The 105,518-nt window shown below is 38.7% G+C and overlaps 10 protein-coding genes and 1 pseudogene across 15 annotated transcripts; 8 read left to right on the top strand and 3 right to left on the bottom strand.

The window, feature by feature from the left end:
• Nucleotides 1-19,384: 19,384 nt before the first annotated feature.
• On the top strand, nt 19,385-20,059 carry LOC126795437 (uncharacterized). Its single transcript, XM_050522278.1, has one exon. It carries the CDS (start codon nt 19,385-19,387, stop codon nt 20,057-20,059), a length of 675 nt encoding a protein of 224 aa, XP_050378235.1.
• A 2,009-nt stretch (nt 20,060-22,068) lies between these two features.
• On the top strand, nt 22,069-23,137 carry LOC126795436 (dehydration-responsive element-binding protein 1B-like). The gene is made up of 2 exons (XM_050522276.1): nt 22,069-22,165; nt 22,380-23,137. Exons 1-2 carry the CDS (start codon nt 22,069-22,071, stop codon nt 23,135-23,137), a joined length of 855 nt encoding a protein of 284 aa, XP_050378233.1.
• Nucleotides 23,138-24,609: 1,472 nt separating this feature from the next.
• Nucleotides 24,610-26,051, top strand: LOC126794606 (dehydration-responsive element-binding protein 1E-like). The gene has a single exon (XM_050521361.1). The coding sequence runs from the start codon at nt 25,113-25,115 to the stop codon at nt 25,842-25,844; it is 732 nt and encodes a 243-aa protein (XP_050377318.1). The 5' UTR covers nt 24,610-25,112; the 3' UTR covers nt 25,845-26,051.
• A 2,321-nt stretch (nt 26,052-28,372) lies between these two features.
• On the top strand, nt 28,373-30,334 carry LOC126794594 (cytochrome P450 703A2). The gene is made up of 2 exons (XM_050521349.1): nt 28,373-29,410; nt 29,626-30,334. Exons 1-2 carry the CDS (start codon nt 28,478-28,480, stop codon nt 30,262-30,264), a joined length of 1,572 nt encoding a protein of 523 aa, XP_050377306.1. The 5' UTR covers nt 28,373-28,477; the 3' UTR covers nt 30,265-30,334.
• A 241-nt stretch (nt 30,335-30,575) lies between these two features.
• Nucleotides 30,576-33,159, bottom strand: LOC126794592 (scarecrow-like protein 28). Its single transcript, XM_050521347.1, has one exon. The coding sequence runs from the start codon at nt 32,890-32,892 to the stop codon at nt 30,913-30,915; it is 1,980 nt and encodes a 659-aa protein (XP_050377304.1). The 5' UTR covers nt 32,893-33,159; the 3' UTR covers nt 30,576-30,912.
• Nucleotides 33,160-35,526: 2,367 nt separating this feature from the next.
• Nucleotides 35,527-40,351, bottom strand: LOC126794593 (plant UBX domain-containing protein 8). The gene is made up of 11 exons (XM_050521348.1): nt 40,148-40,351; nt 39,018-39,085; nt 38,333-38,906; nt 38,153-38,236; nt 37,942-38,057; nt 37,653-37,863; nt 37,367-37,567; nt 37,159-37,290; nt 36,213-36,356; nt 36,070-36,126; nt 35,527-35,913 (listed from the first exon to the last, which is right to left on the bottom strand). The coding sequence occupies exons 1-11, from the start codon at nt 40,229-40,231 to the stop codon at nt 35,806-35,808; spliced, it is 1,779 nt and encodes a 592-aa protein (XP_050377305.1). The 5' UTR covers nt 40,232-40,351; the 3' UTR covers nt 35,527-35,805.
• An 8,619-nt stretch (nt 40,352-48,970) lies between these two features.
• On the top strand, nt 48,971-52,941 carry LOC126794597 (uncharacterized). Its single transcript, XM_050521353.1, has 14 exons — nt 48,971-49,146; nt 49,230-49,277; nt 49,369-49,429; nt 49,704-49,736; nt 49,883-50,007; nt 50,155-50,289; nt 50,953-51,029; nt 51,122-51,381; nt 51,521-51,577; nt 51,666-51,834; nt 51,966-52,023; nt 52,100-52,185; nt 52,279-52,335; nt 52,689-52,941. The coding sequence occupies exons 1-14, from the start codon at nt 48,984-48,986 to the stop codon at nt 52,782-52,784; spliced, it is 1,425 nt and encodes a 474-aa protein (XP_050377310.1). The 5' UTR covers nt 48,971-48,983; the 3' UTR covers nt 52,785-52,941.
• A 5,483-nt stretch (nt 52,942-58,424) lies between these two features.
• On the top strand, nt 58,425-60,800 carry LOC126794596 (cytochrome P450 87A3). The gene is made up of 9 exons (XM_050521352.1): nt 58,425-58,710; nt 58,823-59,144; nt 59,231-59,383; nt 59,506-59,757; nt 59,851-59,940; nt 60,028-60,106; nt 60,193-60,299; nt 60,403-60,527; nt 60,606-60,800. The coding sequence occupies exons 1-9, from the start codon at nt 58,517-58,519 to the stop codon at nt 60,733-60,735; spliced, it is 1,452 nt and encodes a 483-aa protein (XP_050377309.1). The 5' UTR covers nt 58,425-58,516; the 3' UTR covers nt 60,736-60,800.
• Nucleotides 60,801-76,927: 16,127 nt separating this feature from the next.
• On the top strand, nt 76,928-80,516 carry LOC126796379 (cytochrome P450 87A3-like; annotated as a pseudogene).
• Nucleotides 80,517-80,532: 16 nt separating this feature from the next.
• LOC126796378 (protein HAPLESS 2) lies at nt 80,533-87,105 on the bottom strand. 5 transcript variants are annotated; one of them, XM_050523197.1, is made up of 19 exons: nt 86,920-87,105; nt 86,705-86,848; nt 86,540-86,628; nt 86,055-86,094; nt 85,862-85,919; nt 85,699-85,759; nt 85,368-85,446; nt 84,771-84,905; nt 84,199-84,393; nt 83,544-83,624; nt 83,352-83,452; nt 83,075-83,192; nt 82,483-82,515; nt 82,311-82,404; nt 82,142-82,230; nt 81,828-81,943; nt 81,398-81,498; nt 80,807-81,305; nt 80,533-80,687 (listed from the first exon to the last, which is right to left on the bottom strand). In XM_050523197.1, exons 1-18 carry the CDS (start codon nt 87,103-87,105, stop codon nt 80,920-80,922), a joined length of 2,106 nt encoding a protein of 701 aa, XP_050379154.1. In that variant the 3' UTR covers nt 80,533-80,687; nt 80,807-80,919. The 5 variants fall into 5 exon arrangements, with proteins under 5 accessions (XP_050379154.1, XP_050379152.1, XP_050379151.1 ...); XM_050523195.1 differs by lacking the exon at nt 86,920-87,105 and having other exon boundaries at nt 86,547-86,628; nt 86,705-86,743; XM_050523194.1 differs by lacking the exon at nt 86,920-87,105 and having other exon boundaries at nt 80,866-81,305; nt 86,547-86,628; nt 86,705-86,743.
• Nucleotides 87,106-87,558: 453 nt separating this feature from the next.
• Nucleotides 87,559-91,817, top strand: LOC126796376 (serine/threonine-protein kinase EDR1). 2 transcript variants are annotated; one of them, XM_050523192.1, is made up of 14 exons: nt 87,559-87,929; nt 88,556-88,949; nt 89,039-89,158; nt 89,247-89,739; nt 89,954-89,994; nt 90,074-90,142; nt 90,230-90,330; nt 90,497-90,575; nt 90,714-90,812; nt 90,894-90,962; nt 91,116-91,165; nt 91,260-91,341; nt 91,448-91,542; nt 91,624-91,817. In XM_050523192.1, exons 1-14 carry the CDS (start codon nt 87,637-87,639, stop codon nt 91,721-91,723), a joined length of 2,085 nt encoding a protein of 694 aa, XP_050379149.1. In that variant the 5' UTR covers nt 87,559-87,636; the 3' UTR covers nt 91,724-91,817. The 2 variants fall into 2 exon arrangements, with proteins under 2 accessions (XP_050379149.1, XP_050379148.1); XM_050523191.1 differs by having other exon boundaries at nt 91,621-91,817.
• Nucleotides 91,818-105,518: the final 13,701 nt, after the last annotated feature.

Here is a 105,518-nt window from a genome sequence, read left to right as displayed (position 1 = left end):
TTCATACAACGTGTGATTCTCGCACTTCATCTCCATAGGTTTGTTCGTTTTTGATTTTTTAAAATATTTTATCTATGAAGATTGTAGTATGATGTTTGTGTGGGATTATTGTTTTGTATTAAGAATTAAATTTTTCATATTGTTTTATTGGATTTTTGGATCTTTGCCGAATTGATGGTTTCCTATAATTAATGAGTTTGTATTTCTATTATTGTGTTCTAATCATCTTTCTCATACTTTTAGATAATTTTCAAATATGTGCATATGAATTTAGTACTTGGATGCATCCCTAAGATTGTGTTTCAGTGCTAGATTCACCAACCATATTAACACAAATCGAATCATGCCCTAAGTGGGTTCGGTTTGTGTTGATTAAAAATGGTAAAAATTCTGGAAATTTGCATGTGAAACCATGGTGGGTGACGCCATACATGAAACATGTCTCCAACAAAGATTTGGTGCTTAAATGTAATCTTGTTTGATTTCTACTCAAAGTGTTATTGAATTCGATTGCATGCAAATTTAGATTAGGCCATAAGTCAATCTAAATGTTAATTGAAATCTTGCATGATTAGATGATCCCCTAAGGCTCTAATTGTATTGGTGTCTAAAAAGTATGTAATTGGTTGAATTAGAATGCATGATAGGTTCGAACTTGTAATTATGTGGTGTAGTGGTGAATTTGGTTTAAGTTTATTAAAGAGAAGTCGATCATGTAAATAGTAATTTAGGTTTTATTTTAGTAGTTAATAATCAATCTCAAACCCCCTATTATTTGTTATTACTAAAAGTTTAGAGTTCGCTTCAATTCTCCGGACTAAACGATCTATGTTTATTCTATACTAACGATTATATTTTACATGGTTAATCATAGACGTTTTAATTAACGCTCTATCATTTTGGCGCCGTTGCCGGGGATTTGAGAAAATCTCAATTCTTTAAAGTGTTAATTTTGTATTATATTGTATATTTGTAAAAATAAATTCATGTGAACAGTACGGTGAACAGTAACATTCAGTAAAACAATTATAAGTATTTTTTTACATCAAAAAAAAGTAAATCTCTGTAATTTTTTTACTTTGTTTTGTAAAGTGTAAAAATGTAAAAATACTTGTAAATTGTAAAAAACAAATGGTAAAGTGTAAAATTAAAAAAAAAACAAAAATAAATAAATAAAATATCTTTGTAAAAATAAATTTTGTGTACAGTAAACAGTAAATAAAAAAAAAGAAAAACAATTAATAAATAAAATGTATGTGAATAGTAATATGTAACAGTAAAGTACGCACAGTAAAAAAATAAATTTTTTATTCTATATTTTTTGTGATAAATGCTTTGTTGTAGTATGCATATAGGATACTTGTTACACTTTGATAAATTTTTAAGGAAGCTAAAATGTTTATTTATGCTTAGTTTATTGTAAGTTATAAAGTGAACGGAATAGGTAAAGTCCATTTTGTTAATATTAGCCTTAACCTTACATTTATACCATACTAATGTCACTTGGGGTTGAGGGCGGCTTTTATTAACACTTTGCGAGCAGTCTAACACATAAATTTATTCCGAGCTGAGTAAGGGGCATGCTATTTTTATTACCCTAGTTCAAGGTTTACAAAATTAGATCTCAGAGGCCTATAGACTGATATACATCTCGGTGATGGAGTCGATAGTGGAAACATCCTTTCGAGGGTGTAGCCTCCGTGTTGTCTAACAAATGAGTCATGTTTTGCGACTATCTCTGAATCTAGCTATCCAGCCTTCTAAAATAAAAGAATGAGTTTGTGTCTAGACAACATACTTAGACCGCACGTCCACCTCGCTTTATAACTCAGAAAATAACTTTGTATAAATAGATGTATATAATTTCAAAAGAAAATGATATTCTAACTTTTAAGGTATATCAGATAAAACAAGACCTTTACCCGGGGCTGTTTCAGTCAATTGCACAGTTACCTCATCTGCTCCACGTATCTTAAATGTTAGGATTGTGTGTGAATAAAATCAATTAGACTTAGTAATACTTTACACTTTAGATTTCGTAACATTACAAAAAAAAAAGTAATAAAAATGATAAAAAAGAATTAAAAATATTAAAAAATTAAAAAATAAAAAATAATGAAGAATAAAATAAAATGTAAAAAAAATATAAAAAAATAATTAGAGGAAATAAGTTCCAAGTGGGTCAGAAAGTTCTGTTATTCCATTCGAGACTTATGTTGTTTCCAGGGAAACTTCGTTCGCATTGGGTTGGCCCATTTGTTGTTACTAACGTGTTTGTAAATGGTGCAGTTGAGATTCAAAGCGATACAACAAGGAAGACATACAAGGTGAATGAGCATCGACTTAAGCCCTACTATGCGTTATTTGAGGAGCACACGAATGATGAGACAATTGTGAGAGATGCACCTAAAGGAGAATGAACACGAGAGAGTCTAGGCTGAGAGACTATAAAATTCAAGCGCTGCATGGGAGGCAACACATTTCAACCGTATCTATAGAGGAGTCGTCTACGATAGTTTGAATTTTCTAATCCCTTCACTTTTATGGTTGAATTGTATATGTATTGATATGTGATCTTATTCTATGCTTGTGAATTACATTCTTACTATTGAGCTTACATTGAGGATAATATAATTTTCTAAGTGTGGGGTAGGTTTACAAGTCTGTTTTGTGTTTGTTTGTTTCTGTTTTTTTTTAAGTTAAAAAAATGTGTTTGTTTTATTTAAGTCAATTGAGTCTTAGGATGCCCCTAAAGTCTAGGATGATTATGTCTCTAAATACAAAGATGATGGTTTTGCATTCCATAAGAATTGGATTATATGTTTCATTGATAATGTGGATTTGGTATGAACATGTGAGATTTGGATTGATTGATTATGGCATACATTTTTTGTCAGTTTAAAATCCATAACAACCTGTGAGTTTTTGAGCATATATGTACTTTCTTCATGATATGTAATATGAAATTCTGTGGTTGTTCATGAACCTCACTATTCTTTGCATATTCAATAGCTATGTGTCATAGCTTTTAATGGACTCTAGAATTTACTAGAATTCACTTTTGTGATTGTTGAAACTTTTAAGTCATAAAATGCTCTGATTTTGAAAAGGATTTATGAATCATTTCTAGGAATACTGCCACTTTAGCCAAACAACCATGTATCCTTTTATGTGCCCTGTTTGAGACCCCTTAGTTGAATCCCATTTGATCCTACATTGAGCTTTTTCTTCATCACCTATGTTATCTTCATACTTAGTATAATTACATCTACCTTTTCCTATAGACTTGGCAGAATTCTTGTTGAGATGATATTGTAATGATGCATGAAATAAGTGTGGGGTGGAAGACATTTGAAAAAAGAATGAACAAGCTTTTAAGCAAGCATTGCCAAAAAAAAACAAGAAAAAAAAATGAATGATGAACTCGGCAAGGAAAGAAAAGAAAAAAATGTTATGTTGTCTTCCATTTGTAATTTGGAGTTGAGTTGTAATTGAATGTCTAAAAATTTTTACTTGACCTTTGTCCATGTTCACTTTGTGGTTAGAATGATAATTGTGCCCAACTTATTATATTTGGCCCCTGATGGTGTGTGATGTCATAAGGATGATGTTTACTCTGCTAAGTCTATAAGATTACCTTTGTGATTCTTTGATATTTCATGCCTTTAGCTAACCCTAAACATTTACGTTACCTAATGATCATAATGATTCTTAAAATTAGCAAATCTTGGTTTATGGAGATGATCACAAAAGTTGAGCATATGATTTTGATCCATTTGTGCACTTAGTTGTTAAATGAGATTTTCCTCTGTTATTCACAAAGTGTTTTCATTTGTTGAAATATGCAATTTATTTGATGCCTAATATCCTTTCTCTTGCATATACTTGTGTGTGAATAATAACTATGAATCTGAGTGAAAAGAAGAGAGTATGCCTTGTGAGGAAGATTAGATTGACTAAACATGTTAAATGCTTATTGTCTCGTATTTGACCTATTCATACTATGAAGCATGTTTATGAAACTTGGAATTTATGTGCTTACATTCAAATGCTTAAACTTGAAAGCTGTGTTTTGAGATTCTGAGGCAATCATTTAGGGGCAATAGTATCTTATTTAGTTTTGTGTTGCTAAGGGACTAGCAAAAGCTAAGTGTGAGGTAGTTGATAGGAGCACTTTGTGCGACATTCTTAACATGTTTTTACCTGAATTTGTACTTTGCTTAGCCCTTATTATTGTACTATTGGGTCATTGAGTCGTAGTAAGAGTCTTGAGCGGTATTGGATGTATTTTTTTGCTTACATGAGTTACAAACGCGTAATTGGTCTAGAGTCCTAGTTTGACTAGGAATCCTTGTTAGATTTTAAAACTAATTATCTCTTACTTATGATTTTATTTTCTTATTTTCAGATTAGATTGAAGAGATAATTAAAGAAAAAGAGATGGAGCCAAGTCATGTAACAATTAAATAGAAGATGATCATTAAAGGCATAAAACATGACATGATTTAGTGAATAAAACATGACATGATTTATGGAATAAAGCATGTCATAATTTAAGGAGATTAAAACATGACATTATTATAGGAAGAAAGAGGCAAGTTCAAACCCTCATTTTTTCCTCTATATATACATGGCTTCACCTCTCAAATAAGATCACTTCTCCTTTGCATTCAAGAGCCAAAACTCTACCAAAATATATCTCAAATATCCTTCACCAAAACACCAAGCCGTTCTCCCCCATATACAAATTCCATCTCCACCGAAATCACCATTGAAGATACACTTCAAAGGTTCCTACAACGTGTGATTCTCGCAATTCATCTCCATGAGTTTGTTCGTTTTTGATTTTTTACAATATTTTTTCTATGAAGATTGTAGTATGATGTTTGTGTGGGATTATTGTTTTGTATTAAGAATCAAAATTTTCAGATTGTTTTATTGGATTTTTGGATCTTTGCCAAATTGATGGTTTCCTATAATTAATGAGTTTGTATTTCTATTGTTGTGTTCTAATCATCTTTCTCATATTTTTACATAATTTTCAGATATGTGCATATGAATTTAGTGCTTGGATGCAGTCCCTAAGATTGTGTTTGAGTGTTAGATTCATCAACCATATTGACACAAATCGAATCATGCCCTAAGTGGGTTCGGTTTGTGTTGATTAAAAGTGGTAAAAATTCTGGAAATTTGCATGTGAAACCATGGTGGGTGACGCCATACATGAAACATGTCTCTAACAAAGATTTGGTGCTTAAATATAATCTTGTTTGATTTCTACTCAAAGTGTTATTAAATTCGATTGCATGCAAATTTAGATTAGGCCCTAAGTCAATCTAAATGTTAATTGAAATCTTGCATGATTAGATGATCCTCTGAGGCTCTAATTGTATTTGTGTCTAAAAAGTATGTAATTGGTCGAATTAGAATGCATGATAGGTTCGAACTTGTAATTATGTGGTGCAGTGGTGAATTTGGTTTAAGTTTATTAAAGAGAAGTCGATCATGTAAATAGTAATTTAGGTTTTATTTTAGTAGTTAATAATCAATCTCAAACCCTATATTATTTGTTAACACTAAGAGTTTAGAGTTCCCTTCAATTCCCCAGACTAAACTATCTTTGTTTATTCTATACTAATGATGATGTTTTATAGAGTTTATCATAGACGTTTTAATTAACGCTCTATCACTACCATATAGTCTTATCCTTATGATTAGGGATGACAACAAAGTTAATGATACGCTTATGCAACTTTCAATCATCATCAACAAAGTGTGCAGTTAAAACCATATAGTTGATATTTTGGATTGAAGTCCAAGTGTCTGTGGTTAAACTAACTCTCTGACCATAGACAACTAAAAAATTCTTCATACTTGTTTTTGCACTTTGATATAAGTCTCAAATGTCTCTAGTTACTGCCTACGGGAAGGTGGAGTAAACTGTTGCCGCAATGATTTTATAAGATCCATAAACTCTTTTTTTTCTCCACAAAGCTAAAAGGAAGCTCATCCCTAATAACCATCCTAGCTAAACACAGCCTAGCAACTTCAGGATCATACACATATGATTTCAAACAACCTTGCCCATTTTCAGGAAGAGAGATACCTATGTTTCTTATTGGAAGCATACATATGACACTAAACACTTGGTGCAAATGTTGAGCATGTGATACCTCATGGTTGAAGTCTCATTCCCCTTTGAGTGCACAAGGTAAGTAGTAGGGCAGTACTTACACTTGGCAACCGGCTTCTCCATCCTCAAGTCATCAGGATTGGTTAACTTGATAAAATGATCCCAAACAACACTTGCATTCTTTCTCTTCTTCATTTCAGTTATTGTCCTTGCGTCTCAATACTAGCATTGGCTTGTGCTTGGGTTGCTGAAGGTTGAGCAGCAGCAAGTGGAGGAAGAAGCCGAGGCACTTGGGTTGATGAAGGTGTGCTTGTTGGTGTCCCAGTTCCAGGTGTGCTACTCCCACAAGGAGTAGAATCAAATCCCTCAAAGTTGCTATCCATCCAGCAAATAAGAATTAAACAGAAACAATGTAGTGAGAAGAGATAAAAGAGATCATAATATGATTTATCATATCTATAATCAGAAACAAGAGCATGTAATGAGTAAATAGATGCATATGTTGTAGTGTTGCATTAACAAACATAGACAAAACTTGAGGACTAGTATAGGCGTATAGCTGAACCAACTAGTATGCAATCTAGATTACCTTATTGAACTGATGTAAAGCATTATGAGACTCCATCGGATAGTTTGAAATAAAGAAGCAATTATGATACAAACATCGAATTTTCATAGTTTGGGCACAAGAAGATTGATTCGTCAACACTATAACAGTTGAAATCAAATTTGAATCAAAACTATATATATAAACTGAGAACGCATAATTCATAAACCCAGAAGCAAACCCATAATTCAATCAATTCATAAACCCTAATTCGAAACAAAACTATATAAACCCATAAGCAAAGCTCTTAGGATCTAACAGAAGCAAACCCATAATTCATAAACCCTAACATTAAAATTCCCAAATCCAAACTAATACTCTCAACTTAAAGAGAACTAGTGAAAGAAATAGAATCAGAGATGGAGAATGATACCCTTAGGAAGTGGAATGGAGGCGGAGTAGAGGCATAGTTACCGGAAAGAGATTGAGTGGAGGCGGAGGGTCTCGCACAGTGAGATCGAGCGGCCGAGTGAGACTGAGAGAGTGAGAATGGGTTAAAATGAAACCTCAGTGTTAAATATCTATATATACTTTTGATTTTCTATTAAAATTATATTTTAGTTATTAAAAAAATTTGGTCGGTCGTTTTTTTTTTGGTCGGGCTGAAGCCCAAAACCATTTTCGAACATGTTATATTCGGTTTTAGTGCGGTTTTAGTCATTTTCCAGATTGTTTAATACGATTTGGTTAACCTGACCACTTTTTCAGTCCGGTTCGGCCGGTTTATCCATTTCAAATCGGTTAATGCTCAGTCCTAGCCGATTTGTACAATTCTATGCTTTCTTTTAAGATGAAGAAGCTAGCTTTCAATTCTCTGTGATCACTAGCTTGCTAATTAATTTTAAAGTGTTCCTGTGAGCATTATATGCTCGATTTTAGACAGAAAATGGAACGTAAAATAACAACTTAAGAGTTATGAGGACACCTAAACATCCATATTATGAGCTAGCTTGTTTGGAAATTTATTCGGCTATGATGCATTGACGCTTTATTTGTGCTGACCGATTGATGATGGGTCAGGTTTCTGTATATGCGTTGTGTCATTCGGGCCTAATGTTCTGGTCTGTGCATCTATCTGATCGATCTCCTGATTGCCTCGTCGTCCCTATCAGTTTTGCCACGAAATATCTCAACTAGTGTCAGCTGTAAGTTGTAAACAAAGGACTGCAGTCACTGCACACTCTTGAGGGAGGAGAGAGTCATGACTCATGATGTACTATGTACACGACCCTCGATCGGCAAGGATGAACTGGTCAAATACAACTACTGCACTATCCCAGGACAGTAAGAGCTAGCGGCGGTGATGGTGCCGGCCACGGTGGGTGGATATCTATATATAATATATCATGGAGTTGGCTCACGTACATTGCAATTGGTCGACCAAGACTTCACGTAAAATGAGATATTTGGATGAGCTTTTAGTCTTCAATTTTATTAATGTGAAAGCAATAAAACATAACCTGAACACCATGGACGTAGAGAAATAAGAGAATATATAGAGTAAACAGATATGACTCATATGAGATATCTGTATGGAAATGCGAAATTTTGCCAGTTAATAAAGCTGTTGCGCAATGTTTCTCGGCTAATTCATCATCAGTACTCCTGAATCATGAAGAACAACTTGTGCATCTTAATATGAAACAATAAAAATTCCACAATTTCTACCGAGTAATTATTGTTTGCAGCTTCAGCAATCTCTGTAACCTAGCTACCATCCGCAAAGAGTACAGGCATTTTAATGCAACCCCAAAGCAGTAATTAAAATATCATTTTCTACTTCTAGTCGATCAGAAAATGCATGTCCACAGAGTTAGGGAAGTTTTCCCTCAATTCCCTCAGATCGAGTAGCCTAGCAGCTGGTATTAATAATAGTTCAAGAGTCGGAGTGCCAATGTGCCTCCATGCGTCATTATTTACATACTTTTCAGTTCCCATATATATCTACGTACTAGCTCTATAAGAGCCTCTGCACGGGCGAGCAGATCAGCACGTGGTGTTCGAGCAGGAGGTAGGACCGGTGGGTTTGCTCGAGCAAACCCAGATTCGAGCTCGCACTGGCGACAATGGGTTTGCTTGCCTACCTGGCGGAGCCCACGGAACGTGGGTGATGTTACACACGTTCCTTTTTCTTTTGTTAAATGTGTGCAATGAATAAAAAAGTTTTTAAAAAGAAAAAGGATCAATGAATGAGTGACATGTGGCTTAACGGTGGGCAATCAAACTTCAACGGTTTAATAGATATGAGCCTTCTATTTGAATCAAAAATTTCGATTGAACGGTTAGAATTCATAGGCAACGGCTATTATTTGATCAGAACGGAAACAAACCCAAAAAATAGTAAACAAATCCCAAAATTTTCAAATCTCTCCAAAACTTTGCCTATAAATGCTACAATTTTAGATCAACTCACACCAATTTATGCACAACAAATTTCACATCTTCCTCCATCTCCTCTCTCATTTCGTTTAGTATTTTATTTCCAAAACAATGGGCTGGTTTCCTTTCGAAGATTTACAAATGTGCATCTCTTTTGTTCGTCATAGCGTTGATGAATACGACGGTAACAAACAAAAGAGAGACAAATTGCAAAAATGGGGCAAATGTTTGGTGGCGGTACGATAACGTGTAGCTAGCGGCACTTCGTTAATAGATGAAGTAAGTTTACATTGTTTTATCAAATATTATAATTTTTATTCGATATTATATATAATTAAATTATGTAATTTATATATATCTAATTTGTTTAAATATGTAGCATTGTTTACATTATTTGTTTTAATATATCAATTTGGTTACATTATTTGTTTTATCCAATTTATTTAAATTATGTAATTAAATATGTACCTAATATAAGTTTTTCATTATGAACGACAAGCTCAATTATGTTACTATAATGCCAAGAAGAAAAAGTTTACACACTTTGAATGTTGGGAAATGATTAAGGATCATTCATCTTTTGTTGCGGTGCTACCTACTACTCCATCTCCGTATGCAAGTAGTTACGATGCTACTCATTCCGCAACCGAATCATCTCCAACCATCAATTTGGATGAAGACCAAGTGAATGAGACTCCTTAAAGCAACACGACAGTTTCCTCGAGTCCGCCTAGACCAATGGGAACCAAGGTGACAAAGGAAGCTAGGCGTCAAAAGAAACAGGTAAGACTCCTATTGAGCAATGAGTTGAGGTTTTGCATACCATTGCAAGTGACCAAGCATCATGACACGCCAAGAGGCTAGTGTATAATGAAAGTGAGGTTAATTATTACGCGAAGTACATAGACATTAAAAAGTGGAAGGAAGCAAGGGCGGAAGAAGAGTTACAATTGAAGAAACAAGAGAATGACACAAGGATCATGACAATGGATTTGGAGGCTATGACCCCAATCTCGAAAAAGGTATTTTACCAAGAGAAAACTAGAAATCTTTAATGAAGGAGGAGCTAGTCAAGATCAACCTAGCGATGAAACATATTCGGATTGTTTTCACCCAAGTCACCCAAGCCGCGTCTTATTTCCATGATAGTTATAGTATTGTACTAAATTTAAATTTTATGTAATTTCAATTTTTCGAGAAATAAAAATATAATTTATTTATTAAGATGAAATTGAAATACACATTAAATTTAGACACACTTAAATTTAAACACATACTTAAATTAAAGAGCACTGACGTTGAATTGCTGTTACGTCGGGTTTTCGGCGGGGGAACTCCGGCGAACCGATGAAGCTCTCCGATTACCTGTAAACTACAAGCACACGACGTTACAGGATGAAGACCGGGTTGGCCGGCCTTCAACACTTTGATGCCTAACTCAGCAAAGATAGACTATAATATGTGTGGTAAGAGGCTTAGGAGGCTTACCTTGATGTAGAGAGGAGAGACGTATTTATAGATATAAATAGGGTGTAACTAGTGAACTTACCAAATTGCCCTTGTGGGCTAATAATACATGCAATGGGCTTTTGGCCCAATGATAGGAGCACTTTCTACTACGTTCTTAATATGTGTTTACCTCCATTTGTACTTTTGTTAATCCTTATTGTTGTAATATCGAGTCATTGAGTCATAATAGGAGTCTTGGACGGTTATGGATGTGTATTTGTGCTTAAACGAGTTTAAAACGAAGAATTGGTCTAGAGTCCTAGTTTGAGAAGGAATCCTTATAGGACTAGGAAACCTAGTTGGATTAGGAGTCTTCATCTTTCTACGTTTTGGTCGCATTGGCGATATCTTGAGAGTCATGTTTGCATTAGGAATCCTTGTTAGACTAGGAAACGTACCATTTTGGAAAGTCCTACTTGAACTCAAACTCTTATTACGAAACTTTTCTAAATGAACTTTCTTGTTCTAGTAAGTTTCCTTTTTGCAAATTAGAAACTTTCATAATCTAGTTGAGCTCATTTATTACATGTGTCTTTTTAAGATAACTATTGTCTAGATTAAGACATGATTTTCGAATGAATTATCTCTTACTTATGTTTTTCTTTTCTTATTTTCAGATTTGAAGAGATAATTCAAGGAATAAAGAAGATCAATGCCGAGCTACCATTCAGGATTTAAAGGGAATTAATTTCGAATTTTAAGAGATAATTCAAGGAGAAGAAGTTCTTGCCGTGCTATCTAATTCAGCCAAGGAGATAAGAGCTTGTTCTACAAGGAAAAGAACGGCAACCATTCGATCCAATTAAAGAGAAAAGATCATATCCGTGCATACATGGATCAGCCCATCAAAACCCTAGCAGCCCCTCCTCTCCTCCTTCCTCTATAAAAGGCACGGCCTCCCTTCATATTTGGCATCACCATTCTCTCACAAACACAGCCGAATTGCTGCCCAAATACATCCAGGAAATTCGAGCCAAAATCTTCATCCATCTCCATCTTTGTCGTGCCATCCTCTTGCCTCTTCCACCACCGAATACATCTTCCTCCTTCATTCAAGGTTCCTAATGTGTGATTCATCCATGGCTTGTAAATTTTCTTTTGGTTTTCTGCAAATTTCGAATTTATTGTATGAATCATTGGATGTTATTTTCGGTTTTATATATGAAGAGCATAAATTAAGACTTATTTGGTTTTATGTTTTGATTGTATAAACTCATGAAAGATGTATGAATCCGTGTGTAGCATCTATGGGCAGTAGGATTTCCGATTTTTATTTAGGTTTTATTTCAATTTATTCCTTGAATTTGTGCATCTAAATCAATGCTTGAGGAAGCCAATGCCATGGTTCTCCTAAGGTTGCGATTTCATTCATCAAAGTGTTCATTGATTGAATATGCGCTTCGTGTTTCAATTATTGATACTTGTGATAGTTCTAGGAATTTGCATGTTTAATCAAGATGAGTGACGCCATGCTTGCTTACATGTCTCCAATTCGACTTAATGTGCTTATGTGCTACTTTGTTGTTTAACTAGTATGCTTCATTATGTTGAACTCTTTTTAGCATATGTTTAGGATTGAACGCTTCGTTGATTCTAAATAATTAAGAAGTCTTAACGATTAGATGAACCGCTTCGGACTCTAATTAGAATTGGAATTGAAATGGACTTCGATATAATCGAAATAAGTCGCTGCCTATATGTTGTTCTATACGTGTGATACATGTTTCTTGAGTAGAATTCGTGTTTTGGTTATGTGATGAATGGTTGATCAATTGTATATAAGTAATTTAGGATTTACTTTAAGTTGTAGTTTTAGAATCCAAATCAAATCCCCCAATAACATGATAAGTGTTGAGGCCCTTTTGATTCCCCGGACTGAACGATCCCTGTTTATTCTATACTAACGATGATGTTTTTCAGGGTATTTTATAGACGTTCTAACAAAACGCTCTATCACCCAATCAAATCCTAAAGCGGCAAGCAATCACGATGTTTAGCCCATTAAAGGGCGTAGCGTTAACAAGTCCCCAAATTCCCGGTCAAGAGACTTTCTTCGGTGAAGATTTTATCAAATAAAACATCGAGAGTGTGAGCCCGAACGAGTGTCGGAGCACCAGCGGCTACGCTACCAGTCCCCAGTCCCCCAAGTCCCATGCAAGAGAGGGGCGGACCAGGCGTAAAGAAACATGCACAATGATGTGAGTATGGTCTGTGGGACATCTGATGGCGATGCATGATGAGCATAAAAGTGGTGCACGATGAGTATGCACGTGGTGCACGACGAGCATGCATAATATAATGAGCGTGCATAAGATGCATAATGTATAAGTCCTCCAGTCTCCGTATGATAGGGACGGACCGGTGAAAAGATGTCAGGCCCCGGAGAGACCAGACGAGGAAATAAGTACGGTTCCGGGAGAACTAAAATCGAGACAAGCGAATGTTATAATCCTGAGGAGCATGTGGCAGCGTATACGACGTGCTGACATATGGAAATACGTGATCCGAGGGATCATATGGCGATGCGTTCTATAGGTGTGGCGTGGTCCAGGTGACCATATGGCGATGTTTTCGATATGTGTGGTGTGGTCCAGGGGACCATATGGCGGTGTCTTCGATAGATGTGGCATGGTTCGGGGGACCATATGGTGATGTGTGCCATAGATGGTGGTGATCCGAGGGATTAGATGGCGATGTTGGTGACATATGGTTGCCTCTAAGTGCTAGAGTGCCTACGTACCCACGTATAGGGTCAAACCAGACATAATTCCTTTGAAGTCAAGTCAAGTCGGTGCAACCAGGGCAAGGCGAGTATGCGTGTAACACATGTGATCGTGTGGCAAGTGAAACATAAATTCCCCGGTATTCGGGTCATGGCAAAGCGGAGGCACAAGTCCCCCGGAGTCCAGAGTTGTAGAAACCAGGCCGGGTGTTGTGTAAGTGCGTCCCCGGATCCGGCCGAGGCGGTCGAAGGGGCCGGTGCGGCCGGGGCAAGATACGACCAGGGACGGTGTGGCCGGGGCTGTGCCGGGGAGTGTACCTATTTTAAGGAGACCTGACAACAATTTTGTTGAACCAAGGTATAAAATAGCAATTAATTCTCTATTTACCTGGAGATATGACCTGGAGAAGAAGTTTTCATATCTCCATCTTTGGCGTAATACCCAAGTTCAAATTTCTCGGGATCCAGGTCGGCCAATTCGTGGCCATGAAGAGTGATCTAGAACCTCAGGGCTAGGCACGTGGGTTAACTAGCACGCTCGGAGCGTCTATAGATCTGGAGTGACCTAGGTATGTTGGGGTCAGGTGTTGACCGCCAGGTCAGGTACTGACCGTATGGGACACCCATGGATCTGGTCGAGGACCTCCGCATTGAGCGCATGGGTTAACCAGGTGCGCGAGCATCATCAACCTGGAGAGTGGCCTAGGACTTGGAGAGTGACCAGGATCTCAATGTTAGACAAGGGTTAACTAACAAACGCAGTTAGGTACATGGGTTAACTAACATCGGAGATCCCTGGATCTGGAGAGTGACCTAGGATCTTGGGGCTAGGCTCGTGGGCTAACTAGCATGCTCAGAGCATCCATAGATCTAGAGATTGGCCTGGTTCAGCGATTTAATTCAATCCAGAGTATCATGATGAGTTCCCATAGTCCCCATACAAGGGATGTCACCCAGCGGTAGACACCAAGACCTGCCGGGACAAGTAGCTAGCCCGACCTGGGGTCTGGCCTCTAGTGCCAGGGACAAACGTGGGGCCTTTGAGGAGGCGAGGCGATGCTATTAAAAATATGTAAAAATATGTGTGCCATCTTACCCGCGGAGATAAAGGTCGGGGCAGATGCAACCGGGGCCGAGGCGAGTGCTGCCTGAGCCGGTGCGACCAGGGCAGAGCCGTGGGTTTTAGTACTCGTGGAGAGAGTGATCATCAAAAGAGAGTGAGTTAAACAAGCATATGTAAAAATATGAACAATAGGCTATTCAAGGGCATAAAGTGTACGCACGTAGATAAACATTGGGTGTAACCATTTAGATATTAGCCCGTAGGCGTTACCGTGTGGCGTGACATATGTGGATATGTGCAAGTGTAACACGCATGCTCAATAATAATGTAGAATATATGGCGTAATGGAAACGTATATGACGATAATGTGATAAAGAGTCAAGTGTAAAGGGAAGTGTACTGGAGAGGCATGAAGATGTCGTAGATAACATAAAGAGTGAATGCACGGGACTCCATGTCGGTCATTGAGCCCCGAAAAAACCCATTGCATATAAAAAAATGTCCCGATGGCAGTTGTATCTCACCGAGGAAATAGATAAGTGCCCGGACATATAGCTCCCCCATATAAGAAAGCGTCCCGGTGGCAGTTGTATCTCACCGGGGAAATATATAAATAAGAATAGTCCTTGGTTGTAGTTGTGCCTCACCGAGGGAAAATAAGAATGTGCCCGAAGGAGATAACATATTGAACGCAGTAGGCGGATGTTGAATAAGTCCATATAAGGAAACATCCCAGTGGTAGTTGTACCACACCTAGGAAATATATAAATGTGTGGACACATAGATCTCATTGCACATATAAGAAAGCGTCTTAGTGGTAGTTGTACCTCACCGGGGAAGTACATGTATGTCGGTAAGTGAAAAACGTACCCATAAAGCTTACACTTAATGTTGACATATGGAGCTATATCATGTATGTGGTGGCGCCTCGGAGTCATTGAAGTATAGCAACAACAAGTATATGTAGAATGTGTTCGTAGCACAACTACATTCATGTATGAAAGTAGCACGGGAGATCATGTATATATAGCACCGCCTGAGACATGTGGTAAGCTAGCAAATCTTATGCCTCATGCATACCTCAAGTTGTTTCATGGGTGCGGCCAAGTGATGACATTTGTAAGCTGACAGATGAGGCATACACTTGCCCCGGATGTTGGCATTGAGCTCCGGAATATTTAACAGGCACGGTTGTGGAGAGTAACTGGTAATCACAAAGTAGGGGTTGCCACACTAAATTGCTTACCCCTTTCGTAGACACATGGTGAGGTGGGTGTGGATATGTTACCCTCACCAAAGCGATTGAACTTTACAAGAGCGTCAACATATATGTGAGAACCAATGATAGGCGTCCAGAGTAATATGTGACACAAATTGTAGTGGAACATACGTGGTTGAGCCTCATTCAAACCCAGAACATTAGTGGAATTGTATATAAAAGGGAAAGAAGCTGACATACAGAAGTTGATCAACATAGGAGCCCCACTATGGGTGCCCAGATCATTTGGGACTTTCTTCAGCTGCCGGCAGTGGAGCTCTTGGTCATGGAACACTGGATTCTTCCTTCTCAGGCTTGTCTGCGGAGAATGAGCCATATGAGAATCTGAGTTGGTAACGGGCAAGTGGCCACCAAAACAAGGAGCAACTCCAGAAGCAGAGGTCCCCAGAGAAGTGAAACAGCATAATCGGAGAGGTTAGTATCTGGAAAGAATCAATAACTACAGAAATAGAAAAACTCCATAGGAGAAGGATGGCACCAATAACCATGTCGCCACTATCAGGCGGGTGACGATGAGCCGACCAGGTGATCATCTCAACAACCATCTTTTGAGGTACTCCTGCATCGCCGGGGGACTTATGCATCGCCGTGAGGCACTGATCGAACTAGCCGGACTGGAATAGCAACGAGGCCTCCCGCGCAAAGGCTCTGGCGGCGGACAAAACGACGTCGTTTGCTGGCGAGGAGGAGGGAGATGAGGAGGCCATTCGAATCGATCTATGAGGTTTTGTTCAGGGCCGGCCTTGGGCTAAAGCCACTAAAGCACTAGCTTTGGGCCCCCAATTTTAAGGGCCCCCAAAATTAATCAAATACACATAGTAAAAAAAAACTGGGTCGTGAAAGAAGGAGGTCACGTTCTTCTATCTTCAGGGCCGGCCTCGGGCTAAAGCCACTAAAGCACCAATTTTAAGGGCCTCAAAATTAATCATATACACACAGTAAAAAAAAAAACTGGGTCGTGAAAGAAGGAGGCCACGTTCTTCTCTCCTTTTCAATTTTCTGACTTTCTCTCCTCCTCTCTTTCTCTGATTCTCTCCTCTGTAAAAAAAAATTTCGTCACAGCTCCGGGACTTCTCGAAGATTCTCAACACCGCCGGCCCTTCGGCCAATCTCTCTCCAGTACATTACTAATCTCCCCTTTCAATTCTTTTCAATTTTGTATATGCTTTTGTTTGGAAAAAGTAGGAAGAAAGATTGGAAATCTGTGGTGTTTGGTAAGCTGAAGATGTATGTGTGTTTTTCGATACAGATCTGAGCTTAGATATTAGATTGATAGATTCCATCAGTGTTTGGATTTCTGGCTCATTTGGTTTTTTCCGAAGCAATCGTCCGGTGAATGGAAAAGAATTTGCCAATCTTTGATTCATATAGGATGTAGAAATGTCTAGAACTCTAAATGATTGAATGAATTGTAAGAAAAACGAATTTCCAGGAGATTATTGCGTGCTTGGCTTGATGAAACTTAGTTTTAATTGGTTGCTTTGTTTACATATTGTAGTTGTTAGTTATGGTAGCCTTTCCATGTTATTCATATTGCATCTCTTCTTTTGTATATCATATTGTGTTTTCTGGCCGTCAAGAAATTTATATTGTATGGGCTTCCTAGTTTTTGGAATGAAAAATATGGTGGCGAGGTCATGCTCATGATACAAATTGAACATTATTATCTGTTTTCTATGGTTTTATCAGATTATGACAACAATTTTGTTATATTTTGCAGGGTGCTATATGGCTCCAATCAGGAAGTATCCTTCTGGGGCTAAAAAAAGAAAAGAGATTCAGAGGAGGGAGGCGCTAAAGAAGGTTCAAGCAAAAACTATTCGACCTATAAGTAATTTTTTCAGTCAATTAATCAACAAGCACAAGCTTCTACATATGAGAATGAGAATGTTGAAGCAATTCAAGGTTTGAATGAGGAACAAGATTTAAACGAGGAACCAGATTTGAATGAGGAACCTGGTTTGAATGAGGAACCGGGTTTGAATGAAGAACCATGTTTAAATGAGGAACCAGTCCTTCATCAATCTGTTAATGATAGTGGTGGAGGGGAAGAACCAGATGTTCCGGTAAATGAGGACGACATGGTTGTTGTTGAAGAGGATCAACAAGATGCTGAATTTACTTTTCCATTTGATGTTGATGATCCTGGAAATTGGGGTGAGATTAAGCAAAATGTCATAGAATTTTTGGTCGAAAAGGGTCCTAAAAGAGAGAATGATTTCACATATCATGTTGATGACTTGGGGAGACATTTTAGTTCCTCACAATATTTTCGTATTTTTCCTAATGGCGAAAAGCGGAACAGGATGTGGCTTGTGTACTCGATTTCCTTGGACAAGGTGTTTTGCTTTTGTTGTAAATTGTTCAAGAAAAATCACAACAAGAGTATACTGGGTAAACTTGCAAATGAAGAATTGAATGATTGGAGGAATATCGGTCAAAGACTTGCTAGTCATGAAAAAAATGATCATCACATCAATTGCTTTACTAGTTGGGTCGAATTGGAAACAAGATTGAAAAAGCATGCCACAATTAATCAAGGTGTGGAAGAGCAAATAAAGAAGGAGAAAGAACATTGGCGGAAAGTACTATTGAGGATCCTTGCGATTGTGAAAAGACCTGCAGAAAAAAATTTGGCCTTTCGTGAGGATAATGAAAAATTGTATGAGGAGAGAAATGGAATTTTCTTACAAATGATTGAGATGATTGCTGAATTTGATCCGGTGATGCAAGAACATGTTCAACGTGTGTCAAAGAAGGAAACCCATTACCATTACTTGAGTCACAAGATCCAAAATGAAATTATTCAAGTACTAGCAAATGAGGTAAAGGCTTCCATCATTGCAATAATCAAAGAAGCTGTGTACTATTCTGTTATACTTGATTGCACTCCAGATGCGAGTCATGAGGAACAAATATCTCTTATCATCCGGTGTGTTGATGTTACATCAAGTCTGATTGTGGTAAGAGAGTTTTTTTTTTACAGTTTCTAAAAGTGGATGATACATCGGGGCTTGGATTGTTTAATGAGCTTAAGAATACATTGCACAATCATAAACTGAATATTGGTGATATACGAGGACAAGGATATGACAATGGTTCTAATATGAGGGGTAAACATAAAGGTGTGCAGAACAGGCTTCTTGAGGTAAATCCTAGAGCATTATATACCCCTTGTGGTTGTCATAGTTTGAATCTTGCTATTTCTGATATGGCTAATTGTGATGACAAAGCTGATTATTTTTTTGGAGTGGTGCAACAAATATACTCATTCTTCTCATCTTCTACAAAGCGATGGCAAGTGTTCAAGGACTATGTGCAGGGTCTTACTCTTAAGTCATTATCTAAAACACGATGGGAAAGTCATGTTAAAAGTGTGAAAGCATTTAGATTCCAAGCTCCCAAAATAAGAGATGCATTAGCTTACTTGGGGAAAATGGTGTTGATTCTAAAACAAAGTCTGATGCTCAATGCCTGGCGAAACATGAGATGAAGAATTTTGAGTTCTTATTTGGCATGGTTATTTGGTATGAACTGGTGAATGCTATTAATATTGTGAGTAAACTTCTTCAATCAGAGGACATGCACGTCGATGTTGTTCAGGAATTGGCAAAGCTTATTTCTTTTGTGCAGAACTATAGAGAAAATGGATTTGATAAGGCCTTGATCAAAGCTAAAAAATTGCAAGTGAGATGGGAATTGCAAGTGAGATGGGAATTGTAACTGAATTTCGTGAAAATAGACCAATTAAGAAGAAGCATTATGACGAAAGCGACATTGACAATGAAGAGGTGACACAAGCTGCTATTGAATCATTTAAGGTTGGTTACTTCTATTATATTATTGATCAAGCACTTTCTTCACTTCAAAGTACATTTGAACAGTTTAAGAAATATGAAGAAGATTTTGGGCTTTTATTCAAGTGGGAGAAGTTGAAGTCCACAGATGATGAAACATTGATGAACTTTTGTATGAATCTTGAAAAGTTGTTCAATTATGGTGATGAATCTAACATTATTGGGGCTGAACTATTTGAAGAGTTGAGCTATTTGAAAGGGTCTATACCAAAAGAAGCACGAAGAGCAATTGATGTGTTGAGCTACTTGAAGCAAATGGATGGTTGCTACCCAAATGCTTGGATTGCTTACAAACTTTTGTTAACCATACATGTTACAGTTGCATGTGCTGAGAGAAGCTTTTCGAAGTTAAAGTTGATCAAATCTTATCTTCGATCAACTATGTCTCAAGAAAGACTGAATGGTTTGGCTATGTTATCGATTGAAAAGGAGTTGGCGGAAAAGCTTGAGTCTTCGTGCTTAATTGACATTTTTGCTTCCAAGAATGCAAGAAGGGCAATTTTGAAGTAAAAGATACTGATATTTGTAACTTTTATATTTTTGTTTCAAACATGCTATCATTTTATTATTATTGAAAGTTGTATTGCTATGTTTTGTTGTTTCAAAATATTTATTGTTTCAAAAAAAAATTTTGACAAGGGGCCCCAATTTTTCTCGTCGCTTCGAGCCCCGGAAATCTCAAGGCCGGCCTTAGTTTTGTTTCACTTTCCGTTGGGTTTGGCCTAGTGCGTTGCAACTAAACATGGAGGACAAGCTCTGGGATGTAGCCACTGCCGAGATGAAGAGTGGCTCTGAGTGCCCAAAGTAATTATGGGTGTGAGTCGCAGTGGCGGGTGGGGGTTCTTCTGACGGTCGTCGGACGTCATCGAAGCCGGTGTTGGCTTGCTGGAGTTTGGTGAGTACGTCGGCTGCGGGAGAGGCACTATGATGCCTGCAAATCAGTGGTAGAGGAGAAAATAGATCATTCTCTCTCCGAAAACTCTTTAAATCAAACAACCCAGAAGACTTTGGAGATAGTGGGTGACTGGAGAAGAAATATTTTCAGTAGAATGGCTCGCAAAGAGCTATGAGGGCGTTCCCATGAGTACCCTCCTTCTAGCGCCAAATGTTACGTCGGATTTCCTGTGGGGGAACTTCGGCGAACTGATGAAGCTCTCCGATTACAACGGCGTTACAGGGTGAAGACTGGGTTGACCGGCCTTCAACGCTACAATGCCTAAGTCAACAAAGATAGACTAGGATATGTGTGAGTGGATTATAAGATAGGGGTGGGCATAAAAAGGGAAATCCCGATCCCGTCCCGAAATTCATAGGGACGGGACTGGACAGAGGTCCAAAAACGTTCGTCCCGTCCTGATCCCGTCCCGTTTCATAATAGTGGGATGGGACGTGGAACGAATAATTTATATCCCGCTTCGTCCCTTCATGTCCCACCTTTAATGAAAACTTAAAAATTCTTATATATTTGTATCAAAATAAAACTAATTTATGTTTTTAATAACTCCAAAATTATATCAACTCAAATAATAATGGTAAATTACAATAATTTGAATATAATATGCATTTTTTTTGTTAAAATTTCATTATTGAATGTTACTTTGTTAATGAAAAAGTAAAAATATAGGTTTTAATTTAACTTCATAAGAAAATAGGATTTGTCCCGTCCCGCCCCGATCTCATCCTGTCCTAACCGGGATTAATCCCGAGTGTGATACATTCTTAAAAACTCTCGTCCCGTCCTGATCCCGTCCCGATTCAAATGAGTGGGACGGGACGTGGGATGAGCCCCGTCCCGTCCCATCCCGTCCTGTGCCCACCCATAGTATAAGAGGCTTATGAGGGTTACCTTGATATGAAGAGGAGATGCGTATTTATAGAGATAAATAGAGTGTAACCATAAACTTACCAAACTACCTTTGTGGGCTAATAATATCTGCAATTGGCTTTTGGGCCAATCGGATTCTAAAACGACGAACAATCATGATGTTTAGCCTATTAAAATGTGTAGCGTTAACAATTGACATCCTAATGGAATACTCATTCTCACGCTTTGCCTATGAATTTTTTTATTTTATACGAGCTTCGCCTATGATATTGGAGAGTCAGCGAGTAACAATCAACAAAGAAAACTGACCAAAAACTTGAAGTGGTGAAACTAAAGTGGTTTTGCACTTCCTTTGTCATTTCAAGACACAAACTGAACTAGAATCGCATATGTTCATATATATTTACGAAAGGTTGAAAGCCAGAAATCGGAATAAGTTGTCACGATCAAACAATTAACAATGTGAGAAATAACTCGAGGGTTAATATGTATCTTCCTTTTTTTGGACAAGAAGGGCTGGGTTCATGTATCTACTTCAAGAAGCTGATCCGCCTATGGGTTCATGTTTAAGATAAAGGGATGAGGGAGACTGGAACGGTGGAGCCCGTGACGCACAATCCTGGAAGGGCAACCCATCCTAAAAACCCAAATATAACGAGCCCACCCTACGCTGTCTGTTCAGCGTCCACTGTGCATGCCTGCATGCCTGCATGGTATCCTCCAGGGACGACAGGGGATCTTAGCTAGCAGCGTCACACTTGCAAGTAGCAACCAGTCCCTTAACCTATCAGGTTTTATAATATCAGTCAAGCACATCTTAACGTCAGTGACAGTTTTATAAACCTGCCTCTTCCCGAAACGTCCAGGACGTCCTCGTCGGTTTAGGTTTCGTCTTATATATACCAACATATCACACTTGACTCTATACGTACTCTATCTACTTATCTAGCTCTACTCTCTCATTACTCAATAAGACTGATATGATCAGTAACTTGCATGCATAAGTGCATAACCAACTCTCAGACTCCAACCAGCAAGCCCTCCGCTCATCCTCCACCATCGACAAGCCCGAGATGACGGAGATGTCCTCGTTTTCAGACGCCAGCGTCACGGCTCGACGTGCGTGTTTACCTCGCTGCGACAAGGAGGAAGTCATATTGGCCGCGAGCGAGCCGAAGAGGCGTGCTGGGAGGCGAGCGTTGGAGGAGACTCGCCACCCGGTCTACCGCTGCGTGAGGTGGAGGAAGAAGAAGTGGGTGTGTGAGGTGAGGGTTCCTAATAAGAGGACCAGGATATGGCTCGGGACGTATCCCACGGCCGAGATGGCTGCTCGGGCACACGACGTTGCGGCATTGGCGCTTCGAGGAAAGAAGGCATGCCTCAACTTCGCAGATTCCGCGTGGCGCTTGCGAGTTCCTGATTCTGAAGACCAGCTTGACATTCGCAGGGCCGCCGCTGAAGCTGCTGAGACTTTCAGGCCTTCGGAATTTGGTGGCGTCTCCAGCAGTTGTGATGACGACAATAACGATGAGAAAAATAATGACAATGACAATAATAAGATTGAGAACGAGAAACTGGCGCTAGGCATGGATAATAAGAATGAGGGCTTCTACGAGGATGAAGAGGCCATGTACAACATGCCAGGGTTGCTGACTAGCATGGCGGAGGGTCTGCTAATCACCCCGCCTCTTCATTACTTGGACAATATGAACTGGGGAGTAGATGACCCGGAAACCGAGCCAAACTTCAGCATGTGGAGCTAGCTAGTACTCCATTTGAGTGGGTTTTTAATTAAGGTTGTGTAAAACTTGCAGTCACGAATGCCTAGGACAACACTACACTGTCATTTGTTTTACTGTTGCGTCTTTTTTATGGTCAAGAAATCCACTTTTATGGTCAGGAAATCCACTTTTTATGGGTTCTGCTGCTGCACGCATGCTATACATAGATTATTGGATGATTGATAGAGAGGCTGGTATTCGATGGGGGTGAGGTGTGTGGGAGGGGGTGTGTTTGGTGGATTAGGCTGCATAAAATTTCCCTCTTTTTATAGTCATGCCACTCATGCGCACGGGACAAAGGAATATCAGAAGTCGTCTGCAAACCACCAAAACATTAAGTCAACATAAAACACCGTACGTACTGTCTGAGCCGCCGTCAAGCATATCACTGAAAATGGAAATCAAAAGCCAGGAGGTGAATTTTCCAGTGCAGGTTGGGTTTCGATATACACAGATCAATCTAATGTTATCATTACATTAATTAATTAATTCATGGTTTAATTCGTTGCTGAGAAAGTTTCAAGGAGTTAAAATTCTATTCTCATTACCACTAGAAATCTATATCAATTTACATCGATCCAATGTGTGAATGCAACTTGGGAATCCCTTAATTTCTAGTTTCTAGCCTTGATATGGCGCAGGTCAGCATTCAGAGCAAAATTTGAATTTTTTTTTTTTTTTTTGAAACGAACAAAATTTGGTTTTTTACATGCAGATCGAAATTTCCACAATTCGGTCAAAAACCATAACTAAAAATCTAGTAGGAATATGAAAGACTGAACCTGAAGAACAACATATCAATTATGGTTATGAACCCTCGATACCCCAGCTGCTCCTCCGTCAACTGATTCGAGTCCAGGGAATCTCACCCAAAGTTATCACCAGAATAACTGCAATAGCAACCTGCGGTGAAAGACAGCCGAAGAAGACACTGGAAAAGTGGAAAGTACAAAGACATTGCAGGTATGCGCTCTGGCGATCCGATTTGTGATGAGGAACGGCCACGTCCTTCGGCTCTTCATTGGTGACTTAATCTTTGCCTTCTTTGGTGTGATGGAGGAATGGGATTAAGAGTACTTTGGGTCACACTATTCAATCAGGATTCAGGAATGGATTCCGTCACACAATTTCTTCCACCTCTTATTTATTTACGAGTTCTGTTAAACAACGACAATCGTGGCCCGTTGACCAACTGTACTGATATTGTCATAATTTAGTCACCTTACAGGTGTTAGATTTTAATTACAAAAGATTTTAGTACAATTAAGTATTATTCACTCACTCATAATTTCTATTTGATTTATTACTCACATTTAATAAGATCGTTCGTCTCTCTGACACAAGTAAATGAATGTGACCCCTAAAGTTTCTTCCAAAGTGAAGCCAATGATCCAATCTATTTCATAAGGTTCAACAATTAATAAAACCAGCTCCACATTTTGAATTACCTAATCCGATCACTTGTTACAGTGCGGTTTCGACTCTGTTTCGTAATAGTCCGGCAGCATCACACATTCACACTGTCTTCACACTCAAGTGACGCAAGTAAACATTTCTTAACCTTGAAATTAAAACGTGATATTTTCGGAAAAACACATCCTGACCCGCACTATCACTCGCCAGCTGTCCTGAATGTCCCCACCATCAGACCCTGAATCTTCCGAAGCTTGCCTCGTTTTACCGCCACCTGTCTTGAATGTCCCCACCATCAAACCATGAAACTTCCGAAACTTAGCCTCGTTAACCGCCACCTGTGATCCTCGCTAACACTCCGTGAGTCCGTGTGGTCGTCGTGTCCAGAAGCTAAAAGGTCCCCACAGCAAAATGTATATAAGCCCCTCCCCACTCGTCACTCTAGTTCCATAAGCCTATCCAGTTTTCCCCACAACAAATTCTACTCAGCAAACAGAACCAGTATACCAACACTCTCTGCTCTCACAGTTCTCACTAATCTCAGATGAGTAGCTTCGGTACGCAGTTCTCAGACTCGAACCAGAAAACCCCAGATTCATTCTCCTCCATAGACAAGCCCGACTCCTCCTCGTTTTCCGACGCCAGCGTCGCCACTCGCCGTTCATCTTACTCAGACCAAGAAGAAGTCATATTGGCCTCGAGCAGGCCTAAGAAGCGAGCCGGGAGGCGAGTGTTCAAGGAGACACGCCACCCGGTCTACCGAGGCGTGAGGCGGAGGAACAACAACAAGTGGGTGTGTGAGGTGAGGGAGCCCAACAAGAAGACCAGGATTTGGCTCGGGACGTACCCAACAGCCGAGATGGCCGCTCGGGCTCATGACGTCGCTGCATTGGCGCTTCGAGGGAAGCAGGCTTGCCTCAACTTCGCTGATTCCGTGTGGCGCTTGCCGGTTCCGGCTTCTATGGACCAGCTCGACATTCGCAGGGCTGCCGCGGAAGCCGCTGAGACATTTAGGCCTCAGGAGTTCGGAGGCGTCTCTAGCAGCTGCGACGATGACAACGAGAGAGAAAATGAGAATGGGAAAGTTGAGATAGAGAACGGAAGGGGGTCCTACGAGGACGAAGAGGCCATCTTCGACATGCCGAGGCTGCTTACGAGCATGGCAGAGGGACTACTGCTCTCTCCGCCTCGTCATTACTTGGACACTATGAACTACTGGGGAATCGATGAAGTTGAAAGCGAGCAGAACTTCAGCCTGTGGAGCTACTCCATTTGAGTGGGATGTATCTATGGTTCTGAAGCTAGTAGCTAGTCACTTGGACAACACAAATTGAAGTGGACGTCTATGGTTATTTTTCCGCATTCTATTTTCACTTTAGCCCGTCATCGATCTAGTAGGGTTCATTTCCAAAAAAAAAGATCTAGTAGGGTTGACAACGTGACATGTACATAACTTCTACATATAAATTAACTTGATTCTTTTCTTTTACTCGAGAATATTGACTTTGCTCTTGCCTTTTCTGGTAAACTATGATGACGTGGTTGCTTGAGGATGGAGGAATGTAGTGAGATATTTTGGTTTTAGATATTAATGGATTCGATTTTGCTCACCAACACCTTCTAGGTGGTGTATCACCACTCGATAGGATGCAGTGAGATATTAATGGTTTTAGATATTAATGTGTCTACAGGTGGGGTATGTTGTCGATGAGATTGACTTTTTTCGTTGCCATGTGTGTTTCTATTATGCGGAAGATTAGTGGGGAGTTTAACTTCATAGTTATTAACTTATTTATTTAGTTTCATTATATGTTAAGTTTTAGTATATTGTTTTAAAATTTGTTTTTGTAATGGCTATATTTGGCTTTGTTGCTGGTATTGGTTTTGTCTTCTAATTGTTATGTTTTTTTTTTAATAAATTTTCGTAAGAAATGAGTTTTGGAGATTATAAAGATACGCCTAAGCAACAAGACTATAACTAAACCATAGTTAACTAAATCATAGGGAGAAGATGCATGTGTAGACGTGTAGTTGGGTGACTTGGGTCATTCTTTTGGAGATGATAAAGATAAATCCGAACAGTAAAAGATTATGACGATGACTGGTGGTCGGGGGAGAGAAGGATGATGATAGAAGATGAAAAGAGTTTGGGAAGATGAAAAGAGTTTGAATTGAAAAATTAAAATATTAAAGTTGGGTTAACTATGGTTTAGCTATGGTTTTGTTGCATGCACGTATCAGCTTAGTATTGAGTGGAGTTACGTATCAGCTTAGTAATGAGTGGTGATAACTCCAGCTAGAAGGTGTTGGTGAATAATCATTAATAATATCTCTAGTCGGATTTTTACAAAATGAATCTAGATCGATCGAGTTTGCTTCAAGATGTCAGTGGAAATGAGCATATATGGGTATGCTGGCAGTGATCCTCATAACCTCTCATCATTTATCCCTATGCCACTCGATCAATTCTATTGCTCATTTGCTCTAGGTGTTTTTAGCTCCTTCCTATCATGTCGGCCTTGCAACTTGAGTTGATGATGAATTGCTTTTGAGTTTTGAATGCCCCTTAGCTATAAGAAGAGTTGAATTGTAAGCAATATTCTCTATCTTCCTCATAGACTTGGTTCGATCGCGTAGTTCATCTCAACAGAACTCACGATAGCAAAAGCCTGCAGGTGCATCCATGCAGGGGTTATGGACTTCTGGTAATTAGCAATCACGGTACTTTCGATGATGTGAGCAGTTGCGAATCCAAGAAATAAGTCTTGTCTAGGCTAATTGAGAGTTATTTTTTCAATAGCATTTGTAGTTAGGATGTTTTTTAATCAAAATGATATATCCTTTAAAATAACAAATTTAAAATCTAAGAATATGAATATATACAATAGTCATCACTAAACCTTAGAAAGAGAAAAAAAAAAAAGGAAGAAAATATATGATAGAAAGTAAGAAATACTAATAGATTAAGAGAAAAAAATATAACAAATGAAAAAGAGAAAAAAATAAAACAAAATAGAAAAAGCAGAGAGGAGAAAGAGTAATATAAATATAATAGCCTAAAAATTTTTATGTTGAAAGACTTGACCAACTGACTGACACACACATGATATAGGATGCACATATAATGATTAAACTATGATGCTAATTTTTGTCTAGGCTAAAGCCCATAAAGCTTACAGAATGGATCCGCCTGGCTGTGAGCCTATGATCATCTATATTAATAGATGGGCACACATACCAATTGTTTCTTCATCTCAAGTTTGAGGACCACTAGAAAGGTTCGATATAGTCGTAGCAGGACGTACTTATATATGCTTCGAGTTCTTTCAACCTAAAAACTAAATGCATGCATGATTACATATATAACCTAGTTTCTAGATAGCATTTTGGTCTAGCTATACGCACATGTATGAAGAACATAATTCAATTTAAGTTCTTGAACCAGTTGTACGAAAATTATATATCAGATGCACATCAGGGTGTAAATGAACCGACAATCACATAAAACTCCAACCATTCGTTGCAACTCATTTTCTACATATGGTACTGACTTTAACATTAGCACCGGCTAAACATAATTGAAACCCACAAAAGTATAATCAACATGGTAAATTGGTAGAAACACGTAACTATATAGACCTTCTTAAGAAAAAGAAAACTATTCAATTTAGTCCAACTTTCGACATCATCGTTTCTTTTCCGAGAACCTAATAATTAGTAAATTAAAGATCGAGGAACATTTGTAGTTACAAAGTAGTTATACATTTTGAACCAATATCACAAGCATGTAAAGAGCATGCATGCTGTAAGCTAAAATGTTGTTAAACAAGCTTTTTACTTGCCTGGAACTTTATATATAAATGATGAGCCAATAAATTCCTTTAACAAAGTATGTGAACAATTTTATAGATGGATTTCAATACCTCTCCGGTGTCAATTATTATTGCAGCCGCAATTGCTAGTATCATATACCAATTGGTGAAAAGGAGACTGGGGCGAAAAGCCGAGAAGGTCCTTCCTCCCGGACCGGCAAGATTGCCGGTATTGGGAAACCTACTTCAATTAGGCCATCTACCCCACCGAGACCTGGCCTCATTATGCAACAAGTATGGACCGTTGGTCTACTTACGACTTGGGAGCATTGATGCAATCACCACCAACGACCCCGACATCATTCGTGAAATACTTCTCCGGCAGGATGACATCTTTGCATCACGACCTCGAACTTTGGCCGCCGTGCACTTGGCCTATGGTTGCGGCGACGTTGCGCTTGCTCCATTAGGCCCGCAATGGAAGCGAATGAGGCGGATATGCATGGAGCACTTGCTAACGACGAAACGCCTCGAGTCTTTTGCCAAACATCGAGCCGACGAAGCCCAACACCTCGTACGAGGTGTTTGGACGATGGCTCAGGCGGGAAAGGCCGTGAACTTGAGGGAAGTGTTGGGTGGGTGGTCTATGAACAATGTGACTAGAATGCTGCTTGGGAAACAATATTTTGGGGTAGGATCGGCAGGCCCCCAAGAGGCCATGGAGTTCATGCACATAACGCATGAGTTGTTTTGGTTGTTGGGGTTGATATATTTGGGAGATTACTTGCCAATTTGGAGGTGGGTGGATCCTTATGGTTGTGAGAAGAAAATGAGGGAAGTGGAGAAAAGGGTAGATGATTTTCATAGCAAGATCCTTGAAGAACATAGGAGGGCAAAAGAGGGGAAGAGCAAAACATTTGTAGGAGAGGAAGATGGGGCAGAAATGGACTTTGTTGATGTTTTGTTGTCTTTACCCGGTGAGGATGGGAAAAAACATATGGATGATGTGGAAATCAAAGCTCTAATACAGGTAATCTTTGTCTTATTCCGACAAACTTACGTATATAATAGTATCAACCCATCATTAGTATTTATTTTAGAGTGCACTAAACTAAAATTAGAGTGTCGTTTTTTATAGAAAATTGTTGTATGCAAAATTGCATAAAAACCTTTCGTTTGCGTACTTTGTGTTGAAAATATTAAGTTGCCAATTTCTTAAAATTTTTCATCGTGTACGAGTCTCAGGATATGATAGCTGCAGCCACAGATACTTCTGCTGTGACCAACGAATGGGCGATGGCCGAGGTGATCAAGCATCCACTTGTCCTCCGTAAGATTCAAGAAGAGCTCGATACAGTCGTCGGTCAAGATAGAATGGTGAATGAATCAGACCTTCCCCACCTTAACTACCTACGCTGCGTTGTACGTGAAACCTTCCGCATGCATCCCGCCGGACCCTTCCTAATACCTCACGAGTCATTGCGTGCCACGTGGATAAATGGTTACTACATCCCCGCGAAGACACGTGTTTTCATAAACACGCATGGACTGGGCCGAAACACAAAGCTATGGGACAATGTTGAGGAGTTCAAACCGGAGCGACATTGGCTTGATGATGGGAGCCGGGTCGAGATAAGCCACGGAGCCGATTTCAAGATCCTCCCTTTTAGTGCCGGAAAGAGGAAGTGTCCCGGCGCTCCCCTTGGGGTGACTCTGGTTTTGTTGGCTTTGGGTCGGCTTTTCCATTGTTTTGATTGGATTCCACCGGAGGGTTTGAGGCCGGAAGATATTGATACCAAAGAGGTTTATGGTATGACAATGCCTAAGGTTCAGCCCTTGATGGCTGTTGCCAGGCCTCGCTTGGCAAATCATATGTATCATTGATCGGATACGAACAATTTCCGACGAACGTTGTGTGTGCTAACGAGCTCGATCATGATTTCAAATAAACCAAAAAAAATTTGTGATTCACTTGTAAAGATGGATGAATAGCTTTTTAGGTCATAACCAACCTGGCGCAACAAAAAACCCTGATTATTGAAAATATGTAACATCGGAAGTAATTCCACATTAGCCTTGCTGCAGTTAAATACTGGTGATATTAGCGCATTGTGATAGTCGTATATATACTTTTGTTGCATCAACCTGATGCATACATCCATCGATGATGACACCAATGTGAAATTTCTCATCAACCAACTTATTCTCCATTACAATAGAAGATCAAATACATCATCTAACATCGACTGGGTTCAGGACTACAAAGAACAAAGAATAAACACAAATTTCTGACTCAGAAGACTAGAATTGAAATCACTAACATCAACCTACTGTAGAAATCATACAAATAAATTGTTCTGACACTACTGGACTTTACTCACTGACAACCTCTTATCTGCAAGGAAAGAATGAAAGAATGATAATGACTCCCTAAAACCCTACAAAGAATTCTGTATCTCTTTTTTTCTGTATGCTGCAACTGGAATCGAAACTGTGTATGAAGAAATCAAAATCCACGGCGGCTATGGCTATTTAACTTGGTTGTGAGAACGAAGATGAGCTGCCTCCTGCAACATCAATTGGTGTCCAAGCTGAGACTGTGTACAAAGGCTGATCCATCCAACCTAGAGTAACCGCTGCTGCTCCTTCATTCCCTTGTCCTTGCTTCTTAACACTGTAATTCTCGGACTCGTACATCCTCAGCAGGAATTGACTTTGAAGAAACTCCCTGTCAGTGATCCCATTGCAGCGAAACCCGCCTTGCTCCATCAACATCCTCCACTTCTCAAACCCTTCATGCCTCTCCAGCCTGTCGCTTCCCTCACAAGCAACAATGTTGCGTATCTCACGTGCCACCGTGTCTTCTACTTTGATTCTAGCCGAGCTGTCCAAAGGAAGGATAGAACCAATCAAGTCGAAAATGGCCGAGTAGTACCTCAACGAATTGGAGACTCTTGCCTCCAGCCTAGGCTCATTGTGCTCGGCCTCCTGCTCCGCCATCAGGACTATCGTTGGGTTTGTGCTCCGAATCAGTCCCAGGAAGTCTCTGAACGCTCCTCCAGTGGTGTCATACAGTGTCTTGTGAAGCTGAAAAGCACAGTTTACAGCCACAATTTCTTGCTCCTTCACATGAAGCATCCAAAGCCTCACGTCTTCCAATCTGTCCACCACGGGGTGGAACTCGAAAGGCAAGTTCAGTGCCCCGGCAAATCCAGCCAGCCTATCCCCCGTCTCATTGAGCTCCTGCTTGGACTCTCCTACTCCGGTGATTCTAACATGGCTAGGAGGGTTAGTCCTAGAAGCTAAACTATGGAACAAACTAGGCCATTGCAGCCCCTGCTTGATGTCAAAGTCTATAATGTGGACCCTGTCTTTCCCTTCAAAAGCTCTCAGCAGAATCTCATTTGAAGTGAAATGGAGGAACTTTGGAATAGGACTAACCTGGTTCAGCAGCCTCAATGCAGTTCCAGACTCGTCATCACCCCGATCGAATTCACGGGGAGGACTAATCTGAAACACATGCGGCCAAAGCCTGGTCACTCTCAGAGCCAAAGCCTCAGTGTAATAGGCAGTGAGCCTGCTTATAGCTGAACCTTTCGGCGAAGCGAGCTCCCCCAATTTCGCTATGAAATGGTTAATCGCTGCAATGTTCTGCATCCCTATTGCTTCAATACAAGCATTAAGCAAGTTAAGAAGCTCAAACCCCTGGTGCTCTACTTCACTCTCCTCCTCATCCTCTGCTTCGACCCCTGCATCTCCATAAGGGTTATAACCATTTCCACTCCCAACACCTCCTTCTAGCTCTGGAACACTCTCATTCAGCCTCAAACCCAAGCCCTGGCTCCCTGATGAAGTACTCGAATCCCCGGACTCCTCCCCCACCGGTCCATGGCTAGTCTCGCCGTCCTTAAGGTCAGTGATCTCTGTCACAACAGACTGCAACCAAGGATTGTTCGGAAAAGTATACGGAAACTGAGGAGGGTCAATGCCTGTGACGGCTTGAACCGACATCGGCACATGAAAACCAGGCTGAAACCAGAAACCCCCACCACCCAATTCCCCTAAACTCAAACCATTCTCACCCCCTTCATCATCTTCACTGCTACACCTCTTCCTCTTCACTCTGTTTCTGCAAGACTCATCCTCATCCTCCTCCTCATCTCCAACCTCTGCAAACCTCTTCAACCCCCTCTTCTCCCAGAACTGATCCTTCTCCTCCGCCTCAATAGTCACCGCCGGCCGGCTCGTCGCCAGAGGAGGCAGCCGGATACTCTGCTTCAAGGAACGCGTGCCGGTCTTGGAATCAATAGATGGCTTCTCCGCTGCAAGACCAACAGGCCTAATCGGCTGCGAGCGAGATGAGTCCTTTCGAGGAAAGCTGCATGGTAAGTCGAGCCTCTGTGTGCTCATTGATGGTAGCTGGAAATGGCAAGCTTGTAACTGGGCTGCTGCTTCGATCCTCAATCTATGCCTCGGTGACAACAATGTTGAACTAGAGCACCCAGCCAACATTTCTCTCCTATCTGTTTACTTACGAACTAAGATTCACCCACCCAATGCTTTAGTTTTTCTTTCACTACTCCCTAGCTATCTCTGTTTGTTATTTTTGGTGTTTGGAAGAAAGAATTTTATGTAGTTTGAATGAATATGTGGGAGCAAACCAGAGAGATAGACTATGTGAGACTATTTGTGAGTGTGTGAAAGAATTGTTTGAGTGAAAATTAAATAGGAATCCGATGAGTGAGTAAATCAATCAAAAGGTGTCTGTGTATAACTTGTGTTCTGTGCTCCTATTATGTGTATATAACTATATATGTTTTTCTAATAACAGAGAGTATGCAAATCCCCAACCCCAGAAAAGAATGAAAGAATCAAAATCAAAATCAATCAGTCAAAGAATAAACAATGCCTAGAGCTAGATCATCGGATTCCGAAACGTTCAGAGAAAGAAGCTCATTGGGAAGAGCGGTGATTTTGATTTAGAGCAACAGAGTGGTAGGAAGTGGAGAAACATACATGGTCGAACTGGTGGAGGATTTGCAGACCCAGATTAACACTAATTGGATCCTCCATGATGAACACCACCATGGCTGTTACAGAAAGCAGGAGCAGAAGCCCAGCTAGTCCAGCTTTGGAATGAAGCACTTGTGAATGTGGATGTGAATAGCAACAAATTTAGGTGTGTATGTGATGGTGATGAAATGAAACACTAGCAGTGCCAAAAGAAACCACAAACCATGAAACCTCGAGGGTTTTATATACTAGAAAGGTATCTCTCTCTCTCTCTCTCTCTCTCTCTCTCTCTCTCTCTCTCTGGTTCTTAGTCTCCTTCTCTCCCTATGCTGCTGTCTCGATGATGATTTGTTTTCTTTTTATTTTTGGGTAACTTGGGTCAGTTGGTGATGGGAGGAAGTGAAAGGGAGTTGGGTTTTTGTCGCCGGGCGAGGGAGATCGGAGGGCGGAGAGAGGGGGAGGAAGTGACCGTTGGAGTGTGTCGGTGAAATATGACCGTTTGGGGGGGGGGGTGGGAGGAAGTTGTGTACGGAGAAAGAGAGGGGTTATAGTTTTTTCTTTGTTTCTTGGGGGCTGCTGAGAACCACGTAGGTCACACGTGCCTGCTGCCTCCTTTTCACTTGACCGTTCGGGTTTTGTTTCATCATTGGGACTTTTGGGTTTTGTTTAATGTTTAGGGCCTAATTAGGTAATGGTTAACTTCCTTAACTTCTTTCATGGGCCCTCTATGGCCTAGTTCATTTGGGGCACCACCAAATCCCTTTTTATTAGGGGTGGGCACGGGACGGGATGGGACGGGACGAAGCTCATCCCACGTCCCGTCCCACTCTTTTGGATCGGGACGGGACGAGGGTTTTTAAGAATGTATCTCACTCGGGATTAATCCCGGTTGGGACGGGACGGGACGGGACAAATCCCACCTTTGTATCAAAATGTGGGACGGGACGAAGCTCATCCCACGTCGCTTCATTTTGATACAAATATATAAGAATTTTTAAGTTTTCATTAAAGGTGGGACGGGACGGGACGAAACGGGATATAAATTATTCGTCTCACGTCTCATCCCACCATTATGAAACGGGACGGGATCGGGACGGGACAAACGTTTTTAGACCTCCGTCCCATCCCGTCCCTATGAATTTCGGGACGGAATCGGGATTGGATCGGGATTTCCGTTTTTAATGCCCACCCCTACACTTAATTGCATGATTGCGGTGGGAAAAGAGATGGAAACTAAATCTAAATCATATAGCCCAAATGGGATATTGGATACTCTCAGATGAAGTGAATGTACTAACATCACGAAGGTGAAAACCACGGTGAAAGCATGAGTAAAATAGTTATACCACAACTCGCAACAAGTCGGTTTGGCTTTTACCGCATCATATGATTAGCTTATTTGAAATCTAATATCATTCCTAAAATGCATAGAGAATTGGACAGGAATTATGGAATTGTACCCCCAGTCTTCTGATTTGATATGAAAAGTGAAAGGTGAAAGGAAAGGCTTAAAGTAAAACCAAATGACAGGGTATGGCATGCTCTGTTTCATTTCATGATAAAACGAAAAACGTATCAGGAAAACGAACTAGAACAACGATTAGATTCCCTTACAAGCAAAAAGTAAAACTCACCAGAGAATGTTTTGTGGCTCTTTAAGCTTTACTTTCTACTGTGTAGAAGATTATGAATGCAGCTTTAACAACAATGTAAAAAGAATGGAAGATGAACCAGGCTTTTGTGACTGTAAATTGACTAAATTGAATTCTACCCAAGCAACCTAACAGCTATTATGGATAGTTAAGAGCAAAAATAGGATCATACTGCCATTTCTTCGTAATCTACAGACAGTAACTGTTACACGGACAAAAGCTTGACAAGCTCCCAGTTCTGACCTTCATGCTAAGTAGATCAGTGACTGAAACTATGCATCCTCCTCTTCAACGATCATCATCTAGTTAGGTCTACTGTGGGGAGGGATACGGTCTAACAAACTTTGCTCCCAGACCCCAATTCAAGCTTCTATCAATTCCTAATTGCCAAAGCCAACTTATTCATTTAAAAGGTATCAAAAGTTATTTCAGCCATATAACAAATGATCCGTGCTTGGAAGCTCAGAATAATGGAAACGGAGTTGTGCACATGCAAACTGATTAACATTCTGTTTAAAATCTGAAAAACAGAGGCTTACACACGAATGATCAAAATCTGTCCAGGTATAAGCCCGACTATAGATCAATAGATACACAGTGATTATAAATATTCTGCCTTTCAAATCTGATTGTCCACGAAACCATGCATAAAATATTTCACTTAAACACAACCCTTAGCCAAACAAACATTAGTGTTTCATTGAACAATATATGTTGATATATTAAAATATTTCTATATTCTACATATTGGAGTCACCTGCTATATCAACTCCAAAAACAAAGCTTCTTGTTTGCTGGTTAGCCCGAGTTCATTTAGAGTCAAAGCACTCTCTCCATCACTGAAAGCACGCCTCGGGAAAGGCCTCACCTATTTGCAGCCAAAAAGGAAATAAAAAAATCAGCGTACATTTCTACCATTCTCAAGCTGTTTTGCTTCAATTTTTTATTTTGTATATATATGTAAGATTACAAATGCGTCCTACAAATGCTTGACATTATGAAATGCAGTGCAAACTTTACTTACCACTCTGTAAGACCCGGGTTTCACTCTTCTGCCAATATCTATGAAGTTGAAAAGAGACTGCAAGATAAACCACAACAAGATTTAGCAAGGACCAGTGCTAATTAACAGGTTGGAGTTAAGGATTTTCTTTGTAGCAATCTCACCTGCAGCTTATCGGTCTTCAGGAATCGACGACCATGGCGGCTGCCATCCGGCATTCTCACCAGAAGGGTTACAGCATTTACATCATCTGATGCTGGTTCTTGAGGGAGAGTAGCCTCCTTTGCGGCTAATTGTCTCTCCAATTCCTGCAGCGAGACCAAACAGAGGTTAAACAACTTCCAAAAAAAAAAATCACCCAGAAAGGAGTTGTGTTTTCCTGTCCGCTAAGAATGTTCCACTAGAATAAGAATGTGGAAAGAGCCCAAGTATCCCAATACAAATACAGGCATTAAAACTATACTGATAAGAATTACCAAAGACTATCTGAGCTGAAAAGCAAATCTGAATAATAGATCTCAAACATGGAAAGATATGAAATCTGTATCTAGCATACCACACAAGCAAATAAATCAAGTAGCTCCCAATTAACCCAGAATAATTCTCCATTGCTAGTTGTCTTGACGTTTTAGACCTATGTCTAACCAGTCTCTTGAAAAGAGGAATAGTGATTTCACTTGCAAAAGAGCAGTTACAATTTTAAATATATATTACTATGTGCTATATTTCCATCTGCTTTAGTGTTCAGCCTCCTGAGCTTAAAAACGACATGTAGAGGCCCACCATCGATGGCCTCCCACCATCTTGTTACCCAATGGCACCATACAAATTGCAGCAATGAGGCAAAAAACCAAAGTCTTCATTAGGATGTAATAATTTGATAGGTTGAGAAAATAATTAAATTACATGCCCCTGTTTCTATATAAGTTCTTTATTATAAAAATACTGCTAACCTATTAGAAAACAACAAGAGGACAAAACACCTGATTAATAATTACTGAGTACTGACTAATGAGCGATATTTGCACCAGACAGAGGGAAAAAGAGAAAGATTGCACAACTGGCTGCAGGTATCTTAATTTATGAACATATACAAGTGTATATCATTACCTGCTCCTCCTCAACTTTTCTCCGAGATTCTTCCTCTTTTTGTCTTTCTGCTTCCCGCCGAGCTTCAGCTTCCTCAATAGCCTTCAGTTCCTTTTCTCTGTCTGCTTGCAGTGATGCAAGATATTCATCATCCTGCATGCAAGAAGTTAGTAAAACCAATCACACCATGTCATGGTAAACTTTCAGGTATATTGCACAGCATTTAAACCTGTTGTTCCCGTATCATTCGCTGTGCCGTCAGAGAAGGTGAAGGGGGACGAGGTACTGGCAGGGGATATGAAACCGCTGGTCGCATGAACTGATGAGGAGCATATGGAATACGATATCCAGACCCCTCAGGGATTCCACCAAACATTGCAGCCTCAAGCATCACTGCTTCATCATGTTCTTGTGAAGACATGCCTCCCCACTACATTTATATCAAGATACACATTTAGCCCATGCAAAGATTTACCCAACAACAATTAAGATAACTAGTTCCTTAAATTAGATACCTCGTCAGAAGGGAAGGCCCCTCCATCATGGCTCGGGTGATTATCCATATCCTGCACTCCAGCACTAGAAGGTGCAACAGCTTCGCTAGGTCCAACTTCTTGGGAAGGCTCCACAGACCCAGGAGGCATATGCATGGACCTCTGCCTGACAAGAGGCTGTTCCTCCACATCTTCAATATCATCTCTGACAGAGGAGCTTCCGGCTTCCAAGCTAGATTCACTCAATGCACCCTAATCAGAAATTTCACAACTTATATGTATAAATCACTCAAGTAGGCTACACACATACCTTCCATTTGGTACAGCTACGTTACCCAGCTCTTCCTCAGCTGCCTTAGAAGCATCCATCTCTGCCGGTCTAACATTTCCCCCCAGCCCACGCAAAGCTGTTTCTTGCTCTGCTGTCTGGATTCAGATCATTGTATACAAATCGATATGGCCACTAATAAGAAAAAGTAAGGAAATAAAGCACACACACACACAAACTGAGAAAGACAGACCTTCAGTGACAATGAAACTACATGTGCAAGTTCAGGATCCTCTTGGTGAGACTGTCTTTGCTGAGGCCCAATATCATCAAACTCCTGCATCAAGATGAGAATAAATTCCAAGACAAACGCTTAGTACTGGAAACCAAGAGCAGTAGGTCCTCCCCAACTTTGTAGACTTTTGTCACATACATTTGGTACACCATATTGGTGATTTGAAAGGTTAGCCTCAACCTCCCTTTTTGAAGCCTCAATAGCAGCTCGAATCATTTGTTCTTCAATATCATTATTAGGATCATCAAATCGAGGAGCGCTGGGTGCAAAACTGTGAAGATGAGATCCATCACCCAAAGCGTTATCTCTTGGTCCGCTCCCTTGCCCTGCCTGAGCAGCTGGGGCAGCTGGAATATCATCATCGTTGTCATCAACAATCACCGTTCCACTGACACCTGGGCCGTATGCCTGCACTGTTTCAGTAACATCATCAATAGTAGGAGCATGGCCAGACTGACCAGATGAATAACCATCATCCTTGAATTCTATGGGAATTTCCCTCACTTCTCTCGGATGAGTAACAATTGGCGTAGGATTTGTCATATCGGTTCTACTATCAAAGACACTTCTACCAAAGTTCTCCAGATATGATAATGGATTGATGTCTCTAGCTGCAGCTAGAAGTGGTAGAGGATTTCTATGATAGCCAAGTAAATCTGGATCATCTACGTCCATGTAATCATCTTCATCAATGACAGGTGTCTCATGTGCGCTGGATATAAAAGAGAAATCGATACATCAACGTTAAGGGCCAGAGACAAGGTTCAAAAGGTGCTCATGAGTCAAACTAAACATTCCAGAAATAGAATATAAAATTGCATACACTGATGTGTTTCTATCTCCTTCATTGAAATATGCATCCACAGCTTCATTGAGATTGCCCCCATGCTCCTAATTGCAAACAAAGAAAAGTAATGAAAATTAAGTACAGAAATTACAGTGCACCAACACACGAATGTATCTATTTTCCTTTCTTTCGTTTCTCTTATTAAGTTGTATTTGAGGCTTGATCCTCTACAATAACACAACAGCCATTGTTCTCAAATATACAAGACTAAAGTCACTGAAATATGCCAACTAATCACTTGTATATTGGTATTAATTAAATAAAAAGCTTCCAGATGAAGCATATACATCAACATTGGTTAGTAGAAAGATTATATCAGAGGAACTAACATGGGTTTTCTTGCTCAAGCAAACCACCAAGAGGTGCAAATAAGAAGTTGGCCTGACTCAATAGCTACAAACAATAAGAAATATAAGTTGCACCTGGCAACATAGAAACAACATTAGGAATTGAGAGGGAATGGCATGCTCTAAGAGTTATCCCAGAGATGTTGGGACAGATAACCAAGTTGCTTCCTTTAGTGAAAGCAAACAAATGAGGACTCAGTTGCACAAACGGAAGAGCCAGCAAGTACTGCCTCAATTTTAACTCGACCGATACTTCATTCAAAAGGCAATCAAAGTGTACAACGCGTTTGTTTCAATTGAGGTAGTGTTGTCAATACTTGTCATCAAATACCAAGTGCTCAAATCTAAAGGAAATGCCCTAAAAAGTACTTACAAGTAAACCTACCTCTAATACCTATATTCTCTAGCACTGAAGCAAAAGAACAAGTCTTTATGCGCGCAACAGTAACCTCAAAGTCTCAAATATCCACACATAAAATCCTAAGCATCACAATTAGCCCCCTTTCTACTCTAAACTTCCAAAACTAATAGCCCGCAGCTTAAAGTTTCACACTTTCATAAACTCCACCACAGAATAGTACACCAACTCACATCAAATCGCAACCCAACTAGAAACCAACTCGACAATCCAGTAAAAAAAACCTCAGCAGATTAAACCCAGTAAATAATTATCATTACACAATGCGATTAAATCCTAAACGCAGAATTTAACAGAGTGAGATAAAATCAGACGGGGGTGACTTGAAGGAGTGTGTGTACATCGAGCTTTCGGGCGGCGGCGGCGGCGGTGGAGCCGGTGATGCCGATGAAGGTGTCGATTGCTTCCTGATTAGGCGTCGCCATGGAAATTGGAGAGCTTTAACAGCTGGAATGAGATTATCTCAGTGTTTGGTGATGTTCTTCTTCTCAGAGACGAAGGGGAGAAGAAGAAGTGCGAGTCTTTTTTTGTTGCGAGGAAAAGCATACCGAGCTTGGGTTTTATATAGCTAAGGGGTTGTAAGGGCGTGTTTGGGTCGAAAAGTGCTTTTGGGTGGAGAGAACCGTCTCTAATGTCCTACGCCTCTCTCGAAAAGGGTATGTATAGGCGCATGTGTTAACTTGTTGTCTAAGCAGCTACAAACACGGTGACATCATCACCTTTGAGTCATTTTTCTTTTTCTTTTTTTTTTGTTGGTGTGTGGGAATTTGTTAAGAAATTTGTAAGAAAAGAATTTCGTGGCCCCAATTATATGATGGGGAAAGACTTGAGTGACAACGATGTGTTACTTGTCTAACACCCCAAGAACTGCCGAGGAGCTCAGTGCTGCTGCGTTTGTTAAGCTGTGCCCATCAGTGTCACGTTTCGTGACTTTGGGCCATTGCTTTTGCACTTTGGTTTCCTGTCTTGGACGCTCAGGGGTTTAGGTATGTGTTTAGTGGGATTTGGGCAGAGTGCTAATAGCACCACCCGTAGAAAGTAAAATCTCTTTCTTATTTACAAGAACTATGTTTTCAAATTTGGTTGTACCAAAATTAAGAGGAGTGTATTCAATTTAGATTTTAATTGATTTTGTTTAACTCTTTATAATCCGTAGAGTCTTATTGATTTGCATAATCCATAGATTGTTTGAACTTCATGTTGAGTTTAGCAGATTTTGTTACATTGAATTAGAAAGATTTGATTGTATTTTATAAACTTTTCATATTTCTTTATGTTCTATTATCAGTACCAACTGAATTGATCATATAAAAATTGATGATGAGAACCATTATAAGACATAGTTGGAGGACCGGCATCATTGATGCATTGTGCATGTCTCTAATATGCAGTAAACCATATAGATCTGGATTGCACATATAGCCGTCCCTATAACAAATTTCAATCATCAACATTCCGATCAAAATTAGAGACCTTTGCATCATCACGAGGGAGGAACAAAATTTACTCAACAAGCAAATGTGATTTATGGTATTGTCAACTAGCAATGCCTGGTTATCAATAATATGAGACTATAACTCCATGTCAAACCAACATATCTGGCGACCATGAGATCAACAAAAAAATATAAAGCAACACTTTGTCAAAGCAAATTGGATTTGAAACAAATGTATATTAATTCAGCTTGAGTTCATTTCAAGAATAAAAGGACTGGCATAAGACCAATAGAAATGCAACATTGTCTGAATAAATTTTGACTTTTGAGAATCAATCGATTCCATTTGGCCCCAGTCCCTTGAGAATTTTTATTGGCCCTGAGCTAATCCGATTGTGGCTCTGCTAAGTCTGCTGACACAACTCTCATCAATGGGAAGCGTCTTCTATCATAATCAAAGTTACAATCAATATAAACGGCAGTAAAGGGAATCTGGAATTTTTGCCAGGGGAAGAAACATGAGATGGTATATATTGTGAGCTGTATATCAAAAGAAGCCATAATGATTAAGCATAAGAGTTAAAGAGCATGCATTAACGAATGGTCTAATACGTACCATTGAAAAGAAGCTTGATTTCTCTCAAGATCCTTGTAGCATTTGAGACATGCTAAAAGACATCAATAATCATAAACTGATTGCAACATTTTCTACAGTGTGGTGTCAATATAAATCCTGCAATACGATAACTTCCTTTCTCAATGAGTTCTTGAACATGCATGTTACAAGCTTGCCTCTACTAATTCTGTGAAAGATTCTTACTCTAGATTGCTGGTATGACAATAAACTATCATTATTTGCAAACACATACCCCTATCAAATATGGTTTCAAAAGCACATACTACTATCAAAATTATGAGTAAAGTTTGTGATCCTACAACTTCAGACATAGTGAAAGCATAGCCGATAGATATAGGCTTAATTGCGAGAAAAAAGGAAATGCCTCACTATCAAAATTTGAAGCTTTACAGCATGGAACAATTTACCCTAAAAAAATTAACAGCTAAACAAGTTAATAAGTAATAACCTATTTCTTAAACCATTGAACTGAATTAAACACATAACTATATGCACATTGGCAAAATCAGTGAAACAAATTGAGAAAAGAGTAAGCAAATGTACCTCCCACTCTTCCTGACTCTGAATACCCTCATATGTCACCAAGAAAGGCTTCATCTTCTCAAGTGCATCCCTGATAAAAGGTGGCTCTTCATTGATATCTTTAGGCCTCCTAAAAATAACAGACGTTTGAACGATTTAGATGAAATGGTGCCTCCAAAGTCCCAATTTATTTAAAATCCACAAACTAAACCTCAATACGCTAACAACAATCAAATTACTGAAAATAGACAAAGGATACCTCTTAATCAAACTACATTGACAGAAGGACATCAATTTCAACTACATTGAGATAGGGAGGTTAATAGAAGATTAACGAATACAGGAACTTCCCACAAATCTGTAATCACAAGAACTCAAATGTTAATTAATCCAAATTTCATACCACCCATGACTTAAATTCATAATACAAGTCATAAGGGAAGAGGACCCATCGAATTAGAGAGAAATATCATTTGGTAGGATGAAGTTGAATGTTCTACAGACAATGGGAGATCGAAAAACACAAACAAGACTTATCTGTGAAGTAGATTTTACCTAAAAACAACGGAATGAGATCCATGACGGTTGAAGACAAGTTGAAAATGACCGTAGATGGCCGGAAATTCCTTGGGTGGAAGAGAGGAGAGAAGTCGCAAAGGAAATGAAGCTGCAGTGTCGCCGTGTTTGTGAAATCAGACCACTTATCTTTTGATTTCTGATAGGCTTTGGTATTTATACCAAGCCCTTTGGAATCCCTTGAAATCAACCCTATGATAAATCATTCAAAATCGGTGGAGTTTCGAGTACCACCCGGTTTCATATGATTTTTATAAATCATGATTGAATACCTCAAGATTCTAAAGGAATTTTTAAAATCGTGATTGAATACCTGCGGATTTTTAAGAATTCTTGAAATACAACGCAATCCCACAAACTCTTGATTCAATACACCCCCCTAAGAGTGGAACTTGATTATTAGGGGCGGATCCAAGGCTATGGTTAGTAGGGCTCAAGCCCAACCAAGAATTTTGAGTAAAAAAAAAACTAGGTATATATTATTTTTTTTGGTAATTTTTTTTTGGTAATAGACAATTAAACACCAAAGTTTTCCCGTGTTTTAAACCTCTTGGCCTCTCAGTCTCTCTATTAACTGGTGCGCCATCTCCATCAATTTTAAAAGTCTCTCTCAGTCTCTTAGCATCATTAATTCTATTTCTCCGACTCCTCCATCTTTTTCTTTTATCTAGTAAAAACATATTGTAAGTATAATCAATAGATTATTTTCAATTTGGGAAGAACTATTAATTGAGTTTTCTTATTTGATCTGATTTTGTTCTAGTTTGTCTCTAATTTTGTTAGGTTTTTCTTCCTAGAGTCCCTAGGACAAAGGCAGACATGGAGTGACACGAATCAAACACTAGTGTATTGATTTTTGAGTTGTCACCGTTCAAATACTAAATTTGGAATTTGATTATACTTTTTTTCTGGTATGAACTCTAAGCTTTGTTTGATGATTATTGCTAAATTTTATTCATAATTTTATTGATTTACGATAGTCTAATTTTAGTCTTTTAGGTTTTATCACAATTAATTTGATATTGTTGTATTGGTATGGTTATTACTACTGTGTTTTCCTAGCTACTGTGTTTGCCTACATTTTGTTTGTCTACTTGTATGATTATGTTTTTTTTTTCTTGTATGAACTCTAATATATATATATATATATATATATATATATATATATATACAGTCCCTATCTAGAGTGAAGGTTCACTCTGAAATTTCAGAGTGAAGTTCCAATTTTGACACACTTTTCGGTCAAATTTTTTCAGTATAAGTGATTCAATATTTAGGTATGCTATTCAAGATCATCTCTACAAAATTTCATCTAATTTAACAATGATTTGAGCTTTCAAAATTGAGATTTACACGAACGGTTCACGTTGAACAGTTTTAATTCATTCATTGATTTAATCTAATTTCAATACCTTAACGATGTCCGAATTAGATGAAATTTTGTAGATATGATCTTGAATATGATACCTAAATATTGAATCACTTATACTGAAAAAATTTGACCGAAAAGTGTGACAAAATTGGAACTTCACTCTGAAATTTCAGAGTGAACCTTCACTCTGGATAATGACTATATATATATATATATATTTACTTGATAGAAAACTCAAATCTACCCGAACTTCAATTTCTGGATCCGCTACTGCTGATTATAGTCATTCGATTTTTTTTACAATATTTGACTAAAGAAAGTCCTCAAGTAATGAGACAATGTAGCAGTCCCCATCGTGATCATCACAACTAGTCAGATCAATTATGTCTCAAGTTTAATCATTGAAATAACTCCACATATTTTTGAGATAACTTAGTGTTTCTATATCTTTTAGACGGGTATGAGTTTTTTCCCTACACTAACCATACAAAACGTAAATTCTACTAACACCTCATGATCATATGAAGTAGCTGATCTATATGAAACGCTAGGGTATACGACAACGAGAAGAAGTACGATACCAAAATACGGAGGCTCTCAATTTTTGACCAATTTCAAATAAAACCAATTGGACCGCCACTTTTATAAATAAGGACACCCAATAAGATTTTCTCAAATAATAACACTACATTTCAAAAAAAAAAAAACTTAATTTTTAGACATTGAAAACCATTATATTTACTTAATGTCATTTGACCAAAAAGTCATCACTTATTCTATATCCTCCCTAGACTTGGTCTTCGGTGACTTCCGGCTAGCTCGGTGAGGTCTTCGATGACTTCCGGTTGACTCTAGCGAGGTCTCCGGTGATGTCTGTGTGACTCCGGTGAGATTTTCGGCTGTTGATACCCGAAAAATCATGCACTTGCCAAACATGTTTTCATTAGCAAGAAACCAACCATATTACACAATTTACATGAAATCTTATGATTTTATGGTCTTAACCATGAATCGTCAAGCAAACGGCCATTAATGCGGGCCTAAGCTGCATTCATGCATCATTGGGGCTCGTAATAGTGTGCATGGTGTGGAAGGTTACGAAAGCACATGAACACACCTTTATTGATTTTTCATCGTTGACAATTTCGGTCTTGTGAATCAGTGAAGGTATGGCGACAATAAGAGAATAAGACATCATCCTCCTTTTAGATATAAACATTGAAGCTAAGACCAAAGCCCAACATCATTCTCCTCTAAAAACAAACTCATACCATTTCTTCTAAGCTCTGTTCCAATTCGCATGCACTCTCAATCTGCTTTCCCCACATCTCTCAATACCTAGTATTCGCTTTCCTGCAACAATCACTTACCTAGCATAAAATGTTAAATTCCCCATGGCTATCACTTCATATGTGTCCCAACAAGCTCTCAAACTAGTCCAAAGTATTCACTCTCTTGGAATCATGAATCCCTAATTTCATATCTTCTTTCAATCTCCCCTTTCAGATCTCCTGATGTTCAGTTTAGTGTTATCACCACCCATCAACAACCACTACAACAAATCCTGATTTCCCAAATGAACCATCTTAAGCAAGCTTGAAGAACCACCCTAAGCAAAACCATCTTTCCTTATTTTTGGTGCATATATTAGGGGTAGATTGAAGAGAAATTTTTTTATCCAAAGGATTAGAAAGTTTTGCAATCACCCAACACCTCAATTGTGAGTCTATAAAAGGGAGAGTTTGGGGTTGGAATGATCATCCAATTCCATCAAGCAAAACCTAGCCTAAGTATTCATGCACTCATGCCTTCAAGCTATAAGCTTTCCTAGCCATTTCCCCTCAAGAACCTCACCCTGAAACCCATCTTTGCTTCTAGAAACCAACCTTTCAAAATTTGCCTAATTCTTTCACTGTCATGCGTTTTCAGCTCCCACGCCATGCTTATTCTACAAAGCTCCATTAGAATCTAAATCACGCACAAAATTAATTCAATTTTCTAAGCTATTGAGTTAATTTTGGCCTAGTTATCTCTTAAATCAAAAGAATCCCTCACACCGGCATACTCTGATGATGTTAGAAAAGATAATGTCACAAGCACCAAAAGATACTACCACTTGTAGTAAAAGCTACTACAATGAGATTTCTGGCAACATCCGACGAGTTTCCAAAAGCTACTACCAAAAGCTACTACCAAGCCAAATAAAAGTTAATATGATTGTCTACTAAAACTACTATCAATGAGAAACAAAGCTACTACCAAACAAAAAAAAGCTATTATCATTGCCATCAAAACCTACTACCAACGACAAACAAAACTTTCATCGTACAACGCTATAACTACTATCACCATTATCACGATCACTGTCAAACAAAGCTATTACTAATAGCAACAAAAGACACAATCATAAGCAACAAACGATATTGTAGTGGTTTTCTCAACAATGTACTAAAAAGATACTATCTCAATGTTTAAAGCTATTGTCAATGATTTAGAAATAAACTACTAGAGACCTAAATAAATACTATCATTGTTTGAAAAACATACCAACATAAACATAGAAAAATATTATCATTGAGTCAAAAAGCTACTAGCAAGCAGAATAAAAACTACTAGTTAGAAAAATAAGTTATTACTATACAAAGAAAAACTACTAATGAGCTGCATAAAAACTACTTTTACAGTTACACAAAGTTACTACTAACCCAAATTAAAGGTACTTTCACCTTCATAAAAAGCCACTACCCCAAATCTCCATCACCAACCTCCTTTCCCTTCTCCATTTCCTATCTTAATTCTCAAGCAAGATCTCAATTGAGCTACGTACTTGGCAATTATAGATTCCAACAACCAAGAATTCACAACCTCACCTTCATCATGCACGGCCTCCTCAACCTCACCTTCATCAACTCAACTCCCAAACTTGATCCAAGCGACGTCTCAACCTCCACGAGACGGCTCCATTGCCCGCCGCGTCAGCTCCGCCGTGTTCCTCAAATGCTATTGACTTGCGTTGGAGTCGTCGATAATCGCCGCGATTTTTTACGCACATAGTGCCATGGATTGGTGAATTAGCGCCGAATTCTTGTCCCCTGGCATGACTCCTCAACAACCTCAACGCCTTCGTGTGGTTCCCTCCGAGACATGGTAGAGTTGGTTGTCGGAGAAGTACTAGTAGATCTATGGCATTGGTCAGCGACACATGATTAGTTGTAGGATATGTAGCACTCAATGGAGGAGGGGGAGAAGAAGAGGTGGAGTTAGTTGACAGCACCGACGCCAACATGGTCGACGGTGATATTTGAAGAAATCTCTAACTCTATTATTTTGAGAGAGAGAGAGAGAGAGAGAGAGAGAGAGAGAGAGAGAGAGAGAGAGAGAGAGAGAGAGATTGGGGATTTGAGAGACGAATTTGGGATTAAAAAAACAACATAGGGTAGTTTGCTAGGAAGCACGGAAACGCGGGGCAAAGTGCGTTTCCCGCTTCTAAAGCGGAACCGCGACATAAACGCATTTCCAAAAAAAAAGTGTTTTAGAAACGTGAGTTTCCGATAAAATAAGAGTTTTTAATTTTTTTTTTCTAAAAAATGAAGGGCTAGACATATTTTCGTCGAGTTAAATGACTTATTTCAACATATTTTCGACCTCTCGTTGAGTCGCTGACCCTCACTCCCTCTTGTTGATACCTAGATCTCTCATTATATTTGTGTTATTTCGAATGTAGAACACTAAGTTATTTAAGAATTTGAGTTACTTACACTAAAATTTTGTTATTATATTTATTTTTGGTATAATTTATATATATTTATAATTATATATATATAATTTTTATTTCGACGTTTTTCAAAACATACCCGCTTCCTAAAAATTAAAAAAAAAAACGCATCCGTGTTTCCAAACGTTTCGCTTCCGCGTACCCGTACTTGATTCCATGCAGCCTAGGTAGTTTGAGTATACCATATTTGTCTGCTGATGTAAAAGTAGCTTTATGTGAACAAAATCAACAAATAAATTATGGTGTCCTTAAATGAGAGAGAGTAGTAGAAGATGTCTTTTTTTTTTTGTCAATTAGTAGAAGATGTCCTTAAACGATATTTTCTAGGGCTGGGACCAGTATGGTTCGGTTTGAGATTCGGTCGATACTGATAATTTATTCGATTTTAGTTTCGGTTCGGGATCGTAAATTTGAAACTTAATACCGAACCAAACCCGTACATATCGATTCGGGATGGGTTCGGTTCAGTAAAATTTTACACTTTTACATGTATTTCTATCTATTTATAACTATTAGCTAATGTAAATTAATATTTTAAGTCTTTAAAAGTACAATATAGACCTAAAAAACTAAAGAAAACATTAAAAATGCATAGATTTAATATATTTTATACATTCGGTACGAATTATACATATATCGAACTGTACTATTTATAAAATTTCGGTATTAAATTCGGTACAAAACGAAGAAATTTTACCGATTCGTCCCGACCCAACGGTATTCGGCACGGGATGGTCAGTTTCGGTACCAACTCCCACCCCTAATTTTCTTTTCCTATTTTTCACCTATAACCAAACGCCGTCGTTTCATTCTGTTTAAAAGTGCAACCTCACTACTGACCTCGCCACAGTAGAACAAAAATGGAGGAGCAGAGCCCCAAGAAGACGAAGCAGAAGCAAGCAAGGTTCTGCACATGGGTCACCGCATCAATCTTATTCAGACTCATCCTCATCTACTTCCCCCAAAATCTCAACCTCTCTTCCCGCCCTGAAGTCTCCACTCCCCTCACCAGCCTCCGCCGCCGTACCTCCCCCTCCCCTTCTCTCTCTAAAACTCCCAATCTCCCAATTCACCTTCTAACTCTCAATCTCTGTATTTCTTTTCAGTGGCCGAAGGATACTGGCTGAAGCAATCTTCCATGTCTCCCTACGCAGGTTCCTCATCTCACTTGTTCTTATTACTTCTCTTCCAATTTTGACTTGGAATTTTTTGTTTATTTTAATTTTAACTTGTGGTTTTTCGCAGGATCTATGTACCACGGATCTCCTCTCTTACTCTCTCTCCTCGGCCCACTCACACTCCAACGGTGATTTCCAAGCTCTCCAGCTTTTTCGTTTTCGCATTGCGAATGTTTGTGTGTGATTCGGTTAGGCTATGTGTTTTCAGTTAGTTGGACATGTTCTTTGGTTTTAAGAGGCTTATAATGCGTGCTTGCTTCGAATTGCTTCATTATTTTTGTTTACGGTTGGTCAGTGGCTGTTCAACGTCGAGTGTTATGAAAATTTGTGTGGAGTTTGATGTAATGATTGCTAGTTAAGTAAGTGTAGAAGTTTTAATGAATGCTGTTAACTGTGGTGCAGAATTGACGGGCAGCCGAGCCATCTTCTATGCAGGTATTAGGATTCACGAGCTTAATGTGATAAAGCTTCATGTCAAATGTGTCACAGATCTTTCTAGTGTCGCTTATTTTTTACTCGTTGTTTTATGTTTTTATCGGTATGTGGTGAGACGGTTGATACCTATACATTTTTGGATACAGTTTGGTTTTTGTGGCTGCAGATATATTGAATTCATTGCTTATTCGTGCTACTGGCCAGACTCTTCAGATTGCATATAGGAAGAGTTTGAAATCACTAGATGTTGATTTTATATCAGAAACCATGGGTAATTATCTCGTTTAAATAGCAAGATCCTTCTTCTAAGTGCTGTTACAAATAGGCAGTTTTTATTGCATGTAAATATTACCGACAAAGTGTTATACTGCTCTAGCTCTGTTCATTGGCTGATTGTTGGTCATGTTTTTTGTTTCAGAGATCCTACCTTCGGGAAATATTGCTGCTCTAATCTACTTGTGGAACCCTTTCACCATAGCTGCATGTGTGGGGTTGTCAACGTCTCCAATTGAGAATCTGGCCATTATGTTGGCCCTATATGGAGCATGTAAACGTAAGAACGTTTTAGGCTTGGTGATTAAAATGTTTCTCTGGAACTTTTTAGGTTCTTCCTCAAATTGAATATTAATACCTCCCCCCTGGAAAAATAAAGTACAAATAGTATACATTTGTTATATGTTGATATCCAGTTTACTTTTCTTGCTCTTGCCTTTCCACTATGCAACACACCTGCTTCTGTGTGCACAACTTCTTTTGCTTCTGTTCCTAATTTTCTGCTTTCTTCTGCAAAGTTTCTTGTTCATAACGAGTTTGTGCACTATCCGGCTGAAATTGAATCAAGTAATAGGCCTTTATAAATGCATATAAAACCTAGATTTTAGAAACTTCTGAAGGATTTATTTATTTAACACATTATCAGAGAAACAAATGAAGAGTTACATACTTGCCTTTATATTCTTGTTAGTTGTGAAAACAGAATTACTTATGTACAATTTCTTACTACAGAAGTAGAACTTTAAATTTTGGATTGCCTAAAGTTTAAGAGTGGAGATGCTTACTTAAGATAATGATGTCCAGATTCTGTATATATGCTGGACACGTTTCAACAATAACTCTAACATGGTATCTAAAAAAAAATTTTCTTTTGTTTAGATTGCCTGTGGACTTCGCCTGACTTCTGTTTGATGGTTGATGTTCTTCTTTTGATGGATTGCAGGATTGGTTCCCTTGGCTGCTTTTGGATGGGTCATGGCAACACACCTATCTCTTTACCCTATAATTCTCATTATTCCAGTATGTCATCTATTAAGTTCTATTTGTGTTAGTTTTCATGTAAATTATGTGTTTCAGCCACTTGTGCATATAGTAGCTCATTTCTATCACAGATTATTCTCTTATTAGGTAATGGTCCAGATACTCCTAGGAAATTGCTCTTGCTGAAAAGATATGGTAAAGTTGAAGAAAATTCCTCAAGTGATAGTTGCCAACAGGAGAAAGTCATTGATCGATCAAAACTACTCGATCTCTTTTCTTGGAGACATGTCATGCATTTCTTATTGTGGACTGTTCTGTGGTCAGTCTATGTGTTACTTCTGTGCAGCGTATCTGTTAAACAATATGGAGGTCTTTGGGAGATGTTTACAAGGTATCCCCCAGAAATTGAGTGTATTAAGAAAAATGTCAGTCTTTCCCTAGTGAGAGAGATTGGTCTTAATTATTAATTGTTATCTTATTTGTTGAATTATTATCAAATTTGTTTCTAAATTTGTGGCTGGATTTTGCAGCATGTACGGTTTCATTCTAACTGTACAGGATTTGTCTCCAAACATAGGTGTCTTATGGTAAGCACCTTCTTACCTGTATGGCAAGCAGATTGTTGGTTATACTATTGAGGGGTGTTAGTTTGATCAATCTTATATTATGATGCAGGTATTTCTTTGCGGAGGTCTTTGATTTTTTCAGAAATTTCTTCCTGATTGTTTTCCATATGAATATTCTCTTTATGATATTCCCATTGGCCATACGGCTGCACCACCGCCCCTGCTTTCTTTCTTTCGTGTACATAACAATCTCTTCAATGCTCAAGTCTTACCCATCTGTAAGTTCTCATTGTCTGCAGAATCTTGTACCTTAACCGGCGTTCAAACTTAAGTTGTGAATGTCTTTGTTATGAATATATGTTATCTAGGGAATCTGATTTTGCTCTTCCCTTGCCTATTATTATGTCAGGTTGGGGATTCAGCTCTGTACTTGGGTTTGTTGGGCTGGTTTGTTCATGAACTGTCAGGTAGGTTCCCCTTTTGTTGCCCCTTCTGTACATCTGACATGATTTGACATTTTAACATTCTAATTTTTATGTGCAGAAATGAAATTTTCGTTCTTCCTGTTCTGTGTTTATGTTGGGGTTTCCCTCTTTAGCCCTGTGATGCACAACCTATGGATATGGAGGGTATGGTTGCTCACTCAGAGTTTTTTTGTTGTTTCATTACGTTATTCTCATTATTAAGGTTCTTGTAGATAATGATTTTTTTTTAACATGCAGGGAACAGGAAATGCAAACTTCTACTTTGCGACTGCGATGGCTTATGCGTGTTTGCAGGTTTGTTCTTTCTCCATATAAACATAAGAGAATATGGTATCTGGAATAGGGCTTTCTATAGGGAAACGATCTACCTTCCATTCTCTGATAGTGGATTTTCCTGGAACTCTGAATGAATAGAGTAACAAATCATTAGAAAGAGTTTTGAAAAGTATTGATGTGAGGATTCCTAGCGTCTAATTTACGTTGCAAAATGTGATATCTTGGATTCTTGGTTGACCGATCAGTAATTACATCATATATTTATATAGTTTTGGGTGACAGTGTCACTGATTTGCCAGCGATGTCTCACTATTCATTTGTCATGATGTTGTCTTATTCCTCTGAATATGTCTGTTTTCTGAATCGTGCAGATTGTTTTGGTGGTTGAGAGTGTAAGTGCAATGCTCAATCACGATAGGAAGTTGAGAAAGCTATCAAGTGCAAAGCTTCAAGATGATTATGATTAATCGTTTTCTATAGCATGCAGTTTCTTTCCAATCATCCAACTTCTCAGTATATTCCTAGCAGCACAGACTTCCTTTTTAACTTCTGTCTGGTGATCATGAATCGGAAGGTCAATACCCTGTTCAGAACAAAATTCAATCAGTATCTGTGGGGGGGGGGGGGTGGTTTATTATTCTGTTTCCTCCTTTTGGTGGAAAGGTGGGGATTATAGAGGTTTTGTATGGCCGGGACAGAAAGAAAATGACCTGTCATTATGATACTTGAGATGTTAATAGTGCTCGGCTAATCTGGTTCTATCTTGTGTGGGAGTAGATGTCTTGATTAGAGAAAATTATGTGTCAATTCAAATATCAGAGAAAATTGCATGGACTACATATATATCAACTTGGTGTTTGGAGACGATGTCTATTCCATTTGAGACAAATGGGATACGTTATTTTCTGAAATGAATATACTTGGGAATCATTAGATTGAGGCGTATCTTTGTGCGCTTCATTGTATTCTAAAATCTTGTATTCTTCTGCAGATCTTGATTATATTTTCGTTGGCTGTAGAGAACAAAATCTCAATGAAATTAAGCTGGAGATTTTCTACAGCCTTTCAACTCAAATCTTAAACTTCGTTTCAAAATGGATCAAATGAGGTTGGCAAGAATGGCCACATCAGCCAGTTCTATCATCCTTGAATACAAAACTCATGTCTTTGTTGGATTGTAAGTTGACATATATCCAGATTTTAGCCACTAATAGTGGGGGGATTTCAGTTCATCACTGCCTAGGTCATGAATAGCTAACGCTCCACAATTTATGTTTTTTATTCTTATTATTATCGAAATTTCCACAACTCTTTTGATCCCCCAACAAGTCAACTCTTTGACCTTGGTTAGTGGGTCATGACATTTGAAAAGAAATGGCTCTTTCCAATTTTCTACTGCAAAACTAAGAATTAAACTAAGAAGCTGTTTATTGAAGCCTTTAGGCCACGATTATGATCTACAAACTTGATCGCAAGATTCATCTATCTTTATATTCACAAACAACTCTAGCCGTTCCCAGTGGCAGATCTAGGATCCCAGATCCGTCTAGACTAATTAGCGGTGAAAAAAAAAATTGAAATTCATCCATACATATTTTCTCTTTTTTCTTTAAGGTCCAATATCTAAAGGAATGCTTATGAGAGGATTTTTTTTTAAGAAACACTAATGGAAGTGTAAATAGATAAGGAAATATTTTAGATTTTGTGTTCAACTAATAGAAAGGAAAATAAAAGCAAATATTGGGAAATATATATTTCATCCAAAAAAGGAAGTGAAGTGCAGAAATTAGAAATGAAATTAGTTTGTAGTATTGTACCAAAGAATAAAGAATAAAAAATAAAGAAAAAAGGAAGAAGCAGATGAGAATAGCAAAACCACATGAAAATCTGCTTTCACGAGGGATCGAACATATGATTTCGCAGATGTCAAATAGACCAAATAGCCATCTGAACTGGCTGCTGTATTCTATCTCAAATAGTCTACACAATTTATTTGTACTTTCAACTTCGTCTCCGCTCCTGGCTGTCCCTTATGTGGAACATGTTCTACAGTTCTACTTTTGTTCTTAATGACTTGTGTTCTTGGTATATATAAATGTTTCTACTTTCTACTGGTCTGCAGTTTGGTCAAAATGAATCCAGTCTAATGTGTAAACTTAATAGGCTTAAGGTCAGGGTTAAGCAAAACCTGACATGAATCTTCTCAAGAAATATAAAAGTGATAAAACATGTGCCCGGCCTTCAGTAGCTGAATCAACAAACTATTGAATTCATGAATTTGATAGAAATTTATCAAGTTGATTGTTCTACAAGGCAACCTTTGTAATTTAAACCTTACCAGCCGGGTTGTCAATCATGTTCCCTAAGCTCATGAGTTTAGTTTAATTTAGCTACTCATAAGTCACGGCCACTTTTCCTCAGCTTGCTTACCTCGATGGTTTTATATCTTTACGCAATAATAAATTTTAGTGGAAATATAAGTGTACGTACGTAGCTAGGTTAATGTTCGGATTTTTTTATTGCAAGAAATCTAGTTTAAAGAACTACGGGACTCCAAAACATTGCAAGATATGAGATTCTATGAATTAAAGTGAGGTGATTACACATTGAGAGCATTTTATACATGCCAAGGGATGAGACAACATTCATGCAACGGGAACACAATATACACCAGGCCAGGGTTATTTTCCTGGTACTCGTTTGATAGGTCTGAGACAAAGAAGCTAGACTTACTTTGCTGATATGTTAAGACAAACATATTAGGCAGATGAATCAAGATCGAACTATGTAAAACATTTTCGATCTTCATTGATTTGTAAATTATTGGGACTGCTTAAGCAATCAATTAACTTCTGTATTTGAAGGGTGCAGTCTGCATCTAGTTTGTGAGTGGTGAGAAGTGATAAAGTGATCTTAGATTTACGTCTAAAAATAAATGATTATGGAAAAAATTGTTTAAACTCTTATAAACCTACGTGCATAATCTCCACAAGAAGAATAATAAGACATTTGATTACTTGGGTTTGAAGCCATGTTCGCAAAGACTGTAACTAATGTGGTCATTATGGATTAAATTAATCTTCTACACAGTATCTCACTCCCGGCTGTTAGACATGCAGGAGCTCCACAGAAAATATAAATTAATTAGTGGACAAAGTATATTTAGCTTTTATAATCACTTGTTAATTATGTAATATGTCGAAGTATAATCAAACCGAGGTGACAGAAGAAATTTTATATTACATTACACACACGAATGTATACAAGATTAATTAAGCACAATCATTCTTTTTTCTTCTTCTCTTTAAACTATTGTCAGATTTACTTTGAAAGACAAGACTATTTATGTTGACACAATGCTTTGGGATTAATCGCGCCATCGCGGTATCTCAAAGAAGTTTTAGGCTCAATTGATCACTAATCTACTAAGAGCCGGACAACTATAAGAAAGCAGCTCGTAGTGTTGTTTAATTACATTTCAGCAATTACAAGTAAAAACTCATCATTCGAACAAAGAATGTGAGGGTTTCACACATTCGCTTTAGGATTGTTTATTGAACCATCTGCCACAGTTCATCAAGATTCTTTTCTTAAACTATAAGTTCAACATATTAACCACACAACCTGTAGACTTAATTACTTATTGCATTTGGTATGTGTGTGTTGAAACAAAATTTTTATTTTTTTATTTTTTTTATTTTCCAACAGTGTGGCACGTCTGAAATTGAAGTACTAAAACTTGCATATACATTACATAGAAAGATAGAACTTTGAGGTAAAACTACCCTACATAATTGGGTGCTTGTAAGACTCGAGTCCTATCTCAAAAGGGGGCTCGTGGTCTTGGCATAATTTAGGGGACATGTTTGACTGATCATTACGACCAACCTCTGGTAACCGTAAGAGGCCGGCCGTTTAGCAATTGACTCATCCCTCATATTCTTGATGTTGCTTAATTGGTTACTCCCACTTACTCATAGTATATATATAAATATACTCCCAATGGCCAACATGCACACCTTCTTGCTCCTCAATACTCTCCTTCTCGAGTTACTCAAAACCTAAGCATCAATTACAAAACTATGTTTTTGACTGAAACATATTCAGAGACTCAGAGTACTTCCAAGTTTGAGATCATATGTAGACTTGTTAAGAAATATATTTTCCCTAAAATTCTTCAAGTTTGAAATGAAGCAGACGAACATTATGTTATTATGATCATGTCATATGAGAAAATGACCATTCATTATCTAATAGTCTTACACAATGACGAGCCCTAGCTATAGTTTACCAGCTCTAATTAACATTCATACGCTTGACCATTCTTAGTTGATCTTCTTCCTATTGCTAGTCAGAACAAAAACAATGTATTGCCAGCCTGTAATTATAAACCGACCAGATCAATCATCCTACATTGTCAAATTGAAAGACAATATTGAGGGCGGTATCACCTAATAATCTAATACAATTGAAATTTTGAAAGTAATGTTGGGAGATCTCAACAAATGGACCTTTCTGATTGGGTTCCTACCACCAGATCTTTGCCCTTGTAGAACAAGACAGGAGGCCATAGTTAAAACTTAAAAGCTCTTAAGAAAACATAAGCTGGTCTTGATCTTATAGATTTACCTATTATACTCTTTATTATAGAGCAGAAGTATGTTTATAACCTGTAAAGTATGAGACCTTTCAAGCCTGTGTACGTCATTGTTGATTTTTTTGTATCTTCAATCTTGTATAGCAATCTGAAAATTTGTATGTTAATTTAGAAGGTAGCAGAATATTGGATTCTAAAAAGTCAAAAGAAGAAGTACCAACCTGCAGATAAAGTTGGAGGATCTCCAAGCAGCTTATGTTTTCGGCCTTAAGCATGCTTTAGTTCCAGTTAATTATGATCTTCATTTCTAGATATTTTAATATATATATATATATAATATTTTATGACACAGTTGGGGTCGTCTAAGGTATCTTGATGTAAATCGCACCCTCTTTCTGAACATTTTCGGTCCGGTTATGAACTTGTGATGATAATTGGCATGAAAACATTACTCCTCTTCATGTTCAAGTTTCCCTCCTATAGAGACAGATAGATGAGACTAGACATTCTATAATGTAATTGCACATAATTGTGGATCATGATCCACAGTGACCTATATACCTACAATTGTGTTGGTAGTCGTTGCATTACCAATTAGTGCTTGGCTCAATGGGCGGAGTGGTGCTCTATGTTTTGAAATGGGTTAACTAGCTTAGCAATTAGCACACCTACTTCTTGAAATTTTCCGTTATGAAATGAGATTTCATACGAAAGCATATATGATAATTGTAAGCACCTGTAAAACACTCCATTTCAAATTTCCATTGATGTACGCAAATAAGCAGTAAGAACAAGTCCATTTCGGATCCTTTTGTTGTAAGTATTAAGATTGAGAGTTTGACATAACAGGGTTAGACTAAGTTTAACATCTAGCAAATATCTAGGAAAATATCTCATTCTAACAAAAATGAAACTGCATCACCTCATATAGATACTGTAGTATTTAACATAGATACTGATAAGATATCAGATGTTATAGTAAAAAACTAAAAACCCAATTAGATTCCTGACATTTTAAGTATTAAGGTCGGTTAGAGTTGGTTTCAGATGCCTAGCTAAGCTTAGTTAGACACATGCTTTGAACCTCTATCTAGTCAAAATCTAGGGAAGTGTTCTGTTCCTCCAAAATCTCCTTAAAAAGGGCCTGAATTCTGCCTTGTGCTTCTTCTTCTTCTTCTTCTTCGGCTTAAGTTTAACTCAAAACATTTGGAAGCATCCAGTAAGCTTCACAGTCATGCAAGGCTCTCTCTTTTAACACAATATTATAGATGCGTTGACAAAGGGAAATTAGTGTCCTCTAGACAGAATTATTCTAAGATATCATATTCTATCTCTATCTAATTATATATCATTTTGAGCGACCAACTTCACAAAACAAAGGAGAAGCTCAAAAATTTATACTACTTTCTGACAAGTTGAAAGTTCTGGCTTCTCTATTTAAGAAGATCTTCCATTGAATGGTGATCAGATACATGCCAGCACTTCCTTCTCACTCCTGTCTATTCTTACCACCTCTCCCCTCAGAACCCTTTCACGTTTATAGTAATCTAAAGTTGTTTCTGTTCAATATATTCTCTAAACTTGAACTCAAAGTTTGACAAGATGTGGGCTTTATGCATTGCAGCATTTGTTGTTATAAGCATTACTCATTGGGTTTATAGGTGGAGGTATCCCAAATGCAATGGCAAACTTCCACCAGGTTCCATGGGATGGCCACTTATTGGGGAGACTTTACAGTTTTTCACTCCCAACACCTCTTCTGATATTCCTCCCTTCATCAAGAAAAGGATGGAAAGGTAAAATTCCTATAATAATCTCCGATATCATAGTCCAACTTCAAGCATGTATTTCTTTTTAATCTTCTCAAGACTTGGTCTTAACATGTATAGTGCCTTTTCCAATTTACAGGTATGGGCCAATTTTCAGAACTAATTTGGTGGGAAGATCAGTAGTAGTGTCAACAGACCCGGATCTTAATTATTTTGTATTCCAACAAGAGGGTAAGTTGTTTCACAGCTCATATCCTTATACCTTCACAGAGATCTTTGGGAGGCAAAATGTGGGTAACTTGCATGGAGTCATGTACAAGTACCTCAAGAACATAGTGCTGCATCTCTTTGGCCCTGAAAGCCTTAAAAAGATGATCCCAGAAATCGAACAGTCAGCACTCAGACGATTACAACAATGGTCGTGTGAGGATACAATAGAATTGAAAGATGCATCTGCAAGTGTAAATTCCGGTTAACCTTTCTTCTTCTCATTGGAAATCCTCAAAATATCTTGCCGGAAGTCTAATAAATATGTTTTTCTTTGCAGCTAATATTTGATCTCACTGCAAAGAAACTTATCAGTTACGACTCAGAGAAGTGTTCGGAGAAGAATTTACGAACAAATTTCAATGCATTCATACAAGGATTGATTTCCTTCCCTGTGGATATCCCTGGAACAGCTTATCACAAATGTTTACAGGTGATCCTAAATCTGTTCCACCAGCATCATTCATAAATGCACAATGCTAATGAGTAGAAAAACTGAACTTTGATATCGAAAGCATTAATAATCTGAAGTGCTGACCTTCAACATTTTCTCAGGGTAGAAAAAATGCAATGAGAATGTTGGTAAACCTTCTACAGGAAAGACGAGAAAAGCCACGAAAGCAGCCTATAGATTTTTTCGATCATGTGCTTGAAGAACTCAAGAAAGAGGGATCGATCCTCACGGAAGAAATTTTTCTGGATTTAATGTTTGTGCTACTATTCGCGAGCTATGAAACAACTTCCCTAGCTTTAACATTAGCAGTCAAGTTCCTTTCGGACCATCCTGCAGTGTTACAGAAATTAACGGTCTGGACAAACTTTCAAAGTATTTCCATCCATACTAATTGCTATACCTTATCCTGGCCTGTTGTTAATACTTCTATCTCATGCCTACAACAGGAAGAGCATGAGATGATCTTAAAGCAAAGGGAAAATGCTGATTCTGAACTTACATGGAAAGAATACAAATCGATGACATTCACATGTCAGGTTAGTCTACACCTAGATTATCTGTGCTTAAAATGGAAAGTACAAAATCATTTCTTCAAATTAATCTGGTTCGAAGCTAACGTGCAGATCATCAACGAAACTGTTAGACTTGCAAACATAGTTCCAGTAGTCTTCCGCAAAGCATTAAGAGAGGTACAGTTCAAAGGTATGTACATATATCATAATATGCAGTGTGGAGTTCTCCAACTATAATATGTCACAAACATGAATAGCAACTATTACGTGTTGCAGGACATACCATTCCAGCAGGTTGGGCAGTGATGGTTTCGCCCCCAGCCGTCCACTTAAACCCTCAAAAGTATGCTGATCCGTTGGCCTTCAATCCAGAGAGATGGGAGGTGAGTGAACATTTAAAAAAAAAAAACTTCTTTAGGTATTTGTCTTGAAAGTCTTAACAGCATTAATCCGAGTTATAATTTGTACTAAAAAGATGTAATGCAGGGTGAAACAGGTAGTGCATCGAAAAATTTCATGGCTTTTGGTGGTGGCATGAGATTTTGTGTTGGAACCGACTTTGCTAAGGTGCAGATGGCTGTATTTCTTCATTGCTTGGTGACCAAATACAGGTAATGTAACAATTGTCCAAACTTACAAAAACAGTATAGTAGAGAGTAGAGACTAACTGTTTATGTCCACTTTTTCAGGTGGCAAGCTTTGAGGGGAGGAAATATAGTCCGAATGCCGGGTTTACAATTCCCGGATGGTTTCCACATTCGAGTACAGGAGAAAGAAGATACAAGCAACAGCAAACATCAAACAACTCCAGATGCTTGAACCAGGAAAGTGACATATGGTTAGACAAAGATGGACATCATAATTGTGCACAAAGATGAAAATCAATTGTGATTTTGTTTAGGGTCTGTCACATACAAAGTTTTATGCTTCTGCTTCAACTTTGGTTTTTTATTTTTTGGCAATTATGTTTAGCTGTGTACTTGTGTAAGGGTGGAAGCAAAAAAAGAAAAAAGGGTTCCAACATCAGACATTCATGGGGTTCAAACACTGTAGGTTCTGGATATTTATCATCAACTCCCATATCTAAGGTTTTAACATTGGTATCCCAGAAGCCTATTTTGTCCAAATCGTTGTGGGTGGGTCACTATCTTCAATATCGATGTCCATAACTGCAGGTCGACGCCGCTTCTTTCTACGCCGGCGGATTCCCATATCGGCTTTGCGTTTCTCTTCGGCTTGTGTTGCCTGGCGCTTCATGTTCGATCTGTCAGATTACGTTTTTATTTTCTGAGAGAGAGAGAGAGGCCCACCTGCAGTGGGCTTAGATGTGCGTTGTCCCAATTGCAAAATCCGTAGTGGTCGACAATGAAAATGGCAATTCACACCAAATCAACACATATCACAACAATGACATTATCAATTTGGCGCAGGTCTTTGTTGATACTTGATAGGGTGCTAGGGTTTTTTTAGTGGGACTAAGTTTTTTTTTCCCCTTTAAAAAGCTGAGTCTTTCGTACACGGACTCTGTTATACCTCAACCTTCTACTATACAACTCATACGTACGCAACTACGCACAGGATTCAACAGTATGTAAATCAAGCTGATGCGCGTGCGCAATGAACAGTAGAAAAGCTACTTGTGGCTCAGGCACTATCAGATCATGCGAGTATGCGACGTATAATGGAAGTTCTGGCATGGTCTCCGGTTCATCTTGATGCAATCAATCATGCCAATCGTAATCCAACTGGAAATTTTATATTAGGGACGACTTTTCCACTTTTACTCAATCATGCAAATCTCCGGCGGCTGGAAATTTGATACTGATCAAACTTCTGTTTATATCTTAAGGCTTGGCTCGTACAAGACAAGACAATCCTAGCTAATATTATTAATTTTTTAATTGACCTAGCTATTATTTAGTAAACAACGTTTTTCATTCAAGTCATATAATAATTGTGTACATTCTGTTAAGTGCCTTCTCCACGAGCCCAACGTTTTTTTGCAGACGGAGTTACTTTTGTCTTTAGTGGAATAGTGACAATGGTGAAATCGTGGTAGTTACGGTTTGCAAAATTCTAAAATTGTACGTTCTCCTGCACATGTAATCGCTATATCGACGTCGTCCTCTCATGGTCGAAATCGAATTAGTCTGAAAGCTTAAATAGTTTGTATCCCCATCTGGAAAGAGATAAGCTTCGCATATGTATCTCATAGTTTAAAGCAATATTTAGGTGAAGGGGGCCGTCAGAGTATCTGGTTTACACTGTAGAGAACTAAAAACAAAGCTCATTGAACAAGTGCCCTACAACTGGAATGAAATCTGCATATTTCTTATTGAACAAACTTTTATAACCATTTACAAACAAAACATAATGCTAAGATGAAGCTACACGTTAGCTAACTCTAAGCTACGTGTTTGACTAACAAAAAAACAAATCAAAGGATAACAGCCCTAGAAACTAGGATTTGTTAACAGAATGAAAGGCCAAGTAAACTCATGTCTTCTTGCAACAGACTCTTCATAGACTTCATTCGCAGCTAAGGACGTCGCCAGGAAGGTTATTGTCGAAATTGGAGGAAGAATTGAACTGGGTATAGAGATAGAGAGCTAGTCTTACCAATACGAGGTTGAAGGGATGACCGGTTCTCCAAGCTTTATTAGAAATTCTCTTATTGAACCTCACTGCCCCTATTTCGATCTAGAGCAAACTTGGGTATATGCTTGATCGAGGAGTATGGTTAGGGAAGATAAAAGAGAGGAGAATGTGAAGGTGGGTTTGCATGTGTCAGACCTCGCCGGACGGCGGCGGCGCGAGGCCGACAAGGACGTGGCGGTGGTCTAGTTTCGTGTCGTAGTAGAGAGAGAGAGCGAAGAGAGGAAGAGATAGCGCGTCGCACGAATGGAAGAAGAAAGAGAAGAAGCGGGGTTTTGAGGAAAAGAAAATGGGCTTGGGCCCGAGTAATGGGCTCCCAAAAGAAAAAGTATCCTTAAGCCCTAAAAACAAATACCCAATTCAAAAACATACTTTTAGAAAAACATTTAAAACAAAAATAAAACTTCAGAAATTCGTAAAAAAATAAAAAATGAGCATTAGAAAAATATTCCGAAAATACTTAAGCGCGATGTGTAGTTCAATATTGACGTATTAAACTATAGTTTTCGACATAGTTTAATGTGTCGATAATCGAGATTAGAATTCTTAGGTATTATATAACATTATAAGGTAAATATACGGATGAAACATCTTGTACTTAATCGACACCCCACTGTGATCACTACATTTATTTACACACGTGGTATAAATTTCATTGAATTTTGCACTCGTTTGACTATATGTTGCTCAAGTAAACCGAAAAACTAATAATATGCTCTATGGGTGGAGCCATTACCGGGGGCTGATTTTCTGAATGCTTCTTGCATGTCCATGCCCACATGATATTAACGAGCCACCGTGTGCAGTTGAATTCAAAAAAAGAATTTTGAACGGTTCCGGTCAATGAGTTTCCGTTTAGTTAAAACATACGTTTTTTTGTTGACTCGAGAAACTTATGGCCAACCAAGCCCAAAATTCAATGAATTGTCATCTAAGTAACTATATATACCGGTTACATCAGCTGGTGTCGATTGAACGTTCGTCAAACTAAGGTTTGCGATCACCAAAATATCCACTAAGTAGTGTAACATTTATACTATGCTTGAGTTAAATTTGTAACATTATGAGGCAACCATACATAGGAAAATTCTCAAGATTAATCGACACATAACTATGTGATTGTTATTTAGACGACATAACTTAATTTATATTAGGTTTTGAAATAAAACTGTCCTATTATGAAACGACTATACGAATAAAAATTCTCGGGATCAATCAATATTAGCCGATGTGATATTGTTTGTCCGTCCGAATTTTTGGTAAACCCAATAGAAATTAAATTATGTCGTCTTAATTGGGTCAAGACTACACAAATATGTTGTCTATAGCTGCATATAAGAAATGATTTTTGAAAAGCCGATTGTTGGATGTGATCACCATGTATGACACGTAAGTTTAAAACACTACTATTGTTTTTTCAATTTAATTTGAAAACTCCAACTCATCACATGTTGGTAAAAAAGAATGACATGTATGTCGTTACGAGTTACCTATTGTTCACGAATTAATTTTTTGACACTCGTTCATTCTCTATGATTTTTTAAAGGTCCTTGAGTTTTAAGAAATTGTTTTTCTAAAACTAAAATCTCCCTAATTTTTTTATTTACATTTTCTTTTTCTTTTTATTTGGGCACATGTCACATTGAGAGTCTCTCTCCTACCCTTAGGCCAATGCGGCACATCTTTCTTTCTCTTCTTCCTATCTTCTTTTTCTCATTCGACTAAAACAGAGAGACCGAGCTTAGCAGCTCCGATATCCAAGCTCCGCCGTCTCGGCGACTCCGGCAGGCACACCACCACATAAATCTCTCTCTCTCCCTTCCCTTCATCGATTTCAATTCACAAAAAGCACATGCATTAGCTTTTGAAGGAGATTAGAGGAGAAAGATGAATCTCCAATTCCGGTCGAAATCTTAGTCTCCGGCCACCGATTTTCCAGTATAAGGTGAGAATCGTTATCTCTTCTTCAAAGCCAATCCATCTATGCTTTTAATTTCTCATTCGATGGTTTCTAATCAATTTCAATTCTAGGTTTCTTCGATGGTGTTGTTTCATTGTGTTCTTCAATTTAGACAATAACCTTTCCGGCGACGTCCTCCGCCATAACCACCGTCGAGAACTGCTATCCTGACGTCGTAGCAGCCACTGAGAGACCAAAGTGAGGTCTGGGAGCCTAGTTGAGCAGCTACTGCAATTTGGGTGAAAGCATAGCCTATATATAGGTGTTGGAAGCTACAAGAACGAAGAGGAGTTGTAGCTTTGGATTTCTGTTTCCTGGAGAGAAACCTTCACTTCACTATTTGGTGTTTGTAAATCGTCGATTTCCAGTTTGAAACTTTGAATCTTCAAAGTGATATTTTCTCTTTTTCTGGGTTGTGTACTGAATAACTTCGGGAAGATGAAGGCTATAGCGGCTCCCTCTCCTAACCCTACGTCAATGTCAATTTAAATTCACACGTGCTATGATTTTTGTTTTCAAACAGATGTCCAGGTAATAGATTTTAGTGGGTCCATAATGCATCAACCAGTCTTGTCTCGACACGTAGCAAATTTGCCTCCGGCTCTTGGAGCAAAGGCGCATTGCAGAATGCTCCATAATCCAAGATCAAACCCATGACATATGCATGGTGTACCTTGATTATTTGTATTCTCTTTTACTTAATAGTAATCTAATACTGTGATTCTTTCACCCAAGACCAGATCCATAATGGTTTTCTGCAGGTCAATATTCTCCTCTTGAGTATTGAAGTTTGCCAAAGTCACTATGCTCCCTTAGAGCAAATGCACTGCTGATTTTTTTTTACGGGTAAGGCCAACTTCAACAAATGAGTCAATTGCCAGATGGAAGCCCAACGTTAACATTTGACAGCCCAAACTCCACTCCAACAATAGAGTCAATTACACGTGTAATTGACATCGTTTCTCTTCATGTCAAATTACATTGCTGCCTGAAGGAGTCATTCTTTTTTATTCCCTCTTCTCTACCGTTTTCTCTACCCTCCTCTCCCATCTGAAGACTTGTTCATCCCTGTAATCACGTCTCTTCTTCGACCCAGTATACAGAAACAAAATCAACAAAGAGAATAAGACATTTTCTTTTCAAAGAGGAAAAGATAGAGAATTCAACAACAACCACTTCTAACCAAATTCTTGGGTTTTTTCAAGAACAACAATAAACAGATCGAGAAGAGGATGATGATGGGTATAATTGAGTTTGGTAGCTGCGGAGTGGCGAAGAAGATATTTGGGTTTTCTAGATTTTGGGTTTAGTAGTATAAAGCTTTGGTTAGTATATGGAGTTAATGGGGGAAGAGAAATTGGGTTGTGGTGTGATTTGTGAGGAAGGATGGCTTGTGAAGATCAGTGAAGGTCCTCCATTTCTATTGCCGGTTGACATATCAGATGGAAAGAGGGATTGACCAAGCCAATTTGATGGAACAAACTCATCTGAGTGAAGAGGATGATATGAGGATAATATGAAGATGATTGAACAACAAGTTTCACCAATATCTGTTGCATGATATCTGAAATCGATAGGTTGAAGGAGATGATGACGATGATCCGACTAAACTTGTATTCGTCTTTGAGAGATGGGAAAAGAACTAAGAAAAAAGAAGATACTAATGAAGAACAAATGAGGTTGTAAAAAAAATTATATATATGTTTCAGGATGAAAAATTGTGTATTATTGAATGATATGGGGCCTATATATAGGCATTACAAAACCACAATCCCGTAGGATTCGGAGTCCTAATCTATTACGGAGATGCTAATCTATCTCCTAACAGGAAACCAATTAGGCTAAGATACACACAAGGGTAGAATAGTAATTCTCCCGGAACACTCCCCCTTGTGTCGCATGCCTAGGTTGCATGGTGCACACATCGTTGCCTCGGTAAAAACCTTATCAAGCAAAACAAAAACCTCTTGGGTAAAAACAAAAGCTTGATCGAAGGGAAAAAGAGCACAACGCACCGTCTACATTTGATAGCATCATGTGAGCTAGACTCCACCTGAAGTCTACGAAACAACTCCCCCTGATTAGTGCCATAATCATGGAGTACAAAGAACAACGTATACAACGTTCATTACATGCTTCTCAAACGTAGTCTTGGGCTAATGATTAATCATTAATCTACCAACACATCCTTAGATCATACATGCTATACTTAGCCAAACTTAGATCTTAGGAAACAAGATTGCATAACAACTCAAAACAAGAGTTTGCAATGAAAATCAGATTCTCGGATAGAATGACCTTCACTCACTTAAACGGCCATAACTTCTTCGTCAAAATAGGTATCAGCGAACCGTAAAATGTTCTGAAAAGTAGACACCCGTGGATTTCCAGTGACATAAGTTTCACAACCTCATCCAATTGGAGCAGTTCACAATGCTCTGTCGAAGTTGACTGACTTGCAAATTTCCGGACAGGACTGTCCTACTTTGCTAAAACGGCCATAACTCACTCAATATGATAGCTATGAACGAAAGGTTGATGTCCCTGGAAATTAGACACATAGACCTTTCCAACGGTACCATTTTCACCATATGTCATCGAGCGAGCTGTCATGTAGGTCTCGTTGAAGTTGACCTACGAAACTGGACAGATTCTGATTTGTCACATTTAATGTGTCTTTCGCGAAAAGATTGGAGGAATGGACCAATGAATGACTAATTTTGGTCCAAGACGGAACCGTACGCATCCTCTACGCTACCAGTGTCGACTGTTACACCAAGGCATACGTTGATGTTACTGGAGCTGCTGGCGGCGTTGGTGTGGAAAGGATTTGTGTTGGTTCACTAAGTGTAGAAGTAAACCCATGTCAAAGAAGCAATGCAAGTCCAATGACGATGCATAGGCGCATAGTTAATCATGTCATAATGAAAGCAATAGTGTCCCAACAACACTAACATGTACGAATGTATAGCTCATTGAATCTCTTCATCATCTATACTTAAAGGGAATAGAGAATCAAGAATTAGCTTTCATATGAACACATATGGGTATGAGTTCTTGCAACCGATTGTACTACGTTCTCTCGAACGTCGCAATTTTATTACATAAGCTCTCCGTGGTTTGGAGGCATTTAAAGTCCCCCAGGCACTCTCATATCTGCATCAAGATCCCTTTACAGATATTCTATGACCATTATCATATGCTGCAAATCAGTTTTCATGGACACTACTACTGATCAAGTAGCGGAAAGCAATTATGTCCATAACGAGAGAATATAACTCATCGTAGTCAATACTAGGATAATGAGACAATCTTTGCGCCATAAGTCCTGCATATATCGCATGACTTCATCTTTCTCATTATACTTACGAACAACGACCAACATAACAAGTCTAGTTCAGCCTGTATTGATTCTTTCCACTTTGGTCAAGTTGCTCATCGTTGATGCTTTACAACGGAATAAGAGCATAAGCGAATACATCATCAATCATGGGAGATCAATCCATTAAACACACGCGCGCGCTATATACGATCAATTTGTGGGATTTCTATTCTTCTCTAACATCAACAAAATGAGTCTGTAGCGTCCCACAGAAACTTTGTTGATACACATGTTTAGAGAATATCTCTTGATGATGGGCGAAATACTTGTGCCTACGCACTTTGCTTCTTTATGGTTTTGATTCCAGAGAATAATGGTCTCCCCCTCATCTAAGCAAGAGCCAAGACCGAAGCTATGACCCTTACTAGTCCATCTTTGCGTTTGCCGCCCTTGTTTTGTGGTGCAATACCACGGGCGCCGACAACACCACAGCGTACGATGGTTCCATTGTCGGCTTCTTTCCCACTTTCAGGGATGGTGCCAACGGTGCTAGGACCAGGTCATATGAAATTCTCTCATATTCTGAGAGTTCCAACCTTACCTGCACATCACAGCATTTATGTGCGATCTCGTCACTTTCGCAATATCGGTAAAGTCATTGAGCATCGAATCTTTGACTTTCTGGAGGTAGATAATGCGTTGCACATTTGCTCACTTTGAGTAGTGCGGGATCTTAATGAGACATAATGCCACATCACGTCAATTCCTGGCGTTAAAACCGGAATGTGAGCGTTCAATATCTCCCCCTAACGACGGGAAGTATGTCTCATCAAAGTGACCGTCTGCTAATATCGCAGGATAGAGATCAACGGTTGTAGATTGGAAATAGCAGACAAGTGTTGGTGATTCAGAAATCATAACCAACAAGAATACTTAATCGTTTCAAGTAGACCCATTGAGATAACTACAATAGAGGCACATAAACAACTTTAACCAAATAGGCGTTAGTGAAAAGAACGTTGGGACCGTATCCAGTGACCATCTGGTACGCACTAAACTCTTGGAAAGTTTTGGGTCTGAAACGAATAAGTGTCGCTGCATGCAACATCATTACATATCCCCATGCAAAAATCGGCAGGTTAGTACCCATAACCAAGTCCGAGCTCTGCTAGATCGTGCAGTGAATGAAAATGAGGAATAATATGTTCAACGACGATCCCAGTAGATAAGCAAAACGAAATCATCAAAGTCGTGGAGGTGAACTCTCCAACGATATCCAATCAAATAGATTTGAGAGGATGGGAAGGGTGGTGAGCCCTTAGTATGATGATCATAGCTAAAAACTTTAGCGAATGTAGCGTTTCTTGTGGAAAGCAAAGCGACGTGTGACCAACGCGTCGATGCTCTTAACCTATACAATAAAAATACCAAACAATGTCCGCATTCGGTTGGATAGGGTCCACTAATGTCACCTTAAATACTTCATAAGAATGAAATGTTCTCGGTTGGAGTCTTAGCAAATAAGGACTTCTTTGAAATCTAACAAAAGAACAAGCTTTGCAAAATGAGCGATGGGCATAAGAGATTACCATGGAGGCATTAGAAAACACGGGAGGCATCACAAGCTCCTGTAAAGGAGGGGATGCCGCCACCTACGACCTTAATTCCATGGAGCCGCCTAAATAGGCAGGCTCGGCCTCACCGTGCATGGCACGGATAGGCTCGGCCTCACCGTGTGGAGCATGGGTGAGGTGGTCCTCCAATCGCTTCGTGAACATGAAAAATAGATGATCATGTGAATTTCAAAGAACTCGAATCATCATATCTTGTTCAAAATGACAAAAAAAAATGATCATGTCAAAACCGAGAAGAGAGTAAAACCGAACCCATGATTCAAAGAATCTTGAGTTACATAAAGCTACTGCTGCAGGCAAACAAAACTATGTCTGCAGGCTAACAAAGCTACTGTCGAAGTTTGAAAAAGATACTGTCAATGAAATCTGACAGATTTATTCCTCTCCATTCTTAACACGAATATCAAGATGAAAATCCATCATTGGCATGTATGGCCTTTAAAACTTAGCAAGGCACGAAGATATAGAACACAATCTCTGCACGAGATCCGTAAAACAACTACCTGCGCCGTAGGACAGTGTGGGTGGTTACGCAATTAGCAAGACACTCGATTTCACGGCGGGACATTCTCAAAATGAAGATTAAGAGAGTCAACGACGCGGTGAACTTCTCTACACAATACGCCGTAGGATATTGTAAGAGAGGGGATTGAAACAAATGACAATCACATCGAATGTATCACATGGCAATAGAACTACATTCTTCAACTCAAGAGTTGGAAAAACATGGTATTGGAGCAGTTGAATACCAAAAAATTTGGGTGGTAAAAACCATCCAATTGGTGCGGGTGGTCACCTATAATAATAAAATCATTTGAGCTATGAAACGACTTGGAGAAAACCGGAAAATTAACCGGAAAACCATGTCAAATTAACTCAAAACCGGGTGAATTTTGGACTAGGAAAACATGGCAGCAAGAACTGCTGAGATATGCCGGAAAAATGACGAGAAACAACGAAAAAAAAAACGTCGGAAAAACTCGTCAGAAGCCGGCGGCACCGATTGCCGGAAATCCGGCCGGCTGTGGCCGGACCTGGCCGGTATGGAGGCCGTAACTTCAGGTCCGACAGGGAACGCCGTCCGGAACCGGATGGCGGTGCCGAAAAATGGCCAGAAGGCAGCGAATACGCCGGTAAAACGCCGAAAAACGTTCCGGAAACGCCGGAACAGTAACCGGGAAAAACGACGTCAATTTTGACGTTCCGAGGTCCTTTTTCCAAATTTCAAGGTCCAACATCATAATGTAGTGCTATTGGGGTCCCATGTAACCCAGAAGCGGCCAATTTAAAAACCATGTGAGTTCCAAACGTTGACCATGCATGCTAAGCCAAGACAAATAAAATTCTCACGAGTCCATCTTGTAAACAAGAAATACGAGAAATTTTATAGAATATGCCAATATTTAATACAACACAACCAAACTTCCAATTCAAGTAGACGACTTAAGCTAAAGTCGAGCAAGAAACATGGCAATGCCAACGTCATACTTGAAAAATAGTAAGCAGAAGATATAGTCAAAATAGATTGACTAATCAAAAGTCCGTAGCAACAAAATCTTGCATATCGGATCGGGCGGAGGCTTAGCCTGAGGCTCAAAATGTTTGCTTACTTGAGAATGGAAGAATGTTACTTTTCCATCTCCAAAATTCCCTCAAGAAATAGATACAGGTGCCAAATGGCATGCGTTTCTTGGATGTGGAGTATGCATCAAGGTCAACTCTGATAATACAACGTCATAGACGTTCATTAAATCACTTGAAGTGTGTCCCATATCCCTCTTTGGTCTCATCGGCGTTATAAGAAAGACCGGAAAAGAAGACATGAAAAAGGCTAATAGCGCCCGATAATTTATATATATATGTTAAAAAGCAGCAATTTTAAGAAAAACATACTTGTTGGTCTGCCAAATAGACCGCATATAAGTAAATTGCTATGCAAATCGATCATCATGCATGAAGTTGCTTGATGAATTCTTTTTCGATCTTCGTCCGATGACATAAAAATCTTGGGAGGATACGATCGAAATCGTATGTAGATGACAAAAGTATCGTCCATCTCGGCATGAATATCATCACCATAATACGACGAGTGATCACTTTTCCTATGCAAGCACGTGAAACATAGTTAGAAAACGAAAGCGTGCAAATAAACGATTTAATAAGCAATAGGAAAAGAAAAAGGAAAAAAGAGAAATAGTTTAAAGGCCCAAAAGACTATCGGGCTCGTCAGGCCATAGGCCCAAAAGGGTAGAGAAGACGGGAGTAGCTTCTCTTGAGCGAAGAGTTTGCTTGTGCAGTTCGCGTTTCTTGCGTAGATATGCAGGAGGAGCAATTTTGAATCCTCTGATGCGGGGTCTTGCGGGGCAAAAAGATATTTTTGCGGAGCGAATGCGGAAGAGACCCTGTGGGGCTGCGTGCAGGGGCAGCAGGGGGGTCGCAGGGGTTGCAGGGCAGGATGCAGGGGTTGCGAGCGGGGCTGCAGGTGTCGCGAGCGGGGCTACAGGGGTCGCGAGCGGGGCTGCACGTGTCGCAAGTGGGGCTACAGGGGTGTGAGCGGGGCTGCAAGTGTCGCGAGCGGGGCTACAGGCGTCGCGAGTGGGGCTGCAGGGGTCGCGAGCGGGGCTGCAATGCGGGGGCTGCAATGCGGGGGCTGCAGGGGTGCATACAGGGGTGATGCAGGGGCAGCGTGTAGGGGCAGCGAGCAGGGCCTGCAAGGGCTGCGATGCGGGGGCTGCAGGGGTGATGCAGGGGCAGCGTGCAGGGTTGCATGCGTGCGTGCAGGGGCTGCGATGGGGCTGCGTGCAGGGCAGCAAGGCAGAAGTTGCAGGGGCAGCAAGGCTGGCTGCGCGCAGGGAAGCGGGGGTAGCTGCGGGGGGGGGGGGGCTGCAACAACGGCGAGCAGGGGCTGCGCCGACGAGGAGATGCCGGAGGCCGGAGACGACGGCGGCCGGCGGTGGAGAAGAGAAAAAATTTCTAGGGCTCTAAAAGTTCAGGGTTTTAGGGCAGCGTGCTGATAACGTGTTTCAGGATGAAAAATTGTGTATTATTGAATGATATGGGGCCTATATATAGGCATTACAAAACCACAATCCCGTAGGATTCGGAGTTCTAATCTATTACGGTGATGTTAATCTATCTCCTAATAGGAAACTTATTAGGCTAAAACACATAAAATGGTAGAATAGTAATTCTCCCGGAACAATATATAATTTTTACCTAGGTTTTGACAATTTTGTTTAGAGTAAATTTGGAATGACAATGTCAAATTTCAACTTGCCAACTAAAGAGGTCAAATTTGAATTTTGACAAAGCAATTTGACAATCTTGTTGGAGTTGGCCTAAGACCACATAAAAAGATAAAATAATAGAAAAGATAAAAAATAGGGCATGCATTGGAATCTTTTTGCCGGACCTAAACCTTGATCGTCTAAGTTCAAAGGCAATTCTTGACTTCTCCTTTAATCACGCAAGGGCTGCGGCCTACTGATTTCAACACATATATATATATATATATGTTCACGTGCATGGATAAAATTGAAGACAAAAAACTCAATTTTGTATTTAATTAAATTGTAAATTCGTTTTATAGTTATTACCTTTTATAACTTGAGTTTTTATTTAATTAAATTGTAAATTCATTTTATAGTTATTGCCTTTTATAACTTGTCTTTTATCTTTTATGAGTGCATGAAAAAGTGAGTGGCAAAGTTGGAGAGCAAGACTTTTCTTTTTCCATGTGCCTATTGCCGGTGCATTTGCTCTTATTGTTATCCTTTTCTTTTGTTTAAGTAGTTCTTTACACGCTAGTTCAAACTAATTTTTTCCAGGTTTGATTCAGTTTTCAATATTATATCATGGTAATGATTTGGGGTTTTATTGTGTGGTTCAGTACTTCAAATTCAAAATATGATCTTAATTAGGGTAAATTTTTGGTCTATGCTAGAATGAGCTGTGTATCCAGACTCTCTTTATTTGCTGCAATTCGAGTTTTCGACAAATCTTTTCGAAGAAGTTCATATAATTGTACCGAAAGATTTGACGGTTGATCATGTTAACATTTTTAAAATGTTAACTTTTTATGCAATTAAATTTTGTATGGATAATGTTGAAAATTAGTATGGCGTTTTAATTGATCGTATCATAAATTTAGACATTTGATAGCCAATATGAGCGAGTTTAGACACTTTATACTTGAACATAGTATAAGAGTATTATTTATTCCACAAGTTTTAATCATTTTCAATTGGGAATACACTGCACGATCATAGTTATTTCATTTATGTTATACACGTACAATGAAGATTTATCTAGCATTTTGGAATAGATTTTTCATTCACCCACATATTCAGTAGATTAAATGCACCTGCTATACCTCATAAACCAAAACAATCCTTACATGCTATAATCTATAAAACATAATGAAGACCTCATAATTAGTTAATTACCCCATCCCAACACCACATATATATGCAGGTTTTACTACCTACTAAACAATCATCTTCTCTACTTAATTACCCTGCTAAACAAATGTAAATCCTATTATCTACTAAGTTGATTATAATGCTTAGTAGAATAGAAGTTTTTACCTCAACTTTAGACGCACAACAAAACCACACATACTTTACATGTATAAATCTCAACCAAATTATAAAACCCACCTACTCAACCGAATTATGAAACTTACAAATCCCAACCAATACACAAATAATCATATTGATTCTCCCACATATTTAGCAGACTAAAGGAAAAACATACTTATTTCGTATAATCATGTACTCCACTGAAAAATAAGGATATAGCTATTTTTCCGGCTACATAGGTTCTTCAACTTTAGTACTGAAAAATACACGCACACACACACACACACACATACACTAAAAACATATAATAACAAAAATACATACTGTAATGCACTACTTGGGTAAGGGATTTAGAGGTGACAAGGTTTTCAAAATGAAAGTATGTCAAGGTGAAGGGATTATAAAGTGATGGATATTAAATTGAAGCTACAATTAAGCAATTTAAAACATATCAAATGTATTTGTACCAGTGACAAAGAAAGTAATTTTCGTCAAGAACATGTTTTGTTTCTTATAGCAAATAATTCTATTTTTTATCTCTTATTCAACCTAACTGAAAGAGTCTTAAGGGTGAGTTTAGATTAAAAAGGGTATTGATTTTTGTGTCTATAATCGATTACCCCTCAATTTTATCCAAACGAATATTATACAATAAACAAAAGAACGACATCATTTCGCCCAAATTGAAGTTGAAAAAGAGAGATGTCAAAATACCAGCACGCCTGAGCCGCCCTTGCCATCCCACCAGCACAGACCCATATCTTTATTTATTTTACACTATGTTTTTGTATTTTAGAATTAGTACTTTGTGGCGTTACGTCGTCTATAATGCTCAGTCCTTTTGTGGTTGAGAGCAAATGGTCTTGTGCCGGTCTATGCACATTGTGTGTCTTATCTGCACTAGGTAAGTGGCGATTATTTTACTTGATCAAATAGTTGCAACCTCTTATTGGCAGGATGAAATTAAATGTTGTTGGGTTCATTATTTGACGGCAACATGGTAGGAAAACTACATTATTGGACATTACGAATTTACGATATGTATGTGTTATATATCCACGGTCTTTCCATTATGTCACCACTGTGACAAAACAAATATAACATTATAGTGTAGTATTTTGCTAGTTGGTGTTTTGTTTGATACTTATGTGTAAGGATTTTTGATATCATTTCAGGTCTTTATAATAAAGGGTTTAGACTTTACATTTGCTCCTTGTATTCGATAATTTCATTTATAAATACTTAAAACGGCCGTAACAGCCCAATATTCAAAAATAAACAAACAAATGACTTGGTAGTGATGGTACAATTATAGTTATGTCAGGCAGAAATGTTTATACTTCTACGTAGATAACTGAAGGATGGAAGGAGAAAAAAAAAACAGGTTAAATGCAGAGTCATTTGAGTTTTGGAACAAATACCAACCGTTAATATCACTGCAGCACCACACGACAGGAATCCGAATTTTTACATCTCTTTCCTGCAACTATAATAAGAAACAGGTTAAGATATGTAAACGGAGCAGCGAAAAGAATGATATTTTGTTGTAGATATTCAGCGAAACAGGTTAAGATATACAAAATAATATATATTATAATGCTAACATGTACGATATGAATATATTTAACAAATGCATTATTCATGCTCGGTTTATTGTAGGTCTGGTGACTCTAATCACTTTGCATGATATTTTGTTGTTCTCTGTTCTCATCTTGATGCAATATTCTGTAGTCACTAGAATTTACACACTTGATCGGTCAAACTCGTATCTCTAGCCTAACTTATGCAGCAAACTCAATGTTTATTTCAATCATATGTAGCAAAGACACGGACACGAGTATTCATATTTGATATAATACGATACACATACAACGTAAATTATTATTTTTTGGACACGTACACATAATTGACACGTTAATTAAATATTATTTTCAATATATATTTATTTAAAAAATAATTTATAAAATTTGAAAGTATTTAGAATGTATATATATATATATATTAAAGTGTGCATTAAAGTATTGAAAACATAATATGTTGGAATGGCTAAGGACTTGATAAGTATCTTGGATAACTAAGATTCGAATCTCACGACAAGAATTTTTATTTTTATCACGAGTTTCTCTCCTTATATATATATATATATTAAAATGTGCATAAATAAAACAAAAATTAAATCTGTTAGAATAGTTGAAGAGTTGTTGGGTGTCTTGGATAACCAAGGTTTGAATCACACCATATGTCATTTCATTTTTATCATGAGTTGGTGCGTGTCCGCGTGTCTAATGCGGATACTCACTTGTCTGTGCCGAGTTGGTGCGTGTCCGATGCAGATATTCACGTGTCCAGGCCGTGTCCATTTAAGATACTCGTGTCCGGACGTATCTGGACGTATTCATACATATCCGTGTCCGTATCAAACACGCGATAATAAGGTAGATGAGGAATTTGTCTTTGCTACATGACTTCAATCCTTTCGTGATCCAACTGGACCAATTTTATATTAGGGGCGGCTTCCATAACCCTTTCCTTTATATATATCTTATCTTAACCTTATTCGCTACCTCGCACAAGACAAGACAAGACAACCCAGCTATTATTTAGTAAAAAACGTTTACTAACACTCATGCCATTATTGCCATATGCACGGTACTATGATTATCAAGAGTTGCTTCTATTCGGGACTGTTTTGAACGGACAAAATGCAGTATTTTCCAGATTCAAGTTCAATTTAATATATATTGTCATACTTTCAAAGAGAGGTGATATAAGTAAAATCATAAACAAAATTAATTTATGTTCATGATTATAAAACCCGTTCCCCCAAATTGGAAAAACAAAATCCAAATTCAGGGGAGTAAAATCTTCAGAAAAATACCTCCATGATATACAAAAATTACAAGTCCTATAATGATGAGGACGAAAGAAAAATGGCATATGAGAGGCTCGATCGATTGTAGAATACAAATTTAGTAGATTGAGAATTTGAGAAGAGGGAAGAAGAAGAAGAGGAGAAAGAATATGAGATGAGGGAAGAAACAGAGAGAGTGGTTAAGTGGAGCAAGAGAGGAGATTGTGTATGAGTCTTTAATAATTGAGTTTGTGTGAGATCAGTCATGAATTATCTAATAGCTATTGCTGACTTGTTCCTTTCCGTCTCTTAAAAACAGTCCCGCAATAGGAGATAATCATATTCACCTTATATAATCTAATACTTTGCTTCTTCACCCAAGCACAGATCCATAATGGTTTTCTGCAGGTCAATATCATCTAGTCCTCTGGAGTCCTGAAGTTGCTCAAGTCTTGGAACTGATCATATAGCTAGTTTGCAAAATGTTGGGTTTGTGCATCGTAGCACTAGTTGCTATAGGGATTACCCACTGGGTTTATAAGTGGAGAAATCCTAGATGCAATGGCAAGCTTCCCCCAGGTTCGATGGGTTGGCCCCTGATAGGCGAGACCTTACAGTACCTTGCTTCCAACTCCTCCTTTGATATTCCACCTTTTCTCAAGACAAGGAGGGAAAGGTGATTTTGATATTATAGTAACCAGCTATATATACTACAGTATTATGCTTCTCCTTCATTATTGTTACCCTTTTCTTTCATCTTCTAAAGGACTAGTTTGTTAATTGATTTTAGGTAGTTTTGATTCAGTCTTTTCAATATTAGGAAATTCGGGGTTTAATTATGTGGTTCTTCTATAACTTCATATTCAAAAATAAAATGTAAAGAAAAATATTAATTTGGTCTATATACTGCGATGGACCTGTGTATTCAAACTCCTACTGCATACACTTCAAACTCATCTAACTGCACCAAGTAAATTGATGGTTAATCATGTTATCTTTTAAAGAATTGTTGCTTACTATGCAATTTAATTTGGCATAAACAATCATTGAAGATTCATTTAACTTTCAAATGAATAGATCATAAATTTAGACTTGCGAATATACGCATATAGTGGTATCAGACCTAAAAAATTTCCACAAATCTTTTCATTTTTTGTATGGAGTGGAGATACACTATACGAGCACAGACATTTACATGTATACTTGTGTAGTCAATATATTCACGTCCAATGTGGATTTATCTAATGCTGCATTTTGCAATCTATAGGTATGGGCCAATATTCAAGAGTCAATTGATGGGAGCAAAATTTATAGTATCGACAGACCCCGAACTCAATATGTATATCTTCCAACAAGAAGATAAATTGTTTCAAAGCGGGTATCCGGATACTATTCAAAAGATTTTTGGAAAACAACAACTGGGAAACATGCATGTTTTGGTTCACAAATATCTCAGAAGGATGATGCTTAACCTCCTTGGCACTGAAAGCCTTAAAAGGACACTACCTGAAATCGAACAAGCAATTCACACCAGTATGCAACACTGGCCATTTCAAGATACTACAGATGTTAAAGAAGCAGCTGCAGACGTAATGGGGCTTTGTTTTCTACTATTCTCTAGTTCTAGTCTGATGCTTATGTTGTTTGAAATATGACCGATTCGATTTTGATTTGCAGATGGTATTTTCTCTCACAGCAAAGAAGCTGATGAGTTATGATTCAAGTAACTCCTCAGACGACCTAAGGGCAAACTTCAATGCCTTTGCTAGTGGACTGTTCCGCTTCCCTTTGCCAATGCCTGGAACAGCTTTTCACAAATGTTTACAGGTACATAATTTGTTGGCAGTTTGGCACAAAATCGTTCATGACATGATTGCATTCAAATATCGCATAGCCGAGAACATAATATCTTTGATTCCAGAACAAAAAGAAAACCCAGAACCTACATAGCGTGTGCAAAGTTATGAACTGATCTGTAAGTTGTTTGGGTAAGAAACATTGAATCATCTACCTGAATTATGAAGCATCCATTCTTACCCCACAAATTATAATAACTTCAAAATTACTCGTAAGATGTTGAACACTAAATTAGTTTATATGCACACGTTTTTTACTTGGTCGTGAGCTTCAACCCTCTCTGCAGGGGAGAGACAGAATATTGAGCAGGCTGAAAGAGATGCTGCAGGAAAGACGTTCAAAATCTCGAAAGCAATCTGTCGACTTTTTTGATTACTTCCTTGAAGAACTTGATAAAGAAGGAACAATTTTAACAGAGGGAATTTGTTTTGATTTGATGTTTTTGCTACTCTATGCAAGTTTTGATACAACTTCTACAACAATGAGTCTGCTTCTCAAGTTTGTTTCCGGCCATCCTCTGGTGCTAAAGCAATTAACGGTCTGAACTCTCATTCAAATCACACTGATTGCTCTATTTCATAACCAGTATATGTTCTCATTTATAATTATGACAGGAGGAACATGAGAGGATTATAAAGCAAAGGGAAAATCCTAATTCAGAACTTACATGGGAAGAATACAAATCAATGAAATTTACATTGCAGGTGATTGAGCCTTCCTCTTTTTAGTGATTAGATAACATGTACATAAATGTTTGCTCTTGTATAGGCACTTTTTTACTTACACACTCACAGGTCATCAATGAAACGGTTAGACTGGCAAATCAACTGCCAGGCATTTTTCGCAAGGCAATAAAAGAAGTACAGTTCAAGGGTAAGTACTGTCTTCCAATTATTGAAACTTAATCGTCCTAGTGTTTTCAAAAGTTATATTAACAAATGGTACGGGAATGAATGCAGGATACACAATTCCAGAGGGTTGGTCAGTTCTGGTTTGTATCCAAGCCCCACACTTAAACCCAGATAAATATGAAGATCCTCTGGCCTTCAACCCATGGAGATGGGAGGTACAGAAAAACTGACTTAGATTGCAATCGAAACCCTAACCTTAATTGCCAATATTATTCTTAGCCCTGAATGCATGATGATAGAAAGAACGATGGATGAATACAGGGTAAGGAGAGTGGTGCGTCCAATGATTTTATGGCTTTTGGTGGTGGCTTAAGATCGTGTGTAGGAGCAGAATTTGGCAAGTTGCTGTTGGCTATATTTGTCCATAACTTGGTCACTAAGTACAGGTATGTGTTTCCTCCAAATACAATCACAGAGAACGATAGGAGGTAGAGACTGTTTAACATGTTTGCTCAAAACTTTCAGGTGGGATGTGATCGGAGGAAATATAGTCCGAAATCCTTATTTGCACTTTCCAGGTGGATTTCACATCCGGATACAGCAGAAAGACACAAAAAACAGCATATAACTCCAGATGCTTAAACCAAATATGTCAACATGGGATACACCGTGACAGCCACCACCTCCTGTTCAGTAAGGATTGCTGCCTCTGGAGCACAGTACTTTAAATCCTTATATGTTGACTTAATAATCAAGGTTCAGAGTTCAGACTAGTATGTTGGAAAATGTATTATGTACTTTTTTTTATCTAAACAACTGTATTATGTAATATGATCTATCCAGTAAACAGAAGAATGACAAAGAACTAATTATTAATCTATTATTGCTCAGGCACAAGGGTTTTGCATCTACCTAGATAACTGAGTAGAGGATGGAAGCTGAAAAAAACAGAACAGTTTAAATACATACAGCCATTTGAGTTTTAGGACAAATACTAACCCTTACTATCACTGCAGTACCGCACGACCGAAATCCAAACTGTTACATCTCTTTCCAACAACCTACAACAAGAAAGAGGTTAAGATATATAAATTGGAGCAGAGATAAGAAAGTTTCATTAAAAGAATGTGATATTGTAATGTTAACATGTATGGTATGAAGGCGGTATCATGTCAAGTACCATGCATTACTATCTCGATCTGTATAGAAGCTAAACCGAGTGGTATGCAACAGAATTACCATATTTACCAAATTCATCCTTGCTTCACTTGATTGTATGTCTGGTGACTCTAATCACTGTGTATAATCTTTTGTTGTTCTCCTTTGTTTCTTCTGGCCATGGTATCCAGTGTTCTCATCAACTTTCTGTGTAACACTTGAAATCTTTCTTCGGCCATGCTTGAGGACATGATGAAGATGGTAACGGTAATCACTGCCTCTTTCAAGGTGGCCATGCTTGTGATCATGGTGACTGCCTTTTCTTTTATGATGAGAATCATAGTTGTGGTGCCTTGCTTCATGCCTGTGATGTTTATGGACATGAACATGTCGGTGATCTACATTAATTCTGTGTCTTGTATTCTTGGTATTCAGACTGTGCTCCCAGAACTGATCTTCCCACCAATCATATAAAGGATCAAAAAGTCCCTTCTGATGTAAAAGCCACAGGAGCACAATGACTGCACCTCAACATATAATATGTTATGTTTTTGTTGCATCTCCAAAATCATGCTCTAAAGAATACACTAATTCTTGAAACATATATCTGTACCTGTTGGAAATATTGCCAAAAGTAGACCGAACATCAGAATCCAACTCATACATATGTACTGTATATGGCATTTGAAGTCAAAGAATCCAGAGCATTTGGTTCTGTTCATGAAAAAAAAAGAGATTAGTGAAAGTTTGTATGAGAGAGTAGATACAATTCCAAATATAATTACATACTCGGGTTACATGTTCAATTATGAACAGAAAATATGTTCATGTACTCTCTCACACAGATCAGTGAGATCTTTGTGTGAGAAACTATAGTTTATAGTCAACAAGTTTCTAATCATAGTATGTGAGATGAAAGGATAACCTGAATGCAACTTTACTTTGAACAGGAAACCATGTTACACGTAAAATGACCTAACAGCCACTCAAAAATGTATAGTATATCAGTGAAAAATTAGCCAGAACCACTATGCAACAAGTACCTGCAATTTTTACCGGTGATAAAATCTTTAATAGTCTTCCACACATGGTTCCAAATGCTTTCAATAGAGTCAAAGAATCCAGTTGTTCCTGTCTTTGGTGGCCTAAAGGGATTACCCTGAAACAAGTAATGACTTAACTGGTTCATATAAATCAAATGAGAAGGTTGTGATATTTCATAAAGCGACATCAGGTTGATCAGCTGTTGTCTTTTAGTATATTAATCAGATGCGGAAACTGCTTATTCCATGGTGGTTTAGCAAGCTTTACTTTGTTCATAAGCAAATGAAATTTCTGGTATCTTAGCTGCACTAACCTGTGATCCATTATCAACGACAGTAGATGTTGTAGAAAACTGGCACTCGGCTCTATCAACTTCATTATAATTAGAGTCCTTAAGTATAGCTGCATTTTAAGATCCAAATCAGTCCAAGAATTATTATTTTAGGCCATTTAATTATCATTCTGACTTTGGAAGATCGTACCTGCACAGACGTACTTTGCAGCTTGATCTGTACCTGGGTAAAGTTTGAAGGATCGGGTTAACGTTTCTTTTGGCTTCATAATGAAGTATTGTTCCTGAAAACAGTTCATCTAACAAATTAATACTTATCAACATGATAAGTCTAGATACATGAGCAGTCAGGACAAGAGTACCTCCATAAGGGTGACATCACTCGAGCAATCAAACTGCAAAAAAAAAAACAGTAAATTTTTCTCACAACATAATGCAACAGCCATCCACTGAAGTTGTAGACAAGTACTACATTGAAGCTGGTGAATCAGTAATGCATCCATTTCAAATACTAGGGAATCAATATTTGAATCTTAAAACCTTCTTCTTCATATAAGATGATCACAATGAAATGCAAGCATTAATACGAACACTGGGTTTTCACTAGCATCAAGAACTATCCAAACTGTAGAAAAATTATCAGAAATTGAGATCCATATTTGAACAGAGCATGTTAGAAGTAAGCACCTCATGAAAGAACCATCAAGGAATATAATATTAAGCATTAATATACCAATATATGCTTCATAAGTAAAATACTTTCACCTATTCGCCTAAGTTGTTGTTTATCAGGTAAAGACAGTATCCAAGTATAATCAACCTAGTTGTGCAGTCACAATTCAGAACAAAAAGTTATCAGAACCAAAACGTCGATTTAAATAATCCAAATGTATCTAGCCTAGAAGAATAAGGGAAACAATAATTCATTAAAATAAAGAACAGTTGATCGCCTACCGTTAGACTATACGATGCTTCCACTTCACCAGTGTTCTTTGCTGTGATTGTAGCAGTTCCAAATTGAGTAAGGGCCTCAAATGTTGGAATGTTGATGCTTAAGATTTTCCCAGGACTCCTATAAAATACATATTATCAATTAAGGAAAAAGGGAAAAATTCTATATAGAGCACTGGAATCCATAATCGTGCTTCAAACAATACTCGTAAGCATAATCAATTTACATAGATACTTGATATTGGCTGGCAGACATGAAACGTAATCTGGAAATTCTAACCTTTGGTACACATAATCTACATCATCAGCACTTAATTCTATCAAGAGATTTGTATTAATGATTTCCGTGATTCCAATGGAAAATGAATGAGTCCCTGCATTCTGCGACCAGTATCAAATTTATATGAGTCCAAATGAAAGGAAATTCCCTGTAAAATTCACTATATTGACTCAAAAAATTCTGTAACATTACTGGATGCTGGTTTATCCTCTCGAACCTTCCTTCCACACCATAAAGTGGTACCTGCTTCCTTGTGATACGGTTTTGATCAGCCTATCATAAACAATAATAAGTTACTTGTTTATCAAATAATAAAACAATAACAATCAGATGATGTTATTGATGTAAAGTAATAGTGCTGGTACTGGGGGTTCTCTATTGTGAACAGATTTTCCCCAGAAACCCAGTTGATGTAGTTTTATGTGAATTAATAAAGTTCAGTTTGAAAAAAAAAAAAAAATATATATATATATATATAAGCAAATACAATACTAGAGAAATAAAAGAGACTTTCTCTTCATACAAATTTATATACTACATATTTCGATAGATATATAACATATATCTAGATGAACAATAGATAAAAGAACATGTATATCAAATTATCAGCAGAGATCATGTTAAGATCTTGGAGCAAGTAGCTTTCAATTTGATGCTTGAGTACATGCTAGTCAACTGTGTACATCATATGCTCACAAACAGAAGACCAGAAAATAACTAAATTGTATCAACTGTAAAAGGTCAATAGCATGGCAATATGTAAATATAACCATACAAAGAGGAGACCGAAAAAATAGGAACATGAACTGATCGAAGAAGATAGAGCTTTGAAGAGGTAGAAACAGACCTCCCAGAAATTCCATAGCTGATTATGCAAGCAACTCCAGAATGGTGAAGAGCAAAAGTTTGGCTGCCCATTAAAAGCTTCGTAGTCGACACCGATTTTATTACATTCAACACCATCTAAAGTAAATCTGACTCTCTCCAGCAGCATCCACATAGAAAAGTTCCTTCCCAAATTCTGGGGTTGACCTGAGCCCCCCTTTCACAAAGAAAAGGTAACTGTCAGTGAATCAGCGATATAAGAAATATAAGCAGTGTCGGATTCTATAACATACATGTTTACCAATTAAATACTTGTTTATATAAACCTAAAATATGACAGTCTAGCAGAAGAAATCTGTATATGTATTTCAATGAAATGTGTTGGTGACTTTTGAATGTGGAGTAATTGAGCATTCATATAATGAGAACAAGAAGACCCGTTTTACTGCAAATGGTGGGGAGAACTATGTAACCTTCATATTGTGCCTCCCTATAAAATGATCTGGAACCAATGCATCTTACTTGAACTACAAAGCAAACTGCAAGAAGTTATCTGCAACCAATATGCTTTAAAATTTAAATAAACAAATGTACCTGCCTTGGAATTACAAGGTAATAATCCTCAAATGTCGGTATATTTGTGTATCCAACGAAATCTCCAATAAGATTAGCTCGCAAAAAATTATCACTGGATATTGCAGTTCTGTTTTCAGGACCTACAAGCACCTCCTGGCAGAAAACAAATGTGTACAAAAAACTTTGCTAACAGAACATTTTATAACCTATCCTTTCACTTTCAATAATGTAAATCACATAACATATAAGAGAAAATAAAAATCAATGAAATCGATAAAACTTTGGCTCCTTTAACAGTTAACAACTACAAATCCGCAATGCATCAATCTAACAATATGATCAGCATCACACTTGCTAAGTTTAATAATAAATAGAGTGCTGAGAAGTATGTGAAAGGAGCAAGTGAAATGAATTCCTATATGAACATTCAATAAACTCTCAATACACCTAATACTTCAGCATATCAGAAAGACTACACTTTTATGTGTCTCATACTAAAAATTAGGTCTTGTACAGTTGTATAGTAACTAAATTTTATGGCAGAAACAAGAGCACCGTACCACACCAGAACCAATCAATAAAGATATGATGCAATTATGAGTAAAAGCAACGCACCGAAACTTTAGATCCTGTTTTTACTTGAATGAGAACACTGAATCCAACTGACCGCTGTCCAATACCAAAAACATGGAACCTAAGTCGATTTAACAGAAGAAAAGAATCAGTCAACTTCCTTGGTGAATAATGATCAAAATAGAAGAAAAAGAATAAGCAACATAAACATATATCAAAGATAAAACTAGTGTAAAATTCTAAGTTGTACAAGTTCATGCGATGACATGCTGCATGTATTACTATTTGTGCATGTCAGATAGATCTTATTAAGAACCATCAATGCTCGAGAAATATAAGCACAACTATCAAAGACTTAGTACAAGGACCATACCAATCACCTGGGAAGCGGACACAGTGAGCTGTATTGGCTTTTCCTTTCAACAGCTTGTCAACTAGCTCAAGAAAGTGAGGTCAATATAACAAACTGATCAAAGGCATTGCGCATGTAATGTTTAAGAGACACAAAACATGATAAGATCATAACATGCACTTACAAACATTCCCACATGATGAAGGTACCCGCCTTTGAGGCCCACAAGGACAGCATGTTGGCTACGAAAAACAGCATGACAGATCAGGTTTTGGCAAGCAAGTAAAAGAAATAGCTGTTGTGAAAGACTGAGAAGACCACTTGTGCCCAGGAAATTATATGTTTCAGAATAATACTAAACTGTGTGGAAAAGCTACCTCTGTATGTTCAATAATGTGACCATTTTCATTTCGTAACCTACAGAACACACAACAGAAGTGCATCACTTGTAAACTGAACATATACATTTAGTTTCCATGAAGGCTATGAAGTTCAGTCCATACAGGTCCAAGTAAGCAGTATTTTTCAACATGTATTAACATTGTGTAGACTACAGAAAAACATCTGTAGGAGTTTTAATTCGGACATGAAATTGAAGACAATCAATCACTGAAAGCAAAGAAAAATATCTATTGGGTTTAAGCAGCACCAAGATAAGCTTCTTTGCTTGGCACACTGCATGTATACTACATTGACGCAAACAATGAAATCATGTAATGTCCTAACGGTAGTAGCTATAAGGTAATTCTCGAAAAATGTAAATCCAAAGGTTCAATCCATATCACTTAAACAAACAAAAACACAGTCAGGGAATGAGAGAAATGATAACCAATACAACAAAAAAGGGTAATCGATTGTTTGCCTCTCACATATCTTCACAACATTTGCATCTGCATCTGGCTCACACTTTCGAGTCTCTACATTATACTCTTCAGGTTTATAAGCAACATCCTGGTATGAAGTTTCAAGAATCAAAATCAAGAAGCACAAAACATTTTTAACAAGTAAAAGGTAAGCATTGCCCTACTCGAATGTAGGTGAGCTCATACAAGGCATAAGCTGCGGATTTATTGACAGTCAGGGCAGGCGGTATTCGAAAAGTCTGCATCTTCTTGCTCGAATTGTCCTCCACCTCTACAATTTCCGCAACGATGGAAGCCTCACCCCCACTCTATAAACCCATCAAACCAATTAAAGTTTTATAACATTCCTTAAATAGCCAAGGGTGAGTTTGTAACTTACAGGGCCGCTAGGGACGGCCATGTTGAGGACGATCTTCTTGGTGCAATTGAGATCACCGGAATCTGAAGTCTTCTCGCACTTTTCCAGTTTCGATTTGGAGAGGATCTGGACTCCGGCGACGTCGCAGGTAAAGCAAGGGAGGAAGAGGAGGATGGTGAGCCATAGTTTTGGTGGCAGGGTTGTCATTGTCTGTGATCGAAAGAAGGAGAAGGAGGCAGTTATGGGGGTTGGCGGGAATTGCGATGAGAAATTCAAACGACGCTTTCGTAGGACCCGCCCTTGGGTCACACGAGCCCATGTAAACTCGGACAAAAATGGAATTGCAAAATGGCTTGCGTCACTCAAGTGCATCATCATGTGGCCATAATCAGTGGACATCGGCTATGAAGTCGGAACCTGCCGACCCACCATTCTCGACTCTCCTCTTCATAACCAAATCACATCCGTCCACTCATTTTCAGCACAAAATCTGCGGGGTTTATCCGGTCCCCTCGTCATCATCCAATCCCACCCCTACTTTCTTTTTGTGGCCCACGTCACCCAAACGAGTGGGACACCTGGCAGCCCCTCCCTCGTCCAGCGAGGAATATTACAATTAATAACGGAGCTAAGCGATTTCGATCGGAACCTTCTCGATAATAGTGTTCTCTGGCGGAGCCAAACAGTCTTTAACTATGCGCTCTGCGCACCCCGCCGGAGATCTCGTCGAGGACGCCCATGGCGGAACCTCAGTCGAGCATGTACCGCCTGCTGCTCGGCCGGTGCCGGAGCTTGGAGGCCAGCCACGTCAGACTCCGGGCCGAGTTTCATGAGCTCCAGCACCAGAAGACGATAGCGGAGACGGCGGAGGAGGAGGGGGAAGATGCTATCGTGATGCTGACGTCAGAGTACTCGGTCCCGCACCGCATACGGGGGTTCTTCCTGTCCGGGAGTCCGTACCGGAACATATTGGACAACATGGGCCACGCCGTCCACGTCTGCACCGCCACCGGCGGGGAGATCCAGTACTGGTAGGTAGTCAGATGAAACTGCGTCGTTTTGATGCTCTGAAGCTTCAATTGCTCAATTAAAACTGTGACTCTTGTTTATCTCAGTCATTTCAAACTTTCAAGTTTCAATGAAACAGTCATTTAGAAATTTTTTTTTTATAAACTTGATTTTTAAGTTATTTATGATAGAAAGTTCAAGGTATATGGCTGTGTTTATGTGAATATTTGATTGGTGGTGATTGATTATGCTTACAATATTGATGAAACAGTTTGTTGATCCTTATAAGAGGTGTTTGTGCTTGTTTAGTATCTTTAAATCGTTTCAGCAAGTTTGGTTAGTGAAGTGTAGCGAAACGAATCGGCTACAATTGATGAATCATTTCACATAGTAACTAGGCTAGAGAAGATTGAGATTTAAAACATGTGAATCAATAGATTTGAGCATTAATTGTTGTGTGATGTTCAATTTTTCATGTTACTAAAGATAGTGTTGATGGAAACTCATATACGTTTTAAGATATGTGAAATCAAAATGGTTTGAGATCTCTGTACTGTTGAATGTGCTTCTCAGTAGGAAATTGATATGCTGGGACGCGTATCAAATGTAGTTTGAGACTTTGAGTTTACAAGTGTTGAGTTTAATCCAGGAATCGTGCGGCCGAGAATCTCTACGGATGGAAGGACTATGAAGCGCTTGGACAAAGGGTTGCTGAACTCCTCATTGCTGAAGACTACTATGCACCTTTGAAGACGATTATGGAAAGATTGAGTATTGGCTTAACATGGTCGGGTCAATTTCCGTTCAGAAAGAGGTCGGGAGAGGTATTTATGGCGATGGTGACGAAAAGCCCACTGTATGATGATGGTGACCTTGTTGGTATCATCACCGTCTCAAGGGATGCGACATTGTTCAATAGAATAGAAGCAGAAAAGAAGCGTGAGCATAGGGGATGGCAATTAAACTGGAATAAGAGCCAGTTACACTCAGGCCGGCCACCGGTTGCACCAGTGCCACAGATTGCATCATCTGTTTCCAATCTGGTGATTATGTATAACACAACCATCGATACTTCTTTTCCCTTCTTAGAACTCGAAATTTGTTCTAATTAATCTACTTATGAACTAATAAGGCCTCCAAACTGCTCTCACGAAATGATGACAATGGATGCAATCCAAGTGAGTTTAACAAGGCTAGGGAGAACTCAACAGCAGACACTGCAAATGCTAACTTAGAGAAAGCTGGTGCATTAGTGAGTCTCTCCGCCATAAATAAGTTGTGGTATCTATGAACGGTTTATTATTTTATTACTGTCACTAAACTTTTTTGAGATATTGCAGGCGGCAAAGTTCTTGGCAAAGTTGAACATTAAAGGAGCCAACAAAGGTGGGAAACAAGAATTCGCAACATCTCAGGAAAATGGCAAAAGTGAAACTAGTATATGTAGCAATGAAGTGAAAGAGCAATCTGATTCCCCTAGAAATTTAAACCCATCAAGTTTATATGGGCATAAGAATCCAATTGATTTGGATATGAGTTCTAACTTAGTGTCTTCAAGGGAGTTCAAGGAGTCCTTTGGGTTGCATGGACCAAGTCATATATTGCCAAGTTTACTATATGCAAATGATCTGGAGCCTGAAGATTGCAACTTGAGTACTTCAGAGGTAGAAGAGGCAGTGGAAAGACAACGAGATGGTCAACCATTACCAAGTTCAGGAGAGAGCACTCACAGCCCCAGTAGTTCATCAAGCAAAGGGGATACTGATTCTCCTTCCATAGGAGGTTGTGAGATTCTTTGGGAGGACCTACATTTGGGAGAGGGAATTGGACAAGGTAAGATCTATTACTTGTGTTATATATTTTGCTGCCCATTCTACGCTCACATGGAGAAAAAAGAAAAAGAATTGAATTTGTAATGGGAGAAGGAGGTGAACTGTTTTATTTAGGATACCCGATATTTGATATTAAGAGGATACTGTATATGTGTTTTTCAGTGGTTGTGTGTGTGTGTGGTTTCTGATAATTAATGTTTGTTCTTATCTCACAGGTTCATGTGCTATTGTGTATCGTGGAATGTGGAATGGATCGGTACATTTCTAAATTTAATTAGCTCCTTGAAAATTGATATACCATGCTAACCAATAAAATTTTCATTTGTGCTGTTCAGGATGTTGCCATCAAGGTTTACTTTAAAAATGAATACAATGAGGGGATTTTACGTGATTACAGAAAGGAGGTGAAAACATCCCGTGAGCTAAATCTTTGTTATTATCATTTGAGAAACAAGGCCAACTGATTCCAGCATGACTTTTGCATTCTTCAGATTGATATAATGAAAAGATTGCGGCATCCTAATGTACTGCTATTTATGGGAGCGGTATATTCTCAAGAACGTCTTGCTATTGTCACAGAGTACTTACCTAGGTAATTGGCTATCTTGCATCTTCAGTTATGGACTGTGAATGATATTAAGAGTGGACACAATGGTCTCATCTTTTGAGTTATAACTTTAATGACTTAAATGTACTTCATGCTGCTTAGTGTGACATTATGGTGTCTGCTTGCTTTATTTATAGTTCTGTTTGATCAGGGGAAGTCTTTTCAGACAACTTCACAAAAACAATCAAGCATTGGATACTAAACGACGTATGAGGATGGCCCTTGATGTTGTGCGTCTATGCTAATCTCTCTCTCTCTCTCTCTCTCTCTCTCTCTCTCTCTCTCTGCGCGATCAGTTCTCTCTTTACAAGTGGTCTTAAGACTCTTTTTCTTTAGAAGAAGGTGACAAATTTGCTCTTTTATTACAGGCGAGAGGTATGAATTACTTGCATCGTAGAAATCCACCAATAGTTCACAGAGACTTGAAATCGTCTAACTTGCTGGTTGATAAGAACTGGACTGTCAAGGTATGTGTCATGGTTGTGGGCACTACTATTTCGTGTACATTGAGAATATAACATTTGTTTATGCAAGTTTGCTATTGTTAGGTTGGAGACTTTGGTCTGTCCAAGTTCAAGAACGCAAGCTTCTTGACTGCAAAATCTGGGAGAGGAACAGTAAGGCTCTCGCTTTCTCTTTTTGAATCTGCGTTGATCAGCTGCATGGTCATCCACAATAATTCGGAAAATGAAATGAATAACTCAAATGATGCTGTGAGTTTCTGTGAATTACTGTTGATTGCCTGCACTGATGTTTTTATGTTGATGCAGCCTCAGTGGATGGCACCTGAAGTCCTCCGTAATGAACCTTCAAATGAGAAGTAATTTCTCTCTGCTACTCTTTATAAAGCATTTGTTAGAGCATGCACATCCAGTTTTTGTGTTTATAAATTAACTTGTCTTCTCTTTGAACAGGTCTGATGTATATAGCTTTGGTGTCATCCTTTGGGAACTAATGACTGTATCTGTCCCATGGAATAACCTCAATCCCTTGCAGGTTCGTTTTTGTTTTGTATAAACAAACCTGTGCCTATGTGATGGCAAATTGCTTTAATTCTCTTCAGCTTTTAATCTAATTATTAATTTAATGTTTCATTCGAAAGGTTGTTGGAGTTGTAGGCTTCATGGACAGAAGATTAGAGATACCAGAAGGCATTGATTCCGAAGTGGTATCCATTATCGAAGACTGTTGGCAAAGGTATTTAGCTAACTCAATATTCATTATCTACTTTGGAACTTGCAAGTTGAACTGATCTGTCCTCCGCCAATTGCAAAGCAGTGACCCAGGACAACGTCCATCGTTTGAAGATATAATTCATAAAATGAAGGAGCTAGTTGTTAAAGGTGAAGCAGCTTCTGTAAGAAGTGCAAATCCTTAAATATTAGATGGTGTAGATTGCTGTTAGAAATATAGCTTGCTGCTAATCATCAATGAACAGTTGAGAAGCCTAACACAAAATGTTTCAATTTTCACTGCAATGTATTCATTTTGTGGTGCAAGGAAATAAGGGAAAGAGAAGGTATCAAATCCCTGAAGTAGTGAAGTTGCGTAGGACGTAATTATACTTTCACTACTGGATGAGTCAAATATTCCGTAGCTTCAGTTCCTTCTTCACTTACCATTAAGAACTTTGCACTGTTCTAGACTTCCAAGCAACCTTTTGAGGTTTGTTATTGACTTCTCGTACTCAGATTTAAGATGAACGGGCATGGCCAATTCACTATTCTGATGCTGACATGAATGCAATACGCTTGAACATAATCGGCGGGAATTATTCACTCTCATTTTACCAAGTTTTTATCCGAGATTGTGGTGTGACTTGCTCCATGCCGATGGCCGAATCAGAATTTAGTTGGGGTTTGAGAAATAGCAAATGTTTGGGTTATGATAATTTATACACAAAGTAGAAGAAAATCGAAGTTTTTTTGTAATAAGCAAAATGACACCGAGCAGCGCGGTTAAATTTTCTATGTTTTAATGTGTTTTGTTCTTTATTACGTGTTTAAACTAAAATGTAAGATGAAGTGTGGATTTTAAAAGACTAAGGGGGTGTATTCAATCTAGATTTCAAATGATTTTGTTTGAATTCTTATAATACTTGGAGTCTTACTAAATTGCATAATCCATAGATTATTTAAACTCTATATGGATTTGAGTAGAATTTATTGTCTTGTATTTGGAAAATTTTAATAGATTTTACAATAGTATGTTGGCAAGATTTACTAGTTGCTTACACCCTTATTAATTTTACATGCATGTTAAGCAATAACAAACATCCCTATGTATTAATATATCTCATTTTTACATAATCCTGAAGTCACATGAATTTGATTCAATTCTATAACTTCGATAAGCATCAATAAAATGAAGGTACAAGATCAATATCACAAAGGTACAACTATCTTGAATGAGGATCATAGATATAATAACAATTTTATAAATTTTCACCCAATTAACATGCAATAGTATTCTAAAATCTGAAACTTGATTGTCATACAGTTGATTTTTTAGCAAAACAACTATTAGTACAATTATAAAACAACCATCATTACTTTTTTGCCTACAACAATTATACAAAATCATAAGAAAAACCCAGAAAATTGATTTAAGTAATTAAAATAAAACACATGATTAAGAACATAAAATTTTTCGATCTTATTGATAGAGAAAGAGAGAGAGATAGAGAGAGAGTACATCAAAATCTCATGTCTAGATGCTTGATTTCTAACAAGCATAATATGGTGTAAAAATACTTCAAAATCCTACAAAATCAACTAATAAATGAAATCATTTAAAATCAATCTATTTTTGAATACCACTAAGAATTTATAGGAGTTTTTGAAATCTTAATTGAATACCTTGAGATTTTAATAGATTGTTTAAAATCTTAATTGAATACCACAATATTTTAAAAGATTCTTGAAATACAAAATAATCCTATGGAATCCTAGTTGAATACACCCTCATAAAATGTGTGTAAATTTTACTCATTTATCTTGTCATGATAGCGGTACAATATGCTACCCGCCTACCCCTTTAAGCTGCATTGTGGTTTAAAACTTGTGTTATAAGCATAACATTATATGTTATTTGAATATTCCACCCAACCTACAAGTCAAAGAAAATTTATCTTACACTAAATTGGTAAATTAAGAAATTCTTTCAGTATAAACTTACGGACCCTTGTCATATTCGAGGTCCGATTTAGTTCTAATGAATTTTAAAAAAAATCAGTAAATCTCTTAGTTACTGTTATTATTATTTTGGTATGAAAATTAAAATTTCTTTTCTTCTCTCTTCTCGCCCATATACTTTATTATCCGGTCGGTGGTGTGGAGCGTGTGGTGCTCCTTCATATTCCAAAGTCAAAACACAAAAGGAAGGATGAAAGAGAGAGGCGCATGCCCAAACCAGATGGGCCACCCGAGAACGTGGATCGGGTGTTTAAAGCGGAACAGTGGTTGTTCCTCCATTCGAACGAGTAACACTGACCCGGCACGGCAGCGAGTTTTGAAGTTTGACTCGCCGGTCAACAGTGGACTCCAAATCCACTTTGATTGCCGCCAAAATTTAATTTTATAGTTAACAAGGCCAAACAACGACCCGCCCCATTTCGTAGACCACAGGACACCAATTGACCTCGCCTCTTGTCGGTAGGTTGCCCTACGATCCAATCTCTCCCTGGATTTTTTCTTTGATTTTGTAACCAACCTCGTGTCCACTAACTAAGCCAAATAAGTTCTCAATTTCTTTTGATGCTAATTATTTATCTAAAAAAAGTTTGGTTAATTCATTCCTCTTGTTTTTATCTCTTGGAGAGGTATCATTCTCAATTTCTCATTCGGTATGCATATACGTTGATGATAAGTAGTTAAGTACAGTATACCCTATGTTACAACTATACAAGATCTTCATTAAAGAATATATGAATTAAAAAATTCTTCATTTGTTGAACTTCTCGGGATGATGAAATATATTTCTCAATTACAGTTTTTTTTTTTTTGAAAACTTCTCAATTACAGTATTGACAGAGGGAGTTAATACCTTTTTAGCAAAAACTAATATAGTTTGATTCATGTAGTGAGGATCTTCCAAAATTGTAATTATTTTTAAGAAAATATTCCAAGATGTTGAACTAGATTATGGCTCGTCAACGGACCGGATTGGTTATTTTCACAAATATGAAGATCTAATCCCGCCCACTTAAAGTGGACCTTGCAGGCTTTTGTAGGCCGAGCCGGGCTTTTACGGACCGGACCTTGCGGGCATATTAGTGGTGTTTTTAGTTTACCAGAAATTTCAACGCCGAATTGAATAAAAATTTTACAGGGTTACTAAATATATATACCGATCACATCGGCTAGTGTCGATCGATTATGAGAAGTTTTATTCACATAGTCGCTTCATAATGCGATAGTTTTATTTTAAACCTAATATAAAAGTTATGATACATTAGTGGACACTTCGGCGATCGACAACTTCAGTTCAAAATATAGTCGAACGACACCAGTAGAAGTGATCTGTATATATATTTCGGGATCCCGTAAAGTTTTCGTTCGTTTTGGACATGGTTTTACCATCCGTACCTACGGTCAATAAATAAAAAGGCGTTTTGACATATTAAAACTCTCATTGACTGGAGCTTTGTCAAATGGGTTCCTTGGTGTGACCACACACAATCAGTGACAAAAATTAGATGATTTCATATATGCAAATGACTTTCGGTGTTCGCATCTTGGTAATAGGTATTCCTTTATGACATATTAGTGGTGTTTTCGGTTTACAGGAAATTCCGACGGTTAAACAATGTCCGAATTAGATGAAAGTTTTACAGGGTTACAAAAATATATACCGATCACATTGGATGGTGTCGATTGACCCGATAAGTTTTTTTCATATAGTCGCTTCATAATGCGATAGTTTTATTCTAAACCTAATATAATACATTAGTGGACATTTAGGTGATCGACAACTCCAGTTCGAAATATGGTCGATCGACACCAATAGATATGATCGGTATATATTTTAGGGACCCCGTAAAATTTTCGTCCGTTTTGGACATAGTTCAACCGTTCGTACCTACAGTCAACAAAAAAATAGACGTTTTGACATATTGAAACCTCATTGACCAGGATTTTGCCAAATGAATTTCTTCAATGCGACCACGCACGATAAGTAACAAAAATTAGGTGATTTTTGATATGCAAACGGCTTTCGGCGTTCGCATCTTTCTAATATGTCATCCCTTAGGGCATATTAGTGGTGTTTTCGATTTACCGAAAATTCTGACAGTCAAACGAGGTCTGAATTGGATGAAAAATTTACAGGGTCACTAAATATAAATACATATCACATCGGCTGTTGTCAATTAATCTTGAGAAGTTTCATTTATATAATTACTTCATAATGCGATAGTTTTATTTTAAACGTAGTATAAAGGGTTATAATACATTTGTGGATATTTCGGTGATCGACAATTCCGGTTCTAAATACGGTCGATCGACACCAGCAGATGTGATCGTTATATATATTTAGGGACCCCATAAAAATTTCGTCTTTTTTGATATAGTTTGATCATCCGTACCTACGGTTAACAAAAAAAAAAGACATTTTGACATATTAAAACCTCATTGACTGAGGCTTTTCCAAATGAGTTTTCTCGGTGCGACCGCGTACGATCAGTGACAAAAGTTAGATGATTTCAAATATGCAAACGGATTTCGACGTTCGCATCCTGGTAATTGGTCATCCTTTATAACATATTAGTGGTGTTTTCGGTTTATCAGAAATTTTAACGGTCAGACGAGATTCAAATTAGATGAAGTTTTAACAGGGTCCCTAAATATCAGAACCGATAACATCAGCTGATGTCGATTAATCCCGAGAAGGTTACTTCTTATACTTCATATAGTTGTTTCATAATGCTATAATTTTATTTTAAATATAGTATAAAGTTATAATATAAAAAAATATAAATTTTAAATCTAGTATTATTAATATATATATATAATATTTTATGTATAATTATTATAAAAAAGACATATAATTGAAATATGTATAATATATTATATGCATGTATAATATTTTATTTATTAACGGACTTTTACGAGCCAGGTCAAATTTCGAATCTCTAAATTAAATCCGGCCTTCTAACAACGAAAACATATTTTATCGGAATTTCTCACAGACCGGATCGTGTAAAATCTCATCGAGTTTACGGAAAAGTCCGCGGGCGCGTAAGCTAGATGTAAAGCAATGAGAGCAAGCTGTTAATAAGCGAAGCATCCCTATAGTACTGTTTCTGGTCAGACCTAACCCTAAGTTTGCTTTGTTATGCAATCCCGTCTTCTCAACACGTAAAAGTTAAAAAAGGCAATATATATGAGTGGATGATGGGGAACGTTTAGTTGTTTAGCCACCGTCGACTGATTTGTACGTAAAATCCAATAATCACCCAACCTCTTTTTGTCGATTTTGGGCCATGCCGTTCCCTGCTGCTCTTCCCTGTTAGGGCGCCTTAAACCATGCTTTTAGCCTAGAACCAAGTAAAATCTACGATTTGACAATTCACAAGTTACTACTGATTGATCTGCACGCCATCGCCCTTGCATGATTTTTTAGCTAGGCTGCGAGCTCATGATTAATCATGGTGCTCTCTCTCTCTCTCTCTCTCTCTGTTATCTGTCTCTGTTTGCAGTGTGTATAAGATTTCTTTTTCTGGTGCTAGTTCCCTGACCTCTAGCTCTTAACAGCAACGCGATAATTGATTTCATCTCAGACGATCAGTTGTACCACCCCTCGCAGTAGGGGTTACTTCTTCTTTATCAGCTTTATCAGCTCCTCAGATTATCTGTGACCAGTGAGCGAATCAATGTGGTGACCCATTCTGTAATTGTCTCATATATCATGAAGGGTAGACCCGACGGCATCTTGGGTACGTACGTAGGCCATGGGCGGCTGAAAGGATAGAGAGTCACAGTCGAGGAAGCACTGGGGTGAAAGGTAATGGTGCAGGCGTTCAGCAACGTCTTCTATGGCAAAGCTCTGCAACCCGCCAACCCTTGGCCTAGCATGACCTAATGGCATTTCTTGCAGAGACCGAGATTTCACTAGCTTTTTGCTCCTTATGGCTGTGGATGTGGTTGGTTTCATGAGCTTAATTAACTTATCAATTCATTAGGTTAGATTGTACTATAGTAAATACCTGTTAACTTGTGAAGTACAAACCATATAGACTGGAATATTTTTTTACCCCTTTTGGTACATGGTAGGTGCGAGTTTACTGTGTAAAGCTCAGACAATGTGTACCCCCATATAAACAGCTAATGCTTTAAATTATGATGGTGTCTAATCAAACTATCAAAGGCAGTGTTCATCTGTCACACAACTGATGGAGATTTTGTTGAAGGATCGACATTAATTAAGGCGGTAGTCTCTTTCCAATTCTCATTTTAGTGGTTTTTTTGATGAATTCTCATTTTAGTGGTTGCTTCGCTTGCTTGTAACTTGTATGTAATTTACATATACTTTTCTGATCCGATTTCTTATCAAGATATTGTAAAAATAGAAACTGCCGTTATCATGTGTATTTAACTAGTATGAGAACAATATTTTCGACTATCATCATTTGAGGTATCCTTTTAACAAACTCCATTCTAAATCTAATCGTATGACCTGCTGTTTTTGTCTTTCTCATCACTTGCAATTCTGATCATAGATATGTAATGGCAGAAAAGCAAGTAGCTAGTTCGCTAGTTATCATGTGCCGCAAAAGATTATCAATCATGAACTAATTGAGAAACAAGGAAGATCAATTTCAAAGTGAAGACATATCGAACAGCAAGTTCTTCCCACGAAACATTTCGTGTTAGTTAAGACAGGTTCTAAATCGCTAGCTTTCTAAGAATTAACAACTTCCCATCACAAGATAATTCATAATTGGATTTTCGTAAGAATTGATGGTATTATCATTGCACCTGAAGAAAGATAGTGATACAGTGTTGTAAGGCCTTCTTCGAGAAACTACTGGAATAAACAAATACTCAGACACGCACCGACTAGTAATGAGTATTCTAATATACATCAGTTGACATATAATGTGAGTACTGTTCCGGGAGAATTACTATTATACCCTTATGTGTGTCTTAGCCTAATAGGTTTCCTGTTAGGAGATAGATTAGCATCTCCGTAATAGATTAGGACTCCGAATCCTACGGGATTGTGGTTTTGTAATCCCTATATATAGACCCCCATATCATTCAATAAAACACAATTATTTCATCCTGAAACACGTTATCAGCACGTTGCTCTAAAACCCTGAACTTTTAGAGCCCTATTTTTTTTTTCTCTCTCTCTCTCTCTCTCCTCCGCCGGCCGCCGTCGATTCCAAGCTCCGGCATCTCCTCGCCGGCGCACCTCCTGCAGCCGCTGCATCGCTGCCGCCGCACCGCAGCCCCTGCGTGCTGCCCCCGCAGCCCCGCGCGCAGCCCCTGTGTGCTGCCCCCGCAGCCACGCGCGCAGCCCCTGCACGCAGCCCCGCAGCCCCGCGCGCAGCCCCTGCCCGCAAGCCCTGCACGCAGCCCCACAACCCCTGCGCGCAGCCCCTGCGTGCTGCCCCTGCAGCCCCGCGCGCAGCCCCTGCGTGCTGCCCCTGCAACCCCTGCGCGCAGCCCCTGCGTGCTGCCCCCGCAGCCCCGCGCGCTGCCCCTGCACGCTGCCCCCGCCGCCCCGCACGCTGCCCTGCCGTGCAGCCCCTGCGACCCCCCCCCCTGCAGACCCTGCGACCCCCCTGCTGCAGCCTCCGCAGCCCCGCAGGGTATCCTCCGCATTCGCTCCGCAAAAACATCTTTTTGCCCCGACAAACCCCGCATCAGAGGATTCAAAATTGCTCCTCCCGCATATATACGCAATGAACGCGAACTGCACAAGCAAACTCTTCGCTCAAGAGAAGCTACTCCCGTCTTCTCTACCCTTTTGGGCCTTTAAACTATTTCTTTTTTTTCCTTTTTCTTTTCCTATTGCTTATTAAATCATTTATTTGCACGTTTTCGTTTTCTAACTCTGTTTCGCGTGCTTGCATAGGAAAAGTGATTACTCGTCGTACTATGGTGATGACATTCATGCCGAGATGGACGATACTTTTGCCATCTACATACGATTCCGATCGTATCCTCCCAAGATTTTTATGTCATCGGACGAAGATCGAAAAGGAATTCAACAAGCAACTTCATGCATGACGATCGATTTGCAGAGCAATTTACTTATATGCGGTCTATTTGGCAGACCAACAAGTATGTTTTTCTTAAAGTTGCTGCTTTTGAATATATATATATAAATTATCGGGCGCTATTAGCCTTTTTTTTTCTTGTCTTCTTTTCCGGCCTTTCTTATAACGCCGATGAGACCAAAGAGGGATATGATTCCCCTCTTGGTCGACGTTTTTCGTGTGACGGTCCTGGGGGAGTCACGTTATTATTTAAAAAGGAAGATATCGATTTCGTGTGGTCGCCTGAGTGCACCGCTGTTTTGGGTGCGATCATGAGAATCGCCGATATGCATCGATTATTTTGTGACCATATACATCACAACCCTTCTAATTCCGGTTACATACTTGAATATTTCAATTATTCGAAACCTATACAACCCTCGTTTCTTATGGATGCGTCGCCATCGCGACTATTATTTGAATGTTTGAGTTTTCTTAAACTCATGTCTATAAACGATAATCCCAAGGTCTACGTACTCATTTATTTGAGTTGATTCATTACTTTGATGCAGCACTATTTGCTGACAAAAGATCCCAAAAATAAAGAATTCTATGGGACACACTTAAAGTGCTTTAATGAACATCTATGACGTTGTATTATCAGAGTTGACCTTGATGCATACTCCACATCCAAGAAACGCATGCCCTTTTTGGCACCTGTATCTATTTCTTGAGGGAATTTTGGAGATGGAAAAGTAACATTCTTCCATTCTCAAGCAAGCAAACATTTTTGAGCCTCAGGCTAAAGCTCCGCCCAATCCGATATGCAAGATTTTGTTGCTACGGACTTTTGATTAGTCACTCTATTTTGACTATGTCTTCTGCTTACTATTTTTCAAGTATGACGTTGGCATTGCCATGATTATTGCTCGACTTTATCCTAAGTCGTCTATTGGAATTGGAAGCTTGTTTGTGTTGTATTAAATATTGGCATATTCTATAAAATTTCTCGTCTTTCTTGGACTTGTGAGAATTTTATTTGCCTTGGCTTAGCATGCATGGTCAACGTTTACAACTCACGTGGTTTTTAAATTGGCCACTTTTGGGTTACATGGCACCCCAATAGCACTACATTGTGATTTTGGACTTTGAAATTTGGAAAACGGACCTCGGAACGTCAAAATTGATGTCGTTTTTTCCGGTTACTGTTCCGGAGTCTCCGGAACGTTTTCCGGCGTATTCGCCGCCTTCCGGCCATTTTCCGGCGTTTCCGGCACCGCCATCCGGTTCCGGACGGCGTCCCCTGTCGGACCTGAAGTTACGGCCTCCATACCGGCGAGGTCCGGCCACCGCCGGCCGGATTTCCGGCAATCGGTGCCGCCGGCTTCCGACGAGTTTTTCCGACGTTTTTTTTCCGTCGTTTCTCGTCATGTTTTCCGTATATTTCAGCAGTTCTTGCTGTCACGTATTCCCAGTCCAAATTTCACCCGGTTTTGAGTTAATTTGACATGGTTTTCCGGTTAATTTTCCAGTTTTCTCCAAGTCGTTTCATAGCTCAAATGATTTTATTATTATTGGTGACCACCCGCACCAAATGGAAGGTTTTCCACCGTAATTGTTTGGTATTCAACTGCTCCAATACCATGTTTTTCCAACTCTTGAGTTGAAGAATGTAGTTCTATTGCTATGTGATACATTCGATGGGATTGCCATTAGTTTCAATCCCCTCTCTTACAATATCCTACGGCGTATTGTGTAGAGAAGTTCACCGCGTCGTTGACTCTCTTAATCTTCATTTTGAGAATGTCCCGCCGTGAAATCGAGTGTCTTGCTAATTGCGTAACCACCCACACTGTCCTACGGCGCAGGTAGTTGTTTTACGGATCTCGTGCGGAGATTGTGTTGTATATCTTCGTGCCTTGCTAAGTTTGAAAGGCCATACATGTCAATGATGGATTTTCATCTTGATATTTGTGTTAAGAATGGAAAGGAATAAATCTGTCAGATTTCATTGACAGTATCTTTTTCAAGCTTCGACAATAGCTTTGTTAGCCTGTAGACATCGTTTTGCTTGCCTGCAGCAGTAGCTTTATGTAACTCAAGATTCTTTGAATCATGGGTTCGGTTTTACTGGCTTCTCGGTTTTGACATGATCATTTTTTGGTCATTTTGAACAAGATATGATGATTCGAGTTCTTTGAAATTCACATTATCATCTATTTTTCATGTTCACGAAGCGATTGGAGGACCACCTCACCCATGCTCCACACGGTGAGGCCGAGCCTACCCGTGCCATGCACGGTGAGGCCGAGCCTGCCTATTTCGGCGGCTCCATGGCATTAAGGCCGTCGGTGGCGGCATCCCCTCCTTCACAGGAGCTTGTGATGCCTCCCGTGTCTTCTAATGCCTCCATGACAATCTCTGATGCCAATCGCTCATTTTGCAAAGCTTGTTCTTTTGCTAGATTTCAAGGAAGTCCTTATTTGCTAAGGCTCCAACCGAGAACATTCCATTCTTACAAAGTATTTAAGGTGACATTAGTGGACCCTATCCAACCGAATACGGACATTTTTCGGTATTTTTATGGTATAGGTTAAGAGCATCGACGCGTTGGTCACACGTCGCTTTGCTTTCCACAAGAAACGCTGCATTCGCTAAAGTTTTTAGCTATGATCATCATACTAAGGGCTCACCACCCTTCTTATCCTCTCAAATCTATTTGAATGGATACCATTGGAGAATTCACCTCCATGACTTTGATGATTTCGTTTTGCATATCTACGGGGATCGTCGTTGAACATATTATTCCTCATGTTCATTCACTGCACGATCTAGCAGAGCTCGGACTTGGTTATGGGTACTAACCTGCCGATTTTTGCATGGGGATATGTAATGATGTTGCATGCAGCGACACTTATTCGTTTCAGACCCACAACTTGCCAAGTGTTTAGTGCGTACCAGATGGTCACTGGATACGATCTCAACGTTCTTTTCACTAACGCCTATTTGGTTAAAGTTGTTTATGTGCCTCTGTTGTAGTTATCTCAATGGGTCTACTTGAAACGATTAAGTATTCTGGTTGGTTATGATTTATGAATCACCAACACTTGTCCGCTATTTCCAATCTACAACCGTTGATCTTTATCCTGCGATATTAGCAGACGGTCACTTTGATGAGACATACTTCCCGTCGTTAGGGGGAGATATGGAATGCTCCCATTCTGGTTTTAACGCCAGGAATTGACGTGGTGTGGCACTATGTCTCATTAAGATCCCGCACTACTCAAAGTGAGCAAATGTGCAACGCATTATCGACCTCCAGAAAGTCAAAGATTCGATGCTCAATGACTTTACCGATATTGCGAAAGTGACGAGATCGCACATAAATGCTGTGATGTGCCGGTAAGGTTGGGACTCTCAGAATATGAGAGAATTTCATATGACCTGGTCCTAGCACCATTGGCACCATCCCTGACAGTGGGAAGGAAGCCGGCGATGGCACCATCGTACGCTGTGGTGTTGTCGGCGCCCGTGGCATTGCACCACAAAACAAGGGCGCCAAACGCAAAGATGGACTAGTAAGGGTCATAGCTTCGGTCTTGGCTCCTGCCTAGATGAGGGGGAGACCATTATTCTCTAGAATCAAAACTAGAAAGAAGCGAAGTGCGTAGGCACAAGTATTTCGCCCATCATCAAGAGATATCCTCTAAACATGTGTATCAACTAAGTTTCTGTGGGACGCTACAGACTCATTTTGTTGATATTAGAGAAGAATAGAAATCTCATGAATTGATCGTATACAGCGCGCGCGTGTGTTTAATGTATTGATCTCCCATGATTGATGATGTATTCGCTTATGCTCTTATTCCTTTGTAAAGCATCAACGATGAGCAACTTGACCGAAGTGGAAAGAATCAATACAGGCTGAACTAGACTTGTTATGTTGGTCGTTGTTCGTAAGTGTAATGAGAAAGATGAAGTCATGCGATATATGCAGGACTTATGGCGCAAAGATTGTCTCATTATCCTAGTATTGACTACGATGAGTTATATTCTCTCGTTATGGACATAATTGCTTTCCGCTACTTGATCAGTAGTAGTGTCCATGAAAACTGATTTGCAGCATATGATAGTGGTCATAGAATATCTGTAAAGGGATCTTGACGCAGATATGAGAGTGTCCGAGGGACTTTAAATGCCTCCAGACCACGGAGAGCTTATGTAATCAGATTGCGACGTTCGAGAGAACGTAGTACAATCGGTTGCAAGAACTCATACCTATATGTGTTCATATGAAGCTAATTCTTGATTCTCTATTCCGTCTAAGTATAGATGATGAAGAGATTCAATGAGCTATACATTCATACATGTTAGTGTTGTTGGGACACTATTGCTTTCATTATGACGTGATTAGCTATGCGCCTATGCATTGTCATTGGACTTGCATTGCTTCTTTGACATGGGTTTAGTTCTACACTCAGTGAACCAACACAAATCCTATCCACACCAACGCCGCCAGCAGCTCCAGCAACATCAACGTACGCCTTGGTGTAGCAGTCGACACTGGTAGCGTAGAGGATGCGTACGGTTATGTCTTGGACCAAAATCAGTCCTTCATTGGTTCATTCCCCCATTCTTTTTGCGAAAGACACATTGAATGTGACAAATCAGAATCTGTCCAGTTTCGTAGGTCAACTTCAACGAGACCTACAGGACAGCTCGCTTGATGAAATATGGTGAAATTAGTACCGTTGGAAAGGTCTATGTGTCTACTTTGAAGGGACATCAACCTTTCGTTCATAGCTATCATATTGAGTGAGTTATGGCCGTTTTAGCAAAATAGGACAGTCTTGTCCGGAAATTTGCAAGTCAGTCAACTTCGATAGAGCATTGTGAACTGCTCCGATTGGATGAGGTTGTGAACCTTATGTCACTGGAAAGCCACGGGTGTCTACTTTTCAGAACATTTTACGGTTCGCTGATACCTATTTTGACGAAGAAGTTATGGCCGTTTAAGTGAGTGAAGGTCATTCTATCCGAGAATCTGATTTTCATTGCAAACTCTTGTTTTGAGTTGTTATGCAATCTTGTTTCCTAAGATCTAAGTTTGGCTAAGTATAGCATGTATGATCTAAGGATGTGTGGGTAGATTAATGATTAATCATTAGCCCAAGACTACGTTTGAGAAGCATGTAATGAACGTTGTATACGTTGTTCTTTGTACTCCATGATTATGACACTAATCAGGGGGAGTTGTTTCGTAGACTTCAGGGGGAGTCTAGCTCACATGATGCTATCAAATGTAGACGGTGCGTTGTGCTCTTTTTCCCTTCGATCAAGCTTTTGTTTTACCCAAGAGGTTTTTGTTTTGCTTGACAAGGTTTTTACCGAGGCAACGATATGTGCACCATGCAACCTAGGCATGCGACACAAGGGGAAGTGTTCCGGGAGAATTACTATTCTACCCTTATGTGTGTCTTAGCCTAATAGGTTTCCTGTTAGGAGATAGATTAGCATCTCCGTAATAGATTAGGACTCCGAATCCTACGGGATTGTGGTTTTGTAATGCCTATATATAGGCCCCCATATCATTCAATAAAACACAATTATTTCATCCTGAAACAAGTACCTATTTATCCAAATGACAACTAATACAACATTATATTGTGATTTAGAAAATAAAATATTAACACTCAGTTTTACGCCATCATTAGGCAACAAGCATAATTTGATGTAGCATCATCTATTTGTGTTTGGGGTTCGTAAACTATGTGTTGTTAACTTGTTATGTACTGATGCTATTATAATTTTTCTTTTAACAGGCAGTAATATCCATTCCTCTGATTGGTGATTAACTGATTATGAATTTCATCCTTTTTATCCATGAAAAAATATGAAGAAATCTCCAGATGCAGTGAACCACACGCGCCAGGCTTTTCACTCTACCCCTTGCACCCCACGTGTTACT

This window comes from Argentina anserina, chromosome 5, assembly GCF_933775445.1.
Source record: "Argentina anserina chromosome 5, drPotAnse1.1, whole genome shotgun sequence".
NCBI lineage: Eukaryota > Viridiplantae > Streptophyta > Magnoliopsida > Rosales > Rosaceae > Argentina > Argentina anserina.
Note: the sequence above shows the minus strand (reverse complement) of the source record. Positions and strands in the feature narration are given on the sequence as shown.

Coding starts and splice junctions, on each gene's coding strand:
- LOC126795437 (XM_050522278.1), top strand. CDS start 19,385: ATGGGAATTGCAAGTGAGATGGGAATTGTAACTGAATTTCGTGAAAAT.
- LOC126795436 (XM_050522276.1), top strand. CDS start 22,069: ATGCCTGCATGCCTGCATGGTATCCTCCAGGGACGACAGGGGATCTTA. Junction 22,166..22,379: donor CCAGTCCCTTAACCTATCAG/GTTTTATAATAT, acceptor TGCATGCATAAG/TGCATAACCAACTCTCAGAC.
- LOC126794606 (XM_050521361.1), top strand. CDS start 25,113: ATGAGTAGCTTCGGTACGCAGTTCTCAGACTCGAACCAGAAAACCCCA.
- LOC126794594 (XM_050521349.1), top strand. CDS start 28,478: ATGGATTTCAATACCTCTCCGGTGTCAATTATTATTGCAGCCGCAATT. Junction 29,411..29,625: donor AAATCAAAGCTCTAATACAG/GTAATCTTTGTC, acceptor TACGAGTCTCAG/GATATGATAGCTGCAGCCAC.
- LOC126794592 (XM_050521347.1), bottom strand. CDS start 32,892: ATGTTGGCTGGGTGCTCTAGTTCAACATTGTTGTCACCGAGGCATAGA.
- LOC126794593 (XM_050521348.1), bottom strand. CDS start 40,231: ATGGCGACGCCTAATCAGGAAGCAATCGACACCTTCATCGGCATCACC. Junction 39,086..40,147: donor CCGCCGCCCGAAAGCTCGAT/GTACACACACTC, acceptor GTTTGCAATTAG/GAGCATGGGGGCAATCTCAA. Junction 38,907..39,017: donor GGAGATAGAAACACATCAGT/GTATGCAATTTT, acceptor TTTTATATCCAG/CGCACATGAGACACCTGTCA.
- LOC126794597 (XM_050521353.1), top strand. CDS start 48,984: ATGGAGGAGCAGAGCCCCAAGAAGACGAAGCAGAAGCAAGCAAGGTTC. Junction 50,290..50,952: donor CCTATATGGAGCATGTAAAC/GTAAGAACGTTT, acceptor GATGGATTGCAG/GATTGGTTCCCTTGGCTGCT. Junction 51,578..51,665: donor CCAAACATAGGTGTCTTATG/GTAAGCACCTTC, acceptor ATTATGATGCAG/GTATTTCTTTGCGGAGGTCT.
- LOC126794596 (XM_050521352.1), top strand. CDS start 58,517: ATGTGGGCTTTATGCATTGCAGCATTTGTTGTTATAAGCATTACTCAT. Junction 58,711..58,822: donor ATCAAGAAAAGGATGGAAAG/GTAAAATTCCTA, acceptor TCCAATTTACAG/GTATGGGCCAATTTTCAGAA. Junction 59,384..59,505: donor CTTATCACAAATGTTTACAG/GTGATCCTAAAT, acceptor ACATTTTCTCAG/GGTAGAAAAAATGCAATGAG.
- LOC126796378 (XM_050523197.1), bottom strand. CDS start 87,105: ATGACAACCCTGCCACCAAAACTATGGCTCACCATCCTCCTCTTCCTC. Junction 86,629..86,704: donor ATGAGCTCACCTACATTCGA/GTAGGGCAATGC, acceptor ACTTCATACCAG/GATGTTGCTTATAAACCTGA. Junction 84,394..84,770: donor ACCTTGTAATTCCAAGGCAG/GTACATTTGTTT, acceptor TCTTTGTGAAAG/GGGGGCTCAGGTCAACCCCA.
- LOC126796376 (XM_050523191.1), top strand. CDS start 87,637: ATGGCGGAACCTCAGTCGAGCATGTACCGCCTGCTGCTCGGCCGGTGC. Junction 87,930..88,555: donor GGCGGGGAGATCCAGTACTG/GTAGGTAGTCAG, acceptor AGTTTAATCCAG/GAATCGTGCGGCCGAGAATC. Junction 90,143..90,229: donor TACGTGATTACAGAAAGGAG/GTGAAAACATCC, acceptor TGCATTCTTCAG/ATTGATATAATGAAAAGATT.